Consider the following 111,926-nt stretch of genomic DNA (forward strand, 5'->3'; position numbering starts at 1 on the left):
ACGTCAAAAGTGACATCAGGTGAAGCTTCACTAGCTCTCCTTTAGCAGCCTCTTGATAATGGTGACTGGATTCCTTATTAAGGACTATAGTACTGAAGATAGAAAGAAACAACTAGTTGCAAACACATTATTGATAAATTATACCTTCTCCGTTTTCCAAGGCTAATCTAAAATCTGATCAGTCGCTGAACTCAATCTTTATCACAAAACAGAAGCCAAACATGTGGAATTAAGAAGAGACAAAACTTTAAACATTTTGTTTACAAAGTCTGCTAGTTCCCTCAACCGCCCAATTAAAAGATAATTAAAAGCTAATCTGCTATCATTTGATCCCCAGCTGATTGTATTATTGTTTCATGAACCAATGAAGGACATACGAACAATACCAGATGTCCTGGAAGAAGACAGAAACATTTATATCATCAAGTCCAACCTGAAGTTAAAAAGGTAGACCCACATACCCCATACTGATTCAGAAAAGTGAGAATGAATGGAATTATTTGTTCTGAAGGAAATTAGGATGAAGGAGCTCTGCTCACACAGAAAACCAAGGGTTTAAGCCCCGGGGTTTGTGTAGACTTTATGGGATCAGAGGACTCTGTTTAACCAAATCAATTTGTTATTAAGTCCCATGACAGAGGGGCTCCACCCAAACTGCACGTTCCCACAGAAATACACTCAGCATGACTAACTGATACACAGCAAAAATATGTTATTTAACCACTGTTAAAGGCATTGATTAGTTCAAGATGACCAGATTGTGTATTTGATTTATTTTCTTTATTTTCTTATAACGTTTTAAAAAGTTGGAACTCTGGGTAAAATGTTAATTTCAAACAGAATGCAATGATTTGCAAATTTCATACTTTATTCACAACAGAACATAGAAAACATTTCTAATGTAGGAAGTGAGATGTTTTAACAACAGTCTGTAAACATCTGGGAACTGAGGAAACCAGTTGTTGGATCTTTGGGAGAGGAATGTTGTCCCATTCTTGTCTGATTTAACAGTCCTGGGTCTTCTTTGTTGAATTATGTGTTTCATGATGCTCCAGATGTTTTCAGTTGCGGCTGATAATCTCGTTGCTGCGTCATACAACTTGATATATTAGGAACGATATTTACAAAGGCAGCACGTTATTCCAGCAGTGTCTCTGCACAGTTTGAGTTAAACAACACTGACACCTGGTGACAAAACACGTGTACTGCACAAACACGTGCCCATGCTTTTCAGTTAGCTCAGGTCTGTAGATAGAAGAAAAAATAAACACATCTGTAGTTTAATGTTCATCTATAAAATTCAAATCCAGACAAAGTCCAGACCTCACCCTGACTTTAAGAGAGCTGTGCATAAACCTCAATGAGCTGCAGCAACGTTGGACAGAAGAATGGGCCAAACCTCAACTTATTGCTGCTAAAGGTGGTTCTACGAGCTGATGGATCATGGAGTGTACTTAGTTTTTCACACACTACTTCTGTGTTTTATCCAAGTTTTTGTTCAATAAATAATTACACGGTGTAATATGTCATGCGTTGTTCAGCTAAGATAATATTTTGCTAATCTTAAGACCTGGTAAGAGAGAGTTCACTTAATTAAAAAAGATTTAATTTTGTGTTCTGGCTTTGTGTGGCTGATTATCTTGTCTTTATATTGTATAAATGTATATACATATTTATATACATGTTATATTAGCATAATTGTATACAGTAGACCCAGTCTATATTAATCTGTATCAACATGAATTGGCATAAATTAAATGGTTGCCTCTTGTTGCTTTTGTATGAAATAACCCACAAGATGAAAACTAATAAAGGCAGCTCATAAAGAAGACTTTTTACTAAATTATTCTTCGGTTTAGCAGCTTGCTGAGCAGCCTCACCGGTTTATTATCCCTCTCTGAGTTAGTAAAAACCCTGTTTGTTGAGATAGTGAGGAGCAGAACTTCGTCATCGATCCAGGCAGCAATGGTGGGCAAAGTTAGATTAGGGAGACAATTCACTGCAATATCTGGGCTTGTTTCATCACACCTCATAAATTCCAACTTTTACTTCCTTAAGATGGGAAGTGTTGAGCCATAAAATCAGACATTTATTACCCTTATTGGCTCCGATAAGCATAAGCTGTGATGTTAATAAAGTAAAAGTGGTATTCATGCGTTTTTATAGCACCGTGTCCTCACAGCAAGGGTTTGCATGTTCTCCCTGTGTATGCGGGGGTTCTCTCCGGGTTCTCCGGCTTCCTCCCACTGTCCAAAAACATGCATGTTAGGTTAATTGGTGACTCTAAAATGACTCTAGGAGTGAGTGAGCCCTGTGATGGACTGGTGACGTGTCCAGGGTGTACCCCGCCTGTCGCCCAATCACAGCTGGGATGGGCTCCAGCCCCATGTGACCCTGAGTTGGATTAAGCAGGAACAGTAAATGGAAACAACTCTGTCAGCCCGAGACTTGAGTGATCACCAAATCTTAAAACTTTACAACCGATTTCTTAGATCTTATTTCCCAAACATGATTTCCTTTCATGCTTACTTACTTGGATATTTTTTTTGGAACAAAATGAGAAATAAAGTACACACCAAATAGATTCATGTTAAGTATACTTTTAGAATAATGTACAAATCCATATTTACACTGCAGTTTTCCTCCCTCTTTGAGCTTCTTGTTGCATAACTTCCTCTACTAAGTGCCTTCATGGATAAATAATTTGAGCCAATGCAGGTTTGCATAATCTTAAAAAGAAAATCCTCCTCGCAGCAACACAGTGTCATTAACCGAGGCCGCTTTTCAAAATCATATTTGTTAATCACTCACTAAATTCCTCTATGACAAGATCACATTTCATTTGAAAGCATCTTGAAGTGTGCAGTCGCTATTTCAAGCAACAGAGGATTCAAATCTGAATAAATGAATGAGGATGAGGGTGTACCTTGAATGCTTTTCCCTCCATCTGAGCTGCTGATGTCAGCAGCCGAGAGAAGGGGCAAACTCTGAAGCCAGAGATTGATGGAGAGGTGTGAACTGCAGCCCAGTTTGTTGCTGCTGCAGACCGGACGGGACGCTCTGCTGACTCATGCGAAGCTCGTCTTCAGGTCACAGCTGCCGCAGCCTGTGAGGTAGAACCACTGCTGACAACTTCAGCTGCTAATTCAATTATTGATCGAAGGAGGCGCAGGCACTGTCAGACTGTTGCACAGCTTGGACTGAGCTGCTACAAATAATGCATGGAGTAAAATCACTGGAGCACAGTATGATGAGATTTTCTGGGTGTGTGACAGGTGATGACAGTGGGCTGAGACACGTTTTGTTCCTCTGTGATTTGATCCAGAGCAAACAACAGATAACGAGACGACGTACAATACAATAAAAACTGCAATTATGTAAGGAATGTCACAGAATCATTGTCTCTCAGCTGATCGTGATTAAAAATACAGTTTTTAGCATCAGGAGAGCTTAGATTTTGTTGTTCAGTTTGTATTAAAACCTTCAGACAATTTGGGAGTGAAACCATTTTCAAGTTTAGCTGCATGAGAAGAATTTAACAGCGACTTTTCACACCAGATTATCAACCCATGAAAGTGTTTGATAGACTGATGCGTACAGTCAGAGTCTATTTTAAGTCTTGGAGCCCAGAACATGAGAGCCAACTGAGGGAATCACTACTTGTGGGTTTCTACAGTAAAATGACCAAAACAGTTTGATTTCAGTAAAACTTTTTAATGGTTTGGAAACTGAGGATACTGATCGTTTCAGTTTTTCAGAGGAATCTGTGTCCTTTCTCGCTGAATCCAGTATTTCAGCTGCTCAACAGTCTGCGGTTGCTGTCTGATCCTCCTCTTCATGATGCTCCATACATTTTCAGTAGGAGACAGGTGTGGACTGCAGGCAGACCAATGACGTCTGACATCATCCTGCTGAAAAACCACAGACCTCCTGGGAAAATACGTCACCTTTATGGTAGTAAATTCAACCTCTGCATCAGTGGCCCCTTCACACATATGAAGTCATCCATGCCATCACAGATGCTGGCTTTAGACCTTTCTCTGATAACAGCCTGGATGATCTTTCACATCTTTGTAGAAGCAGACGTCAGTTTTTCCCCAAAAGCAGCTGAAACGTGGACTCATCTGACCACAGAACATATGTCCACCGTCTGTCTGTCCACCTGAGATGAGCTGGTGTCCAGAGAACTGGGCCGTGTTTCTCCACAGTTGATACATGGCTTCTTCCCTGTGTGATACAGCTTCAGGTTACATTTCTGGATGCAGCCGTGGACTGTGCTGAGTGAAAATGGTTTTCCAAGCTCCTCCTGAGCCCAGGTGGCTGTATTGATCTTGGTGGCGTCCAACAGTGGTTTCTCTCCTTGGCCTTTGCACACTGAGGTTTCCCCAGACTCCCTGAACCTTTTCACAATATTCTGCTCTGCAGATGCTACACGATGTTTAACTCCATTCAAGTCTCAAAGTTCATTTACACGGACCCAGATTTCTCATGCTCTGACATCAAAGCTTCAGGACATTTCTCTGTATAGAGTCCACAGTGTAAACAGCTTGCTAAAAGCTCCATGAAGCCTGTATTTATCAGATAACCTTTGGATGGCATTAGATTGTGAGTTTATCCCAGTATTTGTGTCTTTTGACTCTTTATCAATAAGTAATTTGTCAGCTTTAAACTACCAGGGCTACAAACATTCTTATAATAATATTAAACAGTGGAATTGTACATTAGAGTATCTTATTTCCATAATTATCATCACACTGGAGTATTGATCAGCCAGAGTTAGAGATTGCATTATATCTGGCACAAAAAGAGAAGTAAATCTGATCCCAACACTGATTTCAAACAGAGCACATGACTCCTCGTTAATGCTCATGGGAGAAGCCTTCACACTCCTCAGGACTCCAAAGCATTTTAAAAAGATAAACATTGGAAAGGTCATGTGCTTTCAGCGGCTGGGGAGAAGCCCAAACAGCTGCTCCTGTTTAATGTTTGGTGTAATCTGGACAACATACGAGCACAGATTTGTACAGAGAATAGATGCATGCAGGAAAAGAGGTCATTTCTACAGAAGCAGAAATGTCTCGGATTCAAAACAGCACTCTGGTAACGTCAGCTTGGCCGTTCTGGTGAAATGTCTCGGTGCTGTTTCAGCTCAGGATGACACCACAAAGTCTGCACAGACGTCTGTTTTAAGTCAGCGAGAATAACGACACACACACTGGAGTAAATGCATAGTTTATCATATCATAACAGTAAATTCTCATTCTAAATAAAACAGTCTAATAGATTCAAGGATTGTAGCCTAAATTATGACGTGAGGTGGACAAACTGTCATCTGGCAGAGGTACCAACGTGACACTGCGTTGAATATTGATGCTCATTCTGTGAGGCAATGCGAGACTAAAAACACTGCTGCTAACACTGAGAGCGCGCCTTGCTTTTAACACAACTACTGGAGATCACAGTTTAGGCTACGTCCGCTACAATACAATATTGGTTTTAAGTTCCTTCTGATACCTGAATAAAAGCAGCATCCTGCTGTGGAAAGAAAGAGAAAAGTCAGTAATTCTGCTACAGGCAAATGTTGAAAAGGTGGTCTCCGTTAGTGCAGAGAGGTGGAAGTCCTGAAGGGCTTTTTCAGAGGCGGTGCTGTAGGATATTTGGAGTTTAGGGGGCTAACAAGTTTCTACAGAGGTTATAAGATTCCAGGTGAATGTTTTCAACCCGCTTTAGAACTCGGGGTCCCGAGATGTGTTCATGAGTGTCTTAATCTAAGTTTTCAGCTCAGAAGCAGGCAGGAAAGAACATGAAAGAGTTAAAGCACGGACAGATTACTGTGGGGCCCAACTGGGCACAGATCCTGCTTCAGAGTCCTCTGATTATACACATCAAAATTCAGTTCGTAGGGAGCATCGCTGCATGTCTAAGGGACTTCTACTTCAGTTTCATCAGCAGCTTTAAGCACAACACACCTGAATCTCTAAATAAAGTGTCAGCAATTGATTTAATGTGTTAACTCTGATTCTGCTGCAGTGAATATGATCCATTTTTCTAACCAATGCTAAAATGTGTGACATGCACCTAGACTGAAATTAGCCACCCGGTTCCAAAATCAAATGTATTCTTAAGTCTCTGCATTTTAGAGCGGTAAAAGGAAGAAAATCATGAAAGCAATTAACACAACTCTTAGAATACTAATTCAGTCATTTACAGGATCAATAAAGTATTTAAATTTAGTTTGAACTGTTTTATCTACTCAGGTGAGTGTGGCAGGAAGCTGTGGGATCTGAGACCCCGGCAGCTTCTCTGCATCACCACTGAGAACTGAATGCTGAAATTTAGCTGCAGGAGCTTTTAAAGACATCTGGTTTACCTGCAAAATGTCAGTGGTGTCACCATGGCATGAAGGGGCCTTTTGCACGTCTGTGCCCAGGAGCTCAGCAAATCAGAATCCGCCCATGGCTTAAAGAATTTAACACGAACCTCCATTTATACACAAATATCCCAAGAAAGAGTCAAAAACGGGGAGGAAAAAGTCAATTTTTTGTGTGTATGTGAGATATTCTCTTGCTGGAAAGTGAGGCGAGACGTGAGCTGTGGGTCTGTGAAAAGGGAAAAACCTCAGGGGGTGTTGGAGAAGATGGAAAATAACCCCCCCCCCACCTGCATCCTGCATGCGGAACACAGACGCTCCTGCCCCCCTCTGTCCTCCTTCAGGTCCTCGGCTCGTTTCCTAAACTCTGGCTGTTGTCAGCTCCGTCCCCTCCCCACCTCGCTGCAGACTCCTGTCAGGTGTGTGCAGTCACCTATAAGATGTGCGCGTGCGGTTTTAGTCATCCTAACCTCGGCGCGCACTCGGTGCGGTTCGGTGCCTCGGTGCTAGTGCCGTTACCCGGCTTGTCGGGTGTCCAGAAAAACACATAGTAAATAACCAGGATGAACGCAGCCACGGACACGCAGAGGAAATAGGCGATCGCCATCGCCACTTTCACCCAGATCTTAGTTGACATGTTGGCGTGCTTGGCCCGCAGCTCGCCGGGATAGCTCGGCCTCCGCTTCATGTCCCCGTTCAGCTTCTCCGCGGTCATGCTGGTATGTCTCTCTGCCGCTTTCATCTCGGTATGATCGCTATAATCTTATTCAACGATTTTTCCTCTGCTGGCTCTTGCCTGTTCATCTGAGTCCGGACAGTAAGCACAGCTGCCCCCGCTTTCCTTCCACGGCTCTCCCCTCCTCCGGTCCCGGTGACGGTTGCAGTCTGAGCCGCAGGGCAGCTGCTCGGGTCCCCGCCGCTTTGCTCTGGTGCTCAGTCCGCGGGATGCTGGAGCTCCCTGACCCCCTGCGAGTCCTCAGTGCGCACCGGGCAAAGTGAACTCAACGCTGCTTTCCAAGCATGAGCTGGATGGGACCGCTGTGAAGCTCTTTGAATGGAAACAGGTCGTTTCCGGTATAACTTTTCAAAAGAAAAGCGATTATATGCAAATGCGTTCATACGCGGACTTCTGTTTACTAATCAGGACTTTCAAGGACTGCAAACTAAGTCACATTCTTCAGAGAATATGATTTAGTTTTGTCTATTGCCTGTTTATTCAAGAAAAAAAGGCCAAAGAAAGATAGGAAAACAGCTACTTATTATGTTCCAGTTCTGTGTACGAAACAAAAAAGACCTGCTGGAGCCCTCATACCCAGGCCTAGTCTAAAGTAAAATGCGAAAATAATCAGAAAAGAGAAAAATGCTGTTTTGTGTATCCGTCATTATTATCCGTAATTTTTTTCTGCCACGCTGCACGACTTTCAAAGTATTTCAGTAGGAAATGTGGTTTGGGTGTTGAGCTGAGGCAAAAAAAAAGACATTTCAAAGACAGGTTGCTTTAAATCATCAGTGCACAGCAGGAGAAAAGAGCTCAGCTCTTCAGCTTGAAAGTCATTTGACCACCACAAGTGAACCCCTCCAATCTCCAAATGCCTTTGGCAAAACTTATTTGCCAGTTAAATGCAATGCAAGTGTGTTGTTATGTGGTGATTTTACAATAGACAGTGTGCTCCTCTTTAGCGTTATTGTGTTACGTGAGACTGGGTTGTGATACCAGTTAAGGCCACAAAGCATTAAGTTAGCAATGTATGAAGAGTTTCAATATATATATATATATATATATATATAAAATAAAAAAATCAGTGAAATCTTAGATTAAAACAGCATTAAAGAGTGGACAATTTCAAATTAAATTATTCTTATATCGATCTAATTAAGAAGCCAACTGATGAACTTGGTCGAAAAATAAAAATACTGGAAAATAATAACTTAAAACATAAGAGACAAATTAGACAAAGATAAGAGTGTTTATGCACTACCTGATTGTGGGGTTTGGTGAAGGCTTCACGCTAAAAAGGAATGATCTTTCCTGCTTTTTAATGTATGAACTAAATTAGAAATTCAAGATATTAAAAACCGCAAATAAGCTCTAAAATTAACAATAGCATTCTTGAGTGTACAGAGTATTCCTCATGTTCCTACACGTTTTCACCGTTTGGTTAAACGAAATTTAACCAGAGTGATTACAGTCATGTTTAGACTGCTTTGAATGAGTCATAATTCTAATAAGGATGGATGAACTATTATTCTGAAGTGAAATCTGCCCAGTTTCCGGGATCTTTCTGCTTTTCTCTATCTCACTTGACGCTGCTTCGGACGAGGAGGAGCTCAAAGTACGCAACATCCAACGATTGGGTCATAGTTTGAGACAAACGTCCCGCAGCAGAAGATGCGGGCGCAGAGCTGCCTGCATCCACACAGATTTCCATCCTCCAACCTGCGAAATCTGCACCTCAGCTGGTCGTGGGAGACATCAAAACCAGGGGGGAAAGGGGGATAACACAGGCCGATACTGTACTGCTACCAGGAGATGAAAAGAAAAAACAGCCATTCTTCTTCATGTCCTCCAGCAGCAAGGTCACAGGTTCAAACATGCCAGGATATTCAGCCTGTAGGCTGGATGAGGCATCCCATCATGTGCCTTCAGTGGCTGTCAACTGAAAAGTTATGTGGACATGGATGCAGTCTGAATGTAATCTCACACAGAAACAGACATCAAGATTCGAGAAATCGAGGAAACACATTTATTGACTTAAAGAGCAGAGCATTTGATTGGTGAACACTTTTTTTGAAAGCTGAACAAACATCTCCTGTGCGATATGTGAGCTGACATTCATCTCATCAATGGCTTTGGCAACAGTAAGATGCCACACTTTGATTCATGCTAGCTCGGATCATTTCATACAGTACATTACAGCTGAGCGCCACTCCAAAAACAAACCCTGTTGGTTCTCTGAGAAATCTGAACCGGGAAGACACCATAGAAATATCTGTACACTAAAATAATTGCAGCCTTGAATACAATCAGTCATCAGTGTGTCAGAGAAAGAGGTTAAACTGATTAAATCCGCCCTTAGAATCGGAGTCACCACCAAACACTGGCTGACAAGAACAAACAATAATAATGACAGAGCTCTTATTTATTCTGTCATGCATAACAGATGCTAATCATTTTAAAAATCAAATCTAAACATTAATAAATGTTTGAAGCGACACATATCTGACAGCTCAGGCCAGCAGAGCTCATTTTAAGACCTTTAAGTCTACCTAGCACTGCTGGCTGAGTGCCATTTGTTTCTAAAGGTCATCACATGTTCTCTGGAAAAAGAAACGGGGCGGAAAAAGCACACTCTGCTCTGATTGGATGAGTCACCAACATTTTTTCGGGGTGTTTCCAGGAAATAAAAAAAATAAGACCATTAAAAAAAATATCCGCAAACTAATTTTTTTTTTTTCAAGATCCTGTAAAACATCCAGTTTGATTTAATTTAATGGGGATTACTTTAAAGAAATTTGCTACTTGAACTGAAATCACCTGTACAGCAGCTTGTGTTAAAGGTATTTGTTTACAGGTAAAGAAAAAACAGCAGGCAACACAAAATAAGCACGAAAACATGTCAGAAATTAAATTTTTCTCTGGGGTTTTGGCCAAAGATGACAAGGCAAACCACACACACTTGCATATTCCAACACCTAAATCCGACTGTTGACATCTTCATCTCAAAACAGTCGATACAGAATTCATGATCTTTTGTCATAAATATGCAAAACAAAATATTCGGATCACACAGGCAACACTTTACAAACGCTCAGCTGTGGAATGGTCATTTGCATTTAAAAAACTATACATATTGCAGTTTCTTCCAACCCAAATGCATAATTTTATTCCTCAGAACTAGAACACAAAGACATTAAAGCAACTCTTCAAACGCCACAGGTGCTCGGCTACAGCTTTGTGTGATTCAGAGGCCGAGCAGACGGTAGAAAACAAAGAAGAAAACTCAAACAAACCAAAGCCCTTGGTATGCTGAGGTATGACAGAAGGTTTCATTCCAAAAGAAACTGAATGAACAAGCTTAAAAATACATAATTTTACTGTAAAACCAAAAAAAAAAATGTTTTTTTTGTTTAGGACGTCAGAGCTCTTTGACAGATAAGACAGATTTCTTTACATCTGATCAGACATGATCGGCTCTACAGTTATAAATGGTATTTGTCACATGATCACGAGGCAATTTGCACCTTTAAGCTTTATGTTAATGTAGGCGAGAGCATCATTTCACTTAAACAGCCATCCCAACTACATGATGAGGGAAGGAACTGCTGATGTTTGGGGAGTCAAAGCAGCGGTTTTTTTCAGTTTGTATTGAAGCATGCCTACAAGATTGAGTAAAATGGCCTCATGAAACGTTCTTTGACTCATTGGATGAAAGAAGGAAGCTGAGATCGGTGTGATGAAAATGTCACATGATGCCCAACTCACACACTCATGATAGAAGCTTATATTGAATTAATTTCCAAGTGGGAGCTCAGAATTTCAGATCATCAGACAAGCCACTTCTCTCATTCCCGAATCTTTGCACCTCGAGTCCTCGAGTATGTGAGAGAAGCGAGGAGAGAGGAGTCAAGGTAACAGGCTTATATCGAAATGATAAAACGTTAACTTAATGAGATGTGACACAGCTGCTCATTTGTCCGTTGTTTGTGACAACATTAATGCAGCGTGGCCCCTGCATGATGCCAAAATACTTCTTTAAAGGACACCACTGTGCATCACGGCAGTCCTCCGTCGTCCAGCTGCAGTTTAGAAAAGTGAGACATCCTTTAAAATCCATCGGCCTAAAGTGGCTCCTAAACAAGTTAAGAGTTGGGTTCACAGAAAAACCTGGATTCTTACGGCCTTCTTACTGACTTCAGCAGGAGTTTGATCACTGCTGGTAGAAATGGATCGATGGAACAGGGACATTTGGGACAGATGGTTTATCCCATCGCCTGCCAAATACTTTCCAATAAAAACTTCCAGGATGATGCGGGTACTTCAAAAGTACAGCAGTCTGAGTTCCCACTTAAAATGTACATTCAACACAGCGTTAAAGTTGGAGAACTACGTGACTGAAATGGGACTAAGCTTGGGTTGTAGGGCCAGAATCTGCTCCTCGTCTCGGCTTAGGACTCAGAAACCAGATAACTTTGTTTAGGGAGTAGCTGTAAGAAATCTCTGGGAAAACCCAGTTGCATCATCTGTAATGCAGACCCCAGGCTTTTAAAGCCATCAGTTATGGATTAAAAACTGCTAAAGATCTGCTTTAACTCTTTAAACACAGGCTTCTACTGAACAGAGGTTGGGAAGCTCACTCCATCCCAAGGTTAACAAGACATCTCAGATAGGCATCCACACCAAAATCAAACATGTCAGAGACAAAAGAAGTTCAAAAAGCATGAAAAACGTCACAAACAAAAGTCGTTTAAAGACTAAATTTTACAGATTTCTGTTGTCATTTTCTTCTGGAGCCATCAGTTAAATAAAGACTTCTCCAGTGAGTGCTGCAGATGTGTTACCGTCATCAGCCAGAAACCTCCTCATCGGTGCGTCAGCTGATTCTCGCCATCAGGCCGGGACGGGCTGTGGTTCAACTCATTAGAAACACAGAAGAAGAACGGACTTGTTGCCGACTCGTGTGACGGCAGCGTGAAAGCATTTCTACATAAACCAAACAGATCATGCTGAATTTATTCCCCCCCCCCCTGCACAAAAAAAACATAAAAATGAAACATTCTGAATATTTTAGCTCTGAGACCCTGACGGACGTTTCTCCTTCGTGTCTCAGTGCTGAACAGAAAGATGAATCATCGAGGCGGATCCGACTCGGTGATTCAAAGCGGCTCAGAGCGAGAGCACTAAATAGAGGCTGGTCCATGGAGGCGATGCTCAGTCCTCCTCATGATGGTTTAAGTCACTTATTTAGATATAGGATGGTCATTCCAGCGATGAGTACTGTGATGTTCTTCATCTGTCTCTTCCTTCACCCTCCTCAGACGAGTGTCATCTCCTGCCAGCTTCAGCCTGTTGATACAAACACATGGAGGAAGTGCTCTGTGTGTGTGTGTGTGTGTGTGTGTGTTGCCTAAAAAAAGCTGCTATGTGTTGTCAGTGTTTTTATCCAAAGCACAGCAGCACACGTGTGGATAAAATCCATCACTCATTCAGCTGCTGAATGGAAGAAATGATCCTTTACCCTCTGCCTGATCATCAATACTCAATCATCCAGCTGTGAAGACGGTTCACAGAGAAGATGCAAAACAACACGTCCTCATCCTTTGAGTCACAAACACCATTTAGATTCGACTACACTCTAAAGACAAGCTTTTGAGATGCAAATACACATCATTTAGTTTTCTAAATGCACAAAGTTCCCCGTCATAATGAATAAATTCCATCTACTGAGATTCAGCTGGAGGAACGTGGTTCTCTAAATTCACAGCAAGAAAACTTCTGAAAATGGTTTCTTCCGTTCTCTAAAATCTGATCTGAATAAATTATAAAATCTTCAGCATTAGGACCAAACAAAACATTTTGATTCTGAGCTCATGACAAAGGATCTGTTTGGAGATTTGACTCCTTACAGACAGAGTTGGTGGCGGGTTTCAGCTGGTTAAACAACTCTGACCGACAGCAGAAGTTATCAGTTGTATTTCCACTTCGATGAGTTCTCGGGGAGCTACAAAAATACTGAAAAACAAACGGCCACTTTCACCGGAACTACTGGAAAAACAAAAAAAGAATTGAGGAAATTATATGGAACTGGGATTTTACATGGAAACTTCAACGTTTTTCAAATAAGAAAACACCTGGAGTCTTAATAGTGATTATTATTATTATTATTATTATTATTATTATTATTATTAAGGAAAGTTGAACCAGTAAAAGCTTTAATTTGTTGTGTAAACGCATACCGAGACAATTCTAATCATCTGCACGTCGGGCTAAATTTAGTTAAAGCTACATCACAACCACGTCGTTTTCGTAGGCTTTGCGTCAATCTGATGATGGCGGTTAAAAGTAGCTTAAAGATCGTTCAATCCGAGCCTGGTTATCGCTTATATCTGGTTGTGAAATTTAACTGTTGGAGTGACATAACTGGGAAATTAACGGAAGTTCTCCCTGCATTACTTCTATCAGCTTCTTCTTCTTTACACCCCAGTTAAAACGGGTCAGGGAAGTCCATTAAATCTAAATGAATAGCAATAAAGGACCGAACCAACGCTTGCAGTCGCTCTTTGTAGGGTCAGGTATGATTAGAATGAATCACATAAACACACAGGCTAAAAGGGATGATACAGCAGAGACCAGAAGTAGTGATTTATTATTTGCTTTGTTGGTTTTGACATACAAAGATAATTTTAGGATAATTTATTTTCTCCGATGACGCGGGAGTGAAGCAGAACCTGTAAACTGAGCTGAATGTACCGGCTGAAGGACGATTATTTGGAACCACTCTGCACATCTGTCCAACTTGTCCTGCTATCTCTTGCTTTCTGATCTTGTAAGGCTCTGCCTGTAAAATCATTGGAGCCGTTTTATTGTGTTTCAGTACCAGTGTTTGCTGGTACTTTTGAGTGATTCGTGCCATTCATCTCCATCCACTGCCAGATTCTTTGCTCTGGAGCCTCAGAAACATCACACGATAATTCAATCAAACTTCAAACATCTCCCTTCTATCTGCCCTATCATCTGTCGTGCAGGCTGCAGCTCATTTCCTCTGAAAAAGCCTTTTAAAAGCTTAATTGCGCCTCTAATTTCCCTGGTTTCCTGATCTCCACCCTGACACCATCGCACAATTGTGTGTGCCTGCACACAATCACACACACACACACACACAACGCAGCCATGAGCTCATCCGACTTCTGCTGTTTATCACCAATGGATCAGAGGTAGAGATGATATCAGCAAAGAACAAAAGAAGACAACGGTGATCTTTCCTTGCAATTAAAATCATATTCTAACGTACTTATATATACTTATATTTCAACCAAAAGTCTTTTGCAGCGTGTAACAACAGATATAATCGAACCAGAACTGTTTGAGAGAAAAGGCCGCCGACTCTGACGAGCAATTAATATGAATCTGTGCAAACAATCGATTAACAGAGAGAACAAAATGTTACTAAACAGTTCAAAGACAGTGAGATTACGGTTATCGTCTGACATAGAAAATGTCACACTGGAGACACTGAAGACTGGTCAGACTTTGCTTTTAACCATTTCAGGCCTGAGGTTCCCTTTAAAAAGCAATAAAGCCATTTTAAAATTGGAAAAACTTGACAGAATCGTCACCATCAAGTTTTCTTTAGAAGTCAAAAGTACCCGAGAGCTTAAACTTTTGGCTTTGATTGTAAATTATTGACTCAACTCATTAATATTTAAAGCAACATTCAAGACATTTAGAGAACCTTAAAACTAGGGCTGCATCAAATGGTTATTTAGGTAGTCGAGTATATAGAATATTCCCTTAATTAACCAAGTAATCGCATACGTTTCAACTAACAAGCCTTCTGATTTCATTGTCTGAATTAAAACGAAGCATTGAAGCAAATAATTAGCATCGAGGACTGTTGATCAAGGAGATATTTGAGCTACTTGAGGAATAGTTTCAGCCCGACTTAAACCAATGTGCTCCTGATACGTTTTGAAGTACATCAACCTTTGTTGCACACATTCCTGGGTGTGAAACTGCCCTAAAACACCCGGCTCACTTCCTTGTGGTCTTTGCAGCCTCTTCAACATGACAACACATTCACGTGTCTGGCTGTGCGTGTGCAGGGCTCACACTGACGTTTGTTTTATGACAGCGGTGTTAAATTCCACAATTTTGGGGGGAGAAATAAAGCAAAAACTTTGCCAAACTCTGGTGTTGCTTTAAAATAAAAATATCGTTGTTTGTGCATCTTGGAAAAAAGCCTAATCATCTCCCCTGAAAAGAACAAAAACGCGAACATCACTCCAGATCTTCGGGTGATAAATAATGACTGAACTCAGTAGGAAATGAGCCGTTTTCCAACTAAAGATTCCTCCTCCTGCGACAGCAAACATTTTACGTGTCCAAACAGCGATAATCAAACTGTAATTTTCCACAACAGACGACTATAAACTTCCTATTAGGCTCAGATCGAAAGAAAGAACACAATATCTAATTTCTATTTCGGTTAGATCAAAATCAAGATCACTTTTCCTGTTTTTTATGCCATTATATTCAGAATAGAACTTTGCTATTAGCCAAAGTGATAAAACCCCTCAACAGTCATTGAGCTGCTATAAAAATATGGGTAATAACTGGACTTCCATTCTGTGGCTAATTCACTTAGATCACTTCTGAACCACAGTATGCCGACAACAGGCAGATGGATAGCTCATGTGGAGAGCCGAATATTGATTCTAACGAGGGTAAGTGATTATTCTTCCCACTGGTGGCCCGGAGCTGAAAATGTCCACACTAAATGATTCATGATACCATGAAGTGCTTTGGATACAAGTGCTTACACTGGAGACAATATACTGTGTAAATATGAATACAAATGCAGGTTTCTGACTGAATCTACCACTTAGGTAAGGATGAGGTCATTATGAGACTAAGAAACAACTTCATGACAAATTGACATGATAAGTGTTACCGTGTGCAGAAACAGCTGTGGCAGGAAGCAGGAAGCAGACAGTTTCTGCATTCATGGCAAGAAGGAACCAGAACAGGAAGGCAGAATAGACTAAGATGCTGAATCAGCATGCTAACAATGACATTTTAAAAAGAGGGAAGTGATGGTCCAACTTAAAAGAGATTCACTTTTGCTCTGATCTGTAGATAACTTCCTGTATGGTAATTGATGCAGAAACTGTTCATATTTACCCCAGAGGCTACACTGCTGATGAGCCCAACAAAACATGGATAACTCCAGGAGCTGAATCAAGCTTTGATTTGTTCTACTCCAGATTATGTCGGCATTCTTGTTTGCTGATAAAGGGTCAACCTGCACGCCATATATATTATATATAAAGTCCACATTTATTTTTACGCTCAGATATTGTACGGATCTCAACTCTCTCCTTTGACTTCTTCTTTTTACTCTCGGATTGCAATGAAACAACGAACCCCTCCAGTGATCTTGGCTTGAGGAAGCCATCAGAACCACATCATCTGCTGAAAGCAGAGCTGTAACCCTGAGGTTCCCAAGCCAGACGCCCTCCTCTACCGGATAACACCTTAAGATCCTGTCCATGAAAACCACAAACAGGATCGGCAACGAGGGGCAGCCCAACATGCCCCGTAAACGAGCTCGACTTTGTGTCAGCAATGCAGAGACAGCTCTTGCTTTGGTTACACATGAACCAAATGGCCCAAAAAGTGACTGCAGTACCCCCCAAAGAACGCTCAGTGGACTAGGGATGTAGCGGTTACCGGTATTACGGTAAATCGCGGTGAAATTTGACGCCATAAAGATTACTGTTTATGTTTGAATTATCTCGGTGGATTATCAGGATATGTAATAACAGCATCATCCCAGTCTTGTGAGCGACTGTGTCTCGCCTGAATATGTAGTTTGTAACATAAGCATGAACAATAAAAGCATGGCAGAAAGCGCTGACAGCACGCAGGACATTTACCACCCCACTAAAAGGACGAAATCTGAAATCTGAGGTCTGGGCATAGTTGGGTTTTTTAAGAATGCAGCGGGACAAATGGTGGAGGACAATTATCCTGTCTGCAGAACATGCAAGAAAACAGTTTCTGCGAAAGGCAGTAACACCACAAATCTACTGGCCCATCTCCGTCATCCACAGCTTTACAGCCAAGGCAAGGAGTAGGCGAGGAGCGGAGCGGAATACCGGTATCCACAATCTGATAATTTCATGTTTTATTATTCCTTATTCAGTGGAGTGCCTGAAAGAAGTAGTGAGGTCTTAAGTCCCATGTTTGATTGGTTCTGTGATTTTAACAGGGTTTTTTCACACTAATCCAGGAGTTAAAAAAGGGGGAAACTCAAGAGAAGAAGTTGTTCTGCGAGTACACAGATGAAGCCTGAGTGACAGAATAAAGACTCAAAATGGAGCACAGGAAATATGAATTAGTAACAGTTAAGAAATTACGCTTTAAAGAGGAGCCGTGCATATTTTGAAGGGATCAGTGCAATATCTGAGCTTGAAAAATAATACAGAAATATGCCCGGGACACACTTTCACCACCCCAGTCCCAAAAGGCAAAGTCTAAAGTTACATTCATGAGTCTAATTTGATATAAGTGTGTCTATTAGGGAATATAAAAACAAAAGGTAGTTTCCCAGATGTCTGTTGGGTTGAGACTTACATCTGGAAACATCTGGTTCCACAGATGCCATGAATGAAGACACAAAAAGAAGGCTAAAATCTGACTTTGAACCCTCTTTTTCTCTCCTCAGTGGAAACAAACTCACATCACTGTCAGGAAAACTGAAGGAGAGAATAAAAGGCGGTTCACAAAGTTTGCAAACGGGACAGCATGCAGCAGCATCACACAGTCACAAAAGAATAAAACCAAAGAGGGAAAGGGTTTTACATGGTGAGGAGGATGGAAACAGGAGGAGCAGGAGCAGCTGGGGAAGTTCAAATCACACAGGGAATGAATCCAAATAAGGAAGTGGATTAAATGTTTTCAGTCCATCAAAGGAGAAGCAAGAAGGCAGCCAGAGGAGGAGGGATCCTGACTGGTTGCATGAGGCAGCAGAGGTGTCACAAACTGGTGTCGGACCCAAAGCCGTGCAGAACACAGAGTGTGTGTGTGAGTGTATAAATGTAACTTTGAGTGTGTGAGGCCGCCAAACGGCTCCCATCGGTATTAATTTAAAAAGCAAGGATGAGGATGTCAAAGCAACGCGGCATGAAGCGTGCGGGACGTTAGAGCTGCGTGGGGGGGTTCTTACAGTAAGCCACCGTCTCAAAGTCAGTGATATGGACCGCACCTGAGGATGTCTGCTCAGAGGCCTGCGCCGCCTCTGCTGCCGGAGCGGCGTCGGTCCCAGCGGGCGCCGCGTTGTCGTCTTTCTCTGCTGCTGCGGGTTCAGAGGGGCTCTGCTCGGCCTCAACGACGGCAGGAGAGGGATGGGAGTCGGGTTCGTCTCCTGTCAGAGCGCCATCACTTTAATCTCGAACTATTTGCAAACTAAATGTCACAATCATGGCAGCTTCATAAGCTGCTGTTTTTAAGCAGATACACTCAAGCTAATGGTTTTTACACGAAGCGTGAGCACAACACAGAAATCACACACTGCAACCAAGAACAAACAGCAGAAGGAATAAAAGACAGTCTCGTATTGCATCTGAAGCCAAGGATGCTGAGAGTCCAAAACAATAGCCGTTGAGGTGGTCTTAGTGGTGTGTGCTAACATACCAGCCCCCTAAAATCTACATTTAATATCCTCACAGTCACTGACGGGACTATAGACCCTCAGTTTTGTTTGTTGAGGGATGCATTACCTTGTGGTGGAGCAGCAGGTGTATCCTGGGCCATTGTTACAGCAGCCTCACTGACCTCTGAGGCGTCTGTGTCAGAGGGGGCCGAGGGGGCCGAGGGGGCCGAGGGGGCGGGGTCAAGGTCAGATGGCACTGCAGTGGGGGGCTCTGTTGTGACCGCCTCTGGTTCTGGTTCTGGTTCTGACTCTGTCAGAGTCAGCTGTATTTTTTCTGACAGAGAGGAAACGTCTGTGGCTGAGCAGGGAAGGTGAAGAGAGGAGTTGAAGAAGCGGTGGTGAGGAGGAGGAAAAACAAGAGAAGACTTGGTAAAACATGTGAGAAGTCAGGCAGAAAATACAGAAAAACAGAGTTTTTCTGTCTGCAGAGACATCCAAGTGATACTGAGGACTGATATCAAACAACAAATAGGCTGGGAGGCCTTCTTTTAAATCACAAACGTAGATTAGCTGAGGCTAAGGAGGCTCGTTCCTGTCCACTGCTGTGGTAATAAAATGATCCAGAATTAGCAGGAATGGGATTTGGACTGGTGGTCCTGACAAAACCAAAGAGGTTTTTAGCTAAGACACTGAACCCCAAATTGTTCTGAATAATCAGCATCTTGCACCATAGCTCGCTGCGACCGGGTCAGTGAGAAAAGTGCTGGATGAAGGCAAAAAACATGTTGAGAGAACATGTTGTGCATATCCTTCACAGGGTTTCTCCTCTAAACGCAGAGCAACAGTTTGAAAAAGGGAGTGTGAAGAACTTTCTATTTGCATACAATAATGAAAGTTCACAGCAATAAAGATAAAGACTACCACTATAACGTCATGTGTGGGGTGTTTCCCACAGAATTAAACACAAAAGAAAGTAACCAGCGCACACAAAGAGAAAGGACAACTGCTGCTATTTGAGCTGCAGCTACAGGTAAAATGATCAGAGACGGAGTAAAAAGCAGCAGGTTGTTTCCTCTCATGGTTCAAAAGCTCATCCTATATTCTGACTCGGCCCAGTTTGCAACTTGTTGCTCGGTCACCAAATACAGCATTAAGGTTTTCTCAGTAGAGAAAGGCTGATCATGTGCTTTGATCCAGCGCACAGTGCTGCCCACTGAGGCGTGTGTCAGAAACTGTGTCTCCCACCTTCATGCTCCTCTTTCTGTGGCTCAGCAGGTTTATTGGCGCTGGCAGCTCTGCCCTCCTCCTCCTCCTCCTCCTCCCGGTCCTTCTTCTGGGGGGGGCTGGATTCAGTGCTCGAGGGTTTCAGCGGGCTTTCGCCCCCCATGCTGCTGCGGGGCGACAGCATCTCCATCTCCTCCCCCCAGTCTGACACAGGCTGGTGGCTGTCCAGCGGTAGGAAGGGGCTGAGGGGTTTGCCTCCCTCTGGGGACTCCTGAACTGCCGTAGGTGGGGGGATGTGGACCTTCGGCCTGGGCGTCCGCTGCTCTTTGGGGCTTCCCGCTGACGTCGTTCGTGAACGATGCTTGGGAGACGTAGGCGAGCCCTCCTTGCTCTTGCATTGTTTCTCTCTCCCGGTGTCCTTCTTCTCCTCGCCCCTGGGGTCGTGCTCCGAATCGACTCCCTCCTCCACTACTTCCTCCTCTTCCTCTCCATCACTGGCATCCTCCCAGCCTTCATCATCATCACCTGCCTCGTCTCCATTCTTCTCCTCCACCTGAGAAAAGACCAGATGAGTGGATCAAAGGGGACGTAATCCCAACTGACTTTTTGGCTGCTTTGTTTTAACGAACACCTGCTTATACGTTCAGCATTTCTGGGAATTTTTCAGCTTTGAATGGAAATTATCTGATTTTATAGCAGCAAAAATCCTCTCCCTGATCCCAGATTTTGTTTAAATCTTGGCTTTCAGTAACTTGTTGCCATCAGAGCAGTAAGACCGAACTGGAGCTGCAGGGACCAGTAAGAAGTCAGGTGATAACTCTGTGGGGTTTTCCTTATGAACCCCTAATTTAACAAACAAGCAGTGATCTACAACCGTCGTTATAAACGTATCTATAGATAGAAGGAAAAAGGAAGGAAATGTCTTCTGCTATAGCTACATTTACTTCCTTTATTACTCATTTTAATGCCAATAAAGCCCCTCTAACCTTCTGTCTCATGGGCTGTTTGGGCTTTTCTTCCTCCTCCTTCTTTTTAGTTTTCTCCTCTCTCTTTATCTTGTCATCCCTTTGCTTCTCCTCCTCCTCCTCTTCCTTCTCTCCTTCCCAGCGGTTGTCGTGCATACTGTCAACAGAATCAGAGGTTCAGCATCAGCGTTCAAACTCAACACTGGAGACACAGAGGTTAAAATAACACCGAACAGCTCTGTAAAATTTGCATAAAAGATACTGAAACCATTATTGAATGATGGAGCCCAACTTCCTGGTGAGTTATCAGTCTATAAAAAGTATTGACACAACAGCTTATTATTTATTTAACTTGTAAGTTTAAGCTTCTTCAGATTGAGGATTTGTTCATGCACGTTTCCACAAAAGTTGGAGACTTCTATAGTAACTATGTTTCTGACAATAAACAACTCCTGTTGGAATATCCCACTGCTCATCAGTTTAATTCACTGTGCGTCAGTAACTGGGGATGAAAACAAAGAGCATCCCAGAGAGGCTGAGGGGTTGAGTATCCACGATCAAACTAATGCAGTGTTTCTCAATCCCGGTCCTCATGACCCACCGCCCTGCATGTTTTCGATGTTTCCCTCCTCCACCACACCTGATTCAAATGATCAGATCGTCATCAAGCTCTGCAGCGGCCTGATAAGGAGCCATTCATTTGAATCAGTTTTTTTTTTTTGTTGCTGTATCCACAAATGGAAGTGATTTTTGTTTATTTATCCTTAAATCCACACATCAAACAAGTCTCCATGGTTGGGATTATCCTGGCACATGCATTTGTTACTTCTAGACTGGACTATTGTAACTCATTATTATCAAGAAGTCCCAACAGTACTGACAGGAAACAGCATGAAACCGTATCCCACCTTTACTGGAATCCCTTCACTGGCTACCAGTAAAGTTCAGAATTGGTTGAGCTCCAATGAGCTCCAATCTGAACCAATCTCCATCATATCTGTAGGACCTCTCAGTCCCAGCGGAGCACTTTGCTCTCACAATGCTTCCTTGTGGTCCTCACCAAGTTTCCAGGAGTAAACCAGCAGGCAGAGCCCCTCTCCTGAGGAACCAGCTCCCACTTTGTATTCAGAGGCTGATACGGTTTCTACATTGAGATTAGACTAAAAACCTTCCTTTTGGATGGGGCTTACAGCAGGGCGTGGCTCAACTGATTCAGATCCCACCATATACCGGCTCATGAGACATTATTACCATCTTTCTTTTCCGCTGGTCCCTTTACTTACAAGCAGTTGTTAAGTTATATATTCTCATGAGCTCTGTGAAGAGTTTTCTGTTCTGAATCATCAGTGGTGACCCTGAAGCATCCCATAGTTATGCTGCTATGGGTCCAGACTGCAGGGGGAGCTCCCATGATGCACCTCTCTCTACTCTCCATGTACATGTGACATCATTGTTGTCATTAACTTGTGTTTCTCTCTCAGCAGGTATCCCTGGTCTGGTGTTATGGAACTTGTTGTCTCCTCTTTCCTGTCCTCTCAACCCCAGCTGGTCGAGGCAGATGGTTCTGGTTCTGATGGAGGTTTCTTCCTGTTAAAAGGGAGTTTTTTCTCTCCACAGATGCCTTGTGCACGTTCAGGAGAAGAGATTGGATCAAAGAGAAGTTTCTGTGGCATCTGTCGGTTTCCTTTGCTAGGAAATAGTTTCTTTAATTGGCTCAATATGTATGAACTTGACTAATTTTTAATTTAAGTAGCGTATTTTTCGGGCTATAAAGCGCACCAGGTTATCAGGCACATTAAATTAAACAAAACTCAGATAAGTCAAAATCCGCTTCGTAAGCATGTCTCTTACCAGGAGCCATTTTTGGGGCAGCGGGTATAGAAAATTAATGAATGAATGCACACTCCTTAATGTTGAAGCACAGCTCACCTTATGGTCCAAAAAATACGGTAATTGGATTAAGATTGTATCACAATGAATTGGATTGAACTGAAATCTTATAGACCGGTACTGTCTCCTTTAGGGCTGGTAGACTTTGAAAGAGAAAGAAACACCTCCTATCATCCGTTTAATTTTCATTCAGCAGAACTCAGATGTACCTGTAGCTCTGTTTCTGTCCTCGGCCCCTTCCTCCTCTCCGGTCCCCTCGGGGCCCCTGGCTCCTGCCCTGGGACAGGAAGTCGCCAAATGTCGGAACTTTGGGAGGCCGCTTGCTGTCGTCTGTAGGTGAGATTTATGGTAAGAGTTAATCTAAGAGATGTTTAAACAGCCGCTGTCTTATATGAAGAAGCAGCTTTCAAAGGTCTGATATACTCTGTTATTACAGTGATATAAAAAAAATCTTAATTTTAAAAGGAGACACCAATAGTCATGTTGATGAACCACAATGAGTCCCATATCGTCTTTTTCGTCATAATGACACAAAATCAATTATATTCATGCTCAATGTGTTCTATATAGGTCAAACGTCTGCTGTGACGGATGGATTAAAGGGCAGGGGAGGAGATTTTAATATCTTATGTGTCTTCAATGTGGCACATCATGTATCTGTGAAAGAGAGCTACAGACGGACTGTGTGCATAATAGAGGAAATAGATATTTTAAACTTCTTTTAGGACAGTTATCCGTGGAAAGATGATTGTGATCGTCTCTTTGTGTGAAGCTTCAAACCTTTACAGCTACAAAACCTGCAGCTTCAAACAGTGGAATAAACACCTCTCTTAAGAGTTTAAGTAAAAACTTAACATCAAAACCTCCATGAAGGGAGTATCTACTGCAGGACTGTTGTTTAAAGCTGAATTGGTTTTAATTTTAGATTAAAAGAGACAGTCCATGGAAAAAATGAAAGAGGAGAGAACATATTGGAATAGATGCATGTACAGAAGGTTTTGTTGATAAAAAAACAAACAAAAAAACATTCAAAGTCGGAGAGATGGAACAGATGAAGAGGTGAGTGAGGAATAAAAGAGGCAGAGAGGTCAAGAAGAGGGGAAAGAAAAGTGCAAAAGGAAGAAGGGTCGTGAAAAAAAAGATCTGAGAGAATGAGAAAACAAAGATTAAGGAGCAATTAGAGAGCCGGGAAGGAAGTGAGGATGAGCAGAAGATGTCAAGAGATGGAAAGCTCTGACAGGGATGGGATGAGGAGGTGGAGAAGTGGATGAAAAAAGGTCAGAGACGGATACAAGAACAAAAGAGATGAAGGAATAAGAGAGGGGAAGGAATAAAGAGGCTGAAGATGAGCAGAGCAGCCTGTAAAAAGGACTCAAGTCATTCCATAAATTATAAATGGAGCCACAGCCAGCGCTTAACGTGTTAAAGGTGTCACCTTTAACCTAAACTTCACAGTTAGGAATGAAGTCCAAATAGGGGAGACCAGTTAGAACTTATTAAAAGAAATAAAAAAGTAGCACAATCAATTATCAACAAACACAAGCTGAGGTTGTTTTATGTGCAGTCAGAAGCTTTTAAAGAGCTCCAAAATGTCAGTTTTGGGCCCTCGAAATATTCAGAAACTCAAATATTAAAGAAAACTTGCAAAATTTAGGAAAATAAACAGAAGAATTGTTGCCTAGCTGTTAAAGCAGGACATTGTATAATAGTAATATAAGACTATATGTACTTTTTTAATAATAAAAACCAAGTTTATTTTGACTTTTTCTTCCATGTTTCAACAGCAAACCAAGTTTGATAAAAATAACTTCAAAGAGCTGATGAGTCTGGGTTAAAGAGTCGGAGGAGAGTTTGGTTTTGGGTGCAGCTGCTGCACTGCAAACACACAAAAGAGCAAAAACAAACCACGTACAACTCCAGGCAAAAAGCATTCAGAGCGACCACGTTAGGAGGGTCTTTTATTTACTAAAATGTGAGTTTATATTTAATAGCTGAAGATTCTGGCTTTGTAAATCATAATTAGAATAAAAGAAAAAAAGAACTAAGCACCTTTTTCTAGATGGAGAAGAGGAATAATTACAGAAACACCAACCAAATAATGTAAATTCATTATTTCTTGTCCTTCTTCATTTGTTATTATTATTATTATTATTATTATTATTATTATCATAATCATGATTTACAAAGCCAGAATATTCAGCTATGACCTGCTCTTTGGCTCCTAGTCGACCCGTACGTCTCCTTTTTACAACCTTCCCATTTTGTTTGTAGTTGCTCCTAATTTTCAACACAACTGACTGGGGAACAATAACATCTTGTGGTTGAAATAACTTCTTGAAGGAGTTTTATAATCCTTCCCATTGTTTCCACTAACAGCTCTCTTGTTGGGGCCACATTTCCTGTCAATCAGCCGGCTGCAAAAGCTCGTTAACCTCTGCAGGTACTCGCTGTTAACCGCACGATTTGCACGCTTATTTTGTTTTAATAATACAAATTACAAGGTGACTCCATCTCAGATAATAAGACAAGTTTTAATTTGAATGTTAAGCTGTAAAATCTAATAATTTAGTCTAATTTCACCAAGCTAAAAAAGCTGAATGAAGATCCTCCCACTGTGGCGTTTCCTTCATTTTTGCCTGAGGTTGTAATCTCAGTCCCATGCTGTGGGCTAACCTGATGCCCTGCCCCCAGGCTCTGTGGCAGAGTTACGGCCCCACGCTGCAGAGAGGACACACAGACACGTTACAACATCACGACTAACACACACACACATTTATGTTGCCGCTCAGTCAAAACATCAATAAAAGTGATGCGAACACATGAGATGAGGACAATGTTGTGGCATGAAAACCATTCAAACCACTACAATCACCTCTTGTCTAACCTATAAGATATTTGGTCACAGTTCACAAATTACACGACTTGATGGAGCTGAAGAAGCTGCTGCTGGAGAGAATGAGCGTCTATGTTTGCTTCAAGCATTAAAAACAGAGGTGACAAATAGCGTATAAACCCGAGTGTCACGATTAAAATTACAGCTAATCGGAGCAGGAGACGATAAATATCCGTGAATGTTGATTGTATTCCTCCCCAAATAAGACAAAAGCCAGATGTTAGTTGTTGTAACGAGTGCTGGATGAACAAAAAAAGCCATTTTTAGCATCATATGTGCTGCACTCACAAGGCTAGAATCACGACTAATCTCACAACACAGACCAACGAAAGAACCAGGAAGAACCTGCGCTGCCAGTGAGGAGAGCGAAAACAGGTGTGTGGCAGCATTCTGGATATAAAAAGCATGAGAGGAGCTTCACAAAAGCAACGGTTTCTGTGAAAACCTCTTTTATCTCCAAAGCTAAATCTGTTTTGGATTGATTCAGGAGATCAGTAATGATACCCAGCACCAGTTGTAAGTTGTATATTAACTCATATGTGTTGGACTACAGCCCAAGAATGATATCATCTCATCAGTATATAAAACAATGCTTTAACATGTTAATCCCCACAAATACAGAAACTGCATCCTCTCTGTTAGGAACTCATTCAGCACCTCATTTACATTTAAATACATTTAAATGAGGTCAGACCAACATCCGAGGAGTCAAACATCCTCACATCTGCATCGCAATACCAAGAAACACGTTTAAAGAAAATAAACCTTCACTTTTTCAGGGTCTGTTGAACAGTCGTGGTCTGGGGCTTCCACAGTAAATTACTTTACAGTGACAGTCAAGTCACAAAGCTCCTCCGAGACATCGTCTGCAGCCCAAAGGTTTCAACTGGCTAACATACGTGAAAGGAAAAAGCACAGAAATCATTCCTACTTCACTTAAATATTTACTCGTTTACTTTAACTAACTGATCTTTCTCTGAACTAAATTCTGTTTTTTATTAATTTACAGAGGTGGAGTCTTTACGAAGGCTCCAGATTAAAGCTGAAGTTCATTTGGACTCCGGGGAAATGCAGCAGGCATTTACATAACCAGCTTAATTAGCTGGAGGAGGGAGCTGGTATTTGGGAAGCGCGTGTCTCAGTGACATCACGTCAGACCAGTGGGTTCATGCAGTGGAAAAGCGTCACGGGTATGTTTCAGCACTTTGGGGTGCATGTGTGAGCAGGAGTGTGTGTGGACTTGCCTCTCCTGCTGCCAGGCTCAGATGTGATCCCCTCAGGAGCCACATATGGGTCCTCTTTGAACCTGTCAAAAAAGCCGCAGGGAAACACACACAAACGCTGAATATTAGTGCGTCCTTTTCCTCAAACCTCCTGGTCTGATGTTTTCAGGGCGGTGTGGACGCTGTAGCCACAGGTCGGATAAGAAGCAGATTCATGGCTTGGACACTTAAACCTATCGGATGGGAAACTTTCAAACAGATAGCACCATAATGACCACGTTTTACTGCGTTTTTATTGACTCGGGAATTGGTCCCGTCTTTTTCTCTGGTGTCACGGTTCGATCAAACATCTCTAAAAAGACAAGAACTCGTTAAACTCCATCAATAAACGGTCGACTCGTCCCGTTTTGCCAGCGTTCCTGTACAAAAGACAACTACAGGGTTTAGATTAATTCATTTTAAATGACTCACAGTCTTTGTTCAGTGATTTTAAAGCTTCTTCTTCCATCCAAACAAAGCTTTTTAGACCAAGAATTCAGAACAAAGCGCTCCAAAAACTCAAGCTCAAGTTTACCTTCACTTATTTTAAAGTTTTATTATGTTTTTAATCTAATGCAACATTAATTTGATGTATATCCTGATTCGTGGAACCAGAGCTCTTTAATCATTTAGCTGTTTTAATTTGTTTTTCTTATTGCTTTTATATTTCTAATCTTTTAAACACGTTTTAGTGGATTTTATGTTGTTGTGTGGATGTTTTATGTCTGGCTGGACTGTGCCGAGCATTGTCCAGAAGTCCATTTAGCTTATAAATACATTCCTATACAGCTGGGCAGATGTTTGTCATCCTTTAGAGCTAAAAGTCATCCACAAACGTGCTGTGATAGCTTTCAATTGTTCATGTGCCTCAGTGTAATCTCTCCTGTGGTTTCACGGATGTTTTCTGTTGTTTTAATAATAATAATACATGCAAAAAGTATTGCGTGTTGCGTTTAGTGTAATTCCTGAAAATCACAAACTTAATAACGGACAAAAATCCCGTCTAGTCCCATCTGTAAACCTTTGATGGGTCGAGACTGTCCCCCTTTGAAATCATCAAGAGTAAAAGGATTCAGAAGCTGACTTTCCTACACTTTGAGGCATCTTCCTGTGAGACTCGTCCATAGTTCAGAGCAAAACTGGAGACATGTCTGACAGTTCTGTGTTGTATGTACAAGATTATACTGTGAGACGTTAAAAAGACGATGAAGTTCACACATTTAATACAGATGTTGAACAGCTTCTTACATGCTCTCCGTCTTCTGAGCGTCCCACTCTCGTCTCCACTGGCCTGTGGCGTTACGATGGCGTGCCAATCTCTCCTCGTCAATCTGCTCGCGCTCCTTCTTCCAGCGCAGGTACTCCGCTCTTTCCCGGCCCGTCATCGACATGGTCATGTCCACCGAACCTTTCGGACCGGGCCGCCGACTCTAAACACACGGATAGGACACACAAGGTTTAACATTTGCTCTTACAAACATGTATTTAAAGAGTCGTTATCACTCACGGTCCATTCTCTCTCCAGTTCGGATCCTGTTTTCACGTTGTCGAAGTCCAGCCCCCCCCAGTTTCGCACATGTCTCCTGCTGCCCTCCTTCCGGTCGATGTCCGGTGCAGGGCCTGAACGCCTCGGATCGTCCAAGAAGTTACGGATCGGCTTGTCTCCATCCGGCTGAGGTGAAAAATTCATGCTGTTATTTGACCAGTTCAGTCTCTGGAGGCTTGACATTTAAAGTGGTGAAAATATAGTAAAAACAGTGATTCTGACCCGTTGTCCTCTCTCATACTCCGCTATCTTCTCCATTTCCTCGTTCATCTTCTCAATGTTCTGTCGCCTCTTCTCCTCCCACTCCTGTCCGAACACATCAGTAACGGATCAACACTGTAACAACATTAATACTGAAACCGTCCTGCAATAAATCACAAACTGGTTCTTTTTGGGTCATTCGTGAGCTAAACAGCGAGAAAAATGTTCCACAGTTGACAAAGTTCGACTTCTTTGGCAGAATCTGCTTCTGGCGCAGGAGATAATAATCTTTTCTCATGTAGAGAAGTACTTTATTTGCACTGAAATAACTTATTTACATGGTCACGTCAGCAAGAAACCTGGTTTATACTATCTTGACTTCTGGACTGTAGAAACCAGATTTCATGAGGTGGATTTCTTCTTGGCTCAGTTTTCTTTATTAAATTAACATAATTCTCATCTTCATCAGGCGGCTGCTGTGCAGTCATCAGAGACACGATCAAGACGTTTCGCGGTGACTTCGCTCTCTGTTGATCTCCTCATTAAGTAATCAATCAGCACAATGAATAGAAATGGAGAACTTCCCCCTCGATGACCCGGAATGGGTCGGACATGCTACTGTAGCACTGGGTTTTCCTTAAGGTCACCGTGGTCTCTTATTCTCTTATTCTCTTTATTCTCCTTTTGTTGTGCACTTTTGCCGCAGTGGACATTCGGGTTCATGTTATCACGCATCAGTAAATCAACTTTAACCCAACAGTTCGCACCCACCTTGGACTTCCTGTCCATGCCACCTGGTGTCCCTTCTCCTGCTCCTTCTCCTCCTCCTTCTCCTCTTCCTTCTCCTCTTCCTCTTCCTCCACCACCTCCTCCTCCTCTTCCTCTGCGGCCCCCCCTGCGACCCTGGTGGCCTCCTGACTCTCCAGACTCTCCCTCTCTGGGTGTTCTGGGTTCTCGGTCCCTCCTTTCTTGGCGACCCCCACCTCCACCTCCCCCTCCTCCTCCTCCTCCTCCACCACCTCCTCCTCCTCCTCTCTGACCTCCCCAACTCAGTCGTCCAGAGCCCGTCCTCCTGGGGGGGCTGTGGCCGTCGCTCGGCCCTCTGGGAGCCTCGCTCTCCTCTGAGGTCTTCCGCCCGCGAGGCGTTCCAGGTTTCCAGTCGTTGACAACTCTCTTCTCCTGTAAGAAGCAGACGGTTATCATCCTCCAAGGAGAGCAGGTGTTTCAACATGTCTCAGTCTGAAAGCTTTGGTCATATCACAGTTTTTTGTTGGAATTTAGAGAGACTGAACTCCCACCCTGTTCTGTGGTAAAAGTCTGGGTTGAACAGAAAGTGCCGAACAGCAGCGAGGGAAAAGAAATTCTGAATTTAAAGCCTATATTTCAGGTTTAAACAGACTTCTGCAGGCTTTTGTAACATAAAAGACTAATCTGGGCAATAGATTATGCAAATCCACACGATGAGCGAAGAGAGAGGCTGGCAGGGGATGATGAGAGCAGCAGAGTAGGAGCTCTTGAAGCACACTAATCAGTAAAGTGTTAGGAATTATAAAAGGTTAATCAGACTGAGACACACACCTGCGGTGCTTTTTGCCTTGGTTAAACACCGAGTTTATGCAGTCATTGGTGGTAAATTCTGAGTCAATGCGGACCTCAGCAGGAACTCACTGAACCATTAAACATCACTTTGTAGCCAATTATCACCAAAGACATCAGGAGTACCGGGAGTTCCTCCAGAAAGCTGATGAACACTTGGGCCGGTGACCTATCTGTAGGTTTTCTGACCTGATCAGGCTGCAGACTGGATCATAGGGGTATGTATCATATTGTTTTTACATTAAAAAAATCTAATAATCACTGATAGTGAAGAACCTGCAGAGCACTTCTGTGGTTCACTCTCAGCACGGCGTCGGGCTGCAGCAGAGGCCGTTTTCCTACCTGCTCTGCAGCAAACAGCCGGCTCACACCGTTGGTGACTCTCTGGTGAACCTAACGGAGCATTAAGCAGCTAAAGAGACCGCCATCTTTCAACGTCTGTGCTGTGGTTGTTTTTTCTTTAATGGTCTATGAGGCAGATTAAACTCTATTATCATAGGTTTAACTTTGAATATTATTGCCAAACTGAAACAGTAGAAGCACAGACTTAAGTTTCGATGATGCTTTTTTCATTTTTACATCATTTCCTCGTCTTTGACGGAGGTTTGTGTGGCACTAGGACGAATTCATGACAGCTGTGCCCCTTTCCTCCAAAACAGGAGCACCACAGCCCTGGAATTTTCCAGGCGTGTTCCAGAAGTGCTTCATGTGAGAACATAAACATCCGCAGCCACCAGCCGGCCCTCTGGTAACAAGTACAGATGATAAGCAAGTGCAGTGGTGTGTGACCACAGCAGGTAATCCTCCGATTAGGAGCGCTGTGCTCCTCGCTGCTTCCAGCTTCCTGCTCTGTTGCTGTCCACAGGCTCATCGTTATTCCACATACATGTGGTGTTGATCAATGCAAAAAAACACTAATCAAGCAGCAGAAATAATCTCTGCTCCTGCAGCAGAGCGGTGTCCAGCATGAGTTCATGAGTAGCACGTTTTCTCCTTGAAAACCTTGCAGCTGATAGATAAAGATGCAACAGATCCAAGCGAGCTGAATACTGAGCATTAAGATCTGGATAAACAGATGTGTGTCTTCTGGACATTTAGGTGATTTAAAAAGCTCATTCTTCACCAGAATCTGCTTCTCTAACATCGTGTTCGTACAGCAGACACAATTAGCTCAGCTCTGCTCTAAGACAGCAGCCAAGTTGATGTTTGCCAAATCAAATCTTTATGCAGCAGACCTGCATTTATGGCTGAACACACCCAACAGAAAGCAGATAAAAACTCATCCCATAAACTGGTGTCATGTTTTAGTTGTATGCCTGTATGTCTGAAAATCGGCTGAAAATTAAGAGTCGCTACGCTAAAATCCTGATTTTATAACTGCAGCCTCATCTGACAAAGCCAGCATTCAAGCAACTTAAACACGGTGCCTGTGCAGTGAATTCAGCTGTACTTAAATGCATCGTGATGTCCCACAGAGGAAGCTGGATGCAGCAGAACGTTTTCTACACAGTTCAGTGTTCGACATCCTTCAATCAAGAACTCGATTCACCTCCACATGGGACTGAACGCTCACTGAGAGCTTCCCAAAACAGACAAAAGCCACACGTGTGGTGGTTTTTTTCAGGTTTTCCAGACACAAAAGTTCAACCCTAAACAGGTCAAAGGTGACAGCCTCAGGTCTTCTTGCTTTCTGGTCCTAACATTGGACGTTATGTGTGAGTACCGGGCGATTTGTGGACTGTCAGGACATATTTGTCAGTTTTTTCACACTGTTCTGGCTGATTAAATTCTAACAATCAGCCTGTATAATTCAGAAATTATTACAGATTCCAAAACTTTACACGATGCTGAACTGGGAGAAAGTTTCACATATTTCTTTGTGGAGCCAAAAAAAAATTCTTCCACACCATCTAATCCTAAACTGTTTTGTGTAAATGCTCCTCATCGTCAGGCTGAAATGGTTGTGAACAGGTTTTAGTCGTGTTATTTGGGTTAAATCCAGAAGTAACTCTGATGCTGCAGCGTCGGCTGGCAGGTCTGTGGTTGGTAAAGTAATCGCAGCGCCTGGAATCTGTCTGAGGAGCCCACACAGTTCCTCTAACACAGTCATGTCTTACCCCCACAGGCTTAGAGAGGTCGACTGTGACGGTGAAGTTTTCCTTCTCCGTCCTCCGCCTGTCCGTCTCCGGCTCATGGGGGCGGGGTTTACGAGGCGTCGTCACAGCGATACCCTCCTGCTCTGCTTTCTTCTTATCTTCTTCTATTTCCTGTTGGGACCGAGTCACAGAATGAGACCAATAACATCCAAATCAAGTCTTCACTCATTTCCAGAGGCGCTACAGTAGGGACCGCCCCCTAATTTGCATAATGAGGGAGAAAAGTACAAAGAAAACATCGAAGTCTTCGGGAAATAAGAAGGACAGAAAATGAACTGGACAAAATAACAGAAGCAAATACATCATCTGTAAATAAAATAAATAAGAAATGTATGACCAAGTCAAGGAAATAAATAGATCAAAAGTAAATAAATACAAGAAGAACAAATTAACAAAGAAAATAATAATATATAATTAGAAATTTATAAATAATTTATAATAAATTTTAAATTGAGTGAAAATGTAAACAAATAGTTAAATTAACACAAGCTTTAGAATAAAACAGAAAAACTTATTTACAACACTTTCCAATTACTTTAGCATAAATTATTTAGTTATTCATTTTAGTAGCATTTATTATCATCAATACTAGTTTCCTTTCCAGCTTTTAGTGCTTAGATAGACACACTTTATCTTTTATACTTATTCTTATAAAGAGTTGTACATTCTTTATTTTAGTTTATTCATTTTATTTCTCTATTATCTCTAATGAGGCCATTTTGTTTCAGTTTTAACACATTCGTCTTTAAGTGCCTTTTCCTGCAGGATTAATAATGTCTTCTGATATAAACGTATTTATTCAGCCATTTATATGTTTTTGCGTTTATTTCTGGTTTATAATGGTTTAAATTCTGTATATATATAGCATGTTGTGCTCAAATGTAACAAATATTTCAAGTTAAGCGCAGTGTGACTCGTACTTATGTCCCACAAAGGAAAAGCAGGAGCTACTCATGACAGGAAACCTGAGAACTGGGAGTCAATCATAGAATGATGACTGAAACATTTATTTCTCACTTTTGCACAAAGGTAACTCATACAAGAAATTTAAGATGCTCTGACACGAATTATAAAGGCACCACTACACGATCAATCACTTCTCTTAGAATTTAGGAGAAACTAAAACAATACGTGTGGACATTACCTCTAAGGGGTTCAACACCATCTTTATAAGACCAATAAATCAGTGCTGAACCCTAAGCTTTAATAAAAAAGCTGAAATAAAAACACACAGATACACGCGGTGTGTATTTGTGAGAAAAATCTCACATCTCCTTACCTGATACCTCTTGACCAGAGCTTCATTCTTCTTCCTCAAGGCTTCGATTCTTCTGTCCAACTCTGCATCCTTCTCCTCCTTAGTCTTAAGCTCCACCGCTGAAGACTGCCACAGAGAGGAGGAAGAGGAGTGCAGTGCAATAAGGAGGCCACTCTGCCCCAAATTTAAATACTAAGAGAATACTGGAAGCTTTGACGGGCCACAGAAACATACAACCCTAATTAGGTTTGAACACTGTATAAAATGTAAATAAAATAGATGGCAATAATATTTTGTTCACAAGAGAAAATAGAAAACATATCAAAAGTTTTTATGAGCTTGTGAAATGAGCTCATCTTGAATTAGATGGCAGCAACACGTCTAAAAAAAGATCAAACAGAGGCAACAAAAGGCTGAAAAGGAGGTGACACTAAAAATAAACTGGAACATGTTGCAGTTCATTTGGTTAATTGGTCACGGTTTGATTGGAGAAAAAAGGAGCAGATGTTCAGAAATCTGCTAAAATCTGCTTCAACAAATTATGGAACAATTTCAAAATAATGTTCCTCAACTTAAAATTGAAGACTTTCAATATTCCATCACCTACAGTATATAATATCATTAAAAGATTCAGATAATTGGAGACATCTCTGTGTACAAAAGGCCCTCAGGCAGCTCTGCATTAAAAACAGACCTGATTCTGTCATTAAATCACTGCATGGACTCAGGAACACTTCCAGAAGTCATTATCTGTGAACACGGCTCACCGAAACAGCCACAGATGCAGGTTAAAGCTCCATTATGCAAAGAAGAAGCCACATGTGAAGGTGATAAAGAAACACTGTTGTGTCCTCTGGACCAAAGCTCATCTAAAACAGACTGAAGCAAAGTGGAAAACTGTTCTGTGGTCAGATGGATCCATTTTTAATTCTTTTAGGAAATCATAGAAGCAGCATCCTCTGAACTAAAGAGGAGAGGGACCATCCAGCTTGTTTTCAGCTCTCAGGTTAAAAGCCTGCATCTCTGATGGTATGGGGGTGGATTACTGACTACACAATAGGAACTGACAGCCTGCACATCTGGAAAGAAGAGGGGATCCAAACGTGTTGCTGCCATCAATTTAAAGATAGATGGTAAAATGCCTTACTTTCAACATTTGATATGTTTTATGAGTTCTACTGTGAGTAAAATATTGAATTCTGAGATTTGCAAACATTTCCCATCGTGTGTCAGTTTGATTTTAATCAGGGTTTTAAGCCAGGTGACACAGCTGAGTTTCACTCCAGCCTCCAGTACCCCAATCAGCTGTTTTCCCTGATTCCTACTCACCATTGCTGCCTTTGACTTGTTCTCAAACACAGGCGGGAAACTGCTTGTTCCTCCTGAAAAGAAGAATTAAAGAAGGAGGTTACGCTGCGGTGCAAACCAAGCTGGTTCACTTCAGATTTTAAAAGTCTACTGCGCTCAAAATGTGTTCTGGTTATTGCCTATTTTCACCCAGTCCGACTCTGACTCTGTAAGGTTCATGTTTAAAATCTTTTATGCTTAAAAGCGGTTGTATTTCTCCACAAATCAAAATACAGTATCTTGTAAAGCAGCAGGATTCTCATGTCACAAGAGAAAACAAACCATTTGGAGCGTCAAGATTAGTGTGTTTGACCTTTTTTGCTTTAAAAACGGAGCTAGAAACTAATCAAAGCTTATTCAAAAGATGCTATTTTTTTTTTAAATGATGCCTTCAGTAAATATACACAATGATGTTTAGTGTTTAAAATATTTGCATATTCTTCATCAGGGGATAAAGATTGGATTTTATATCATCAAATTAGATAAGAACAGGCTGCAGACTCAAAACAAGTGAGATTTTTATGCGTTTAATATTTTTACTTTGCACAATAAAGAATACCTACTATTACAGGCTACGGCAGGATAAACATGACTTCACTTTGTTTAGATGATTAACAATCCAAATATTCCACAATGTTGACGAATAACTCAAACAATGGCCAGCCGCAGTTCAACTGCAGTAAGGCAGAGTTTGTATAAGTATGTATAATTTGTATGTAAATGCCTGGTGTGTGAACATGTAAGAACCCAAATGAATAAATCCTTCATGAGTTTCCAAAGCTTCTGTAAGCGTCTTAGAGCTGCACACAGGATGTAAATACACCTGAGCCACAGCAGAAACAGCCATACACACACCGCACAGGGCAAAAAGCCACGTTATACCCAACCTGAACTCCTCTTGAACTGCTACAGAGAAATATTTGTTGTCTGCTTGGAAGTAATGCAAAGCACATGAACCATGTCTGAGCTGACACAAAGCGCCGAACCCCCGCGACGCTAACATACAGCACCGCCAACACGATCAGTATGCGACAAAAACTGGGAATAAAGAGTTAAATGTTTCAGTGTTACACTTTTTATATTACCTTTTTCAGGGGAAGTCGTAACGAGTAAGAAGCAGTGTTTGGACTCGTTGCTTTTTGCCAATTCCTGCTCCTCAAAGTGTCCTCATTACTTGGCTTCCTGTTAGCTGCGGCTAACTTCCTGCCAAATAGTGACCCTCCCTGAGGATTTAAAGAGACAGCGCTGTTTTAAAGCGGTCAGACGGTTGAACATCGATGCTGTGCTACCAGCGACTGAACAACCTGAAATTTGTCATCTAACCCCAACTTTACAGCTGTAGCAAACACATTTTTAAAAATATTTTAATCGAAACCAAAAGTAAGCTCAGTTTTAAATTAAATATAATTCGCGAATTGTCCACAAGAGGGAGCAAGCGGCCAACTGCTGAACCTGAGCTAATAACCCAACTATAACCAGAACATGCCGCCAAAACTGTTAAAGAAAAACACACGTGAATGTTGCTTTTCACACCAAAACAGTATACCTGCGCATAGGATCACGGACCCCCTCACAGACTGGGTGCATATTTCAAGCATGGATTATTACACTGTGCAAAAATATCACTGATTTCTTTAAATAATGCTTAGAAAACAGGGAAAGTAGTAAGACAAAAACACAGTTTGTACAGTTCTTATGAGCTTGAAACTCAACATTTGTTATGAGCTCCTTTATTCTCCAACACAGCCTGAACCCTCTGAGACAAGCTTTCTGCCATTTCTTTAAGTAGTCTTCAGGAATAGTTCTCCAGGCTTCTTGAAGGACATCCCAAAGCTCTTCTTTGGATGTCGGCTGCCTTTTGTTCCGTTCTCTGTCAGATGATCCCACACTGCTTCAATAATGTTGAGGTCCGGGCTCTGGGGAGGATTCATCCCTCCATAAGACCTGTTGCCACTGATTTTCAGTCCACTTCTTGTGTCATTTGGCACAGCTCAGCCTTTTCTCCCTGTTTCCCTTCCTTAAGAACGGCTTCTTGACAGCCACCCTTCCATGGAGACCATTTCTGATGAGGCTTGGGCCAACAGTAGATGGATCAGCTGAAGGTCCAGATGCATCTCTCAGGTCCTGTCAGGTCTTTGCTGGATATTTTCCTCTTTCTTAAGGACATCACTTTCAGATCCTGTTCATCTGCCGTGGATAATTTCTTACGCCTGACACTTCTTTTTTTGTCCTCCACTTGTCCAGTTTCCTCAAATGTTTTAAGGACACACTGCACACCATGCTGAGATATGCCAAGTTTTCAGCTAATAGCTCTTTGGGAGCAAATTACGTGTCTTTGTGACAGGCTGCTGGTAACAAAGAGCCTAAAGATACAATTTAAAACGGGTTTCTTTGCTAAGTTGTCTGTTTTGTGTCGACACAACACTGGTTCGTCCCTTGAGTTAGGATCCTTTTTAAAAGCTTGAATGATTCATATTTAAGTGTTAAATGATCAGGAACAAGGACTGGACTGAAAATGAGTGAAAAAGCAGCAAATGTCCAAAGAAAAACTGAAAGACCTTCAGAAAGCTGTAGAACTATTGCTCAAGACCACTTTAAAAGATAACAAGAAAGTCTGACTGCTTGGAAGCAAAACATAAAGAAAAACAACCATCCACATTTTATCTTCTGGCAACAGATCTTAGAAGACATTTTAGTGTAAAGATTCCAGGCATAAATAATAACATAACAAATGAAAAAATTCCAGTCAGTCTGGTTTCAGTAAACAAGGTTTGTATGTTGTAGCTCGTCATCATTTTCCTTCTATGCAGCTTATTGTTAGCTTTGACGTTAGCTGTAGTGTTATATCCTCATTTGTAAGTCGCTTTGTATGAAAGCGTCTGCTAAATGCATAAACATAAACATAAACATCATCACACTCTGGCTCTGGGATGGCAACAAGACTAGAAATAAAAACAGGAACTAACAGAGCTAACTTTAGCGTAATGTTCCTGTTGTGACAAACTCAGGTGTTAACTGTAACTGACCTAATCTGTATGCTACTAAGACAAAAAACATGAAAATCATACACATCTACCAAATTAGCTGTAAGATAACATCAGACAAACTGACAGATATAACAGATGATTAATTACTTAAGTGACATTTAGCCAGCTTTTGAAATCAGTCCTGCGTAAGAACGTGTTCTTTCATATTTTTACACCTGCCATAATACTTATCAGCTAACATCCAACTGCATGCTAATGTCTTAATTTTCTGTTTTTTTTCTTCAAGTTTATTTTTGTTTCTTCATTTCTTCTTTTAAATATAACGTACAAAGACTGATGACTTGATTTGACAAATATACCAAGTAACTGTCATTACATCACTAATCTCCAACCGGGAGGATGACGCACCTGTTATGAGTCTTGTTAGACTGGACGGAGTGATAACCAAGGGAGATAAGGCTGGTTGTTCTATTGGATAGCAACCAACACAATGGAGAATGAAAATAAAGGCCTGCATGCATCCCTATGATGTTCGTGCAGGGATTATCTAAGGCGTTCATGGCTATTTTTTTTATCATTTTGATTGAACTCAAGCTTATATAAGAGGTAAATATATCTCTTATTTCATAACATATTAAAAGCAACTGCAATATGTTTGTCTTTATAGCTATAAAATGCCTCATCTTTTCTCCTCCCTCACTGTGAAATAGACAAAACTCACTAAACTAACTATTATACGGCCTTGTGTTAGTGCACAGTCAAAACAAACTGCAGCTTTGTTGTCAGGCAGCGTGCTGAGTAATCACCTGATAAGATCTTATCAAACCTTCAGAAGAAACACGGACCTGCTGCCAAAGTGAAGGTGGAGACGGGCGGAGTGAGGATGGAGGACGTGCCAGACAGCCGCATCGACTACTTGTAAAACTGCTCTAATGTCACCAAGACACACAAGGTAGCCTAAAACTATACACAATGTTATTAAAAACACAAACACAACACAGTCATGAAAACATGACCTAATGTGACTCAACATGACAAAAAAATGAACCTGTAGACCTGCTTGTTGCAAAGTGGAGCATGATGTTACTTAGTATTTGACCCGAGGTGACTTTACGTTGTGGGTGTGTCTAAAGAGGAAAAGCACAGATCTAAACATCAGAATAACTTCAGAGTGTCATTTAGCTGCTGTTAGTTTCCTGGTCCTCAGATGTCCCTCTCTGGCTCAGTATCGCGCTCTGATACGGCTGAAAATATTGGAGACATTCAGGTGAAACCCGTGACTTTTGTTGCAGTGACAAATCTGCCGTTTTGACTGTACACAAGCTAACCCTACCAGCTACACCCCTTTGTCTGAAGGAAAGTTCCTCATTTAACAAGCCGTTCTGATTTTCATTTAAAAATGATGTCACTCTTTAAGTTTCCTCCGCCTCCTCTGTTAAGCCCCGCCCACTCACATCCACCCTGCTGGACGGATGAAGCCAGCTTCTGGTGGAAATGTTCGGTTGTCATCTACTGAGGAGCATTCATCTTCCATCTACCAGCAGCCTCAGAGGATATAAGAGCCCAGTGGATAAACTATATTTGAGGGTAATGTTCCAGAGGTCCCCCACCTTCTCTCATCAAGGCCAGGAGCGTCATAAAAGCCTATCCCAGCGGTCATTGGGCGAGAGGCGGGGTACACCCTGGACAGGTCGCCAGTCCATCACAGGGCCACACAGAGACTAATGAGACAAACAACCATCCACACTCACACCTAGGGACAATTTAGAGTCACCAATTAACCTAACCTGCATGTTTTTGGACGGTGGGAGGAAGCCGGAGAACCCGAAGAACCCTGAGAGAACCCACGTATACACAGGGAGAACATGCAAACTCCACACAGAACGGCCCCGGGTGGGAATATGTGGACAAATGTATTTTCACAATTCTTTCTTTGTTATAAAAAGAATCTGGTCTCCAAAAAAAACTGCTTGCTTGAATCTTTTTGAGCTCTTTCTTTATTAATTGGAATTCATTATGTGGTACAGGTCAGCAGCAACCCTCGCATGCTGGATTAATGAGGTGTTAATTATCCCGAAGGTGGTTGAAAGCGGTGGCCTGGGGCAGAGATGTGGCTCCCCTTTCACTTTGAGCCTGGATACAGGAGGCGGGGGGGTGAGCGATGAGCTCATTGTTGAGGGAGCCAAACAACAGCCTCCCCGGGGACAACATGAGAACCCTCGAGTCTCTGATCACGGAGCGAGGAAAGTGACGATGGTTTCTCTTGTTGACATAAGCAACCAGGGGTTTCGAACACGAGAGTGTCGCTGGGCAGGTTACAGTCGACGGGAAAGTTGAAAAATATCTGCTTGATTTGTCTCAGACAAAATCTAAAATATGACTGTATATTTAATAAGTTGTACTCTGAGTAATTTATACAAATTAATCATTTTATTAAGTTTATTTAAGTTGTTGTAGTAGAATTCATTTTAATATTTATATTCTATATTATTTATTTGCATATTCTTCTTATAAATTGCGTTTCATGTGCATTTGTTCGTTGAAACCTGTGCAGTCGTAACATGAGCAGTTTTCTCAGGAATTCTGCAATCTCTGCAAGACTCTGTCCTCAGACTAATTCTCTTCACCTTAAATCTGTCTCCATTAGGCGAGAATTTCACTTGTTATGTAGATGACACATTGCTGTATTTATGTATAAAGTCAGCCAGTGAGTCAAGCTAAAAGCTTAAAGGTATAAAGCCCTGGATGATGTGTGATTTCCTTCTCCTGATCATGTAGTTCGGGATGACTCCATTTCCACTTTGAGCTACTTTTGAGTCCTTTCTGTTCAGGATATGTCTTTAAACTAAATAAAAGTAATTCCTTGTCATTAGATAGCTGTCTGGAAATCTATGGGTTCCATTTGTGCCACAGATACGTTTACATGTACACTGTTTATGTCCACTGAACATGAGACAAAACATCTGTTATATCTTTGTAACTTTGGACAGTATCCCAGCTGTGGTACAACTTCACTGCCTGTTTACATTGTTAACCTGACTAAACATTTGTCATTGTCACTTGGACTTTTCTCTGTGCTTCTGTTGTGTGACGGTACTTATCTTGCTCTGTTGAGCTGTAAATAGGGGTCTGCATGGTGCTTACTCAGAGGTAATTGTCGAATGGTTGGGTTTCTACATGAGTGAACTTATCCACACATCAATACGTCCATTATGTTCTGCTCATCCTAAGTTGGGTTGTGGATGCAACGGGTTCAGGAGAGAAAGCCAGATACCTCGGCTCCCAGCTCCTCCTGAGGGATTCTGAGGTGTTCCCGACTCAGAAGGGATGAATTATCCCTCCAGTGAGCTCTGAGTCTGCTTTTTGGGCCTCAGCTCAACTCAGTTTATAAAAACGCACAAGATGCAGAGCAAAGAAAATGTAAAAGGACACAAGCAATGTTGGACATGACTGAAAATCCTCTAAAGGAGACGCTTGTATCTGCGATTTCATTCTTTCAGTCACTACTCAAATCTCGTGACCATCGGCGAGGGTTGGAACAAAGATAGACCAGTAAATTGAAAGCTTTGCCTTTTGGCTCAGCTTCCCCTTCACCACAACAAACCGGAGCAACGCCCTCATTACCGCCGATGAAGCTCCAAGTCGCCTGTCTACCTCTTGCTCCATCCTTTCATCGCTCATTGAAAACACTGAGACCCTGAAACTCCTGCTCTTGAGTGAGAGACTGTTCTGTGACCCAAGGGGGGAACTCCACCTCTTTCCTGGGGTGACTCCCGTTCCAGCTGCATCATATTCAGCTGTGGACTGCTCCAGAACCACATCATCCACAAAAAGCAGAGATGAAACCCAGAGGACCCAAAACTGAATTAAATTTAACTTATTTTGAGAGTAGCATTAACAGACTGTGTTAATTTAGTTGTTGTACATAAACTCTGACTAAATTAATCCAGAATATTCTGTTTTTTAGGCCTGTTGACCCTGCTTTGGATCCAGATTCTGACAATATTTCACCTAAATTAAAGCAGAATGGTCTTTCATAAGGAAATCAGACTTTCTTTCTGACTGAATCTGAGGTGATTTTTCATGTTCACATCCTCTCATCCAGCAGGACAAATAAAGCCAGGTGTGAGAAAACACGAAATGCTGCAGATGCACATTCTTCCACGCTGTGTTGAATCGACTTATCATAACAAGGATCTGGTTGGCTCACGTGCACTCAGGCATGATCACACACACACACCAGGTCCATCTGTCCAACTCTGAGGTAAAATAGATGAGGTAATGGTATTCATCTTCAGAGGCCTGACACCTTTTCTTCCCCCTCACAAAACCGTCCATCAGATTTCTTCCCATTACACAAGCGAGGGTTTTGTTTTCTCTGTCTCTCTATTGTTTCCTTTGTTTCTCTCTATAAACCCTGGAAACTCACACTGGATTGGCATGAGACCAGTATTCTACCAGTCAGCTGGATGGGTTACATCTCTGAGAGCCTAAAAAGGAAGAACAGCAGCTTGTCCTCTATGATTTAAAAAAGAAACACAGTAGTTTGACAGCCTAAATCAGAGACCGAATGTAATTTAATAACTGAGACTCTTCAAAGTTAGCTGTCTGTGCCTCTGCTCCGTGGTGTTCTTTAATTAATTAAAAGAAGAAGAGATTTGGCTATAAAACACTTCAGATTCGGTGTGGCGTCATCTGACCTTCACTGGAAATCCCTTAAAATAAAGCGATTTAAAGATTATTATTGGGGTATTTTCTCAGGTTTGATTCGTTTAAGATGATGCCTGTCCTAAACACAGAATCATTCAGGGTGACTTCGTCTTGTTGTTTAGTTTCAGACATGGAGATGAAGGCCAGCATGAGGCTGAAACTCAAATCTAAATAAGCTAGCTCCATACAAGGCAAACAGCTACAAAAACAACTAAACAATGTTTATATAAGATATATTAGCATTAAATACTTACTTTACAACAGAAGCCTTAGTAAAATCTTCCTATGAGAGTTGGAAACACATTCGTTATATACAGGTGTGATTAGTTTGGTCACAGCTGAAGAAATATCACCTGCAGTTTAAATGTGAATACCAGCTGAGATCGTTTGATGTTACGGCTGCTAACATCCAGTACAAAGCATCTTTATCTCCTCATCAGCACTGTTCAAACTATTGCTTTTGGCTGCTCAGATAGCTTTACCTTTTCCTGTTAACAGGTAGGTTCATACCAGGCTTTTTCTGCACCTCTGTCGTCACCTGATGACAGTCCGCTGCCTGTTTCACCTCTGAAGCCTCTTTAGCTGACAGTTATCACAACAACAGGAGATAATTTGTTTATTGCAGCTGAGAAATGAGCAAAAATACCAAAGAAAGAAGAGTTTAAGGTTCTTAAAAGGAAGAAAATGTGGAATCAATGCAGCTAAATGTTTGTTAGTGTGTATTACATTAATCATGTTATGGGGATAATTCTGGTTACATATAAACTGTATTATTACTATAAATAAGTTATTATATAATTATGCATATATGATATATTAAAAGTAGGTCATAAAACTATACCTTTAAATGTAATATCAGGTGTTAAAAGCTTCTTTAGATTATTGCTGCAGCAGCAGACAGACACAGAGTGAGTTAATATTTGACTTACGAACAACATACAGCTTAACATTTAAAAGATTATAGCTGCTCTTGGCATCCAGTGCCCGAGTGTAATGCATGCCTGGATGTGGGGAGGAGAAGTGGGATGCTGAGTGGAGGGGGTGAGCTTGAAAACGATGATGTCATTGTGGCAACCCAAACAGTGGCTCAGCTTTCAGCTGTGGGGACAAATGCTCAGCCGTTTGCTTTGGTTACTGCAAGACAAACAGCAACCAAACACACACGATGGGGATTCCTCAGACCTGTCACAGGGTTCTCATCGTGTCTCCCACCTGCTGCCAAATCTACTAACAATGAGAGGGAAGGTTTACGAGGAGGTCAAGTGCACGGCTGAAGTTTGGATGGCAGAAACAGACAGTCTTGTCCAATGAATCTGAGTTTTATAACAAAAGGTGGAAGAAAAGAGCACAAAAGGAAGATAGGTGTGATGCTACTGTCAGGATCAGAGGTTAAACGCTTGAGATGCAACGTGATGGATCAGGGTTAACAAAGATGGATGAAAAGATTTAGTCCTGAAACATGTGAATTTGTTATTTGTTGTGAATTGCACCTTTAACAAGGGAACTATGTGGTTCAGGAACTATATGGAGCTGGAATAAAGACCCGAGAGGACAGCTGAGAGGATCTCAGGGGTCTCATTCCTCTACATTCATGACATTTTCCAGGTACGCTGCCATTGTAGGGACCCTTCTCACCCCCTGTGTTTGAACTTCTACCATCAGGCGAGTGGCTCCACAGCATCAAGGTTCAGCAACAGCTTCTTTCCCCACGCTGTCAGAGTCCTGAATTGCCTGGTGCTGCACAACACTTCACTTTCATAACTGCTCAGCCCCTTAAGTCACACCACGCACATAACAGACGATAGCATCCAGCAGACAAAATCATGTGAGAACTGTCACTCCACAAAGTCCCTTTCAGCCGTTTACGCCCTCTTCCAACCCCAGGACGGCGCCGCCCTATGAGCAGCAGCCTGCTGCAGTAGCTCTGGACATGCTGTGTCTCTCCTATCAACCTCTTTTCTGCTGATCTTCTTTTTTTTTTGGTGATTTCTGGGACATTTTTTTCTGTGCTGCTCGAAGGATTCATGCTGGTTATCAATAAAGTTGGAGGAGCTAACTGAGCTTTCCAAATCCCAAATAATGTGCCCTATAAGACCCCAAATCGAGATCAGTTGAAGAGGAGACCAATAGGGTGCAGAGCAGGAACAAAATGGAGGAAAAACGTGGAGGAAGTTTAAATAATTTCTTCCTTTGATGGTCATGGGAAATATGAGATCACTGGCAGATAAAATGGAAAAGCTTGGAGCCCTGATGAAGACGCAGTGGAATATCAGGAAGGCAACGTTATATTTGTCATCAACACATGGCAGCAGCAGGAGCTCTAACACTCAGCTTCAAGACTGTACAGACAGACAGAGACTGCAGACAGGGTGGTAATATTAAAGGAGGAAGATTACAGAGCTTGTTAACAACAGATTCTGGACATGAGACACTGAGAAGGAGCGTCTCTGCACCCCAGATGTTGAACTGTTGGCTGTGATTTCTACCACAGCTTCCTCTCTGCTACACTTCAACTTTCTACATGTTTGTCAGCTGAAAATAATAATAATAATCAATACCGCAGCAATACAATTTCCCTTCACTGATTAATAAAGTTTTATTGAATTGAACTGAACTGAATTGAATTACCTCATAACATCTGCTTCCAATTCTGCAACTGGTTCTGGATCTTTTCTATTATTTTTCTAAGTGTTTAAGTGTTTTTAGCTCATGGAACAAGATTTCTATGACAGAGGACATGATAAAACCCTTCAAACAAAGCTGTTACAGTGACTGTGATCTGCTTAATCCCCTTTCACATCTTCCTCTCCTGGTGTGGTGACAGGAGATGGGATTGTTTCTCCTCCAGCTTAGTTTAGTTTACCTTAGCTTAGTTTTGTCAATACGAGTAAAAGTCTGTGAGTGAAAAAGAGTTCAGTGAAAGTTTTCAAATGAAACGAAAGTTTTCATTCAACTAAATACTAAACGTTTGACCTGCCAAGTAACACAAAGACAAACTGACAAACTAGCAACGAGTGAGGAGCAGATCGGGTTATTTAACTACAAGTGAGCTGAATGAGCAATCACCGGCCAGCAGACTGCCACACCAAGGAGAAGACAAACCAAAGGAAAGGGAGGAAAAAGATCCTAACATGCATGTAGACATGAAAATAACCGCACATGTTGTCCCACTGTATGCTATGAAAGTGTCTCTTTATACCTGCTTTACCTTCTGTTTTCAGGCACTGCTTGGTTTAGTTTAGCATGAAGCATCGTGCTTAAAAACAGCCTCAAACATCTGCCCTGCACATCTTCTTCCTGCTAACAAATGAGCTCCTTCAGCCATGAAGCAAACTTTGATGCAAACATGAAATAAAAGGGACGCAGGATTTAACAAAAAACATTAGGACTGCTTTGTAGTGAGACTGTGTTGTTATGAAACAGCTGAGGGCTGACTGTGGTGATTTAGAGGATTTGAGGATGAAGTTTGAGGGAGAAATGAAGATAAAGACTGACCTGGCTCCACTGCAGACGCGAGACACAAGGTGGCAGATCTCATTTACATGATTATCACAGCTACAGAGGTATAGATTACCTGAGTGTGTGTGTACACCTTATCTGGTGCCGACATATCGTCTCTCTCAGGCACGACTGCACTCGGGTTACAGTGAGTAACCCCTCAAAGTGCACACAGCTTGCAGGACAGTGAACAACAATGATGCTGCAGTTTGGAACCAAAATCCCGACAGGTTACTTCATCACTGGTGGCGTCGGTCACAATTTGGCACCAGCGGGTGTTTTGGGTGCTCTGTGTGTGTCCTGAAGCATGGTGTTGTGCTGCAGACCCTCTCCTGCTGAAGAAATCTACATAAACAGTCACATCCAGCATCTAAATGGCTTGCAGTGGCTTTGATTAATAACGTATCACGTAGAAGAAGGAATTAAAGAGTTGATAGTTGATTTAAGCTCATCGCTCATCTGTCTGACACATTTTATTCACACTGTTTTTGTTGCTCCAAAAAAACACTTTAGCTCCACCAAACAGGAAGATTCAGTGTGTAAAAGTGATGTGGTAACTCCTGCATGTTTTATGAAGCAGTTGTCATCACTCCTCTGCCCTTCAAAAGGTCTACAGGTCAGTTAATGAAGTCTTTGGATGATTAATGTTTACCCCAATATCAGAAATGTGTTTACTGGAAAGAAACCATCACAGAGAGGTATTTAGAGTAGAGTAACTGTTCATGCTCACTTGTATATTCACAGATAATGTTTTCCAATGCATAAAATACGTCTTTTTGATAATAAAACAGCTGGACTGTACCAGTTAAACATTGACCCTGCATCCGAAGATAATATACTGTCATCTATTTGGGATTATAGCTGGTTGTCTGAAGAAATGTACCTACCATTTATCCCAGTGACTGTTTGAAAACTAAAAGAAAAATAGACGAAAGCAGGAAGGAAAAATGACAGACACTAAAGCAACCAGATGTGATTTCTCTTGGTAACTCTTTTGCTTTCTTCATTTAGTCTGTACAAGCTGATTTGCCATCTGTTCCTGCGAAGTCTGCCTGTATCAACGCTGGCAGAGGATGTTCGTCTGGGCATGTACCTGAGAGAGGACCAACCCTGTCCTACCCAAACAAACAAGGGGGTGTGTTCCAATCTGGTGGAGGGGTCCTGAGACAAGCTGCCGTTTCCAGCTGAGCTGACCCGCAGCTCAGCTGGGCCGCCCCTGTCTCATGCCCCTCAGCTGAGGGGGATTTCAAGAAAACAATGAACTGGGGGTCAGGGGTTGAGACAGTGGGGGTTTCTGAGGTTACTTAGGATGCTAATATGATGCAGGGTTCTCAGACTGCATTTTCAACTTTTTGCTCTACTTTGTGTTGCAGCCAACAGCCTGAACGTCAAACTGTGAAGTACCAAAATCATATTAAAAAGTGAAGAACTCACAGTTAAGAAGGATGCACGAGGGCAGTTTTTGTAACAATGTATGAAACTTGACAATATCCACCAGTTAAGTGCTCAGTAAATGGTCAAATGACATTAAAGCATGTGCCAGATGTGTGTAACGGCTGAGTGCTTCGTTGGATTTAACAAAACACCCACTAATCCTGGATTCTTAATGTTTGGGTTTAGGAAGCATGTCCAAGATATTATTAATGTATCTTTTATTAAAGCTTTGATTGCTTTCTCAAAAAAAACCCACAAAAACGCTGGTTTTAGAGCCATCACTGTTAACTCAGAGGACGTAATTAACCCATAATGACCCGATAAGTCATGTTGGTAGACTTCATACTGTGGGAAAAAAAAACCTTCAAGGTTTGCAAGACAACAAATATGATAAAAGCTGGTTAAAAATATACATTCGTGTACATATTTGTGATCCACTAACATCATTTTCTCTCATGTAATGTTTCAATATAGACAAACACGTGAGCTGACTCGTTTCTTTTTCTATTTGTAGTTGGAATAAACTGCAAAAAAATGAGTTTGACAACAGTAACACGGCACCGAAATATCTGTGGCGCTGCAACAGATTCACTGGAAAGTGAAGTCTTATGATACAGCGTGATGATGTGAACCCTTGTGATGATCTCTTGGAACTGACTTTAAACTTGATTAAAACTGGGCCAATTTTTTAAAAGCTTGATCATAAAAGTCCATTTAAAACGCACAGCAATCATTTCGTTTGGTGTAAATACTGAGAAATCGTTTGCACATGACTGGGCTCCACTGGTGCTCAGTTATCTGAACGCTGTTGCTTTAAAAGTCACTGATTCTTTCGTCTTTGAGACTGAAAACAGCAGCTTGTGAATCCGATTCAACGTTTAATCGTAATCAAAGATGGTGACAATTACACCAGAGGACTTTCAGCTCCATGAACTTCTCCAACTCGTTAGTTTAATTCTATCATTTGATCTGCTTTGAGCTTTTTGAATTGATGACGTGAACCTTATCAGTTATGCTCTAAACTAGGAACAAATAGAGGAATGTGCAGGTGAGAGTGCTGGAAGCCAAAATAAAGTCAAAGATATTTAACATCTGAGTCACTTTGCCTGATCATTTTAAAACAAAACTTTCTAGGTTCAATTCTCCCTCCATGAATCACACCGATAAGGCAGGCGCTAATAGTGCTCTGAGGGCTGAATCATCGTCACTTCAAACAGGATCATTGTGAGAGTTTACAGCATCTGGAGATGTGTCAGATAGAGAAAGGAAATTGGGGTGGAGGGAGGAAAGAAGCGGTTTGTTTTTGTGTGTAGGTGGGGGTGAGAGTATGTGAGGAAATAACCAAGATTTACACAGTTACAGAGGAAGAGGAGGGGAAACACGAGAGGGCAATACGTGTCAAATCTGTAGGCTGCAACCAACAATCTCTCAGCTCTGAAGAACAAATGTAATCAGATGGTAATGTCAAAATAAATAGAAGAAGACAGGCAGCAGCATCCTGTCAGGGAGCATGTCAGCACTTGTTGTGGACGAGATGAGGAAGTCAATTTTCCAGGATAACGCTGCGGTACAGTCATAAAAAATAAAAGCCTTTTAAATTAACGAGTCAAACGTTTCTGTGCGTTTATGTGTTATAAATAAATCAGACATGACGACAAGTGACCTAAGGTGCACATAAAGTGTGACTTAATACGTACTTTCTGCTTCAGTTCGGTTTCTCATGCCGAAAATTGAGGTTATTTTTGCTTTACATTCCATCTTATGCAACATTAATTCAGCATAACAGTCAATATTTTACAAAAATGTACTCTTGTTGCCCTGTTTGATCAAACAAAGTACACATTTTTAAACGTTAACTAAGGCTAAATTTTGTAAAGGCATCGAGCTCATGCGCGCTGGTGGGTTTTATTTCAGAAAGCTCACACCGGATGTTTACTTCACTGCTTTTATTTTGACAAAATTAACGTAAAAGCAGAGGAGAGCCGCGCGGGGCCAACAGATCGCACAGACTTCAGCACAGTCCGCTGTCATTCATCTCATCGGATATTTTCGGGTTTTTTTCATGGGTTAATCTGAGTCAAACGCAGTCATTCATCGAGACAATCCAATCTGAAACCTTTGAAATGGAATGACACCTTTTCCAAAGAGTGAACCGTAACATCTTGTGAGCCGTCGCCGGTTTTCGCCGCTTGTTTTTGGCACGTTTTTATCCTCTCTGATGTCCAGTTCTCACCGCCGGCTTCAGACCTGCAGACAGCCTCACCACGGATCGTCACATACACCAAGTAAGCGTTTCAACTCTTTAGTTTTTACTATTTATTTGCCCGCTGCAGGAGTTGGCAGACAATCTTGACTATGCAAAGTTGCATCATCTGCCCAGCTGTTGGAGAAAAGCTGCGCTGTCATTTCCAGCTGAATGACAATTATATTTACACCCTATTGGCTTATATTTCCTCGCATTTAATGTCGTTTAACGAGGGACCCGCATTTATAATATATATAGCATCGACGGGACACCCTGAAATGTATGTTTGATGGTCAGTATTTTGTCAAACCTTTGGCGGTGCTTTGTGACAGACTTGTCCAGACATGTTGGGTCAAGAAGTGCAGAGAAAATTAAACAAAAAAACGTGGAAAAACGGTGTTTTGAAACGTTAAAGGAAGCATCTTAGATTGGAAAGTGTTATGTGAACCGCACAGGGATTTCCAAAACCAGACATTAAGAAACGCTGGGTCGTTGTTAAATATGGAAATTCCGACGTTTTGCTGAGAAATACAAACTAAGAGGAAAAAACGACAATAATCGCGCGTCGACGTTTTTTTTTTTCTCACCGTCTCGCTGTTTTTCTGGCATATGAACCTTGATATTTTCTTCACTGCCACGCGCCTCCTCTCTTTACTGTGTGCGTACACGCGTGCGTCCATCCTCGTGCTCAGAGATGCACGGATTTGTTTACAAACAGTCTCATGCTGAAGAAGCGGCGCCGCTGCTGCCCCCTGGCGGCTGACAGAGGAATGTAGGTCGGTAGGTCAAACTGTTGTAAATCAGAGGAAATTAAGCGAAAATTAGATTAGTGGATTCGAGTTTTTCAGTCTTTAAACCACTTATTTTTACACGAGAAGTGAACAAACAGTTTGTTGTGTTTGAGTTGTTTTTTTAGCCATCACATTTTGCTTTGATTTAAAGTCAGTTTCTTATGTTTTGCGCATATTATTGAAGCTGTGTATTTATTTGTATGATTTAGGCTACTACTGAGATGGCCCGTGCAGAGACCATCGAGACAGTTGCAGAAAGTGGAGGAGGAGGAGGAAATGGTCCTCTTCCTCGCCACAACGCCTGCTGCATGGTGCTGCCTCGACCCCTACACGCCTGGCCCAACCTGCTCACCACGACTCCCAGCAACACCAGCACCAGGGCCGGCGTCGGTGCCACACATCCCCACCACAATCTGGACCCTTTCCACGCCCTTTACCTGTCATACCCGCTACCTTACGCCCTCACAGAGGGTCAGGACGAGACCCAAACTCACCCTTCACCATCACCAACGGCCCCACTTTCGCCGCTCTGCAACCGGAGGGAGGAGAGCGGCGACTCGTCAGAAGAGCAGTCGGGTAGGTTCATGATAATTACTCGCAGCGCTGTCGGGGTCATATAATCATAAGAGTTTAGCATAGTCTTGTGTCAAAATCGCAGGAGTTAGCTAAAAGAGGGGAAAGCAGGAAGTGTCACACCAGCATCTGTATCAGAGCACGTCGGTGATATTTAAGTGTGTCAGCAGCTGCAGGGAAAGAGCTGATCTAAGGTTCCTGCGGCAGGAGGTGCAAAGTGCAGGTGAGCAGGTTGGACTGCTGTGAAACTGGAAAACCTCAGATGTGACTCGAGGACAAGGAGCAGTTTGCCTTTTGGACCCCCACCATAAGTAAACACAAACGTTATCAGCCAGCTGGAGAGTTTCGGTTATGTGAGCACTGCTTTGGAGCTTTTATTACCATGACGGGGTTTGTTTGAGCACGGCTGATGGGGGCTTGGTTGGCAGGTGGAGGAGTTGGGACAGCATGAGACGATGAAGAGGAGATGTGGTACACAGGGATGAACATGTGACTCAGATTGGCCTTGAAACCAGACTGTAAACCGCCCAAACCGGTTCTGCTCTCCAGACATTGTGTGATATCCAACATGAGGCAGGATTATTGATAGGAAACTTGTGCATTATTAAAAAGGATCATTTAAACGACTAGTGCTCAGTAATGAAAGTTTGATGGAAGTGGAAGCTTATTCTCCTGCTGTCACTTAAGATAAGATGTCTATGAGTTGTTTAATTGAGCCACTGTGTTGGGACAGATTTCTAACAATGTAAACAGATACTTTCCTCCTCCTCCCCCCCCCCCCCTCACCTCCTCCCTCAGCTGTGGGTCAGCTGTGCATGCAGGCATGTTCAGACTTGTCCTCTGCACCCTGGCAGCAATAAAGAAACAGTCTGCAGCATTTCCTCTCCCTCTCAGCCAAGTCAGTTCATGAGTTTTAGTGAAGCTTTTTGTCAGCCTGCAGGCCGCTGAGCTCGGCTCAGAAATGTTTCCTCAGGTTGTTTCCAGCTAAAACAGTCAGATCCAGAAACCTCGGGTTAGTCTACAAATCAAAGTCAGATTCTGATCAAGTGAACGTTTTGTCCGATGAGTAAGTAAGTTTATCCTAATTAATCTACCAGCCAGTTAACTAATAAACTCAAGTGGTTTAACATACTGTAATCAGGTTAATGTGTTAGTTTTCTTCTGCCAGTTTGTACTTTAACTTGTATTGCATTTAAATTAGTTTAATGGCACAGTTTTTTGTAAAGTATTAATTATTGGGAGAGACACTCAGCTCTGTTTCCCCTTGTTAGAATATCTGTTTTTATTTTTGATGCACCCCACCCAACAACCAGCCCACCCCTCCGCCTCTCCTGGCTCTCTTGACTGGTCAAGGGGTCTCGCTGTCACCTTGTCAGCCTGTCAGGTTCATCACAACCCCCCCCATTTCCCTTCACTCGTCCTATCACATCTCAGACCCCCACCCCAGTCCCCGCTCTCTCCTCCAATCACAAGCAGAGGCCTCCAGGAGCACTGCCTCTGAGTTACCTTGGCAACAGGCCAGGGTTTTCCTGTTTGTTTGGGTTTTTCTCTACCGCTCTCATTTTCTCCCTCGCTGTCTGTCTAGTCACCTGCATCTTTAAAGGATCAGTTGTAATCCTCCTAGCAGAGCAGACGCTGTGGTTGTGGCAGCTCGAGTTGTGGTTGGCGCAGGCGTTCAGCTCTGTGCTGGCGAAAGGGGTCTTTTCAAAGTCCGGGGGTCCAAATGAGTGTAGAACAGGATATTGCCCACACACAGTGTCAAAAAAATACAAATTGATGTAATGTATCTAAAGAAAAAGAAAAGAAATATGACTCCATGGAAAGAATGAGCAGCAGAAATGCAGATGATGTGATTGTGATGCTTTATCTCCTCCATCTATTCTAAAAAAATGGGAAATAAACAAGCAAGCACACATAAATAGATAATTAAATGAATAGTGTGTCCAAAGGAATAAAAACAGGCTGTAATTAAGAGCGCAGGCACATCAGCTCTCATAAAATCTTTGGCTGGTAAAGACCAAACAGAAGGTTTGGGTATTTGTTAATTAAGAAAAACACTCTGTAAACACACAAAAAACAGAACCAATCCATACCAGACTTATTAAGCAGATTAAAAGATTACTCTCCCAAATTCCATGAAGAGGAGAATAAGTCACTGTCAGCCCGTCAGGCTCCTTAAGGAATGTCTGTGTGGGAACAGCAGTAACTCTTATTAATATGACTGAAGTTTAAACCTGTTGTTTGTAGATGAAGAAAACTCATGTCACCAGTTCCTGTTCTTCCAGGTTCAGCAGCAAAAGGGTCAATTTCACCACGTGTGTTTTTCTCACATGTGAGAACAAAATGCTGTTTATTTAATGTTTAAATCATTTATAAGTTCAGCTTATCCCAGCTGTTCCCTGGGATGAGCGTTTTTATCTAAAGAAACAGATGCAGAGACAACATGTTGAAATAAAACAAAATGAGAATGAGCTTGAAACAGCGAGTTTTCTGAATGTATTTTGGCCTCTTTGTTCTGCAGATTCGAACCCAGAGGAGAACCAGAGTCCCTCCAGCCGGCAGGGGGCTCTGCCCGACCTGCTGCCCCAAAACGAGCACCCATCCTGGGCTTCATCGCAGGCACAGGCGGTGCAGGAGATGGAGATCAGGAGAGTGGCCAACCAGCTGAGGCTGATTGGTGATGAATTTAATGCCACAGTCCTCCGCAGAGCGGTGAGTAGACGGATGTGTGTGAAGCTCATGTGCGCCACACACACTCCTGTTACGAATGAGGCGTTGGCTGTTACACAAGCTGAAAATGACTTTGTGTTGAGTTGAAATGAGGATGCAAGTGTGAAGTGTTTTCTTGTCTTTGAACACAGCACAGTTGCATTGATCCCTCCTCTCATATCTAACACACACACACACACACACACACACACAGGCCTCATCAGGCCAGTTTGTGTCTGCATAGGTGAACGTGTGGCTTTGCAATTACATTTAATTGCACGTGTTTGTGGGTGTAAGAGGCAGCGAGGAAGACGGATCAATGTTTGTGTGTGTGAGAGTGAATCAGTGATATCTGTCTGCTGCCCCGGGTTTCTTTCTTGGATTCATTCTTCCTGCTTTACCTTTAATTTTCTTTCTTTCTTCGCCTGATAATCTCACACTTTCTTTACCTTTCACCCTCTTTCTGCACAGAAATGTCTCAGATGGCCTCCTTCCTTTGTCTGGTCTCTTTATCATTGTCAATAACTTTATTCACCTTCTAAATGGTAAAATAAACTTTATTGAGATCAACAAAGCTCAGCAATGATCCATTTGCTCCTAAACTCACAGATTACATGACAGCACATATTCCCCTGCTGTCTGTTTCCTCTGATTGTTTCTTTATCTCACCCTCTCGTGCTCTTCCCTCCCTCTGTGCTCTTGATCGCGTGAGGAGTTGGCAGCAACCCTCCCTCCCCCCACCAAACACACACACCTCCCTCCTGCTCTTTCCCTCTCCATCCCGCCGCCTTATGCACATAAACAAAGATGACGTCACCTACCCTCGGCTCTCACTCAGACATTGATTGCACACTCCACCAGGATGCAGCAGCCCGTCTGCAGACATGTGTAGCAGGTTTACAGCTGTTTCCTGCTCCGTCTCTCTGCTGCGTGCGTGAGAGGAAATTTATGAAATTGTGTGTGTGGGATGTTTACAACCTGCCAAAAGCACTGTCGGGCACTTTTCTAAATGAGCAGTTTGAAACACAACGAGCGACGGATGGCATTTGTACAGGCAGGAGGAGGGAGGATAACCACAGGCACGAGAGGTTCAGGGAGTTCAGAGTAACATCATCTGTTCATTGTCAGGCTTGGGTCAGCTGAGGATTCCTCATCATTCATGCCTTTTTCTCTCGGTCAAACATTTTTCTCTTGACCTTCAGTTCTATGACTTTGAGTTTTTATTTTTACACTTACAGTGCTGCACAAAATCCCAATGAGTTTTTGTTATGAGCTCCTTTATTCTCCAACTCAGCCTGAACCCTCTGAGAAGCTTTCTGCCATTTCTTTAAGGAGTCTTCAGGAATAGTTCTCCAGGCTTCTTGAAGGACATCCCAAAGCTCTTCTTTGGATGTGGGCTGCCTTTTGTTCCGTTCTCTGTCAGATGATCCCACACTGCTTCAATAATGTTGAGGTCCGGGCTCTGGGGAGGATTCATCCCTCCATAAGACCTGCTGCCACTGATTTTCAGTCCACTTCTTGTGTCATTTGGCACAGCTCAGCCTTTTCTCCCTGTTTCCCTTCCTCAAGAATGGCTTCTTGACAGCCACCCTTCCATGGAGACCATTTCTGATGAGGCTTGGGCCAACAGTAGATGGATCAGCTGAAGGTCCAGATGCATCTCTCAGGTCCTGTCAGGTCTTTGCTGGATTTTTTCCTCTTTCTTAAGGACATCACTTTCAGATCCTGTTCATCTGCTGTAGATAGTTTTTTTAGGCCTGACACTTCTTCTTTTGTCCTCCACTTGTCCAGTTTGCTCAAATGTTTTAAGGACATACTGCACACCTGAGATATGCCAAGTTTTCAGCTAATAGCTCTTTGGAATCACCTTGTTGCTGCAGAAATCCTATTTTCTGTCTGTCAAACTGTGTTATCTTTGCTGTTTTTCATAGATTAAACTAAAGAAATGGGAACAAATGATGTGTCTTTGTGACAGGCTGCTAGCAACAAAGTGCCTAAAGATACAATTTAAAATGGTTTCTTTGCTAAGTGTCGACACAACACTGGTTCATCCCTTGAGTTAGGAGCCTTTTTAAAGCTTTAATGATTCATTGTAAAAAAAAAAGTGAATTATTTTGCATCCTGAATAGTCAGACGTGTTTATTTGGACTAACATTTCTCTCCGTCTCTTTCGCAGCTCGTCGCTCCTCACTGGCAGGACTGGAGAGACGTCTGCAGGGGACTTCTCAACTTCATCACCCAAACACTCAGCACTCTCTACAGGCTCACGTAGAGCGCCGCAGGGCACGCTTTTACATTCTGGGCGTCACCACTGGCTGATGTGTTTCTGCCTGTGAGCGATACAAACCCAGCAGGTTGCTGGATCCTGGAGGTGTAACATGGCTTGAAATCAAACCTTAGAGGGAAGAAAAGAAACTGGACAGATGAGATCAGGAGCCGAAGGTGTTGGCGCCGCCGGTGGATTGGATCTGGCTGCTTCCTGTGGAAACTGGCCGACAGTCTGCTGGTACAGACTGCTGCTGACTGGCTGACGGTCGCTACTTGTATATTTTGTAAAATGATTTTGTTTTTGTGCTTGTCGTGTCTCGGGGGTCGGCTCCTTATGTAGCAGGCGTGAGTCGGTGTGTGTTTGTGTTGCACGAATGGAAGATTCGGGATGAGAGCTGAAATTTCAGACATTTTTTCAAATTTGGGTTTCCACCACTGTTTTGGACATGAATTCCCTAATTGTCCTTTTCATTTAGCTTTGATAGCAGCCGTCAGACATATGATTTATGTCCAAATTGATTGAATGGTCTTTATTTATAACTTATAACTCAGCCCCTCTGACCTTCTGGCTAAAACTAATTCTCACAGACACGGTTTGACTGCACATTTTGCCGTTGTGTCTTTATTCTGCATCGGGTGTTCTTTCACTGTGGAGCAAAGCACAAAGTGAACTTCTCCACCAAATCTGAACCGGCTTCATTTCGATGTGCCTTTCTGCTTGGCGCTCCGCTGAGGCTTCATCTCCAACACCACGACAATCATCCACACACACAACAAGTGAAACACGCCGTCTTTCAGTGCTTCCTGTTCCAGCGTCAGCGCAGCACGAATTCATTCGACACAGTTCCTTCGGCCGGAGTTTGGAGCTGGCAACAGTGTTCGTAGTTTCTTGGTCAGCTGTAAATAGTCCTTTTTGGAAGATTAATCTAATTTATCCAAATGTTTTCATGGACTTTAAAAGTACTTATGAGGGTTTGAGAGTTTACCGTTTGGGATTTTTTTTCATTTTCTATATCTGAGCGGCCCTCCTCAACATTAGAGCAAGAATTTAAATCCAGTGGATTTGAGAAGGTATTCCATGAGTTCGAGAAGAAAGATATATATCATTTGGATCTTTTAATTGTTGAAAAGTATTGGATGATGTTGTAAAATGACCCCTTTTGGTTGTGCGATGATTTTCATGGTAGTTTAAGAGAACGATGATTGCTCATATTAAGAGTGTAATTTATTCTGGAAGTCAGCCTATCTGTAGCTCCTTGAAGGTTCTTGTTTTTCATTTATTATGTAAATGTATTTATTTTTTCTTACATTCCTGATCAAAACTGACTTAATCTGTACTTGAGTTGTAACTGTTAAAACAGAGATGGAGTTACAGCTGGTGACGACGTTTGTTCATCCGTCACTCGCTATGATAAAAACATTTAACAGTAAGCTTTAACGCTTATTGTTATGAACAACCTTTGTCATATTGCAGCTTTTCGGTGTCACAGACCCCCCCGACAAACTGAAAGCGGGGCATTACCTGGTGATAAGACGGAAAAGTACCCAAATTCTCCTTTTAGACCCTTTAAAGCACAAAGAAGAGCGAATCAGGCACCACCAGCTCATAGCAATACTTGAAGTGTTTGTTTAACAGCTTAAAATGACTGAAGTGAAATCTCACCTGAATATCAGGTTCTGTTGTACATTTAATGACACATTTTTCAGGCTGTGACAGGTGGAACTGGTAGAGTTGCTGGCGCTGAACATGCTAAACATACAGGTTTATTTACTGTAATGTTCACGAGTCCTCTTAAGGGAAATTTCAGCTTTTTATTTCAGGAATTGTGAGCGTTAGGCGACGTCATGCAGGTTTTGTTTTATACGGCTCCCATTCTGCCTTAGTTGCGCTGTTCTTTTTGGGGCATCTTTGAACCATTTTATGTGTAAAGTCAGGATGATGCTGCAGCCTGAGGATGCTATGCTAACGCGTGGCTGAGCCGAGATCAAACTGCTGGCATGGTGCAAACTCATTTACTGCTTGTACTTATGCTGGTTCGTCAGCAGCACTTCAAACCACGTCCGGCGGTCATTTGACCTGCAGGTGATCCGCAGTAGCTCTTTCTCCTGGTTGTTCCTGCTTAATGAGCGTTCACTTCCTGGTTGGACGCTCGCCTCCTTCCTGCCAGCGGAGCTCAGTGTCAGTGACATGCAGTGTGTATTTGCTGTTTTTCAACCTTTTTCTATTGTAAAATTTCCACATGAATTTTGTATGTTTCTTTTTTTATACAATAAAGATAAGAATAAATAAATGTACTTGTTTGGTGCTTCATTTTTGGCTTTGAGGAGTGTGTAGGAGGGAGAGTGCATCGTATGGAAGTGAAACTGAATATATTGGCAATATTTTTAGAATTTTAAATTGAACATGTAACCTTTCAGTCAAGTCAGGGTATATTTGAGCATTAAAAAAGGGTTTTTAAAGTATTTACAGGCATTAGTTTGTGTGACTCACTCATTAAGATACAGGTATAATTTGCTCAGATTCATCAGGATTTGAGGTGTAACTAATTACATTTACTCAAATCTGAGGTACTTGTAGTGTACTTTTCAGTCTTTTCATGCTAATTTCGACTTAATAATAATATCGCCTCACTGTTTTTTTTACTCAGCCTCCTTTACAGACTGAGCACAGAAAATACATAAAGAGCTTGTACAATTCTTACATTTGCAGTTGATTGAGTACAGCTGGAACAGTTTGTGTCCTCATAAATTAGACAAATTACTAAAATTTAGTTGCATATGGGGATAAAATGATTAAAAATGAGCTCCAGCTCATCAAAGAACAGTAAAATCTGATTTTTACACATTAATAACACATTAGTTATAAGTCAGGGACATTGTTCTACACTGATAATATTTACTCTTAATACTTTAAGTAATTTTTGTGGTATTATCTTTGATTAAGTAATACTTACACTGCAGGACTTTTATCTGTAACAGAGTACTTTCACAGTATTGGTCCTTTTCAAGGATATTAATCCTTTTCCCTCTGCAGAACTTAAAGGAACTCACAATGACAGCAAAACTTTCTGAAACCCTAAAACAGAATAAGAAGCGTTTATGTAATAGAAAAAAACATCTATATGTTGCAACCCTGCAGTCACCCGCGAAGTGACTCCACACTGAAAGAGACGGAGGTCATCTCACCAAACTACCAAACAGGATAATTACAGACTTGATTCTATTTAGGGATGAACTACAGTGTGTAGAAATAATTGAACAGATAATATCCATTTAATTAACCTCTACGATGTGCAGACATTTCACAGTTCAGAGCATTCCTCTTCAGTTTTCTGCCACGGGTTCAGATTTGGGTTAAAGTTGCTCAGAAGCTGATGCTGTTCTGCAGATGTTTACAGATGTTGGTGGGTCTGAAGAGAGCGCAGCAGCCCTGTTGATCTGAGTCACAGCAGGTGGACAGACATCACAGCTGTCTCTGTCACATCTGGAGCGCTCCACAGATCAGCAGACAAGGTCGAGACACACCAGCACGTCACAGGTGTTTCCAGTGATTATCAACACAGCACTCTGGCACATGCTGTGCAGCAAACTACACACCCGAGAACATGTTTTGATGCCCTTTAAGAGGCCTTGACTTACTTGTGTTTTTTTTAATTGTTACGATTTCATGGAGATAAGCGGAAGTTTGTCACACAACAGCTTTAAAGCAGAGCTACATCAAGAGAACAGGGGTGCTGGAATGCATTTTTACTTTTAATTAAGGTTTTCTATCACTTTATATGATGAAATAATAAAAACAAATGCTCAGCTGCAGCTGTTAAAACAACAAGAGCAATAAAACCGACACATGACAGCTTTACTTAACAGCGTCGTAAAAAAAAGAACAGGTTGTAGTGAGTCATCTTTATCTGATTGGCTCAAACCTTTGACGTCAAGAGAGTTTTGTTGTTTACTTTCCATTTCAGAGTTTGTTTCTTTGGCTGCCACTCCTGACCGATACAGCACACAGTGTTTGTAATGACAGCCACATTCAGCGTCCCTGATCAGTTTCAGGTAAATCTCCCAGCTTTCTGATATGGTACAGCTGTAAAATACCTCGAATCCATGAGCAGAGCTCATGGTGTTTATTCGTAACAACAGAAACCAAAACAAACTACCAGGAAAATAAGCTTTTTTCTTTGTGTCAGTAATGAATTCAACCTTTTGGGGCTAACTAGGTGCCGTTTGCCATCATCTGTGGAGCAAACGAGTCAACTATTTGTGAAATAATCAGAGCATTAATCTGCAATTATATCATGATTTCTTATTTAAGTTGATTTAAGGAGAGAAGCTAAAACTTTCCAGCCTCTCAAAAGTGAGGATATAGAAGGTTTGAGTAATAAAAAAAATCCTTTTACACATTTTTCTCTGCAAAGGAATATTCAGGAGTTTAATCCCACTAAATGCTAATTCTAATTTGATCGACAAAGACATGAAAGATACCTGCTGGCATCTGTTACTGAGCCAACAGGCAGCATTGGGACTAGATTTCCTCCCTTAAACTGCTCTGCAGAAGGAGCCAATCACGCAGCCCTCAGAGCAAACTCAGGGATCTGATTGGTGGCAACAAGAGGCACTTGTTTTTTATTTTCTGCTGCCAAGTGGAGGCAGAGAGAGTGACCACACAGCAGGGGCAAATGACTGAGATTAAACTGAGTGCAGGAGAAGGAAAATAAGTACGAGGAAGTGCACGAACGAAAGAGATGCCGAGCGTACGTAAAAGAAGAACGAGGGAAGAGGAAGAGATGGTTTGCAGTCCTGAGTGTATGAAAAGTGGAATGAGTGTGTGCTGGCAGATAGGAGGTTAGGTTTAATTAAAGGGGCAGAATGAGTTTAAAGGGGTATTTAGTTAATAATCCCTTTTCCTAATCCCAGGAAAAGAGCAGTGGCACCCCGGCCTGCCTAATCACTCCACTGGTTTCAGCTCAATGCTGCACTTGTTTTGGTGCTCAGCAGTCCTCAACCAGCTGTAACATGACTCCAACCAGAAGATTACGGTCTCTCCTCAGATGTAGTGATGGATACCATATTCCATCTGGCTTTCCCTCAGTCAGTATCATTCTCTCTGCTCTCAGCTGCTCCGTGTTGAACTCCAGTAAATGAACCCAGTTCCATCTTAATCTAAAGAAAGTTACACATCAAAAGCCTTGATCCACCCTACGTTTCTTTATATATTGATGGAAAAGAACAGAAAATATGTGTGGTGGTTTATTGAAACATGTCTGAGCTCCTTTATTCTCCAACACAGCCTGAACCCTCTGAGACAAGCTTTCTGTCATTTCTTTAAGGAGTCTTCAGGAATAGTTCTCCAGGCTTCTTGAAGGACATCCCAAAGCTCTTCTTTGGATGTGGGCTGCCTTTTGTTCCGTTCTCTGTCAGATGATCCCACACTGCTTCAATAATGTTGAGGTCCGGGCTCTGGGGAGGATTCATCCCTCCATAAGACCTGTTGCCACTGATTTTCAGTCCACTTCTTGTGTCATTTGGCATAGCTCAGCCTTTTCTCCCTGTTTCCCTTCCTTAAGAACGGCTTCTTGACAGCCGCCCTTCCATGGAGACCATTTCTGATGAGGCTTGGGCCAACAGTAGATGGATCAGCTGAAGGTCCAGATGCATCTCTCAGGTCCTGTCAGGTCTTTGCTGGATTTTTTCCTCTTTCTTAAGGACATCACTTTCAGATCCTGTTCATCTGCTGTAGATAGTTTTTTAGGCCTGACACTTCTTCTTTTGTCCTCCACTTGTCCAGTTTCCTCAAATGTTTTAAGGACACACTGCACACCATGCTGAGATATGCCAAGTTTTCAGCTAATAGCTCTTTGGGAATCACCTTGTTGCTGCAGAAATCCTATTTTCTGTCTGTCAAACTGTGTTTTCTTTGCTGTTTTTCAGAGATGAAACTAAAGATGTTGTTATGCTAACAAAGGTTAACACAGAACTGGTTCATCCTTTAAGTTAGGAGCCTTTTTAAAGCTTGAATGATTCATTGGTCAGTGTTAAATTATCAGGGAACAAGGACTGGACTGAAAATGAGTGAAAAAGCAGCCAAAGTCCAAAGAAAAACTGAAAAACCTTCAGAAAGCTGGAGAACTATTGCTCAAAAGATAACAAGAAAGTCTGGCTGCCTGGAAAATATAAATTAATAAAGAAGAAGAGGTTCCAAAACCTACAAGCACAAGTCAGGGAATGAAAATGAGCATTTATTGGATTTATATCAAATTAATGTCAAACTTTCATAAAGCCTTTAATGGAAAAACTGGACATTTTTGGTTGTGAAACTAATCAAACTGAATATAATAGAATCTGGTAATTTAGGAATCATTCAAATGGAAGAAACCACATTTAATGTTTCAATATAGGCAGAAATGTCAAAAATAAATCTTTAAAAGGAGAATCTGTCATGAGTTAGAGCGGGAGGTTGAGGTGTGTCCCCATGGGACTGTCAGGTCAATGTCTAGTCTGCTAAATCTGCTTTGAATATGTGACTAAACAACATTTTAACGTATCATTCTCATGTTTCCTGGAATATTATGACGCTTTTGTTGCATTTTGTTTCAAATGAGCTCCAAGTCTAAAAAGTCCTTAGGCGCTGCTCTGATACCGATCTAACGTGCAGTTTAGACTTCTGATAAACACAACAAACCAGCATCTGCATGTTTCACCTGATCGTCCACGTGCAGCAGTCAGCACTTGCTGAGGTTAACCCGCACCAACACAAGTGTCACTTGTTCCATTAAGACTCAAACAGGTTCAACGACCCAGCACTCCCACAGCAGGTGAGGTCAGACACGGGTCTGTGCTGCTGGTTTTCCCCTCTACATGCTCTGCTGCTGCCTAATTTGGAACAGAAGGATAGAAAACACCTAACCTTTGTCTCCTCCTACACCATGTTTGGTTTAAAGGGTCACATGTTGTGTGGAAGCAACAGTCACACACCTCCCGTCACATCATGACTGCCTAATATCTCTCCTCTTGATTTAACATACTGATAGTGGCACAGCAAGCCATGACATCACATACTTTCTGTACGTTTTATAATAAATAGCCAGACTTATATATGCAGAATCAATCAGAGGCAAAAAAAGTTTTTTTACTAAACAATGTTTTATTGGCAAATGTAAAAAACATCCTTCAACACTTGTGTGAGCTTTCGTGGGATCAAATAACAAGAGTTTTGTGGTTAGCGGTGCAGGTACCGATATAAATAAGCCGACGGAACGGACTCGTATCTGCCTGTAGACCCGCGCAGGTGCAGCCCGACGGGTTCAGTTCGGTCCAAAGTAGTCGACCACGCCGTTGCCTTTCCGGCCGTCAAAGAAGAAGAAGTTGCGATGGGGAGCGTCTCTTTGAGAGAGCGCCTGAGAGGAAGAAAAACAGAAGACGCATTATCCAGCGCCTTTTTCCAGACTAGAACACACTGAGCAGCCAATAAGAGTGAGATGTGTCTCATTGTGTTGAGGGTTTCTTTTTTAAAAAGATGTCCACAGAGAGTCTTTGTGCGGCAGCAGCACTAAAAGGTCTGATGCTGGGGAACAGAGAGCAGAACTGAGGTTCCTCTATGGCAGGTTTTAGATGTTTCCCTGCTGCAACACACCTGATTCAGATCGATGCTTCATTAGCTGGTTTGTGCAGAACGTAACAATCGTTTGAAGAGATCCATTTCATCTGAACCAGGGAAACATCTAAAACCTGCAGGACAGTTTGACATCCCTGCTCTATGGGGTGCAACGGTGAAGGAGGCTGGAGATGTACCGAGGAGAGCCCACATGGAATTGTAATGAAGTGAAATGTGACTGAGAGCTGGTTTAGGTGAATAAGGTGTGGGTTGGAGCCATGGTGGCATTCCTGGTTACCCCCAAACCGGGGTCATGAAATCATGGTCAGAGTCTGGAGATGTTTTTGAGATGAAAAAAAGGCAGATTTTGGATGCATTTTTTCCCAGAATGATGCCAAAGTTGAGGACCTCAGAGATATGTCAGGCGGTGGGGGGACGGTGGGCCTAATTTCAAGTCATTGGTTTTTAAATAAATGAAACTGTAAACAGGACCAAGCTGCACTGTGTCAACTGAAAGGACCAGAAAGGGAATTTCTAAAGATATTTTCTAAGTTGCCCAGGTTCAAGTCCAAGTTAATTTCTCTGAAATAAGTTAGATTCAGCCAGTTGCTGTGAGTTTCATCATCACTGAGAAGACGCTGCGGTCTGATTGTGAATCATCTGTCGTCTCCTTCCCGCCGCCTCTGTCTCACCCAGACGTGAACTGCTCCGACTCCCTCAGCCTGAGGCCAACATGCAGGCAGCTAAAAAGCTTCTTCTCAGAGAAATAAATGAAACCTTTTTGTGTTGCTGGCAGAAAAGCTCATTTTATATGATTATTTAGCCGTTGTGCAACATATAATGAAAATGTTTTAACAAGCGATTCCTTAATTATTCCAACATTAACAGTGAAAATCCGCCTGCGTTGTGTTTGAGGAAGTCAAAGTAAAGACAAGGGAAGGTTTCTGATCCAGGATCATATCCGTTTTTCAATAAATAAAACAACTTACAAACAGAAAGTCAGTTCAAAGCTGAAGTTTTACTTCAACTGTGACCAGAGGATTTCTGTACAAACAGAGCGACTCCAACTGTTCAGCCATTCGACTTCGCACCAACGCTCCCACTAATGTTGCTTTGCTCTCCAGCATCAAAGCGTTTATCATGCTGCCCAGTTTGAGGACAGCATAAATCATCTCTCCAGTTAAGAAGCTGCTGCCTGAGAGTCGCACTGCGGAGCAGAGCAGAGTCGCTGCCGTTTCCCTGAATCTGTCCCAGGAACCAGCTGAGTGGCCAACATGTCAGCTGACCGGCGCCCGCCACGAGACCCGCCACCTTCATCGGTGAGCATCACGCGAAATGTGCCGGATGATATCGTCCACTTATTCTGAACACAGAGCTATGAGGGTTGTGTGCTCAGAACGTTTCCTGATGTTTGCACGCTTACCTTGACAACCTCCTGCCCGAAAACTCCTCCCACAACGGCGCACACTGGAGACATCTCTGAGAAGCAGAAGCTGAGGAACAAACAGAAGAAAACAATCGGCTTCACATGTGAACAGCTCCAGCGTTCATGTGTGAAAACGGCTGAGATCTGAAACGCTGTATTCAACACCGGCAATATTAATGGCTTCTCTGGCGTGTTAAATTGAGGAAAATCAGTCATCAGACGGTGGTTATTCTTATGTTGATGATAATCTCCTGAAGGTAGCGGTACGTACCATCCCCAAACTGAACAGTGCATCACGTGAGAAATAATACTGAGGTTCACAGGTTAAATGAGGGTTAAATACAGAAAAATGTGTCCTGGGCCACGCTGGAGAGCACCTTCTGCCCTGATGTGACTCCCTGCTGGCAGTGGTGTCACCACCCAGCCTTTTTCTTGCTCTCCTGGTCAAAACGTAAAAGATAAAACACTCATTTATTCATCAGTCCTGCGAGTCTCCTCAGTGGACTGTGCCCTGAACAAGCCCGTTTAGAGATGACTGTGTACACAGCAAAGGGAGGACACCCAACACAGACTCTTGTTAGCTGCTGAAGCCTGAGGACACAACTCGGAAGCTCCTGTCGTCTCAGGCGAGGTGCCAGTCAAAGGAAGTTCATGAAACTGGCTGCATCTTCAGAACAATGTCCCCAACAGGTGTCTGGTGATTGAAATGATGCAACAGCCATCTGTAGGTGAGCGTTCAGAGTTTAAGGAGTAAAAACCAGACACCGTTGGACATGATCAACAAGGAAAGTGGTGCTGCTGAAACCGAACAGCCTGGAACAGATGGAGGGGGCATCAGAGAGGAAGAGGGCTACGTTTGAGGGCTGGTAAGCGAGTGCAGAGACATGGGCTGGAGGCACTAATGTGACTCCTTTGAGGTTGAATGCAGAGGCTTCACAGGCCAGTCACTAATCAAAGCTTTTAGAGGAGGTGTCGAGACGGCCGTGGAGCAAACAGATCCGTGGACTACAAGCTGGGTCCTGATCAGCCTCCACTTGGCCGGCTGGGTGAGGGTGTGTGATGAACCCCAGCTTACATCACTGATGATGCGTTTACATTCAGGTCCTTTACTGACTAACATGACTCCGCGTATTAAATGCTTGTGAATAGCTTTGCCTTAAATGTAACTCAGGTGAGTCCAAGACATGATAATAACGTTCAGGTCACTGAATACATTTGGGAAACATCATTAGACCTGCTGATGCCCTGTTTGTTGCTCAGCTAACAGCTAACTGTGCTCAAACGGACCCTGAGGACGCATGTGGGGATGAGTCCCAGCTCAACAAGGACGCTGTGGCTCTGTGGTTTACGCTTTGTATGGAAGCATCTGAAAAGATCTATTTTCTATACGTTTAAACTTACTGAAGCGTGTGTTCGCCATCATCTCTGTCCTGTTATTGTGTTCTGTGAAGTTTTTCCCTGTTCAGAGAGTCAAAAACTATTTGGATACTGTTGCTATTTATCTATTTTTTTTTCACACCTGGTGGATTCCTCCGAAGAGTCGATCATATGACGAATTAACAGCCACGTCTAACGTGACTCCAGCAGCTCAGGTTTGTGTTTAAAGTGTTGTGCAAGTCTGCAAGTTGAAAGTCACCTGATGAAGTCGTCATTAAGGAGGTCACGGCTCAGTGTCAAGGCTTCGAGGACGTCGTCGCGGATCTGCTTCAAGACCCGACTGTCTTCTGCAAAGCACTGTGGGTCAGGGTCACGGCCTTTGTCTGTGCGAAACTTCAACAGGACTGTGGATACGAGGGGAAAGAGACGGTTGGATGACAGTTGAGAGGCTGGAAACAAATTTCAACCATTTCACTAAATAGAGACTTTCCAAATAATCTATTGCATTACCGACATATAGAATTTCATCACAGTTTAAAGTGACTTCCACAGTGAATTATCATCTCACGGAAAGACAGCAATTCTACCCCAGCTCCCTTTGAAACAGGATAAAAATCAGCACGTGGTTGCACCATCAACCATTTCGTCCGATCGGGCCCACGCTTCCCCACATCAAATTAAGAGTGTGCACGCACAGGCTCGTGCACGCACGTCCATCTGCCCGCGTTCAGTGAGGAAATATTAGTTTTTCCTCTGTATCGACTTCAGGACCGATCAAAAGCAAAAATAAAATAAAATAAATCAGAAGTGTGCCCTTTATTTGGTCATGAGGAATATTTCAAATGGCAACAAACTCCATCAAGTGCACCACACAAGCACAGACATCAACACTTCGCCCCCGTATTTCCTGCTCGTCCATTAACTTAAACCACATGAGGAAGTGAAGTCCTCCCACGGCCATTTCCACCAACATGGCACACACACACACACACACACACACACACACACACACACACACAGACACACACACACACACACACAGACGCACACACACACGCACACACACACACACACACACACAGACACACACACACACAGACTCACACACACAGACACACAGACTCACACAGACGCACACACACACACACACACACACACACACACACACACACACACACACTCACGCACACACACACTCACGCACACACACACACACACGAGTAGCGGCGATGAATCATTTTCACACCCTCAGCTCTGCCCTTTATCAGAAACTTTCTTAGAAGAAAGTAAAAGACTGGCACAAATGGCATCGCATTCATGTCTGCGCCAGACAGGAAATCAAACAGAATTTCGAAATACGGCGTAATAACGTCAACATGAACGGAACAATGATTGTATCTCTTAACCCACACATGTAGCAGTGATTAGAAAAGAGGGTTAAAGTTCAAGATGGCCCTTGAAGCCAAGAGCAAAAGCAATGGGCAATATTTCTTCACATATACTCAGAGTGAGAGTCGTGTTTATTTGGCAGAGCTGGCAGGATGACAAAACTCCTCTCTGTCTTCATATCTGCACAGAAATATATGAACATGCATAGAAGTCATGCTTTCCTCTGCTGGTCAACATGTCAGGCTGCAAACCTGCAAAGATCGTAGATACCAATGATAAAAAGCAAAAAAAACACACACCCAGCCTGCGGTTCACATCACCCGACTGTTCCTAGTGAGACAGGAAGCAGTTATAACAGAGGAAGAGCCACTTCCTCATCGGTCGCCCAAAACAACAACCGCTGGCTCCAATTATAGAAACTGTGAAGGAATAATAACGCTGCTTCCTGTCTCGCCTTCAAAAAATTAAAAAAAAACAACAACTAATGTTTCCACTCAGAAATTAGCCAAAAACGCAGTGATCTGAAGACAGGGCGAGGTTGCAGAGGGTAGGAGGGTTTCAGGACGAGTGCTGCGAGACTGAATCCATGACGGCCGGCACAAACCTAAAATTAACAAACGCCTGCAGCTGCAAACAATGAATAACTAAGCTCAATATGACCTGTGAACAAAGACACCCCCACTATGGCCCGACACCCCCACTATGGCATTAGTCAACACCACACTGACTAATGCCATAATTAATCTGATGTTTTATCTCTTTCTTTCTTTCTTTGGACCAGCGCTCTTATCCCACCTGTGTTATGCTTCCAGATTTATCCACACTTAGAAGAATCTGAAGACAAACTAACTGTAGATAAAAAAAAAACACCCCAAAAAAAGAAGCTATTTCAGAGATTCTACAGCATAATCAGTTTGTTTGGCCTAAATGAGCCCTAAAGTGTGTTAAAGTGGCCACAGCAAACACAACACCAGCACCAAAACTGTGCACGTTGCTCAGAGTGCTACAGTTTAATGAGTTAAAGCTGGTATATGAAGCTGCTGCATGCATCAGGACTCCCTTTCAGGTGAGATTTCAGCTTTTTAGACCAAACATTCCTACATTTTCAAATATAGATCAGGTTTTTTTTATTCTAACACCACATTACGTCAACAAATCCCAGCATCTAAAGTCCGCTGTGTTTACGCCGGCTTCACGCTGGGAGCACGGCGAGTAATTTGCTTAATTGTTGCATGTGAACTCATACCAACAGCCCCTCTGATCCACCTGCACAGTTGTTTTAAACACAGCGATGCCTCCGGACGGTAACCTGAGAACGGCCCCATTTAGTTGCCAAAATAAACTAAATAACTGATTATTAAAATAATCATAACAGGTAAGCATGTTGCCTACACTGAGGAGGCTGCATGTTCTCACCGGGTTCCTCTCACCACCTAAAAAATGTGCATTTTAGGTTAAATTGTGGCTCTAAATTGATCCCAGTATTGAATGAGAGGGTTGTTTTTTCTCTGTGTGACCCTGTGATAGAATGATGACCTGTCCAGGGCGTCCCCTGAGTGGGTCGTCCAATAACCGGAGGGTTGGCGGTTCGATTCCCACTCTCACCGCTCAAAAGATTGGCGAACTGACAGCTGGAGGGGGTCAGTCCCATCAGAGCCCACCGCTCCAGTGTACGGCATCTGTCTCCATGAGCGTGTGACCCTGTGCACGTGCGTGTGCACGTGCATGTGCATGTTCAACAGGTGCCAACCTGGATGGGTTAGCTGTATCGACATGACAATAAATCTGATCTTAATCTTAATCTTGACTAATGGCAGCTGGGTAGATAGGCTCCGGGCCGCCTGTGACCCTGAATCGGATTAAGTGGGTGTAAAAAAAATGGATGAATCTGGTTAGAAGCAAGCCGTATACATGAATGAATCTTTGTTTATTTGTATGACGACTACACTTTGTATTATCGGAGTATTGTTGTTCAAATGTTCCTTAAAAAATGAAGGAAAAGTCTTCGATCTTATGACTGATCACCATCAGTCACATCATCTTCACCGGTTATTGAAAACACACTGCCTGAGTCGAGGGTTCCTGCTTCAAAGATGTTATTTATTAGCCGGTTTTTATTCAAATACGATAAAAAATACAACATGCATGTCATTAGTCTTATTTAATCTATCAACACTGTAAATTTGTTATCATCTTTGTTATTTGCTGCAGAGAAAAAAGCAGTTTCAGTCTGGTTATTTCCTGCTTTTTAGCCTGTTTGTATTGCAGCGTAGGCGTCGGGCTGTTCTGTGCTCTACGCTCAGTGCACATGACTGGTCATGGACAGCCTGTGATGGAAACTGGTGTGTCTGTGTGGGGATGTTGCACAGCCAGGTGACAGGAGGGACGAAAACAACCCTGCAGAGGAGATGCTCAGACAAAAAACAGAAGGTGTAGAAGGTCTAAATGTTTGTGAGGACTCACCCAACACTGACTTTGCTTCACAGAACATTTCAAGCTGCGCTGACATTTAAACACTTTCCGCTTCGCGTTCGGATGACCTTCAACAAACTCCACGGACCTGATTTTCCCCGCACGCTCAGCACTGGAGAAGTGAATTTTTGCATGTTCATGGTGTGCATTTGGCTTTCCCTGAAACACCCTACGCATTTTCAGTTTCTACTTTCATTTTTCTATTCTTTTTTAAAGACATTTTTTGGATTTTTTGTGATATTTGAACCCTTCTGTGGGAACAAGTTCTGCTTCCTCTGCAAAAATGTTCAGGGTATTTAACGTTTTATTTGCACGGTCGATGTTTTAGCTGATTAAATTACACACAATTCTTTTTAAATAACTGAAACCAAACAAATCTATGATTATATTGATAAAGCATCACATCGAGTGTGAAAATACTGCAATTTTCCTTTGAATACGATTAAATAAAGACCATATTTACATAAATGAATATAAATAAATGCAACCCTGCTTCCAGACATGTTACGTAAATGTAAATAAACATAAAATAATAAGATGCAAACCTTGAAGTTATTTCAAGTTAAGTTTGGGCAGGTTTACCACTGAGTTGTGTCACTTTTTTAAGCATTCAGGAACTTAAAGGAGACCAACTGCTGTAGCTTTAAAAGTGAATTTCTTCCCCGATTCTTGCTTGATGAACAACTTCAGCAGCTCACCTTCATGAGGACTTCTTAACGCATCACATATTTCCAGCTCTGGACTGCAGGCAGGTCAGTTTAGACTCTATAACGCTGCTGTTATAATACATGCAGAATGTGGTTTGGCATCATCTTGGTGACATAAGCAATGGCTTCGCTGCAAAGGACGGCGTCTGAATGGCAACATATGTTGCTCCGTAACTTGGTTTTGTTATTTTTTCTGGAATAGTGGAGTTTTAACTCATATTTGTGTTTATTAACAGACGTTTTCCGGAGCGTTACTGAGCCCATGTGGTGATGCTTTGGATTCAAGAAGTTCCAAACCAAGAACCTCTAGATAATAAAACACAGGAGAATTTTCAGAGCCTTTGAACTGTGTTTCTGACTCATTTAGAAGCGGATTGGCTTTCGTTATGCACATTTCCAGACCTGAAACGGACCTAAAGCACCTGGTGGCGGAGACACCGCAGCTCACAACTTCGGTTTCCAGCACTTCACCACACCGCTTGGTTTTTAAGGTGTCTGTGGCCTCTTCAACACGACAGCAAGTTCACGTGTACGGCTGCACATGTGCACAACTCACACAACTTTAATTCCAAATTCAAGGAAAAGAAATGTCTTCACATACCATGAAGCATGAAGTAGTCCACTGGTGTTCGCTTCAGACCGGCTTTGGCCTTCTCACTGGTCCAGTCAACCTCCAAAGCCTCCTTCAGAGAGCAGAACGTGGCTGTCTGATCGGCCAAACATTTAAAGGAAAAAGAAAAGCGTTTTTAGGACAAATAGGAGCTACAATTATGTCTGACGTTATATATTAGGGCAGTTTAGGAAGATTTATGACCACAATTAGTGGATAAATTAGTTTAATTTAAACAGAAAGTAGCTTAGACCAAAAAAAAGCTAAAATTTCAAGCAGTTTTTTTTACTTGAATGAAGATAAATTAGTTGATATTTGTGGGGAAACAACACAGAGGAAAAGGCTCCTTTTATTTTGCACGGCTCAGGATGGACTCGGTCATTTTTACTCGAGTAGCTCCAGCTTCTCCCTAAAAGACTGTTTGAGATTTCAGTTTTCATTCTGCTTTGCATCCACTCACCTTTTTCACCATGGTGGTCTCGTTGGGATCGACTTTGGCTTTCTTTGCTTCCGGACCGTCGTTGGTGCCGCTGCTCGGCTTCACTACTTTAAGTTTCTCCCTGAAAGGACGGAGAAATAAAACAATAACACTGGAAACCAAGCTCACAATATGTTTTATAACGTTTAGAAGAGTGGATTTATAGCATATATACCCCATAAACAGACACCTGTTTCACTACGACACGCATTCATTCATGAAACCTTATTCACACACAAACATATCGACATGCAGCAATTGCCATTGTCCAGACCCTAAAAAAGAAAGGAAAATCATATATATTTGTGTGTGAATCTCCTGTAGAAGTTATCTAAAGCTTATTGAGGAGTGTAGATACAAAACAAACCAGAACAGAACAATAGACTATATGGAACATTAACAGACATTAGAGGACAGACAACATGGTTCCCAAACATACGAACAGCTGATTTATCCGAGGTTGCAGCTCTGTATATAAGAATTAATCAGCTTAATGTTCTTTTTCTTGAAGGTGGAAATGGACTTTTTTTAAACTCTCATCGAGCTCGCTCCAGATCTGCGGTCCCCTGCATGCCAGAGACAAGCTGGTACTTTTCAGTCTTCCTTTTTTCCCCAGTGATTAGATGTTTATTTCTGGTATCACATGCACCCCGAGGACCACAAACCAGAACTAGCATACATAGTCTGGGGTTAGTTTATGAATAATTTGATGCGTCACACAGGCGTTATGCTATAAATTTAAATCAGTCAACCGGAGAAGACCAAAGCAATGGAAATGAGCTGAGTCAGACATAAAGCTGAAATACAACAATATACATCGATATTCAATGAGCCACAATCCTGTTTTAGTGTGTAGATTAAGAAATGTGCCTGTTAAAAAAGATGCCCTGGCATCATATTTGGTGAAGTAATAACTGTCAGAGATCTTTCGTGTGTCTGTTTCCACGAGAAGAGGAAAAATAATCAGAGCAGACTGAGTCAGAGGGGAAATGTCAGCTGACACCAACTATATGAGGCTCAACCCTTTAACAACACAGCAGGGAGCGGGCCACCCACACTTACTCCACATAGTGGTACTCCTGTCCCAGGTTGCAGAACATGAACCCATAGTAACCGTAGATGTCTCCGCAGAAGACTTTGATGTTGTGCTGAGAGCAGAGCTGGTCCACCCGCACCATCAGGTCTCTGGAGCAACCTGTCAGACACACCTGAGGGAGAAAAAGTACAAACAACCAGGGGCTGATTAGGGAAGCTGTTGGGGGCTCATGTGTGAGGATAGGCAGGGTGAATAAGTCAGATAAGAGGCTGAAATGAGGCCAATAATCATAGTTACAGTTCTCTATTTTTCTGATTGAATCTACTTGTTTTGGTGACTTTTCCGACATGTGAAGGCTCTGAGAGTGGACTCAGAGCCACAGTTACAGACAACCAACCTGCTGTATCTTTAGCACTTACTAAGCATGTCCTCGGGGCAGCTTTACAACACAGTATCACACTCAGAAGAGAAAACACCTCATAGATGTTAAGAGGAGATCCTGTCCTGTTTCTGTTTGCTTCTGTCCTGTTTCTCACATTTCACAGCAACAGTACAACCCGTGCTGCTTTGTTTTAAAAATAACACTCAAACTGCTCATGTACATTAAATGATTCTGTTGTCTTGGCTGTGAGGCGATGTTCAGAAGACAAAGAAGAACACTAAGAGCAGCTGGTCAGCAGCCAAACTAACCGGGACACACCTACTGCAGGAGGACACCCAGCTAAGCCCACTGCTGTCACACAGTGTACTACAGTAACACCAGGATGGGCTGCGGCGCGACTGTAAACGGCTGATAAGACCGAGGCTGGGAGCACCACATGGCTGCAGACAGACCAGGGACAAAGTTCCCTGATGATTTGAATGCTTTAACTGTCATGAGATTAAAAAACCCAGTAAGGGTCTGCTGTTAGCGTGAACGTACCTTCAATAGTTCCCTACCTCGAACACAGCAGATTCACAAGAACAGGTGTTCTCATTTAATCTTTCATACATAAAACTTATTTAATCAAGACATCAGATAAATAAAGAGGTGATGGGAGGAAAAAGTGGTTTGTCTTCTTTGTCCCGACTCTTTAAAACGTTTTAAACTACAAACACTCGTGTGGATCATTGTAACTCGCTCATTTACCCGATCAGGACCCTGGCATTTCTAACACAGCTGGACTGTGTTTAATTTCTCATCTAATGTCGTAACCAGAGGCTTTTCCCCTCCAATCACCAATATTTACACTGAATATCTGTCAGCTACACATTCAGTGTTATAGCCCCCCTGAATAATGTGGGAGCATTACATGGATTAGCAGCCGGAAACACAAGTCTCAGGCATTTATCAATCTCCTTCCAATAGGGTACATTCTTTGGGCCAATCCCACAACAAGCGGTGATGATTATTCTGCGTTTGATCCGTATTATCTCCTATAATTCCAAACACCTTCGTGCCTTTTCTGGACAGGGTTTATGAAAAATGCCACGACAGGATGTGCTTTTTCATTGTGATTTGTAGATGTTTTTCCATTAATCTTCAATAGTAACAACAACCATTCTCCCTTCTCTTCTCCAACGATCTTTTAACATGGATTTACCTTCTATATCTATTTTCTATTGCTTCAAACAGGGCTTAACAAACCTTTTTTGCCAGGTCTTTAAAGCCACTTTTACCCAAGGGTTATTCTTGTTTGTTAGACCATCTATTCGTTTATCTTGGGCGCTCGTGGCTTGATTTGGTGGTACAGCATATTCTCCACTTTCTATTTTATTCCACTTTGCAGAGGCACAACCAAGGCTTTAGTCTTATAAGTCACATATTTCCACATTTATTCATGTCAACATCTGTTCTACTGGCAGCTTTTGTCTCGCCTGTGTTATCGATTCCATGCAGCCAAACCACACCAACGCAATCTTAACAAGACAGAGCAGCTGAATTATTATCCTTCACATTTAATCACCTCACACAGTACTTGGTTATGTCGTAAATACTTCATCTAGTAGAAACGTGTCTTCATGTGAACTTTTCTGTCTGCTTTAGAAAGGAAAAATACAGAGAATCCTATTTTTATTTTGTGAATTGCATCATGATCAAGCGAGCTGCACCCTGTCGGCACACAGATGGACACTGTGCTGTTCTATTGTTTTCATCCCTCAGTAATTAGGCCTTTCAGATGAGAAGTGCAACCACACTCCAACTGCTCCACTTTTAATCCCCCTCCATCCTCCTGCTGAGCTGCACACAGGGACACGCATGGAAGCAGCAAAGACACCGACCGACCCCCCCCCTCGGTTTTGCTTCAGCTCTATAGAATCATCCCACCATCTCTTCCCTGAAAGCCTCATCCTGTCTCATCCTGTCTCACTTCCCTCCATGGCGCTCTCCCTCCTCCTGGCCCTCGTTTAGCACCATGAAGAGGAAGTGATACAGCTGTGAATCTTACCCAGTGCATTACTGATGTCCAATATCAGCTGTTGGGACATTTCTCACAGCTGAATGAGGACAAAGCAGAGATGAGTCTTTGAGACCTCAGACTCACCCTTTGTTGACTTCTCCGTTGTTTAAACTAAGCGATGATGTCAAAAGCCTCCGATGGACTCTGATCTTAACTTTCAGAAACTCTAATATCTCTAAAACTGCCTTTTAATCACCATAGAAACATTGAAAACAGATCCCTGCTGATCAGTCTGATTTTGAAAAGTTGGCTCACGCTTAACTAAACCAGAAGGTGCCAGAATATCCGTCCTCCATTAACATCTTTTCACTAGATTACATTCTTTTTTGTATTAAACGATCACTTCTGATCACCAAGTGAAGGTCTCTTCACCATAATGAGAGTAAATTCTGAATTGTCTAACGGTGCTTTTAACCTTTATCTAAACTCAAAGATCTGCGGCACCCCCGTTTTGTTTAAAAAGCAGACTGAAAACACTTATTTTCTCTCAAGCTTTCAGTTTTCAGGTTTAAAGAAAGAGTAAAAGTTCAACATTTACATTATATTTTACATGTTTTAGGCATCTAACTTTATTAATGCCTTGATAAGCTGCACTTATTGCTATTTTATCTGTTTTTAAGCACAAATAAACTTGATGAATCTCTGTGAGTCTTCTGATGGGGTTCACATACAGCTGTTTCACCAGCAGTATGTGCTGCCTGTGAAGTCTAATAATATTATAATAATAATAATAATAATGATAAGACTATTAGATTATAGTTCAGCCTAAACCTACGTACTGACTAAACAATGACATAGAAATAATGTTTGTTAGTAGCAGCAGGAAGCAAAAAGCTTCAATTTAGCCTGAAATATCATCAAATATTCTGGTTAAATAATTTCCTTGATATGTTTTAGATACATTTTAGATATATTAACCTGGTTCAAGTTAAATTACAACATCTAGGCAGTGCCTGTGGAAAAACACAATTAAGATCCTAAATGTTGCACAAAAGAAGTCTAAAATATTTCAATCAAGCTGCAGAAATTAACTCAAATTAGTGTCAAACAGCCAATCAAAGCCTTCCATGTAAGCTGAGCAGGACCACGCTGCGTTACGTGAAAAAAACCCGAAAAGATACACGTTGCATCATCTCTTATTACAGGTTTAAACCAGAAACTCTCCTCAATATGTAAATAAAAGGCCTGAAGAGTGAAACTGATGACGCAAGTACATCATGACCAGTGTTAAAAGCATGTGCTACAAGCATCATCTAGTGGTGAATCTGAGTGGCACAACACCGAGAAGGAACTGAATTTCTCCTGCACATCCATTTCTGATCAGGACCAAAGCTGTGTGGGACATCCTGTCATCTCCATTTAGACAAAACATGGATGAGGAACTACATCTGATTTTAGGATATTCTAATCTCCGATGTGAACACCAGTCTATGTTTGGCTGTTTCCACTCACCGCATCAAACTGCAGAAAGAAGTCGTCTGGTTTGTTTTCAATTCTGTCTTGGTCGGCGTGCACCTCCACCATTGGGTTTAGGTTCTGTGCTCGCTCCAGTGAGGCCTGGGCACGATTCTGACCTCGAGCAGACACCGGAACCAGGAACTGAGCTCGACACGACTCCTCCGACACCTGTTCCACGCAGACACGGGGAATTCAGAACGGGATAAGGATTGTGCTTTAAATTAACATAAACTTCTGTAATTTAACTTATTTCTTAATTATTTTGTTACACTAAACTTTTACTGGAAAAAACGTGCAAATTACACAATTCTGTGCAAAAGTCTTGAGCTGCTCATATCTTTTTGCCAGGAAAATAGGAACTGTGCAGAACTAAAGTAAGACAAAAACAGAGTTTGTACATTTCAAATGAGCTTATAAGTCAGTATCTGGTCTGAGCTCCTTTATTCTCCAACACAGCCTGAACCCTCTGAGAAGCTTTCTGTCATTTCTTTAAGTAGTCTTCAGGAATAGTTCTCCAGGCTTCTTGAAGGACATCCCAAAGCTCTTCTTTGGATGTCGGCTGCCTTTTGTTCCGTTCTCTGTCAGATGATCCCACACTGCTTCAATAATGTTGAGGTCCGGGCTCTGGGGAGGATTCATCCCTCCATAAGACCTGTTGCCACTGATTTTCAGTCCACTTCTTGTGTCATTTGGCATAGCTCAGCCTTTTCTCCCTGTTTCCCTTCCTTAAGAACGGCTTCTTGACAGCCACCCTTCCATGGAGACCATTTCTGATGAGGCTTGGGCCAACAGTAGATGGATCAGCTGAAGGTCCAGATGCATCTCTCAGGTCCTGTCAGGTCTTTGCTGGATTTTTTCCTCTTTCTTAAGGACATCACTTTCAGATACTGTTTTTCTTTTTTGGTAAGTTGTCTGTATCAATTAACACTGGTTAATCCCTTGAGGTAGGAGCCTTCTTTATGCTTGAATTATCTATAAATTAGGTGGCTTCAAAACAAAAAAGGAAAAGGAAACTTCTCCTGCTCCTTGGAAACAGCATAAAGAAACGAGGGGTGACTCAAGACTTCTGCACAGTTCTGTTACCTTCATAACAATGCAAAAACACAATTTAGTTGTCCTAGAAGTGTTTCCAGTTTTACAGAAATGTCTGGGAATATCTGATTTACTTTGTCACACCTGGGTGTTACTTAGCCAATGAAACCATCTAGTGGACAACAGCAGTACTGCAACTCTGAAGCCGAAACATAAATACTGCGGCTGTTTCATTGTTTTATGGAGTATTTATGTTTACAACAGCCGTTTAATTTACTGCTACTGCAAAGACTTCCACATTTACGTGTGTGTAGTATACGAGCGTGGGTATACCTGTTCATGATCCAGCAAAGTAAGCCCTTTAACTCCGGCCAGGATTAAGTTCTTGGCCACTTCGGCTCCGAGACCACCTAAACCTGCCAGGAGCACACGGGACCCTCGCAACCTGCGATGTAGACAGGATGACATGCGAGTGAAAATCTGTTAATTTCTGCTCATGCCAAGGAGTATAACGTCGTGCTGTACGGGAGGCACGTTTCCTTTCTCTGTCACATCTTTGTCCTGCTAAACGGCCATGTAAGCATTTTCGTAACATGTCCCTTGCACGTTAGATCAACCATATCATTGTTATGCTTCTGGTAATTTGCTGCCTTCTGCAGTGACCCCAAATTCTCCTTATTCCAGGCTAAGAATGTCTATGGGTCAAATAAAAATTCTGATCTGTGCAAGTAATTATCAATCTACCCACAAAAACCCACACCAACTACCCTTGTTACTCTGTGAATAAATTCCAGTCGTAAAAAAAAGAAGAGTGTTGCACTTTGTTGAAAAACGGTGCAGAAAGAGTTCAATAAGTCAAACCGTCCGCTGCACCGTTTAGCCATTAGAGCTAACTGAGCTAATTCACCTCTTCTGAGCATCCAGTCCCCACAGTCTGATCTGGCGGTCGTATTGTGCCGCTTCCTCCTCGCTGATGATCGGGTCCTCCTTCTCAATCATATCGACAGTTTTAATTCACTCTAAAGGCGAAGGTTTTAACGTAATTCAGCTGTTTGTGTAGCTACAGAAGGAGATGGTTCAAATGCCGCGAGCGTCCCGCTGAATGGGCGCTGAATGATGACGTCAATGAAGCAAAACAATAGACGCGTTTTCTTTTCTTTTTCTTTTCGCCCTAAATAAATACAGTTTACGTTTACTTTTTAAGCTTTCTTTTCTAGCCACTTGTTTATTTTTTTGTATTTAGTTGTCCTGGAGTTTAATTGATTGTTTTTTATCTTGGTCTTAGATTGAAGTTAGTCTTATGAATGAAAATGCGCAATTCTCCTCTCAGTCTTACCGATAGTCACACAAACAGTCTCTTTGCCTGTTTGTTATGCTACTTAGCAAGGTTAAAACAGTTTATTTTGATTACTTTTGTTCCTTCATTGTGTAGCTTCTTTGTGTGTTTTGAGAAGATTAAATGGGTAAATTCTTCCCTGGGTGTAGTCTTCTGCAAACAGCCATTTTAACTAGTTGTTATCCCTGTTAGTATTGGATTCAAATGTTTGTATATTAACTTGTTGAAATGATGAAAGACAGTTGTATCAAATTAGCATTCACAGAATATCTACAAAGAAAAATATTAAGAGACAAAATATTCTGGTTTGGTGGAAACGGGAGACTAATTTCACCAGGATTTCTTTTTAGTGATTAATTATCATATGCCCAGAAATTTTATTTGGCAAAGAGGGGACGTCTACTATAAGGTGGATAACATTTTCCTAAGACGAGTCCAATCTTAGACAAGTAGATTTCCCATTATTAGACATTATTAACTGATTGGTAATTATTTATCTGTTGGGTTTGGATCGAAGTGGATTGTGTCGCCTAAATTTTCTACACATTTAAAGGGAAATTAAATAATTTCAGTGTATTATTTACCTAAATGAAAAGTCGAAATTAAAAGATAAGGACATATAAAGAGGTAGATAGATTATGCACTTCATCCTAAAGGAGTCCCTTCTCCTCGCAGAGTTATTTTTAAAGACTTGCTGTGCAGGAATGGCCTTTTGTACCTGTTCATACTGCAGCAACAAAGCCGAGGAAACTTCCAATCAAAGATACTTTGTTGTTTTATTATTATGATATGTAGTGGGCGTGCTGTAATTAGTAATTAGTAATAATTAGTCTGTTGAGTTGTTTGTGCAACATTCTTCTCTCTCCGTTTAGTTCTACATGCTCCATTACAGCCCTAGGCTTCTTTAGTTGTTGGTTCAGTTTCTTTTTGTCACTGACTCTGATTACACTTACCATGAGAGACTTATAGATGGGTGTTTGTAGCCCCTCACTACCCCCATCTCTTCTCACAGGATAGAAATAATTGATTCCTAGAATTCACAAAATACTTCTTTGTCTTTCTCACATTTCTAATGAGGTTATTATTCCTACACCATGACACAAAGTGATCTAGTTCCCTGCCTCTTGTTCATCGATGCCCCACATCCACAGAGTATTTTTGGAGATGACAGAACTCTGAGTTGTACAATAGGTGTGTAGACATATATGTCAGGATGTTTTTGTGAATGGAAATTGATTCGACAATGATAAAAATATTCGCTACATATCAATGTGCTTTTTAAAACGATTCTTTACCTTGATAATAACATTTGAAATTATTGATTTGATCACGTGATCAATTACAAAAACACAGTCTTTTGAATAAAATCAGCAAAATAAATAACTTGCACAAAATAGATAGCATTCCAGACTTAATGGAATATACACAGTACAGGTGTTGTTAGTCTTTCTTTATTTTCATTTTAGTGAGATTTATATGACCTCTTCAAACACTTGAGTGCCAGTTTTAAAAAGACATAAGAGGAGATCTGTTTACCTGAATGTCCAGACACAATACACCCGATCAAATAGGCTTTTTGCTTTGGAAGGTTCTTCAGTGAGTAGAAATATCTGAGTAGCAACCATGATGAGGGCTGTTTGAATTTTCTAAATTCAGAGACTGGAGCATCAGTGCTTCCTTGGTTATGTCCTTTAGCAGCGGAAACACTGGAGAATATTCCCACAAGGGACAAGATTGAGACTAAATCTCTGAGGGATGTTTTCTAGAATATTTATTGAACATCTGTACCTTCAGTGCTGTACACCCACATCACAGCTTAGTGTAAGTGTGGTCAGATTTTCACAAGTCCTTAAATGTTTTTTTTTAACCATCTTTAAATGGTAAATGGTAAATGGACTTGTACTTGTATAGCGCTTTTCTAGTCTAGCTGACCACTCAAAGCGCTTAGAATATTTAACCCTGTCGAGGGCCATTATCTCTTTAATATTGAAAAGGGAGAAAGACCTTGCTCTGTACTAGCTATTCACTGATCACACATATATTCTGAGATCTACGTCTTTAACAGGTGATACTTTCCATTATTTCTGTATCCTAACAAGATTTATGTCTGGGCGGCACTCTCCCATGACACCCATCTTTTGTGTTATCAATATCATCCACTTGCAGAGTACTGACACTTAGAGGACAGTACCATCCATCAATGCAGAAGAAAACTAGCTAGATAGAAATCTGTCTCCCTGTTATTATTTATTGTTTATTTAAAAACCAAGATCTAATAAATAAAAATTGTGGTAAAAGTCTGTTAAAGATGTTTAGCAACCAATAAAATGTGGAAGTTCAATTTTGTGGCTGTGCAGATTGCATTTATTGTAATCGTGTTTCAGACCGTTCATGTGAAACACTTTAAATATAATTCGTGTTTAGTCATTTACAGCTTTTAAGAGATTTTCTGATCAAATCCTCCTTATTTCAATTTAACCAGCATCTGCGCCTGCGAGTCAAACTCAGGACTCAAATTATACCAAGGCTTTGTGCCTCGGTAATTTCCGTGAGGTGTCGCGTCATAATCTTCCCCTCGGAAAGCCCGCCCCCTTTCACTTTGGAGAAGACTGTCGGCCATTTTAAGTTTGTCAGTCGTCATTTCACATCGCTACAGTAGGACGGAGAACGTCAGGATTCAATTTCAGCAAATTTCTCTTACAACTGTAGTGGAGAGTTGCCTTCTATGAACTGAATCTCTTCCTAAAACAAAAACAAGTAGATCCTAGTGAAGTGACGCATAAGCCAGTAGATTACAGTGTCGACTTGTAATTTTTTGCACCTCAATGTAGGTAGAGGAAATGGCTGTGGAAAGCATGACTGTCCATCCAAACTCCCCAACTACCAACCACGAACACAACAGTCTCCTGACTGACGAAAGGTCGAGTAATTCTACAATCATATTTAAATGAAATTATTTATTTGTCCTGTGCTTTTACACAAAAGCCCGGGGTTTATTTTTCTTTTTTTCTGTCAAAGGGATTAAACTCGCCTTTTCTGGAAAACGAGTACAGAGGTAAAGAGAACGGCCATGTTGACACGACAACGCCAACTTGGAGGCCTAAAAGCACCTGGAATAACGTTATTCCCTGTTTTTTATTACATTGTCACAGTCAACGATCAATCGACTGAAGCGAACTTGTCTAATGGAAAAAGATTAGATCGAAACAGCTCATCATTTATACTTTCATTTCCATATTGCCAGTTCAACGATTATAAAGCATCGGTTAGTTACTTGCCCATTGTTAAGAGCCGTACACAAATTAACGTTAGTTTAATTGTTTGTGTGCGTGTGATGACAATTGCTGAAATATCGCAGGTGAAAAAAAAAAAAAATCCAAGCGATTGTCTTTTGCCAACCGTGGGCCTGTTCGAAAGCTAACATGCTAACGCTAGCTTGTTAGCTAATGTTGCCAACGAATGCAGTTGGTAACTCGATAAAGGCTAAGCTAACGGCTAATAACTTTGTCGATGGAATTTTACGGTTATAAGTGAATATAGACGCCGAATTATTTATTTATTGTAGCGATAACTATAATTTTTAAAGCAACACGAAGGATACCTGGTCACTTTAGGCTTTTAATTAATCTCATAATTCATAAAAAAACGGTTTCGTTTGGCGTGCGAAGCAGCTGTCATTAAATTAACTACGCACTTTTTTATAAGGAAGCTTATTTTAGCTCCTTAAAGCTTTACGAGTTCGCCATAAGACTTAAGGGTTAGCTATGTATTTTAATTTTTAATTGTACGAGTGATCGATACGTGATGGATGTTTGTTTTAACATGTCCCCTTTATTCACAGTCGAGCCCACACTGCCTCGTCCCAAACATCCACAAAAGTCCCTCAAATGTTTAAAACGTCTGCAAAGCATCCCAGAAGTGTTTCAAGTCAAACACAAAGTTCCCTTTTCCACAGTACCCAACTGGCAAATTTGCTCTAAATAGTTGGCCCCACTTCCAAGTCCCACAAACCCCACTAGTGCCCCTAAAAGGTTAGGGAAAAACTTGATCTCAATGGTTTTGAATGCAAAATGTGAAGAAAACCTGTCACAGTAAGTATTCCCCATTTTAATCATGGCCCTTTGCTTATATAATTAATGGAGTTATGGACTCATCCACTGAGCTAATAATGTACCATAATGCATGGTAAAGCCTTAGCTGAGCAGAATAATCATGTTCTCTGTTGAACTTCTCACAGCTGTGTGCTAGTAAGGTGTTTTAATAGATTTAATGGAGTGTTCATGGATATAAATGGAAGCTTTTTGGTATATTTTACATGGATGGCATAGACCTAGACTTCTCTGTGCTTCTCTAAGTAGGGTCTCGTGTAGTAAATAACAGTTTTCCCTCTGGATTGGTCTGTTTAGCTTGAAGTTTTTCTTGGTAGATAAGAGCAGTATTAACTTGAGAGTTTCTGCTGACCTGACCTGTTGGGATTATTTGAGTATTGAGATGTCTGGGTGGTGTTTGTTTGCATTTCTAGTTTTTCCCCTAACTGGCACATTGTTGGCAGCAGGTGATGTGTGTATAACATTTCGACAGGCCACAGAGGCCACCAGCTTCTGTCCATAGTGAATTCCTGCCATCCGCCCCCTCCCTATTTGCAACAACCTGTTTCTATAATGCAGCCAAATTCCTGTGCTAATATATGATAAGAGAGCCTTCCACTGTGACATGAGAGGTTTCCTTGTGTCTGGCCTCTGTGCCAGTGGAAGAGTGATTTGGGTACTGAGATGATACTCCTGAGTTGGCTTTGGATTCAGAGACGGTGTTTAGTGTGGAAAAAGACTAGGATTGTTGCTCTATATATATATATATATATATATATATATATTTATAAGCTTCTGCTTTGAGGTATTATACTATATTATACTATATATACTTATATTATATCAGAAAAGACTGAATATAACTACTATTTAGCTGAGGTAAAAGTAACTCTGCTATTTCTTAAACAACATGCATAGTTGAGGAGTTTTTTCCCCTTTAAAAACATCAAATAAGACCAAAATATGACGTCAGATTTTATTGTTTGTTCTGGATTGTGCAAATTAACAAACAGTAGATAACTTAGTTTGGGCTGGGGATCAACACTAGGCTGTATATTGACACCTGTTCTTAAACAAAGCCTGTTTACTTGGTCATTTTGAGAATGTTTTTTAGCCTAAAACTTTAAACTTAAATAGCAAAATTGTCCAAATAAAAAAAGGAGGCCCCTGACAGCCTCAGCAGTGTTCTCCACCTCTGAAGTGATCTGATTGTAGCATTTTCTGTCAGGAATCATAGCTGTAGACTTGATTTAAATTTCCTTTTACTGGTGACTGTGTTTCTGAGGTTTAAACAAGACTGAGCAAAGATTTAAAAAAATTGATTGTTTTGAGGAAGCTGATCCGTTTAGGATGTGGTTTAGTTTAGTTCTTGCCTCACAAGCGAATGCACCACCTGCTCTGCATATACAGTAAGACGAAACCTGTCTTTGAGTTGTCAAGTCTTGTCAGGCAGTCGTTTCTGTGAATGAAGCCTCTCCGAATCGATCAGGCCTCAGGTCTCAGCCGCAGCCTGCTGCAGACAATACTTGCTAACCTACTTTGGGTGTTGGCTTCTGTGGGAGAGCTGCAACATTGCTACTCAAATAGCTGGGGATTAATACCTTGTATCTTTGTTGTTTTTAAACTTTGCTCCTTTTGCCTTTGACATAAACACCAGTCTTCTGCATGCAAAGAGCATGTGTGGTCAGAAGTTGGTTGTGGTTCGGATTTTAATGACATTTTGAGGAGTTAGACGGATCTCTGTCATGTCTGGACTCTGGCCCAGCAGTTGGCCACAATAACACCGTATCATTAAACCCCCGTCCGCCCCTCCAGTCCGGTGTAAGAATAGGATCTCTTTCCACCCTGGTGTTTTGGTGGTTTCACCTTGACTGTGTGTCTGGATGAGCACTGATTTAACACAATTCACCTAAAGAACACAGAATTGCTGATATGCTTGTGTTGGCCTGATCTGAAGGCTGCTGATCTCCATCATAGATGTTGCACCGTTTTTGACATTTTGAAAACGGGGTCACGGTCCTTTGTGCTGACAGCGTTTCTTTGGCTGATCATATCAATTAGATGCTTACAATAAGGTGTGTGAGCTTATATGAAGGTAGTTGATTAATCCACGTTTTGTGGTCCCTGTCATCAGTTTGGCTGACCTATGAGGCCACTGTAGATATTTTTTATTGACGCTATTTGAAGGGACTTATATCCGAAGCTTTGTGCTGTCGTTTAAACAGACGCCATGTAAATACACTCGTAGAGTCACGGAAAACAATCTCTAATAACTCCCAACATTCATTTCAAACCAGAGTGCGTAGTTTCTGGAGTCAAATATTTTCTCATCTCAGGTGTTATCTCACAATAAAACAGATAAAAGCTCACCGTGCTGTGCAGGAAAGAGATTAAATCAGATAAAGTTTGAAAATAATTTCTTTTGGCCACCAGAATTCAGATATTACATCACAAATTCACAGACTGCCCTGAGCCTAGTTTTTATATATTATTTGCATTATTTCGTATTTATTTCCAACCTGTGTTTAAGCTTGAATTTCTTTGTATTATTCATTGAACCCTCGTGGACTTGTGGCACAGGAAACTAAATTAGCAGTGCTGTAGATTAGTTCTGCTTCCACCATAAACTAAACTAAAAAGGGTTCGTCGTTAGATTGACCATGTCTCTGTACTCGTTTTTCATGTCATTTATTTGCCGTTGCATCAGTATTTCATGTTTGTTGTTTTAAATTGGTGTCCTAAAACGTGACAAATGGCTGGAAGACGATTAAAAGTACGCATGCCTTTGCGCACATGCATATATGTGATGGTTTTCCACGTGCTGGGTTTTCTGTACAGGCCAGAAGATGGAGAACTGGAGGAGGGCGAGTTGGAAGATGATGGGGGAGAAGTGGAAGAGGAGGAAGTGGGCGGAGGTGTGGCTGCTGCAGCGGTACAAGGTGGAGACGGTTTAGATGAAGCAGGTGGAGGAGGGGAGGCGGGAGGGGAAGGGACAGCGGAGAGGCCTCGGCGAAGCAAGGAGCGCCACGCCAGCAGCGAGTCAGACGATGAGAGATCCCACCGTCGCAAGAGGAAGCGGAAAAAGGAGCGGGAAAGGGAGAAGCGGAGGTCGAAGAAGAAACGCAAATCTAAACATAAAGTAAGAGTACGAGCACGTGTGGAGCTGAAAATCCCCTCACCATTATCCACTTCTTAAGAATGATTTACGTTTGCTGCTGTCTAATGTTTGGGCGCCTTTCTCCCAGCGTCATGCGTCCTCTGATGATGACCATTCAGACTTCAGTGATGACTCTGACTACAGTCCCAGTGAGAAGAGGAAGTACAGAGAGTACAGTCCTCAGTACCCTCCTCCCGTAAGTCTGACAAACAGGCATTCTGCACACTTACAGTAGTTCCCGATATTCGTCCGGAGCTCAGATTTGTTCATTTGGAAAGCAGAGTACTTTATTACCGTGAAATTTGTTGCTTTTTGTTTCAGTCACACGGGGGCTATGGCGGCCCAAAGAAAGGTGGTTACATGAAGATGGATAAACAGAGCTACGGAGGCTACGATGACTATGAAGAGGAAAACTTTGAGCCAGAGGAAGATGAAGAAATGGTGGAAGAAGACTATGACGATTTCACAAAAGAGCTTAACCAGTACCGCAAGGCCAAAGAGGGAGGAGGCGGCCGCGGTGGACGAGGTGGGTCCGCAGCAGTTGAATCAATCCAGATCCCACCGATAAGTTACAGACAGTTGATCTCTGCTGCCGCCGCGGCTCGCTGTTGTTTAATTTCCCTCTTTGTGTCTCTGCAGGGGGCAGAGGTCGCATGAAGAGCCTGAGAGGTCGCGGAGGAATGAGGGGAGGGAGGAGAGGCAGAGGAGGAGGGAGAGGACGAGGAGGGCGAATTGGAGGAGTAAAGATGGGCGGAGACAACGATGATGGCGAAGGCTACGGAGATGAAATGGAGGTGAGTTTTTGAGCTCCGATTGAAGCTTATCGTCTTCTCACTTTGTTCAGCGTCTCACAAAGAACTTGTTGTTCCCCTTTATTTAGTGAAGTCACGATAATCCCCATTTAATCAGGGTGGTCTTCATAGGAAGATAGATAATTTTTCTACTTATGGAATAATACTTAGCTACGCTCACTGTTGCTGAGGAGTCACCTCAAACAGTTAATCAAATTAATGGCAGACATGCAGCTTATGACCAATAATTTATCTGTCATAAGTTGTTTGAAGCTGTTACTAAAGTTGACCCTTCCTGTGGGACTGTCCTTACAGTACGGAGATGATGACTACGACAACATGGGGGACGATGACTACGATGACTACTCAAAAGAACTCAATCAGTACAAAAAGTCCAAAGATAGAGGCAGAGGTTTGTGTTTTTAGTTTTCTTCATGCTTCATACATTCCATATTCTTTCACATAAGGATTGAATGCTGTACAGCGGTTCTCTAACTCTAATAATTTCTCCTCAGGGGGTAAAGGAGGCCGCGGGCGAGGCAGAGGTAAAGGAGGCCGGGGGATGATTAGAGGAAAAGGTCGAAACAGAGGGAGAGGAAGAGGAGACATGATGAATGATGATGACCACGGAGACATGGACAATGGGGTACAACTTTAGGGGTTGACATCAGATCTCACTGAAGCGTACTGACGCTGAGTTTAGGCAGTTAGTGCTAATGTGTTTTTACTGGTTCTGTGTCTTTCAGGACGGCACTGGAGGTGACGGACCAGGAATAGGGAGGAGGAATCAGAATGAAAAGCACCAGGATAAGAAAGGAAAGGCCATCTGCAAATACTACATCGAGGGGAGATGCACCTGGGTAGGATGACTCAAATTTACTTCACATTTGCATCAAACCTGTGTGTTGACTGATTTATACCAATTAGTATAAGAAATATTGTGACTTTTATACCTTTTTAAGGTGTAACTAGGGCTGGGCGATATGGGGAAAAGTCATATCACAATAAACTTTTTTATATCAGTCGATATCAATATATATCGGGTCCATGACTTTCAGCATCCACTTGAGCCCCTTATTTTCCACTCTGCTTACTGGTAGCGTGTCTCTTCTGTCATACGGCGCTGGATAAAGCAGACTCTGGTCTTCTGTTGCTGCTGCTGCTGCACAGGCGTTGTTATTGGGGGAAGATTAGTACTTATGTTTGTAAAAGTTTGCATTCTCCGTGCTCAAACGGGTGGCGCTGCTTCAGGTGATGAAAAAGATGAGTTTTTATTCCCTGTCTTTGTCGGAACATGTGCTCGACATAATTCGCAGTGCACACTAATATGTTTCGTGCCGGACTTCAAAAAACCAAAATACCTCCACACCACTGAACTTTTCAGCCCTTCTTATCAACAATGTCATCAACAGACATCCCTTACGCCTTGGGCTGTTTCTTCCGTCGTTTCTTCCAGTGGAGCACTCATTTCTTTCTTTTATACGGCCGCAGCAGCACAAACAAACACGCCACGACTAGCTGCTGGCATGGCTCTATTCCAGCCACGTGATTGGTTCAGCGCAGCAGAACTCTCGTTGTCATTAGCTGTTCGTATTGTCTGTCAAAAGATGGACGAACGGAATCTATGGACCATGTTTCATATCTCTTTCATATCGTTTTATCGCCCAGCCCCAGGTGTAACATAAGCATAACCTACTGAATTCACTTGCTTTTAAAATGCAGTCTCAAAACCTTTTTGCATAGTTTTGGACCTCAAATGGGACGCAGATCGTTCCCAGCGTCACACAGCTCAGGATGCCTTAGTTTGAATGAAAAAGTTTGACAGCAGTAAGCTGTGAAAAAGAACGAGTTTAAGATGAAGAATCCTCTGAATGTGCACCTTTAATTGAATTTTTCTACCACCAGGGGGATCACTGCAACTTCAGCCACGATATTGAGCTGCCAAAGAAGAAGGAGCTGTGCAAATTCTACATCACTGGATTCTGTGCCCGAGCCGACCACTGTCCTTACATGCATGATATCCTTTACTTCGAGATCCTTAATTAGCTCGAGAGAATCGTAGGAATATAAACAATTATGTGTTTGTTTTAATTGATTTTGTCTCTTTGGGTAGAGATTCGATAAAGTTACTTACCAGTAAGAAGTTACATCGATTAGATTTTCCATAACTGGAAATATGACAGGCTTGCATTAATCTTTTTGCATGTGTTCCTCCTTGACTCCCAAAATACGTGAATTCCCTTGTAAGCTGTTCCACACCACGGGGAACTGTGTCAATGGAGATGAGTGTATGTTCTCTCACGAAGACCTCAATGACGACACCCGGGAGCTGCTCAACAAGGTGGGATCCTCTCAGCCAGCCACTGGCGACTGTATATGATCATCAAGTTTTCTTTTGTAATTTGTTTAGATACCTGAATTCTGGGGCTTTCAGGTTATTGAAGTGTCTGAAGTTGTTTGTGTCAGATTCAGTTAGTTTTTCTGTGACCCTGCTTTGCAGATGCTTTCAGAGGATGCAGAGGCCGGAGCTGAGGATGAGAAGGAGGTAGAAGAGTTGAGGAAGCAAGGGATAGACCCTCTCCCTAAACCCCCCCCTGGAGTTGGCCTCCTACCTACTCCTCCTCGGCCCGTTCCCATGGACAACAACATGGGGGGTGGAGAATTTGGCGGGCCTCCCCCTGGTGACTTTGGGGGTGTCTCTGGACCTAATCAGATCCCCATAGTGGGCAAAGGTCCCCCAGTTCCAGTGCCTGTCCCCGGACCCAACCCCAGTGTTGGTCCACCTATCCATTGTCCTGATGGAAGTCCCTTCCAAGGAGGCTTACCCCCAAATCCCATCGGCCCTCCGCCACACATGGGTCCCCCACCTCCTGGTGGTGGAGGGGGAGGCTGCAAGAAGATTCCCTCATTGTTTGAGATTAAAGTTCAGCCAACAGGACAGCTGGCTCAGAAACTGGCTGTTAGGTAAGAGATCCAAAAACAAACATTTAAAGTCAACATTTCTACAATTCAGCATTTTTATAAATTCTACATGAAAAATAGATAAAGTTTTAGTCTTTACCCACACATCTTGAAGGATAGCTCTAACATCTGTTAGATAGTCATTAGTGAACTGAAAGATATCTGAGAAACTACAGGGAGGGACTATGTTTGTGAGAAGATGCTGTTTTAATGCAGTTTTTGGTTTAAATGATCCAACAACTCTACTGTTATTCATCCCAAGAAAAGAGAAATGCTTTAATTTGTGCTATAGATGCAACACACATTATTGTAGCAGTACATTTAAAAAAAAAGGGAGATTATTAGTTTCTCTTTGTCCGGTCTGTGTGAATTTTTTAATCACACCTTCCCTTTTGCACCAGAAGCCAGACTCCCAGTGGCAACCAGGCTCAAGCGGCAGCTCCCGTTCCTCAAGGTCCCCCGGGTGCCATTCCGCCTCGTTTCCCAGCCCCTCCAGGCATGATGTCCCCCGACATGCAGAACATGGGCCCCAACCTTGGCATGAACCAGGGCCCTCCCAGCATTGGGCCCGGTGGACCACCCATGATGGGAGGATTCGGGTCTGGTGAAGGTCCTCCACATGGAGGCGCAATGCCTCCAGGCCCCCCCCAGGGTGGAGGAAACTTCTTCAACAACTTCTTCAATCAGCAGGAGGGTATGAAGATGGAGGGAGTGGTGCAAGAAGGTGAGAGCAAATTAAAGCCCATAGGGAACTAACAGAAAGATACACAATATATTTCAAAGTTTTATTTCTAAACTAATGAGTGCTCGCTGTTTCCTCTCAGGTGACAACTACCAAGGTTTTACCGGCATGGATGACAGAGCAGGAGCAGGAAAGTTTATCAGTCAGTCAGGTGGCCAAGAGAGCTCAGCTAATGGAGCCCCGGCCAATCAGGGCGGGATCTCTGTACCTGATTTTCTGCCTCCTGCCCAGCGCGTCCTGTTCATGAGGATCCAGCAGAAGCAGCAGGAGGAGGAGGAACGAGCTCGCAGGATGGCTGAAGGAGGAGCAGAAAAGAGTAAAGATGCTGAAGGTAAAGAGAACCCTCTGCTTCTCTCTGGGTACAAAGTATATATTCTCATTTTTTATGGTGCACATGCTTCATATGTTGTCCGAACAGACTGTTGACTAATGGCAGCACATTTAAAGTATAAAAACAACTGCACAGTTACACATAATGATTACATTTGGGCTTGTTGGCTATTGTTAATGAACATTTCCTCCCTCAGATTAAACAGAGATGATGATTACTGTCAGCAACGCAATGCCAGTACTTGTGATCCTTGTACATCTGGCAGTTCTGACAATATGTTAATTCTCCTTTACAGTAACAAGAGGAAGTGTAATTAGCAACTTCCATCCCTTTTAGTTAATGTAATTGTTACACTCGACTGTTGGCGCTCCCATTAACCGTCAGCAGAAATATCTGATAAAATGTCTGTATGGATTCTTTTAAGGTCAGTCAAGTATATTTTGTCTTTCTTTCCCAAGGCGACTCAGGGAACTGGTATTCCAGTGAGGATGAGGATGGCGGTGGTAGCGTGACCTCCATCTTGAAGACACTCCGTCAACAGACCCAGGTTCCTCAGAAATCTGACAGCCTTCCGAGTGACCCACGTCTCCAGAAGGCTCCTCCTTCCAACCCTCTGTCTCGCCCAGGAAACCCCCGCCTGGTCCGAGATCCACGGGATCCACGGGATCCGCGTCTGGCTCGTGCTACTGAGTCGGGCCAAGCATCCGACCCCGCTCACTCCACAGCAGCTCCAGCTTCTGGGCCACCTGCAGACCCGAGGTTAGCCAGGCTAGCTGCTGCAACCTCAGCAGGATCCATCTCGCACTCGCCTCCAACGTCTAAGCAAGAACCTCCTCTAGTCTACAAGCCCCCGCCGCTTACAACCCCGGCAGCGGAGGAGGAGGAAACGGAGCGAGTTTTAAGGGATAAACCCGTGCCCATTCCTCTGGACCCGCTCATGGGTATGGCTCTGAGAGACCCACGCACCCAGCTGCAGCAGTTCAGCCACATCAAGAAGGACATTCTTCTTCACATGCCAGCCTTCTCAAAGACCGTCACGTGGTCACCTGAAGATCTCCTTCCGCTGCCTATCCCAAAGCAGGACCTCCTCCCTCTCCCACCAGGCATCCCGCCGGTGTCCTCCATAGATCCTCGTCTGACTCGAGCTCAGCAGCAGCTCCACACATCACTCCCTCACTCACAGCCTCCTCCACTGCAGCCCGCTCCCTCCGTGGAGCCCCCTGCTTCTTCCTCTGCTTCAACCTCGTCCCTCCCAGATTTTGAGCTGCTGTCCCGAATCTTGAAGACTGTGAACTCCAGCCCATCCCAAACTCCACCCCCTCCTCTCTTAAGTAACCCCACTGCCCCTATTTCTCTGTTAGGTCAGTCCCCCCCCATGCCTCCTGCACCTGTAGAAAAGCCTGTCGATCCCCGGATAGCCCGCAAAGTCGCGTCTGACCCCCGTCTCCTGCCACAGAAGTCATCACTGAAGCAACCATCAGAACCCACGCCTCCCGCTCTTCCCGCCATATCTCCAGCAACAACATCTTGTTCGTCCCCTCCTACAATCGCCCCCTATGACCCGAGGCTGCTCTCCTCTGGTGGAGCAGGGCGCAGTGTGGGTGCTGGGACACCAGGGGGAGCCAGTGTGCTGAGCAGCATCAGTCTGTATGACCCTCGGACTAACAAACCAGGAAGCCCTGGTACCAGCAGTGGCTCTAATAACTCCCCCAACTCAGCCAGCACAGAGTCCAAACCCAGTGACTCCACAAGCAAACCCAAGTCCAAGGAGCCCCTGTTTGTTCGAAAGTCTGCGTTGGACCAACCTGAGCCGGAGAAAAGCGTAGAACAAGGGACTGATAGATATAACAGCTATAACAGGCCTCGGCCTAAGCCTGCACCCTCACCAAATTCCACGGCCCAGGGGGGGTCTGCTGCAGCTGGGGGTGCTGCAGCTGGAGGTCAGAGTGCTCCAGGAGCTGCTTCAGACCAGGGCCCTGCAGGTGTCCACAACCTGCCGGTGTCGTCTCTGTTTGGGGTTGTTAAGCAGGCCGCCAAGCCTGGAGGGACAAGCAGCCCCTTTGGAGGAAACAGCCCGGTGCAGTCTGACCAAGCAGCAACTGAGCAGGATAACGCCTCTCTGAAGGACGTTTTCAAAGGCTTTGACCCCACAGCCTCACCCTTCTGTCAGTGACCTACCCCAGAACCCGAGAGACCCTGAATCGGTGGGGTCGTTTTTAAGATTTTTTGGACACCCAGAAACCCAGAAGATCGCCGGGGCAGCTGCCTTGTAAGACTGGTTACCACAAACCTCTGTGATCACATCGACATAAAACATTATTTCATCCCCACACACAAACTTTGCCACGGTGTTGTGGATTCAGATCGTCTCAGAGACTTTCGGGTAATGGGAAAGGTTTAAAGTTAGATTCTCTATTTTAAGCAAACTTATTGATGTATAAAAAGATGTATTCTCTCATTTCAGACAGCAGCAGAAACACATTTATATGGAATGAACGTTTTAGCTTCTCATCTTGTTTTGTTGCCTTTTTATTTTAGTTCCTCTCATGTTTCTGTAAATCTTCTTTATACTGTTGCACTTGTATATAATTGGAGGGAGGGGAGGGGGGGGTCTAAATGCTCTTGGCAAGAATGAATGAAATCGCTCTCCCTTCTTTGCCACCACAGTTCTTCCCAACGAAATACTGCTTATTTATGTTGTTTCTGTGATTAAACGAGCAGCACTGAGGCAACTGTTTTAGCACCCTCATCATTTTTTTGCTAAGCTTTCTCAAATAAAAAAAAGCATACATTTTGTTTCTCTACATGTCCTGTTTTCTGGAGAAATAGTCGCAAATATCTAAACCCACGTCTATATTCTGTGTTTGATTTATTTTTTTAGTATTTATTTTTCTACTTCTTTGCACTGCCGGCTTGTTTTCTTTGAGGCTTGTATTAATATTTTTTAATGTCTAAAGCTCCCCAGGCTGTTGATACACAGTTTCATTTCAGGTATTTATCTCTCACCAAGAAAAGGTGACTTTGTTGTTGCAGGAAGCAACCCGAGACCTTTCAGTACTGCCTCTGTAACCACTACACTACTGTAGATCCTTTGTTTTATAGATTTGTTAAAGCTAAGAGGGTAAAGCTGGCTGTGACCTTCGTGGAGGAGTTTGAAAACAGATTTTGCTGCTCAGACTGATCACGACGCTCTGCGGTGATAGTTGTTGGTTAGCCGTGGCATCAGGAGCGCTGCAGGGACGTTTAACGACGTTGTTCTTAGTCTCTGCTGCCCAACATTTCATCCTGGTGTCCGGCAGTCTTGGTACGTCGACTCGTCGTCCTCTCATCTTAATCGGACCCGATTCTTTGGTTACTTACTGTGCTTTAAGTTATTTTTTCTGTTTTAATGATTGTTTTGTGAAGAACGGGAAGTGATCCTTCGGAGCTTCGCTGCTGATCTCTGAAAGCATTCGGAGGAACAGAATAATTTGCCGCCTTGTGTTATAAATGACTTTGACTGGAGGTCGATGGCACGTTGACAATCATAAACTGCATTTTAAGTTATCGCTTCAGCTTTGCTTGTCGCTGCAAATGTTCACCTGCGTCAGGCTTATAGCAGGAAAAGTGCACACTGAAAGCATTGGTGGTAAGGATGGGGGACACCTCCCCTGATGGATTCATCCGTAGACCAGAGCGTTCAGGTCAGAAATGAAGGCGAGGACGAGCAGCTGTGAGCTTTTACTCCCAGAATCTGTAGCCGAAGGGTCACAGTGGAGGTTCTCAGGATCGTTGTCAACCGTCTCGTGTATCAATGTTGATCATTTTAATTTATTTCTTTTCTTTTTATACTTTGATAAATATACTTCCTCACTTATATTTTAACTGAATCATGACGTATGTGGCAGGTCTGTGATTACGACTCACCTCAGTGGATGCAGGCAGTCTTCAAACATCAGGAGGAGAGATGACGATGTCTTCTTTTTTGATTTAGAGTAATAAATAACTCACTTTTGGCTCCTTTCTGTCGGGCCGGTTAAAGGTGTGTCAGGAAGCCCAGCTCCAGATATGGCAGGTGTGAACATCAATGTTGATTTGGTCCTTGTTTTGTATATATTTCTTTATGGCTTTGTACATTTGACCAGTATCTTTACTGTCTTTGGGGAGTTTTCTAACTGTACACTGTAGGTGAGCTTGTAAGTATTTAAATAAAGTTGACACATGGTCAACCAGTTAAATCTGTATTTTTATTCACTTGATTTATTTGACCCGCTTCTGAGGAGCCACTTTGTTACATCAATCAAAGTGAATAAACATGTTTTTTGGAGTGCCTTTGCTCTCTTGTGATGAAGATATAAAAAGATAAAGGCAGCAGCTTCTGAGATGTTTTCTATTCTGATATAAATATGAGTATTACAGTCACTAAATTTATTAAAGCCACCATGTCTGTCGTCATTGCAGCCTGAAATAAATATCTTGTTTTTTCCTTGCTTGCTCGTGGAGTATTTTTTTATCTACTAAATCTCTTCTAATTATTTCAAGCTACTACAGATTGAAACAAAATCTGTTGGATGTGCTCATTCTCCTGGTTCTGCCATCCTGTCTGCTTCATGAGCACATTAGAAAAATGCATGTGTCACGCTCAGATTTGTCACTTTATATTTTTAGATGCCAGGAGACTGAACTGTGTGGCGCTTGGCTCGGACTCTGGATCTGGATCAGCACCCCCAGCAGCACGCAGCCCGTTTCCTGGTTAACTCGATCCTCTGACGTCTCGCTTCCTGCTCCCCTCCCATCCTGCAACACTGGCTCCAGGAAGACAAACTATTCATCCCGCCACCTCAAAGGCTTCCTATCGCGCACACAAGCACTCAGCTGGGTACGGCCCTCTAACTACGTTCCTGCTGTTGACCTTTGGCTATAATTTATTAAACACTTAGTTTACGAACAATGTCCCACTGAAAGTGAAAGACCGCACAAACGAGCTGATATGTTACTGGAAATACTGACATGCACCTTATGATGACCTGATCTAAATATAGAGGAGTCACACTGGTTGTTTTCCCAGAATCTTTTATCAGTAATCTGCTTAGTTCTGTGTTCAGGGAGGCTACCTGTGGAGGGTGTATATATAGATCTGATCCTCTTAGAGGATGACTTCGGCTGGGATTTGAAGAGTGACGGCTGCAGTGCAGAGTCTGCACTTGTGGGGGCGTGGTGTGTGAACAGCAGTGTTGAAGGCTGAGCTCAACCTTCAGTCTCCACTTAGAGGAAGTGTTGTGTCTCTCTTCTTATCCTGCTTCATAAACACGGAAAAACAGTTCCCACATGCTGCACTGGACACGATGCAGATGTTAAGAAAGTAAAGGAGATTTATCCCACAGAGAGTTCAGGCGATTAGGATTAAATGTTTTTATCAAAAGTAACTGATGCCTTGCATCAAACAGAAAATGCATGAGGAGGAGAGATGCTTTTCTTCTACGCTGCCCACACTGTTCAGCCAGGGAGTGCTTTCTGTGTGTCTGTTAATGGCAAAAATGTGCAAATTTGTCTTATTATATCAAGACAATCACGGTGATATAACTGTAAATAACGACCTGACTGCAGTCCCATACCATATTTGTGCTGTTTGTGACACCTTTGGGCTAAGATCTAAACAATATTCAGTTCAGCAGACTTTTAGGAACGATGTGCTCTGAGCAGAGCAGAGCAGATGAATGCTTTTATATCAGTCGGATACACATAGGATGCCCTCAGAGGTGCTGTGTCAGCCTGTGTTCCTTTAAATCCTAAATACAGTTAAAAACAGTACTTAAAACACGTTTAGAACATCTTAGTTTACTAAAACACCATCTCTTTGGTTAACATTTGGTTATATTAGGAGTTAATATAACTGTCTAAAGAGGATCATCCTCAGAGGAGAGAAAACTCATAAACTCTTGCCTTCTTTTGCTAAACAAACTCCACCCTCGTTGTTCCTGAAACTAACCAAAGTCATTTCCAGAAGAAACGGTGGATGTTCTGTTCGACCCAGCTGTGTTTGGAGCATCATGTGTGGCCAGTTTGACGGAGCCTCTCATGACGTCAGAAGATCCAGCGAGCGAATGATTCCTGAGAAGAAAAGACGCCTGTGTTCGCTGTGGCCTTCAGCTGCAGCGTCTCTGATGAATAGATGAACAAACTGACATCAGTGTGTTGGTATGTATCTGCTCAACATGTGATAGAGGCCTTTGTGGTCGCTACATGCTTGTGGTATCCTTGTACGTGAGATCTGCAGCACACAATTCAGTATCTGTGTCTGGATATTTGACTGCATGTGTGTGTAATACTCATCATCTCGTTTACAGTGAACACACAAAGCTTTACTCATCGATGATGATACACAGCAGACAAATTAGCAGTTTTTGGGATTTCTCCTTTAGGCCTTTCCTGCTCCGGGCACACTTGTTCTGGCTGTTTTATCTTATTATAACACAACCCTACAGGTTAGTTGGTACCATTATGATAAAAATAGGATGCGATGTGTCTGTTTTTTATTCATGTTGCACCATTTTTAGCATCTCTTTTAAATGTTTTAATGTGTGTATCTATTATACTTTATATTTTTAAATGATCAGGTTATAGTAGCAGAACACAGTTTTTTTATTCTTTGTGACATTTTGGTGCAACACCTTCATCAAACCAACGGTTAAGTAATAGTTTTTTATTCTGATCTGCCGACAGAGACAGACTTTTTGTTTAAAAATTCTTCCCGACGTTTATTACAGACAGAAGTGCTTTAGATGTGATGATTTAACGGTGTGGAGCATTCTCACGAACTAATGATTATTATTGTATTCTAAAATCTGTCTTGTGATCAAACTGTGTTCGGCTATTGATTATTTAATCTTCACAGGTTTTAAGGAAGTATTCCTCTTCCAAAGTTCCTCCTTTGCCCACGCTTCACCCCTCCACAGAGTTCAGACCGTCCTCTCCCCAAACCCCCGTGACGCTGGTAGATATGACCGATGATTACGTTAAAAGATTATACGACCTCTCGTGGTCGTATAATCTATAACTGCTTGTGAAAGGTAAAGATGGCGTCCCTGCCGGTGACAGTTTGGTTGTAAAAAGAACATCTTTTCCTCTAAGCGTGGTTGTTTCCTAACCCTAACCACGTGAAGTTATTTGCTAATATCAACCAGAAAGTGACAACATTTTGTTGTAACAGGACAAACCTTTCACTTCCACAATATGATGTCACTCCTTTGGTCCAATGGTCTTCCTGCTTTCTTTCTCACCCATCCATACCACCTCCTCCCAAGCTCCACCTCAATTTTCCCAAGAAGGAGCCTGAACAGAAGCCCACCACCATCGTCTAGACTTCGGGTCTTTGTCATCCGCCATGTTACGTTCCGCCTTGATGCAGCATCAGAGTCTAACAACCAAACTTTATTCAAATTCTTTGAATAAGGATAAGTAATCAAAGTGTATGTTTATGTTGTTATGCAGATGCTTTTATCCAAAGCGACTAGTACCTTTCATACAGGGGATTTGAACTCAGGTCATACCACTACACTATTGACCTCTGCTCTTGTTGGGGTTGAAGGTGGTGGCAGATTATTGAGGATCCAAACGCAGAACAAACCAGTTTGGAGCAGAGCGGCGAGAAGACAGGTGAGGGACTCAATTGACCCGAGAAAACTCCACAAGCAAACGTTAAAGCTCTGGACTGCTTTGATCCAGATTTGAAGTACCTCAAACTAGGAGTAATCTAAGAATCCAGACGGGTGAAATACAAATCCTGGAAATGGAGAGACGGCAGAGTTAATAAAAAAAAAGAAGAAGCTTTATAAACAGGTGAAAAGGCAGGAGGCCATCGGTGCAGCCACAGGTGACTCAGATGAGTAATCAAGCCACCAGGAGAAGCCACGCCGGTGCAAGGCAGAAGCAGAGGTAACAGAAAAAACACAGGAAAACCGACAGATCCTAACAAATATATATATAAAAGATTCCTCACTCATGTTTTTCTTTAATCTTGCAACAACCAGACAGAAATACACACTCTGCCTTTTATGAGGTATAAATGATTATAGATGTCACAATAACCTGTTCATTCAATCAGAAAATAGGGCAAGTTCACAATTTTACTGTTTTTACCGAACTTATTTGTGAAATCGGGGCGAAATCTCACCCAGCAATGCAGTTCAAATCACTTCTGTAAAGTTTTTGTGATTCTCAGCTGACTGTTCAGCGAAGAAGTGTTTCTGTTTGTTTCTGTAGCTGAGAGCTGCTTTTGTAATCTGTGGGGTCATGATGGAGCCTCATCAGAGGAATATTCGGGAATACTGACACACATGTGGTCAGTTATGGTCTTCTAAGTATGTGTGTGTGTCATGGGAGGATGGAATCTGGGATGTTTATCCTTCCACTGTGTGAAAAGTCTTGGATTGTCAAGTCTGCAGTTCCCATGTGTCCCGAGCTCATAAACACAGATGTGTGCACCTCCAGCTTTGTGAGGACACTCACTTATGCAATGCAGTCACCTTCTATTCAACTCTGTCTTTATTCATCACAAATAAATGCAAAATTCCAGCCTCAGATTCAAACCCTGAGCCTTAAAAATCTCAAACAGGACGTTAAAGACATGTTTGAAAGTGAAGGCTGGTTAGTACTGGTCCTCACAGAGATAGACACACACAAACACACTCTCTGGTTTCTGTCCCAGCTAAAAGAAATTCCAGTTTTCACGGCTCTCATCCTGGGAAGACTCCTCCTTTCCTCTCCTTTTTTAAAATCTACTTTCCTCTCGTGTCCCTTTCTTTTCCTCATAACTTTCCTTTCCCTCTGCTCGTGCTCAGCTGTAGTTCACGACTCGTTGGCCACCGTCCTTGCATTAATCAAAACAAATTCTTTCTGTATCCCCTCCTGTTTTCCTCTTTGTGCTCCATATTGGTCCCGTTCCTCCTCCTTGATGGATCACTTCTTAGCTAAACAATACTGTGCTTTTCCTGTCAAGGCAAAGGGAACATTAACTTCTCAGTCAGGACACAGTCTGTCCTTAATTTTACAGCTGATGTCATTATTCAAGTAGAGAGTGTTTTCAGAAAATATGTAAACAATATTATTTGGTTTTAAAGACAGTTTATGAAACATCTGAGAGTAATTTCAGTAAGTTTTATCAGGATGTGACACTGATACTCGTGCGGTTGGTGTTTATTTGCTCGGGGATTCTTTATGGAGCATGCTCAGTGCACCTCTGACATCTTGAGAATGAGGGGAAGGATGCTTTTGGAGAACAACACAATCACTTTTCTGAGCTGGAAAACACATTTTTCCTAAATTTAGTTAAAGACTGTCTTGACCAGCTTCAGGCAGAATGTCATCAGCTGATGTGTTACATCCAGGTGATTAAAAACTGCACTTCCATCACCTCCATAGCACAGATCACTTGTATTTGTACCCTGTTAGCATTGCTGATACGGTTAACTTCCACTTTCCATTTTTCAAAAATCAAACAGCGATTCTAAAATAAAATTGCTGAAGTACATGAAAGTCTGGATGAGGTTGAACTTTTTCACTAAATGAAAAGAAATCTGAGATTATTATTCACCATACATATTATTCATTATGTTCTAGGTCTGCTTATTCAGTTAAATAATACTTAATTAATTAAGAGTAATTATATTGCTGCAGTATACATTATTATCAAAGATCTGCTAATGTTATAGAGAGATGACGAAATAGAACAGAAATCAGCTGATAAACATGTAGAAAATACAAGTGTAGCAGAGAGGAAGGTGTGGTAGAAATCACCATCAGTGAGTTGGGGTGTTTGTTGCTTAGCAACAACTTAGCACACAATGTCACCTGATGTCACAGGTGAACTTCATCTGTAGACAGGAACAGTTCAACATCTGTCTGTCTGCCCATATAGTCTTAAAGCTGAGTAGAGAGGTGTTGGAGTTGTTCTTTCTGATATTTCTGCTGTATCATCAGGGGTTCAGAGGTGTTTATTTTCTCCACCAGTGACCTCACATTTCTCATAATGATCAAGGGAAGAAATTATTTAAACTTCCTCTTCCTTTTTCCCCATTGTGTTCCTGCTCTGCATCCTATTCTTCAACTCCTCTTGATTTGTCTCTTATTCCATGGCATTACTTGGGCTTTAAAATCCTCAGTTAGCTGCTCCAGCAGGTTAACAACGGCCCTGTTTCTATGGTTACACATTATAACAGATGTGAAAAATTGCCACAGTTACCAGCAGAAGTCCTTCTGGCAGCAAAGTATCCAAACCAGCACAGAAAAATGCTTGAGAAATCTGTGTTTTCACAGAAAAAAGCTCAGTAGAAAATCTCAGGAAAATCTTATCTCTTTCAGCTGACCTTGCTCCATCATACCTGCCTGAGCTGCTGCACCAACACGCTCCACTTCGAGCTCCGAGGTCATCAACTCAGCTCCTGCAAGACGTCCCATAATTCAGGCTCAAAACCAGGGGAGATGGAGCCTTTTCAGTGGCTGCTTCTAAGTTATGGAACAGTCTGCTTCTTCATATCAGAGCTGCTTAGACACTGTCAGGTTTTAAGTCTCTACATAAGACCCATTTCTGAGCATTTGCCTCCATTTTTACAATACAATAACACAGTTAGACAGTACAACACTTTGTAAATGTGCAATATGAATAAACTTAACCGTGACCCTTTACCTAGTTTTTATTCAATTGTAATTCTACTTCTTGTAAGTTTCCATTCGCTGCCTCCTTTTCACATTCTTTGTCAGTTTGTGACACAAGTCCTACAGAGTAGTAAAAAGCTCGATGATATGCTTTTCATATCTAAGATGCTATAAATACCTTTTAGAAATCTTAATTTTCTATTTCTGACCAGATGGAAGGATGGGCGGTGGATGGATTAGTCACACCAAGATATCAGGAGAGGAAGGACTATAAACTCGCTGTTCTGACCTGAGAGCTGTGCTCTCTCCACAAAATAAAAGGTGAATAATCACAGTGTTTTCAATAGTTTCCAGTCTTGCTTCAGAGCACTTTATGGAACAGAGATGTTGAGATGTTTTTAAGGTGACTTAAGACCTTAAGACTTAAGACCTCCTGTTGACAGTAGATGGAGAAGGCTGCAGATTTTTAGTTATTCTAGGTTTAAATGCCACTTTTTTTACTGTTTATTGTAGCTTTTTTTTACCTTTTTCATTACTCTGATGGCATTTTACATGACTCATGACTACATGGTACAGCACATTATCATCATAAACAAAACAGCTCACACAAAGCAATCTCACACATAAATTGAAGGACTTTGTTATGTGCAGTGTAAGTAACCAATCATTGCCACCATATATTTAGGATTCTATCCAATTAAGACAAAAATATAATGAACTGAGAGGAATCTACATGTTCAATAAACCAACTGTAACATTACAGTTAACTGCACAGAGATAATGGAAAATCACTATTAAATGACTCTTTAAAAATGATCAAATTAAGTGAACCTGGGAGGAATTGGTCCAGTAATCATGCTGTCTTGTTATGTGTTATCAGAATTATTACTGCAAAGCAGGATGTACACAGGGGTATGAGAAAAAAGACATTCTCTGTATAAAGTCTTTTTTTTTTTCTTTTTGATATAAGGGGGCAGCTCTAGATGAGTGTCACATTTCTACGTACTCCTTTTTGGACCTAAAACGATGATTCACTTCATCGTAAGATTCTTGTTTGATAAACAGTGACATAAAGGCATAGCAGACCACTGATTGTGACCTTATTTTGAGCAAAGAGTGGCTAAGGTTTGGAGCAGGAGCGCCCACAAAAGTATTTATTTTCTGAGGTTAAAATCACCTGTTTCTGACACAGAGTTTGTGTCCTTCATGTGGAAAACAGCGACACACTGAGAACTGTGTACCGTTTTCCCTCCGGAGCACTGCTCATTTTGTTTATGTCATGTCAAAATTACGTTTCAATAGTTAAAGGTGGTACTGACATCGAGGTGATACTACCTGTGATGGAAAAGAAATGCTTCCAGCCTCTACCAAGACATGCAGTAACATATAAAGGACAGATAGCTCCACTTTCACAGCAGTTAGCTGAGTCGAGGCGTCCCCCAGGGGTCGATACTTGCCTTCCTTCTGTTTTCTATTTATTTGCTGCCTCCTGGTCAGACTATTCAAGATCATAATGTTCATAAAAGTGTCATTTATAGGAGAAAATAAATCTCTTTGTACACAGAACCAATAAGCTAATACACTGAAAACAAGAGAATAACCTATGAAGCATAACATGACCTCTGAGGTTGTGTTTGAAGTTGAGTACTCATTTTCCGGCAGGTTAAAGGTTAAGGTTATGGTTCAGGGTATTAGAGGGATAATTTATAAGTTCTAGCCACCTCTTGACAGTAAAACTATCTTGACCAGACTCACACTAAACTGAAACACTGATCAATAATTCTGTGACTTCAGATCTGACAGATTTACATCAGATTACTGTCACAAACTGCTCTGAAACTGACCTCCAGCTGCCTTCATCTAATTCACAGGAAACGTAGATGAAGCTTTATGTAAATGCAGAAAACGGCAGCAGTCTCAGCAACAATAAGAAGCACGATTGTATTTTACAAGCACTTGATCTACGTGCCTTAAACTGAGCCCCTCAGTTTTTATAAAACTCAAGGGAGCAGTTTCAAATGACATCTCTGCAGCTTGTAGTGGTGTGTCGGGCTTCGTCATACTCTATTCCCAGAGACTCCAACATCAACATCTAAACTTCCTGCTGTGGAGCGGTCTGAACCAGTCCTCAGTCCAATTTTATAACTGGTCGTGGCTGGCATGTTCCCAAACACACGCTTACTCGAACAGAAATACACACAAACACTCTCTTCAGCACTGCAGTAAACACTGGCACCGGATTTCGGACTTGCCCCTCTTGGGTGTTGCTGAAGAATGGAGATACACACATCTTGTTTTCATGTCACACACACAAACACTCACGAGTTCTGGTGTTTTCCAGTGATAAACACTGGTGAGAGTTTTAAGTCTTCCATCTGCCAGGCTTTCCCCAGTCGACTATAAAGTTACACACACACACCTTAATCCTTCTGGAGGCTTTCCAGAATCAACAAGGCATGAGTTGGATGTTTATTTGTCTTGCATTTCAACCATTGAGGTTCCCAGGTCTTTTCTGTCCGTCAGTAACATACATGTAAACACATACGTTTGCATTGTAAACTGGAATACACTTCATATACCCCCCAGCCTCACATTAACATGAAACCAATTGACTTTACCCACTGAACCACGTCTGAAAGGAAGCGGTTGACATTTTTGGAAATACACCTATTTTCTTTCCTGCAGAGAGTCAGATGAGAACGCTGATACCAGCCAGGGTCAGGACAGAAAGTACAGCACTTTTCACGCTGCCTATTCATAGGGGAACTGTGCTCTGTTTATCACACCGGATCATAACAATGGGGACTATCAGGCAGCTCCACCTCCTGAGTTTAGCTAGATTCGTTTCCCTGCTGTGTGTTTATCAATAAAATTCAGGATTTGGTTTCGGTTTAATTTAAGCCTTTTTCATCATTTTGCCTTTTTGTTTTGATTTCTAAGTTCTGTTTTTTCCGATGTACACTTCCTGGCTGAGGATGGTGCTCTCATGAACGCACACACACGAACACCCCTTACTCATCCAGTTGTTGGTAATCTGGACTGAACCGAGCAGGATTTTATGGGTGAAGAGAAGAAAGTAACAGGTTTTGTCTGTGTGTCACAGTAATATCAACTCTAGACTTGATTGTTGTGGAGTTTTTGTGCATATTGAGGTCCTACTGACTCATAATTTGCTGACAAAGATGCATTAGCTTTATTTGTCCATTTTATTTAACCTTTGCTATTAGCCAAGTAGTTTAACCTGGATTATTTTGAGATAGTTTGCAGTAAATTTGGCCATTTTCTGTGTCGGTGAGTTTCTATTTTTATTCTCCTGTGGACTGATCTCAAGGAAATTAAATATGTCGGAACTCTAAACTAATTGGTGCAACTTTTGGACTAATTTTGGATCTTTACGCCTCCTGGAACTGGAAATATACATCCTGAACCAGTAGGTTTAATTAACCCCAGCAGGGGGTCATAGTTAATGTAGTTCTGAGTTGGCAGAGAAGTTAATTCATGTCTTTGTGTAAAGGAAGGCTTGCACGGCCTTATCTGATCCCACAAACTTACACCAACACCTATTGTCTTCATTTGGGTTGGAGAACAAACAGAGTTAGAAACAGCAATGATCACATAAGAGGGGGCATCTTCTCTAATCAACATATATATCATCTGATTTCTTCAACAAGAAAACTCGTAATCAACTAATTTAAATGTATTAATAGACTATTTTCGGGGCTATCTCTTGCCTGGAGCCAGATATTTTGTTTCCATTGATTGGAGGGACTAAGCCAATAAGAGAAAATGAGAGGAAATAAGTTAATCAATGAGCTTTTAGTTGTTGATTAACAGATTCAGTTACTTTTAAACTGTTTTCCTCTGTTTCTAGTCTCTCTGCTACAATTGCTTTACGTGCTATTGTCTCAATTTCTGCATTAACCTGAGTATCTGTTGGCATTTATTTCCAACATTTCTAAATCAGAGGTATAGTAATAACCTACTGTTGTCCAGCACAAGCATCATTAACTGTCTCTTCGTCTTTGGATCTTTTCTAATAATGATAGAAAAGTAGCACATATCTCCTCTTATTTACCTGTTTTTGATGCTCAGGTGACTAAAGTGGCTCTTTGCTCAAGTTCCACTGCTTTTATTTCTTCCACACTCTGTTATTGTTGTGCAACTAAGACCAACATTCAAAGTCTGAAAGTCTGCAGCTGAAACAATACTGCTGTCGGGCTTTTAACCAGGTAGTTGCCCTATCATTATTTTTCTGCCCTTCACTGGATAACCTGTGATTTCTGAGAAGGATCTTCTTGGTTGTTTTTAAAGCCTTCTTGGCCTGCAATCTCACCTTGAGTCTGTCTCATAGACACACAGTTTCTAAAATCCTGTTATTGTTCCTAAAACTTAAAATGACGTCAACGATGACCAGACCTTTGCCCTAAAAGTCTTCTTCTGTATCTCCTCTCCTCTTACTTTGATTTAAGGGCCATTTTTAGCAGTTTAAATGGTTTATTTCACTATTTAATTCAGATTTATTTGTTTATTTATTCTGTCAGTCAATCATTTATTCATCCCAGCCCCTCCCTTTTTCCTCAAACTGCCATATGAGGGAATTGAAGGCCATGCAAAATCTCATGGTTTGAAATGAATGAAGACACATATATGCGCACTGTGTCCTTGCTTCAATCAGGCTCAGCGATAAGTAGAAAAGCAACCACCCGCCACTTCCCTTCCTCTGTTTCTCTGACGCTGTCTATTTCTGAGTGTTTGTTCCAGGAGGGCGAGGGCTCTCACCCTCCGGACGACCTCCGAGCCTTGACAGAGAGGAGGAGGGAAAGGACAGCAAGGAAAGAGGGAGGAACACGGGGAGGCCAGAGGAGAGGATTGTGGGAACGGAAGGAGGCTGAAGAGGTGGGAGGATCAGCTGTGGATGGGTAGAGATGGACAGGCAGAGTTTAATATGTTGATGGTGATAATAAGGAGAGAAGTGGAGCTGGTGACTGCCAATATGTGGGATTTACATACATTTTTCTACTTTTCTTGTTGTAACAGAGCTCTGCAGCGGTGGAGCTGGCACTGCATTTGCTTGAGTGTGCTTCTCTGGAAAGTGTTTTTGTTCTCGGCCTCGTAACTTTAGGATGAATTGACACATTTACTGTGTCCTGTGTTACTTTGCCCTCACGCCTCTTACACCATTCATTGTTTTGCTCCACCGCCTGCTCATTTCTTAAGATCTGCTGCTGGACAAACTGCAAAGCCTTTCCCATCTGAATCTGGGGGGGGAACCCAGAACATATGAGACACTTTAACTTTCCCTCGTGAGTCACATGTTAACGACTGTGAAAGCTGATTTTATCTGACTAATTTGACCAAGAATTATTTAAAAAAGAAGTCTTTTCTTTGGGCGATGTGGCACAGATGCGGATGAAATGAGTAGTTATGTAATCGTTTGCAAATCCTTTTTTCACAGCTTTTAACTCTCTACAGTCTGATCACATGATTCAAGATCACTTCCAGCAAATGTTGTTTGTGCTATAACAGACAAGCAAGCTTCACTATGTAGCCTGAAACAGTGTGAAACACTTAACACACCAAAACTCGAGGCGTGGCATCCACTGGGAGTCTTGTAATAATCAACTTCTACTTTTTCTCCCATTTTTATTTTAAAAAATCATCACAAACTGCAGGACCAATCGATACAAACCTGACTCAGGATCAGGAGACTTTGCAAATGTTAATTTGGTAAAATTACCTAAATTTTTCAGCTCTTTTAGACTTTTTAAGCTCTTAACTTTTTTAGAAAATTTGCTGATTTAAATCAAATTAAAGGCCCTTGTGAATGACTTGACAAACCCTAACCTGACACATTTAAAGGTGTTAACTAAGTGTCTAACTGACGTAATACAGTGTGCATAAACATTTAACTGTTTTAGCCACAACTCTTTGCTTCTCTTATATGTATCGGTCAGTGTTTGTTGAGAAATTTAACTGAATGAGTCGAAGCTAAAGTCAGGATAATGAATAATCAGAAGTTACCAAATCTTTGAATCTGTCCTCTCCTCTGATTTGACTGATTAAAAGCTGACACTAATGTCTGACTTCAGGCAGCATCTGGAGACTATGAACATATGTGCCAAATCTATGACAGCCCCTCTGAAATTTGCAGAGATGTTCTCAGTTTGCGCCACGAGGTCTGGAGCACCGAGAAGCTTCCTTGTTCAAATCTCGGCTGGGGGCTTTGTGTGCATGGTTGTGATGTATTTCAAGTGTGGACCAAAGCGGAGGACATCACCTTTACCACAGTTAGGAGAAAGACTGTTTAACGTGTCTGTAACATTGGTCCATTTTCTCATGATTCTAATTATAACATTGCTGGAATGGTTAAAACTGAATTACACAAATAGGATATATCACAGCTTTATTAGAACGTAATGAGAACAAACTTTAACCTTTAAAATTCACCCTCATCCCTCCGTAAACATTTTATTTTCCTCTTTGTCTCCCTCCTCCTTCAGCCCATCACCCCTGAGGCTTGGCAGTTTGCTTCAATCACAGAAAACTAAATGGAAACACATTGAGGCTCATTTACTCACAGATTCCCAGAATTCCTGCCTATGAGGTCACTCTGTGTCTCTGCTGTGTGTCGTTCAGGACTTTCACTACTCGGAAATGTAATCTCATGCTTATGACCGTGGGGCTGCTCCATAGCTCGTGGGTCAGGACGAATGAGGCCAAAACATTTTCAAGGATTTTCAAGTCAAATGTAGGATGTGGGGTTTATCCAAAGTACTTTGGGAAACAACAGATAAAGGAAGACAAATTGACTCATAAAAAGCCCTAAATCGTTACCAAATCATTTAGAGCTGACTCAAACCACGTTATTTCATGCTGTAGTGTTCCTGTAGTTGAGATCCACAGGTTTAAATGCTCAGTGTTCTGGGAAGGAGACAACAGGTGATTAAATCCTGGAACTTTTTCATTATCTTAACTCTTTCTTTGTGAAATCGAGTCTCGAGGGGACGGATTAATTCCTCCTGGCTGAGAGAGCGTGTTGCGTAATAATGCACAATGAGAGACGACAGATCGGCTCTGGCTGCATCGATGTGGTGCCATGTTTCAAAGAATAGGAAAATTTGATCTCTTTCCGTCTTCCTGTAATTCATTTCCTTCTGTTTCCCTCTTCACTTGACAATCTGGAGAACAAAACTGGACGGTTTCTATATTTACTTTAACTGTGTTCTCATCTGTGTCTGTAGGAGAGCTCATGTTGGTCTCAATCCCCTCTTGGGGTGAAACTGTCACGCACACAGGCACAGACCTCCACCCCCCACTTTGTGCCTCAGAACTGGAGAAACACCAACCTCTCCGGGGGTCTTAGCATGGGGTAACACCTGGGGGGGCTGGAGGTTCGCCGTGGGGCCTGGTGGGGTATTTGTTTGTCAAGCAGAGATATATAATAGTGGACTCCTGGATCCTCGTGTGGACCCACACCACACTGCACTGACTGCACCTTGATTTACTTGGGTGATGTCATATCTGTGTGCATGTGTGTGAATACAATCTATTCTGTGTGACATAAGCACATCTTTCAGAGACGTTGTGTAATTCTCTGCTTATCTCGTTCACACATTCCTCTCTCTGAATGAGAGCGATGCGCTGAATGGCAGAGATAAAAAGAACGAATGTTTGATGAAATTCATCTGGATACTTTCAGATTTGACGTTTACAGCCTGAAAAACACCAAAAATATAAACTTATAAACAGGCCACAGACAATAAAATTGGTATTTACACCGAAAGTCCTGCTGGGATTTTTGATTCCTGAGAACTTTGAAAGAATTTGAAGCTGTTACGAAACCTCTGATACGCTAAAGCAACATCTCTCCTTACTTGGAGGGTGTTCTGCATGTTCTTGTTGTTATTGTGTGATGCTACTTCAGCGGAAAACACACCCAATGAGCTTAAAGCACACTCCAGTGGACAAGTAAAACTGGTATGGGTTTAATTTGCCTTGCAGCCGTCCTTACGGGACTGTAAACATGATGCATCTGCAATCTGACCTGCAAACAGCAAACGCCTGCATTCTCCAGTTGTTAAATCCTCATTACCTCATAGTAATTATACTCAGCAACAACCCCGATGAGGCCACTGAGGTGTGCCTCCAAATTTTAAGCTCCAGCAGGCTTCAACTGAGACAACAGAAAAGATTTTAAGGTACATTTAAAAGGGGAATTGTTCCCTTTCATGCACTTCACCCTTTCTCTGGAGAAAACAAAGCAAATGTTGTATTAGGCTGATTCAGACACTGCTGCTCTAACTGGACACATGATGTGAGCCTAACATCAGATAAGAAAGTATAAAGTATGCCCCTGAGATCACTTTGTGTCTAACAGTGCTGAGAAATGATTAAGATAAAGGTTGAATTGGACTGAGAATTAGTTAATCATCTCAGATATGAGTGAAATTGACTCTTACACTGTAATATCCAAGAAGCAGGATTCTATGTAAGACTAATGAAGTTGTATGAATTTCCAATAATGTTTCAAGGTGACGAACCACTATACTGGGGTCAAACTTTTCGATTTGTCCCCAGCATCAAACATGCAAAGTCATGAACTAAACTAGTTCAGCTGTAGTTTGTAAAAGACTTCTCTGGTGCAGGCAGATGTTTGGAAACCCAGTGAGGGGTCTGAGCCTGCTCCAATTGTCTGAGGCAGTCTGAACTGGTTTGGTCGCTGGAGCAGGCCTGTCGTCTCTGCCTGCTGCTAATCAAATTAAACAACAGAGTCCTCCTCACCGGCTGTCACGGCAAGCATGGCTCTCTAACTGCCTGCAGCAAGTGGACTGGTTGTCAGATTGGCAAAGCAGAGAAAGGAGCGCAGCGGTCAGCTTAATTTGATCAGTTCTGAAGACTAATGACCTGTTGTTCACTGGTAGAAATGGCTGAAGCGTAACTGCACAGTGAATAAGACACATGAATCATCATAGTTCACATTTCAGATGGGAGTCTTTTCTTTGGCTTCTTCCTCGTATAATTTCCCACCCTTTGACCTTTAGCTGCTTCACACGTGTTGATCAAAGGGACTGTCAGAGACGCTCACAGTTTCCCAGCACTTTAATTAGTCTCTCATGGAGGTTTTGAGCAATAACTTAATAATTTCTTCATCATCTGAGCAGCTCTCAGAGTTTGATGATCGCATTATGATTTTAAACCCCCCTCCTTAACTAGGGATCTGCTGGGTTACATATCAAAACCGGAAGTGAAAACTTCCTTCAGAATAAAACGGATAACTTTATATTCGTGTAATTTGCGAGTTAAAAACACAAATAAAGTTATTGTGTTGACCAAATGTTACATTGTTTAATTTTTCTTAATTTAAATGATTGGAATGGAGCCAAACTCGAAAGCAATAGGCATAATACTGCCACTTCTACTACTAATAACAGTAATGATGATGATAACAACCAAATTTGGCAATAAATCAAATAATGAGCAGAAAAAGTTTGGACCCAAAGACAACAAGGCTACGGAATAATAATTTTTGAATAAATAAAACTAAACCAAAAAGAAAAACAATAAAATGTTGTTTAGA

At 42.1% G+C, this 111,926-nt stretch overlaps 5 protein-coding genes across 7 annotated transcripts; 2 read left to right on the forward strand and 3 right to left on the reverse strand.

Annotated features, from left to right (window-relative positions):
* Positions 1–5,220: 5,220 nt before the first annotated feature.
* On the reverse strand, positions 5,221–7,395 carry LOC140314041 (putative transmembrane protein INAFM2). Its single transcript, XM_072392064.1, has one exon. It carries the CDS (start codon positions 7,110–7,112, stop codon positions 6,831–6,833), a length of 282 nt encoding a protein of 93 aa, XP_072248165.1. The 5' UTR covers positions 7,113–7,395; the 3' UTR covers positions 5,221–6,830.
* A 1,705-nt stretch (positions 7,396–9,100) lies between these two features.
* Positions 9,101–36,273, reverse strand: ccdc9 (coiled-coil domain containing 9). The gene is made up of 16 exons (XM_072392065.1): positions 36,165–36,273; positions 35,062–35,114; positions 33,754–33,858; positions 32,436–32,585; positions 29,772–29,901; positions 29,494–29,711; positions 28,744–28,827; positions 28,483–28,647; positions 28,224–28,405; positions 26,958–27,019; positions 23,030–23,150; positions 20,952–21,087; positions 19,987–20,518; positions 18,869–19,099; positions 18,355–18,513; positions 9,101–12,434 (listed from the first exon to the last, which is right to left on the reverse strand). Exons 2-16 carry the CDS (start codon positions 35,062–35,064, stop codon positions 12,430–12,432), a joined length of 2,283 nt encoding a protein of 760 aa, XP_072248166.1. The 5' UTR covers positions 35,065–35,114; positions 36,165–36,273; the 3' UTR covers positions 9,101–12,429.
* A 13,435-nt stretch (positions 36,274–49,708) lies between these two features.
* Positions 49,709–58,589, forward strand: bbc3 (BCL2 binding component 3). Its single transcript, XM_072392066.1, has 4 exons — positions 49,709–49,993; positions 50,954–51,320; positions 53,839–54,029; positions 56,203–58,589. The coding sequence occupies exons 2-4, from the start codon at positions 50,966–50,968 to the stop codon at positions 56,296–56,298; spliced, it is 642 nt and encodes a 213-aa protein (XP_072248167.1). The 5' UTR covers positions 49,709–49,993; positions 50,954–50,965; the 3' UTR covers positions 56,299–58,589.
* Positions 58,590–63,423: 4,834 nt separating this feature from the next.
* Positions 63,424–79,441, reverse strand: sae1 (SUMO1 activating enzyme subunit 1). Its single transcript, XM_072392082.1, has 9 exons — positions 79,219–79,441; positions 78,645–78,756; positions 77,274–77,447; positions 73,407–73,552; positions 72,327–72,426; positions 71,858–71,963; positions 66,948–67,092; positions 65,309–65,378; positions 63,424–63,688 (listed from the first exon to the last, which is right to left on the reverse strand). Exons 1-9 carry the CDS (start codon positions 79,308–79,310, stop codon positions 63,596–63,598), a joined length of 1,038 nt encoding a protein of 345 aa, XP_072248183.1. The 5' UTR covers positions 79,311–79,441; the 3' UTR covers positions 63,424–63,595.
* Positions 79,442–82,262: 2,821 nt separating this feature from the next.
* On the forward strand, positions 82,263–96,182 carry zc3h4 (zinc finger CCCH-type containing 4). 3 transcript variants are annotated; one of them, XM_072392067.1, is made up of 14 exons: positions 82,263–82,567; positions 86,574–86,874; positions 86,981–87,088; positions 87,214–87,418; positions 87,532–87,686; positions 87,999–88,095; positions 88,199–88,329; positions 88,430–88,543; positions 89,589–89,700; positions 89,915–90,024; positions 90,184–90,647; positions 91,046–91,368; positions 91,469–91,717; positions 92,176–96,182. In XM_072392067.1, the coding sequence occupies exons 1-14, from the start codon at positions 82,488–82,490 to the stop codon at positions 93,888–93,890; spliced, it is 4,164 nt and encodes a 1,387-aa protein (XP_072248168.1). In that variant the 5' UTR covers positions 82,263–82,487; the 3' UTR covers positions 93,891–96,182. The 3 variants fall into 3 exon arrangements, with proteins under 3 accessions (XP_072248168.1, XP_072248169.1, XP_072248170.1); XM_072392068.1 differs by having other exon boundaries at positions 91,049–91,368; XM_072392069.1 differs by lacking the exon at positions 82,263–82,567 and adding an exon at positions 82,602–83,738.
* Positions 96,183–111,926: the final 15,744 nt, after the last annotated feature.

This window comes from Leuresthes tenuis, unplaced genomic scaffold, assembly GCF_036924035.1.
Source record: "Leuresthes tenuis unplaced genomic scaffold, fLeuTen1.0.hap1 SCAF_9, whole genome shotgun sequence".
Classification (NCBI taxonomy): domain Eukaryota; kingdom Metazoa; phylum Chordata; class Actinopteri; order Atheriniformes; family Atherinopsidae; genus Leuresthes; species Leuresthes tenuis.

Excerpts from the sequence above, each read along its gene's own strand:
- zc3h4 (XM_072392067.1), top strand. The coding sequence starts at position 82,488 with ATGGCTGTGGAAAGCATGACTGTCCATCCAAACTCCCCAACTACCAAC. Across the intron at positions 87,089-87,213 it reads GTCCTCAGTACCCTCCTCCC|TCACACGGGGGCTATGGCGG; the intron begins GTAAGTCTGACA and ends TTTTTGTTTCAG. Across the intron at positions 90,025-90,183 it reads CCCGGGAGCTGCTCAACAAG|ATGCTTTCAGAGGATGCAGA; the intron begins GTGGGATCCTCT and ends CCTGCTTTGCAG.
- sae1 (XM_072392082.1), bottom strand. The coding sequence starts at position 79,310 with ATGATTGAGAAGGAGGACCCGATCATCAGCGAGGAGGAAGCGGCACAA. Across the intron at positions 72,427-73,406 it reads CAGGAGTACCACTATGTGGA|GGAGAAACTTAAAGTAGTGA; the intron begins GTAAGTGTGGGT and ends CCGTCCTTTCAG. Across the intron at positions 71,964-72,326 it reads AGACCACCATGGTGAAAAAG|ACAGCCACGTTCTGCTCTCT; the intron begins GTGAGTGGATGC and ends TTGGCCGATCAG.
- ccdc9 (XM_072392065.1), bottom strand. Across the intron at positions 32,586-33,753 it reads CTCTGGTCAAGAGGTATCAG|GAAATAGAAGAAGATAAGAA; the intron begins GTAAGGAGATGT and ends CGGTCCCAACAG. Across the intron at positions 23,151-26,957 it reads TGAGCCTGGCAGCAGGAGAG|ACGACAGCAAGCGGCCTCCC; the intron begins GCAAGTCCACAC and ends TCTCACCTACAG.
- LOC140314041 (XM_072392064.1), bottom strand. The coding sequence starts at position 7,112 with ATGAAAGCGGCAGAGAGACATACCAGCATGACCGCGGAGAAGCTGAAC.
- bbc3 (XM_072392066.1), top strand. The coding sequence starts at position 50,966 with ATGGCCCGTGCAGAGACCATCGAGACAGTTGCAGAAAGTGGAGGAGGA. Across the intron at positions 51,321-53,838 it reads CTCGTCAGAAGAGCAGTCGG|ATTCGAACCCAGAGGAGAAC; the intron begins GTAGGTTCATGA and ends TTTGTTCTGCAG. Across the intron at positions 54,030-56,202 it reads CCACAGTCCTCCGCAGAGCG|CTCGTCGCTCCTCACTGGCA; the intron begins GTGAGTAGACGG and ends TCTCTTTCGCAG.